The sequence below is a fragment of the Dryobates pubescens genome, chromosome 4, assembly GCF_014839835.1.
Source record: "Dryobates pubescens isolate bDryPub1 chromosome 4, bDryPub1.pri, whole genome shotgun sequence".
NCBI lineage: Eukaryota > Metazoa > Chordata > Aves > Piciformes > Picidae > Dryobates > Dryobates pubescens.
Window position 1 is genome coordinate 35,645,970 of NC_071615.1, and position 108,824 is coordinate 35,754,793.

Below are 108,824 nucleotides of genomic sequence, written 5' to 3' on the forward strand. Positions count from 1 at the left end.
ATGCCTCATTCCATTGAAAAGAAGAAAGAATAGTAATCAGGTGAAGCTGGATAGAGAGAGGAGCTCCTTTTTAAGAAGAATTTGGTGTTTTATCATAGAATGCACTGGGATTGGAAGGAAACTTTAAAGGTCATCTATACCAACGGCCCTGCAGTGAGGAGGGACAGTAAGGCAGTAAGCAGTTTTATCTCAGGTTGTAACAAGTTTTGATGTTAGATTGGTTGCCTTGAGCTGCAGCCTGGAAGCTTAGATGCAGATGAGTTGGAAGCCTGGGAGCAGAGGAAGTTGTGTGATTATATATATATATATATAAAATTATATATTTTATATATAATTATATATTTTTAATATATCTATATAAAATACAGCTATATTATTATATATTATTTTCCCCTTAAATTAAAGACTGAGCTTTTGAACAAAGCACAGTTACACCAATAACTGTGCCTGTAGAAAAATAAGTTCTGGGTTTCTTTTTGCCCAGGGACAGAGACTCCATGACCTCCCTGGACAACCTGTTACAGTTCGACCACACTCACAGTAAAAAAACCAGTAATGTGGGATCCTTAAATGGAATCTCCTGCATTTCAGTTTGTGCCCATTGTGTCTGGCACCTCTGGGAAAAGTCTGGCTCCATCTTTTTTAGCACCAATCTCCCTATTCCCATATGGATAAGATTCTCCCCAAGCCTTCTACAGTGCAGAGTAGAGAGGAGGGATTGAGTTTGGAGCAGAAGATCCTTGAAAATCAGTCAGGCTTCCTAGGCTTCTGTCCAGGGCTGTCATACGATGGGATACTTGCAAGAAGGTCCTTGAAAGGGCCAAAGTCCAATCTCCAAAAGTCAGAAGTTTTTATCCAGTTTTTGCTTTTCTCCCTTCCCCTCAGGATCCTAAACTTTACTGTCTTGGTGTAGCTTTGGTCAAAGCTGACCCTAACCTTCATGTTTCTGACCAGTTCTTCATAGGCATCAGATCTAGCTGAGCATCTCCCCTCAGGGGCTGAGCATCTGCCCTCTCTCCAGGTCTTTTCCAATTCTTCAAACTAATCTCTCACCCTGCCATGATGAGAGTTCCTCTCTGCTGACAGCCTCTGGTGTTCTGAAGCTTTGGTGCTCAAGTTCAAGGCAGAGGTGATCACGGAAGACCACACAGAGTGCCTGAGCGGCCCACAAAAATATGCAGCTGTAACAGCAAAGCAGTTACTTCACTGACCCGTGGTGCTAACTTCTGTATTTTATGTGTCAAGGGTTGATGCTGAGGATTGCACTTGGAATAACAGTGGGAGTTCTGGTTTGGTCCTTGCTGGCTCCTGCTCCTGTTACATTCAGCATGCTTATTTCCTGCAGCCAGCTGTTATCCACCCACCTAGATGGGGACAGGGTGGATGACTTAATGGTGCAGCACTGTTAACACTGTTTTCTTCTCTCCAGCCTGTTGATGAACGAAGCATATGGCTTCCAGCACCTGTCCGGGGGCCCTTCCTGCCGCCCTAGGAGCTGTGAAGTCCAAAAGAAAAGAAATACCCTACAGAATAGCTTCTGGGCCTAGATGAAAGACTTTTGTTTGAGAAGAAGACCTGACTGTAACTTCTTGAACAGCTTAGGTAGGTCTGCAGTCACTCCTGAAATACCTTGTGGTTTTTAACTCTTTTTTTTGGTATTCATTACTCCATAATGATTCCAGCAGCAAGCAGTGTAAATAGCTGGCAGGCAGAACGAACCAGACCTTCACCTCCAAGCTACAGCACACTTCCCTTTTTAATTTACATGCTGCCAAACCTTCACACCCTTGCACTGAGGATTAATTGCTATAAAGTTGGGCACATCAAGTTTTTGCTCTGGCAGAGCAGAGTTGTGCTGCTGCAGTTGTATGCTGCTGCCTGGCAAACAGCTTTCCCACTTCATTACAGACTCACAGAATGGTTTGGGTTGAAGATGACCTTTAAAGTTTTCTAGTCCAAACCCCCGCCATGGACATCTTTCAGTAGGTCAGGTTGCTCATTGCCTTGCCCAACCTGATCTTGAATACTTCCAGTGATGAGGCATCTGCAACTTCCCAAGGGCAGACAGTTCCAATGTTTCACCACCCTCATCATAAAAACTCTATATCCAATCTAAGCCCTACCCTCTCCAGTTCAAAACTACTGCCCCTTGGCCTCCTCCCTGGTTAAAATAAAGTCTCTCAGTCTTTCTTCTAGGCTCCCTTTACATAGAATCACAGAATCATTTTGACTGGGAAAGACCTTTAAGACCTTTGAGTCCAACCATGCTCTAACTCCATGAAGTCTGGTGCTAATCCATGTCCTTTTAGCACCACATCTCTGCCTCTTTGAAACTCACAGTAAGATATCCCTGGAGCCTTCTCCAGGCAAAACAACCCCAGCTCTCTTGGCCTTCATAGGAGAGATGTTCCAGTCCTCTCACCATTTTTGTGGCCCTTCTCTGGACCTGCTTCAGCAGGTCTAACATGGTGGTCTCCTGTACAGTAAATACCTTGTGTTACTTGAAGGGAAAATTAAGGCTGAGAGACCTGGGGCTGTTTAGTCTGGGAAAGAGAGGACAGAGAGGAGATCTTATTGTTTCTAAGTATCTGAAGGGTGAGTGTTAAGAAGAAGGGGGCAGGCTCTTTTTAGTGGTGTCCTGTGATAGAACAAGGGATAATGGATACAAACTGGAACACAGGCAGTTCCACCTCAACATGAGGGCAAACTTCTTTACTGTGAGAGTGATGGAGCCCTGGAGCAGGCTGCCCAGATTGGTTCTGGAGTCTCCTTCTCTGGAGACTTTGAAGATCCATCTGGATGCATTCGTATGTGGCCTGCCCTAAATGATCCTGCTTAGGCAGCAGGGCAGGGGCGTTGGGCTGGATGATCTTCTGAGGTCCCTTCCAGCCCCTACCATTCTGTGATTCTGTGCTTGTACTGGTTTCTACTCAGCCTGTGAGGGGAAAAGTCGATTTCACGCTCAGGAGAGTGCTGTTAATGAACACCTGGGTGATGGCCTGACTGCAGAGCCAGGCTGCCGCTGGGGCTGGCTGAACCTGCAGGGCCTGTTTGGCCACGGTCCCCTTGTTTACTGTCACAGGAAAGTCTTTGTGTGTATGGTGGTATCACAGCCAGGCTCTGCATGCTAAGCACACGCTGAGTGAGGACGGCAGCCCCAACAGTTGGAGGCAGCTGGCTTGTGCCTGGTGTGCCAAGGCGGTGCTAGACTGTCTCAGTGTTTCTGCTTCTCAGCTGAGGCAGCCCCTCTGCTGCCTGGCTGTTGGCAAGCCTGGTTGTTGCTCTGCTTCCTGACTTCCCATATGGTGGCTTGTTTAAAAATAAGACATTTTACAAGGAGCAGAAATTGTAAAAGCAGGCGAAGCAGAGCAGGATTTACAGCAAATGTTAGCTGAGCCAGGGTGCCTGGGCTGCATGGGGGCTCAGCTCCAGGTTGCTCACACACCTCTGGTGTTGGAAAAAAACCTTGAAGTACACTGGGTCCTTGGCTAACCAGGGCTTACTGTGGCAGATCTCCAGCTCTTGCAACCAGTCTTCACTGATGAAGTAAGTGTAGGTTCTGTCCCTCTGCCCAGCTCATCCTTGCTGGCCTGCCCCAGTGCCTCCCAGTGAGGAGAAGGTAGATGGGTGCTGGACCGAGTGGGTGGAAGCAGTAACTTGTATGGTGGGCAGGAGAGGAGCTTTTAAAAATGAGGAGGCAGCCAATGCAGGCAGCTGCACTTTCACCATGTCAATGCCTTGCTGCTGCTCTGAGTAATCATCTTTGGGAATTGTGCTGAGAAGATAGGACCTTTCAGCTCATCTTCTTTTGCCCTGGGGTTATTTCAGACCACCTATTTCTCATCAACAAGCATGGACATCACAACTCCCAGTCATTCCTCAGTGGTTCTTGTTCAGTATCATGGAGTCATAGAGTGCTTTGGGATGGAAGGGACCTGAAAACATCTTTGAGTCTACCCTCCCCTAACCTGACAGTAAGCAGGGACACCTCAAATAGATCAGGTTGCTCAGGGCCTTCTCCAACCTGACCCCTGGCACCTGCAGTGGGATGTGACAGAAGATGTCAGATGGCAGTGCCAGAGGCCCCAGGAAAATGCAGCATGATGCACAGCACCTAGGTGCTGTGTCCTCATGTCAACCCCCTGCTCTGCTGAGCTTTTCCACACAAATCCTGGAGCTGTCCGGGCTTGTAGGCCTCCTGCTATCCCCACTTGGAGCAAAGCTGCTGCTAGTGCTGTTTTTCCACTCACAGTCACCTTGTTGCTTAGATCCCATTTTATTCTAGCATGTGCAGGCCCATTTATGAGAGTCTGTTGCAGGAAGGCTGGTGGCTGCCTATGGCCGAGTAGTCCTGCTTTGAAGTCCATCAACATCATGCCCATGCAATGCTGGATATGGAAACAGCAAAATGGACCAAGGTAAGTCATATCTCACTATGTTGGAAGCTCTGATCACTTCAGAAGGCCAGTGAAGTTACTTGTAATTCTCCCTATGAGCTGCTCTGTCCCCAAAGTGCACACCCCAATTCTCCTGAGGCAGCTGTTCTTAGATTTGTAGAAACCTCAACTCACCACAATCAAATATATCATTTTCAATAAGCTTCCCAATCAAGACACTTACTCAGTTACCACTGCCTTTCACCTGCACCACCTTTCACCACCCACTACTAAAGCAGAGTAAGAAACTGGAACGAGGCAACCAAGATGAACTTTACCTGTGAAGAACAATCAGTCTGTCATTTCACCAGGGTGATGAACTACCCTGTTGTCCCAGCTACTGCTGAGCATATCACAGAGCATCCCCTCCAAATGGCACAGAGGCCTTGAGTGACCCAGCAGCTCAGGCTGTGGAGAAGCACATGGTGTACACCTCATTAGTAGTAAGGGAGCACTGTTTGTAATTAAGACTTTTGCCTGAAAAATGCCTGTTTGCAGGTCTGAAGGAGACAGGACTTGAGGAGCAGCACAGGAGGTTCTACCTCAAGATGAGGAAGAACTTCTTTACTGTAAGGGAAACAGAGCACTGGAACAGGCTCCCCAAAGAGGTTGTGGAGTCTCCTTCTCTGGAGACTTTCAAGAGCCATCTGGATGCATTCCTGTGCAACCTGCACTGGATTCTATGGTCCTGCTCTGGCAGGGGGTTGGACTGGAAGATCACCCCTAACATCCTGAGATCTGAGGGAACTGGGGTTTAGTCTGGGGAAAGAAGGCTGAGGGGAGACCTTCTTGCTATCTACAACTCCCTGAAAGGAGGTTGGAATGAGATGGGTGTAGGTCTCTTCTCCCTATGAACAAGTGATAGGAGAAGAGGAAACAGCCTCAAGTTGCACCAGGGAGGTTTAGGTTGGACGGAAGGGTTCTCAAACCCTGGACCCAAGGAGGTGGCTGAATCTCCATCCCTGGAGGCATTTCAAAGAGGCAGAGATGTGGTGCTGAGAGCCATTGTTTAGCCCCAGGCTTGGTAGAGCTAGGGAATGGTTGGACTCAACGATCTTAAAGGTCTTTCCCAGCATTAGCTTTCTCGCTCTAGTTTTCAACTTCACAAAATATTCATGACAATAATGCGTTGTACATAGGGATTTAAAGTGCTCCTCTTTAAGCAAAATGAATTATATTTTCAATACCTCTGGCTCTTTTAAAATTTGGGGTTTTTTGTTAAAGGGAGGTGTGAAAAGATTGCCCAGGCTAAAGACTAAGAATTCAAATTTAATGTTAATTAAAATTACATACTACAAGAAAGAAATGAATGCTTAAAATGAACCAATCAGGAGGAAAAAAAACCCCCTGCAGCCACGGTTTGCATGCTTAAATGAAGCAATGCTTACAAGGAACCAATCAAGAGGAGGAAAAAAAACCCTGCAGCCATGATTTGCTTCTGTAATGCCCTTAATGGTGCCAGTCAATGTAGGAGCTTTTAAATTTATTTCTTTTTTTAAACCCTGGAAGTCTAGAGTCTGTGACCTGAAAAAAAAACAAACACAACTGCTCTTTAAGACTCAGAAACCACCCTCCCCCCCCAACATTTAATTAGCTGTTCTGAAGTCAGCGCAGCCTCATCTTTGCTTTTAGCCCGGCTACTGCAGCTACTGAAAATGCTGGAGTGGGTTTGTCCACAAGTGTTTTAGCAACCATCAAGACAAACATAATCCAGAGCAAGTTTAGCAACCACAGGCTTGCTTAAAGTTGCAAGAATCTGTTTAATGATTTCAGTGGTAACAAAGCTGGGATGAAAAGCAGCCAGTCTATCCCTTGAGCTCCTCACATTTTTGGCACTGCAGATAATTACAGTTTAAGATGAAGAGGCTTTCAGGCAGACATCCTATGTTATGAGTGCAAACTAGCACGCCTAAGTGTAAGTGCATCCCAGTGTAAACCTTAGGTATTTTCCCAGTTTATCCATGGGGTAGATGTCTTAATTCCTGCCATAGACTGCAGCCCACAGTCAGGAGCTCAGGCTCCTGAGCTAATGCTCAAGGTATACATCTCAGGGAAGAGTTACCTTGCGCAAGGAGCTGCCACTACCCAACTGCAGGATATGCTGTGGAAGGAACCCAGCCTTACCTCTAGAAACAGTTAGGCATCTAGAGCAGCTTCCACAACTTGAGTACCAGTCTCAGCACTGGTGACCTGTGCAAAGAGATGACCACAACATCCTTTCCTATTCTACATGGAAACAGCTGAAGAGTTTCTGTGGCACAAACTGAAGTACTTTGAGAGTTCCAGGCTATGGGATGGGATTTTGAAGACTCCAGTTTGGGACAGAGGATTCAGTCAGATAAATTCCAGGCAGTCTAACACCCCCATCCACTGACATCACGAAGCATTTTAGCTAGCACATTAATGGTGATACAGCGCAGCCACCAAATGATGATCTGCTGCTTTCAAGAAGCTGGGCAGCTTGGTTAACTTCTATATTTATCATTATTTTCCTGTTTCCAATGCAGGTACTTAGTCAAAGAGGCAAGGATTAACTAGTTAAACTGACCGTTACTTTACTGGTAGTGAAAAACTTTACCAATGAAAAAAGAAAATTAACTGAATGGAAAAAGGCCAAATGCTGCAGCTCCAACTCAACCCATGGCAGTTGCAAAGCTGGTACAGAGAGCAGATATGTGGAATGTAGGATCTTCAGCGGCTGCTGACACAACCTTTTTACCTTCCTTTGTTGTAAAAGGAGAAGAGGGAGGCAAAGGGACACAGGATGAGGTAAAATTTTCTCACTGTTCAGAAGGAGTGTGAGGGAATGACACGAATTGTAAGGCACTCTCTAGGAACGGGGCAGGTATTTTTATTTTCAGATGCTTGTTATGTACCAATCCAACAGGAGCACACCAGCATTCCAGGGGGAACAAAAGGGCTTTTCTTTCCTTTTGCCTTTTTTTTTTTTGTCAAAATCATTTTATTAAAGAGTTTCTGTCACAACAAGCTCAAAATAACACATGCTGCAGAAGGAAATCGGATGAAAAAATAGTCCCAACAGAAGTATGGATGTTTTGAAGGCATGGTAAAGCATCCACCAGCAGAAACTTCTGCAAACAGGTGCAAGTTCTGTTGGTGCAATGGAGAAATGCCTCAGAAAAGCAGCCTGCTGGGCAGGACTTCTGTTTATGTAGAGCAGTTTGTTTAGTAAGAGAAATCAGAAAGGGCACAATTTTCCATGGCTGCACAGACCCAAATGTATTTCTCTTCAACAATTAGCCCCAGCAACAGGGCTTTTTTTTTTCACTGCGAGTACCAACAAAACAAATCCCCTTGACAGCTTAACATAGCAGTAATATAGATTATATACATGACAGACATTTGACTCATGCAGCCTCCTCACTTACATGATTTTTATTTATTTATTTAGCAATTTATTGTTAAAATTTATTTACTCAAGAAACAGTATAAAAAAATAGGTTTGCCATCTTTCACTCCAGTGCTTAGCTTCTCGTCGCCTCAGGCAAAGCCACTTTTTTTTTCCAGCAGATAGTCTAATGTGGCAAGAAACCTGCCCTGATTCTTTACCTCCTCTTTTTATTTGGGTTTTCAGTGTAAATCCACGTAGAAAATAAATGCAAACTCTTTATACAAAAAAAAAAAAAGGACAACCAAAGAAACCAAGAGCAAGTAACTGTACCTGTATAAAAGGGGATTCATTCCCTCCAGTTTTATTATCATGGCACATACTTTATAGCTTCACGACAGCATACTAATTCCCACTTAGTTTTTGTTTAACCCCCAAAACAGTGTTGATGAATGGAAGAATGTGAGTTACCATAGGCAGCTGACTCATGCATTAAGCAATTCATGTTCTTTATCAGTTTTCCCAACGGCATCAGGATTGGATAATGGGTCAAGGTCAGCAAAGAGACTGAACCAGGCGGTCAAGTCTTTAGGATTCTTTGCGGGTTCTGGAAATAAAAAAGAAAAGGAAAAAGTACAGACTTGTCAACTGTTTAAAACCCAAACTGACTGAGTGTTTGACTGAGGTCAAACAAATGCCATGCAATTGTTTAATTTATTACTAAGGGCACTTCTGACAAGAACATCAGAAGGAGTGATGGCATTTTAAAACACTGCCTTTAGCAGAATATGGGGCTTTAGTAAGAATGGATGTTTTACATCTGTCTGCCTGTGTATTTTATGTGGTGCCTGCCACGAGAACTACAGGAACACTTTAATTAAAAATAGAAACAACCTTGCTCTGGCCAGCCTTCTTTCCTGAGAGGTATTTTATTTGTATGTGTGTGCACCTGCAAGCCTGCAAATAAAGCAAAAGCAAAGTGAGGGCAAATTTTACTTTCAACCTCACTTACAGGACTGAATTCCTTTGCCTAAATTCAGCTCATGTGACTGTTCTGTCCCTCCTGTATACGACCACATAAGGTCATTACTCATCTGGAATGAAGTTTTAATGGGAAGGTAGTGGCTGGAGAGACAGGGGTTACATTTGACAGGCAGTCCCAAGTACAGTTTCTACTATTAGGGTTTATTTTTGGGTGGAGATAAAAAAATGGTATTTGAAGCAGTAATGTATTCCAGCACCAGCTGTTCTATTGCATTTATGTGTCTACACTGGCACATGGCTTTCACAGAGGTCTCCTATCCTCCCCTATTCCAAGGGGGCAGATGTTCAAGTTAAAGCAGTGACAACTTTGACTGCTATAAAGAAGCAACATCACCACTTGCTTTGTTTTTTGTGACCCTGTGCTTGACATATATTACATTGCTAGTGACATACGATGTGCTCTTCCACTCAGAGACATGTCATCACATGAAAACATTCTTTGTGACACAAGGAATTCGTGGACTAGGCTTTGCCTGGCATCACTTTCATCTTGGTGTCCGCCACGCTGACGTTATCTGCCACTTTCATAAGCACAAAGTAGCTGAAGGCTGTTCCTTTTTCTGGTGAAGGTATCACACTCATTTCCAAAACAGTTGCCGAAACACCCTCACCCCCTTATTTTGTGTTCAGCTGAAAAATGCCAGGCTTTTAATTCTGGGAGACAGGGGAAGGAGAAATATTTTCCTTCTTGCTCCTTTCTTCTGTGCTCAACATCTTTGACACAGGTTCTGATCAAATGAGATTGCACAGAAGAGGCTACAAACTGGGGAAAAGGATTCAGCATGTTCTGGTTCACTTCTCCAGAAAACCCTAGTCAAAATCAGCAGGGCTTTGTCTCAGTAGATGGCAGGACAAAGCACTCTTGGCTCAGTTGCAAGAAGTGAATTAAGTTTCAAATAGATGATTACTGATATGATGCAAGTGATCAACAAAGTTTGCAATTAGGGCTCTTCTTCCTTATCAGTAGACTGTATTTTAGCCACAATGTTCTCCTAGAGCTTTAAAACACTATTTAGCTTAGACAAAGTGCACGCAGATGCTATTCTGTGTGACTCAAAATTATAGTAGTAAAAGCAACTGTAGTTTCAGCTCCCTCATTATATAGCAAATTACTCTTTTGACTTACTACCAGCACTGAAGATTATTAAAAACAAAATATGCATACACATATCATACACAGAATTAACACTGAAATAAGAGTAATTCATGAGGGATTCTCGACATGCAACTACCACAAAATTAGGTTTCATTATGCTGAGAAGCCTGGACAGGTACAAGAGCCACAGCTTAGAAGGAAAAGCAGGGCAGTCTTTTCTTTAGGTATGGACTTAAAGCTTAAATTATCCCTGACAACTTCTTTTCACTCTTTCCTCCCCATTGTTAGGAGAAAGCAGTTTTGTCAGACTGGGAAGTAGGACATAAAATTCAGAATATCTGCTGGGTTTTTTTTTCCCCATTAGGAAATCAATTCCTCCTGTCTAACACAGCATTAAAAGCTGAATGGGGTATGAGGTTTTGTTGTGAAAATCACTGTATTGAAACATCAGTAGGACATCAAGACAAGACATGAGTGTATCACCTTTCACCGGCGTCTTGTTAGCATTCACATTCAGGCTGTCTGGTTTCTGTGCTGGCTGTGGGATAGACTGTGGGCTCACACTGTGAGCTGCCCATCCTAAAATTCAAGAATACAGCAGCATTAGTGTGAAGAATTCCTTTAACTCCAGCACCCCATTGTCTGGCAGCACAATGCACACATCAGAGGATGGAGCAGAAGATGATGGTTATGGCTGTTGCCTCATACACAACAAAAAAATCAGCAGTCAGATGCTGCAGACAACCGAGGTCCTTAAGAAGAGAATAGCTGTGGATCAGTTTCATCATCTCCAGATTCAGGCAGCTGTACTGTTTACAAACCTTTAATGTAGTTACAAAAGATTATTTTTTTCCTTGTTTCTTTTATCTGATCACAGAATAAAGGCCAGTACAGTACTTGAATGAAGCATAACTGTAGGAAGAAGGATGTCGCTTACATCCGGGTAAAAATATCACAGATCTTAAACATTATTTTCCACCTTTCTTTACTTTTACAGTTTCAAAGCATTTCATCTCCTCAACTATTCAACAACAACAAGACACAGACCCCCTAAATATTTTTCACCTGATTTTGAAATGGTTCATTCTGAAAAAAACATAATTTCTTGCCAAACACTTTAAAGAACGCATTTCAAGATGCACTACTTTGAGTTAACTTAAAGCTAGGTTTAAATGGAGTATTTCTTTTGTTCTTGATTTGAAAGGATCTTCTCAGCAGGGAGAAGGTGACAAAGCAGGGGAAACTGAAACTAGATAGTCACAATATATTTTATCTTACGTGCATATTCCACAGGCACAGAAGACTAATGATAAATGCAGTGCATGAGGCCAGGAAACATACTAGGGCAAAAGCAGAGCGTTTTTGTCCCTGCCTTCAGCTAGTGAAATTATCACACATAGAGGACTGCAAGCTGTATTTCTAATGTCAATAATATCCCCTTTAAGTGGGGCCTGATCAATTATCCATCCGTCTCAGGGATGTAGTATATCTAATTCTGCAGGGGAATCATCACTGCATGCAGCATTTCCTTAGTCACTCTTTTTTTCCTTGCTACAAATTCATGCTCTCACATCCTTTTCTACTCTCTTTGTCATAGAATCACAGAATGGTTTCGATTGGAAAGAACCTTAGAGATCATCTACTCCAACCTCTCTGCCATGGGCACCTCACTCAGCTGCTCAAGGCCTCAACTTGGCTGCTGAAGGACTTCCTCTCCTTACCTTGTCCCCTTTTTGAGACCCCTGTCAGGCATTAGGACCCAGAGCCCTGACATCCCTTTGCCCTTCCTCTCCCCATTTGTCCCCCTTTAAGAGCTCTGCCAGACACTGGTACCCAGTGCCCTGACAGTTTAACAGCCACATAAGTCACACAAACCCATCCTCTCTCTACAGATTATTCTCATCACTCTCTAATCTTACCTTGACTACAAAAGCTCAGAAGCCCAAGCTGTGTTACTAAAGAGAGACAAGAAGAGTGTTTCTATAAAAATCACATGAATTAGGAAGGAAAATTAAGCCTCAAACATCCTCTGCATTGCTAAGGAAACAAACAAAAAACTTTCAAAATGTGGATGCAGAGGGCTCACACATATTTGTTCTAGGAAAAGGAGATTGAGCTAGCCTGTGCCCCCTGACAATGAGGATTTTTACAGTTTAGTCTTTCAAACAAGCACATTTGAACCATAAGTAATGAAAAGTATGGCATTAATACTTCAGACTGGTATTTTCTCTGGCTGTGTTACAGAAGAGAAGGGCAGAGGATGTTACAGACAGCTACTGAAGACCTTAATGCTTTTGGGTTTTGTAGATGTAGCACCAGAAAGTGGTTTTATATGTCAGTGGATGGCAGATGGATAAATCAAGAGGCTTAAACAAATAGGGCCAAATCCTGATTTCATGGAAATGAGTGGGAGTGCTGCCTGGAAATTTTCTGTGCAAGTCCCAGTGACTTCAGTGAGATCAGGAGTTGGCTCCCCCAGCACTCACTGATGTTTGGTTACATCGATGTGTCTGACTGGCAGACCACAGAGCAAACACCACAGGGCAGTTAAATCCTTGGAGCCCTCCTTCTGAGTCTCTGGACCGGGCTTGGTTAAGTGGCACGTCCCCTAGAGAGGCTGTGGTCTGCTGCTCTGTTCATTGAAATGCAGGTAGCTCAAGTACCACTCGGGAAACAAAAAGAACCTAACAACAGCTACAAAAACATCCACCCGAAAACGGCTCCACAGAATGCTTTGGTAATGAACTTACTCATCTATGAAAGACTGACACAGAATCTTGATTGAATACTTTCATGAATTTTATGTGTTCAGTGGCCACTCACAGTGAGCTACAGAGGACAACTTTGCCTTTCAAAAAACCAAATTGCAGCCTATCACTTTGAAAGCAGCTGTTGGTCATAGGCCTGTCCTGGTTTGCCTGTCCACAGGATGGCTTTGTTACATGACTAGACAAAAGAATATTGCCAGGGCAGCAAGAAAACCAAACAGCTTACTTTTCAGCTAGCATCTTCAAATGTTATCACAATGAAATGCAGAAATGGAAATGGTGAGCTGCACGTCTCCTTTACCGTCTGGAATATGTAGGGAAGACAAAGAGGAGCCCTTGGTGGTGTGAGTAAGTAAACAAGGCCATAAACATCGGAACTGAGAAAGCTTGGTCTAAAACAGTGGAAAGGCAACCAAACTACACAGCTATATCTGGAGGAGAATCCAAAAGATTTGCTGAGAGCATGCTTTGTTTCTAGTGTATACACACACACACACACATTTATATGTATTGTAAACCAGCACCTGGTAGTCTTAGAGCGATTCAAAGTCCCATTGTGCTAGAGCCTGCCTATAAATACAGCCAGAGAAAACTCCGAGCTGGGAATTCCTGACTGTAACAGTTTATAACCTGCATAGCATTGTGCCTGTTTTACAGATTAAGATCTAAGGCAGAGCGAAAACAAAGCCCCAAAGATTTATGAGCGTGCTTAACGTAAAATAAGTAAGTAATCCCACTGAAGTTAATAGAAAAGTTAATGTGCTTAAAGTTAAGCATGTGAGTTTTAAGAATCTTTATGGTCTCAAGGCCAAATTCACACAGGAAGCATGCACCATCGAGGCTCCAGTGTAGCACCTCACACTGAATAACTGTTAAGCAACCCTACCAACTGGGGGGAAGGGGGCGGGGGGAAGCGTAGGAGATGTAGAAATATCCATAGTTTATATATTCTAATATTCCCCACTTGTGTGTTTAGCTGAGTTTATACTGCTGTTAGGATATCATTTAAATAATATGAAAACTCTCTCTATTCCCAAATTTATTGATAAGATCACATCATGAAAGAAGCGCTGTGAGGGAAAATGAAATGCAGTTTAAGATGAAAGCTGAGAATCCACAAGATCCAAATTAGGCAGAATTTCACCCTCTGTTTAAAAATAAACCAAAAAATTCCCTGAAAAGGAAAACAGTCTATGGAAGTTAGCTGAAATAATGCATTTTGCTTAGCAACCAGAGCCATCTGATTATTCTGAAGTACCTGAAGGGGGCCTACAAGAAAGCTGGAAAAGGACTTTTGACAAGGGCTTGTAGCAATAGGCCAAGAGGGAATGGATTTAAGCTTGAGGAGGGCAGATTTAGACTGGAGATTAGGAAGAACTTCTTTACAGTGAGTGTGGGGAGACACTGGAACAGGTTGCCCAGAGAGGTCATGGATGCCCCCTCCCTGGAGGTGTTCAAGGTCAGGCTGGATGAGGCCTTGAGCAAGCTGGGCTAGTGGAAGGTGTCCCTGCCCATGGCAGCAGGACTGGAACTGGATGGTCTTCAAGGTCCCTTCCAAACTAAACCCTTCAATGAATCTATGAATCCCTGACTTTTCAAATGCCAATAATTACCAATATCTCCTATTGAAACCTTGGAAATCCATCTGAAAACACTAACAAGTTTTATTATTGCAATACAGAGTTATTCTTAGTCAAGGACACCATGTTAACTAGAGTGCATTTTCCATTCCCAGTGTTCCCTGAATGCAACACATCTGACTTATTATTTTGAAGTCCCAGCAGCACAGCCCATGCCAGCATCTTGTGCAAAGTAGAGTGGTAACAACAGCCTTGGAATGGATGTCCAGCCCTGTTTGCTATTTACACCTCAAATTTTCCTTCAAAACCAGGTTTATGTTTAAAAACATGTAAAAACCCTAGGGAAAAATCAATCCCATGATATTTCTCTTGCTGTTTTCAGTAATTAGCTTAAAATCTGCTTTGTGTCTCTGTATCATGAAAGGTGTTATTCATTTTGCCCTTCACCCCTTTCAGTAGATACTGCTTCTGGTCACAAACTGTTTAATTTGGCCATGCAGTGAGTAAATCTCATGATGGTTTTAGCTTACCTTTTATGTGGTCCCATACTATGCTCTTCCAGCCCCTCCTCACTCTATCAATCCTATTCATATGTGTATGTAACTCATCATGAAAATACCTCTAAAACTGCATCATTGCAAATGGCATTTGCCCACTTTCCATCTAAGCACTTAAATCAGTAGACCATAATATCTTGATTTGGGGATGGTGGTGGTAACTGTATTAATTGTAAGGTAAATTTAGCTTTCTTGTTCTATGACAGATCATTTTACATCATGTATGTCTGTACAAGTTGCATGGGTTCCAAGAAGGAGTCTTCAGGATGGAATTGGTCTGCTACATCACTCCTCCTCAAGTGACTTGGGACAGAGCCCATAAGGGGACAAGGTCCATCTCCACCTTAAAAAAAGCCTAGGAGAATTCTAGCCAGACTGTGGGGAGGATAAAGGTAGTTGCTGTTGGCTGGTTATCATCAGCCTGTCATCCTCTTTCCCTTCATCAAGGCCAAAACAGCAGCAGGAAAGCTCTGTCCTAGTTCCCCTCTTTCCTGTCCTCTCTCCCCAGCAGCAGCTTGGAAAACCCAAGATAATGAACTGCATAGAAGAATAAAGAGAGAAAGACAGTAGCTGAGCATCAATAGACAACCAGCCTACAAAAGGCATCACAGAATCACAGAGAATCTCAGAATGTTAGGTGTTGGAAGAGACCTTGAAAGACCATCCAGTCCAAGCCCCCTGCCAGAGCAGGTTCACATAGAGCAGGTCACACAGGAATCCAACCAGGAGGGTTTTGAACGTCTCTAAAGAAGACTCCACATCCTCTGTGGGCAGCCTGTTCCAGGGCTCTGTCACCCTCACAGTGAAAAATGTTTTCCTCATGTTCATGTGGAACCTCCTATGCCCCAGCTTGCACTCATTGCCCCTTATCCTGTCACTGGGCATCACTGAGCAGAGCCTGGCTCCATCCTCCAAATACTGCCCTTCACTTCTTTATAAACATTCATGAGGTCAGCCCTCAGGCTCCTCCTCTCCAAACTGAAGAGCCCCAGCTCCCTCAGCCTCATAAGGGAGATGTTCCACTGCCTTAATGATACAGAAATCCACCTGTATGGTTGCTAGGATAAGACAATCCATTCTACCATACCCACATCCCTCCATGCAACTGTATGGGATGCTTGGAAATGAAACCAAACCAACCTAGAAAATGAATGAGTGCAGTTGGTTTTTCACCAAGTGGTTTAAAAATAGTATTCCCAGACAAAATATAGCAATCATCTTTGGTTCTCTGGCCTCTTAGCAGAGACAGAGGTTGTGATTTAAACAGTAAAACCCACTCAAACAGATTTTCTGTTACAGGAAAAAAAAAGAGAAATCTCAAAAGCCCACAGAATATTTCAGGAAGCTCAATGAAAACATTCAAGACAGTAATTCTTACTTTAGATTTTAGGGTACTTCATTCACTAACACTGGACAGGCAGGGCTAGAAAAACAAGTATGCTACTCACATGCTTTTCTCCAGGCCACACTTTGCTTGAACTCCAGGGTTTCTGCAGCTATGGCCCAACATAAAGTGTCACCATGCTGCTGCAGAGGCAAAAGTCAGACTCTAAACCCAAAAAGCTAACAGAACAAGATGAGCTCTTACCATGTAAAGATGACTGCAAGTCATTCATGTTTTGGTCTAACAGTTGTGAGGGCAAATAGCCTGATGGTGTTGGTGCCACAGATGATGAGGTGTTCTCCACATCTCCAGCTGAAGAGTTCATGGTGTGATCAGAAAGTGCAACCTGTCCAAAAACTGCTGTCCACTCTTTGCTGAATTCCCCTTCATCCAGGGAGGAAGCATTGAGAATCTCATTCAGTAATACCATGTCATCCTTATCGCCAGGTTCTGCCTCCAAGGATCTCACAAATGGATCTTTTGAAGCTGTCTCAGCTCAAGAGAGTCAAGAGAAAAAAAATTAGACAAATAAAGGAAAGAAAGAACCTTTAAAAACTATCCAGTCTAGGCTTTACATGTTAAATGAGATGGAATAATTTTGCGTGCTTGTTTTCTCCTTCAGCCCCAATTCTCTTGGACATCTGGGCTCATAGCTCAGGTAACAAATAACTCCTTGATTATCTCAGATAACCTCACTGCTGTTAAGATTATTTTCTGATTAAAAAAAGAAAGCTACAAGCATGCATTTAAAAAAACAATCATCTATTAAGCAGCACATCAGAATCTATACATGGTCTGATAGTCAAAGCACTGCTTTTATGTTGCTTTTTGAAGCATTATGGGAAACTGTTGGAAAAAAATAATCATCAGATTGGTGTAAATTGAAAACAAAGGGGTTGGAGGTTATTCTAGAATTTTGTGAGAACATGTTTAAGATGAGCTTTATGACCTTGTGGCAGTTTAGGTTGGGTGCCTCCTGTTCCTGCCACATAAGCTACACCTCCGGTGTCCCAGGAGTCCTGCCCAGTGAGGTGGACTCAGGAAGCAGCCTATTTCACACCCATAATATCCTGAACCCTATAAATCCACCTGCAAAGTCATTCTCTTCCTCTTTCTTCCCTCTCTGCCCTGTGGGAGATGCTCCCTATTGGGTAACACTGGGGGAGTATCTCAAGGCCTCCTAAGTCTGGCTAAGCCTAATGCCAGGAGGAGAAGGAGGTGGGGTGGGGGGCAGTCTCAGACCTGGCCAGCCTGAGACCAGCCTAGCAGTGGGGGAGGGAAGAAAGAGCCCTGGGGGTTTCAGGTATACCCTCAGGTGGGGAGAAGAGAAGTGCTGGGAGGCCTTTGGGTGTGCTATAGGGGACTCTGTACACTTTGGGATTCTTTTGTCACTATGCTTGTAGCTTCTGTAAAACACATTTAAACTTTCCATCACAATCCATTTGTGAGTGTCACTCTTTTGCCCCTTTCAGAGGCAACAGAGGATCTGTCCAGCCTCAAATCAGGATAGACCTTCTGACCAGCACTTGAATTCTTGGGCTGTTTCCCCAGGATAACAGCTTACGCTAAGCACAGTGAGATTTCTACACTGGTCAATGCCATAGTAATTTTGTTTTCCCCCTTCTTAGGCTGCTGAGAAATAACTAAGGACACTTTTTTCCTGGTTCCCCTTGCTAGTTGTTCTAGCAGCCGAACTGCAGCTGATGTGAAGGAAGCTCTGAGCCATCACTCCTTTGAAACAACTTTTTCCCATTTTAGAAATGTTAATTAAAAAAATAATAATTAAAAATTAAATAAAAATGACAGAAACTTGTAAGCAGGATCATAGCCTTTTATACAGTTCACAAAATAAGTGGAAAGTGAAAGGAGAGCTACCAAGGAACCCCAACTGTTGTTTTACTTGGAAATATTTAGAGTTCCACTGTGGGAGTATGCAGAGGACACAAGGGGTCGTTAACAGTGTTGATGATGTTACATCACTAAAACCCAGAATGGTTTATCTTCATCATGCTTCTTTCAAACTTGTGGTAAGGCACACAAGCAACTTTGGTTTTCCAAAGTTCAGAAAGTCCACCTCAACATAAGGAGAAACTTCTTTACTGTAAAGGCGTTGAAGCACTGGAACAGGCTGCCCAGAGAAGTTGTGGAGTCTCCTCTGGAGACTTTCAAAACCTTCCACTGGATCAGGTTGCCCAAAGCCACATCCAGCCTGGCTTTGAAAACATAATCATTAGCCTAAAGCTAGCAAATGTGTAAAATTAGGGAAAATGGCTGATATTGTAACATTAACACAACCATCTTTATCTGATGCAGCTGTCTCAGACAACTCTTTGCAGGCTGATTTTGTTATTTTACTGAAGAAAGAACCAAACAGCCTTCTGACTGACATTACTAAACTGGTGTGGCCAAGAAATGTGTGCATTATCTATATCTCCATCAAGAAGGCCCAACAAGGAGTAGAACTGAGTAAGGAGAGAATCAGAAGGAAAAAAGGCCACTCTCAGATGTGCACTGCCCTTTTTTATTAACCACAGAAAAGAAGTCATCACTACCTTACCCTTCCACTAGTTAGGGCTGCTTCTGTTACAGAGCTGAGGAACTTGCCCTGCTTCTGTGTTCAAGGGTGATTCCCCATGTGGGTCAGTGCAAGAGACTGCTTGTGGCAAATCCAAAGTTGAGGTGTTTGCCAATGCTCTGCTCCTTGCCTACCACGAAGGCAATGCCCTAAGTATCCCAAATTACACTCCTGGTCTGTCTAAACTGCACAAAAGGATTTTTAAATGTGCTTCTTTCCTTTGATTTTGAGTTGCCACAGTTTTTGTTGTTGTTGAAAAGTTGTTTGTTTTTTTTTTTACTTGAGATGTATGAGTGAAAACCAAATGAGAAATTATAGGGCAATACTCATATTGCATATGGAAAGTCAACACAAAGCTTTTAGATCTTTCATGTGTTAGTGGCAAAACAGTATCCAGAAAAAAAACCAACCCAGCATATCCCCTTGAGCTGCCACAGACCTCACAAAAGGATGAGGGTAGGAGTAGAACCTGGAAGGAATCTTATGTGTATCTGAGAAGAGCATGGCAGTTTTAATTAAGTATCTGCCTGAAAGAAGTCACCAGTTCTTACATGGTTTTAAAATGACTAAATCAATTGTTCCTCATAGATTTCTGATATAAAATCCTGTGGTTACTAGAGTATTGCCAAGGGTTATGATACAACTACTGAAAAAAACAACCCCAAACACAAAGAAGTTTGAGAAATGTTATAGGAGGGGTAAAGTTTACAACAGAACCTACTTCAAAGGGACAAATATGATCTAGTCCAGTATACCTAACCTTGAACCATCTCATTTTATCCCCAAGGTTTACTTCGTATTCTAACATCTGCACTAGTGCCTCTGCATGTGTATGAAGCTGAGTTTCCTTTAGCTGACACTGTTTAAATACTGCAGCTAATTTCATTCAGCCTTTCAGATTATGAAAACAAGCAAGATTTAAGATTAAAATACTTGTTGCCTGCAGTTGAAAAGCAGATGAAACACACACACACACACACACACGCAAATGTTTCATACCATTTTCTTCGGGCTGCAGGTCGAGTAAGTCATCTATGGCACCTAAAAGCCAAACAAAACAAACATAAAAAAAAAACACAAAAAGAAAGAAAAAAGAAAAAGAAAGGGGGAAAAAAAGGAAAAGCAGCAAAGGAAGATCTGCAGTACACTGACAATCAATATGGATACATCTAGAGGTAGTTTTCTTAAGTCTCTTCACCTGAGTTCTGCTTCGGGTTATAATCTCCTTGTAACGTGGAGAGGACATCCTTGCCATTGTCAGCTGCAATCAAGATCCACAAACATGTCAAATTACACCTGGCACAACAAGACTCTGCTTACAAACAATGTCACTGTAAGATTCAACAGTTGTTGGTATTCATGTTTAAAATGAACCTGATGACAACAGATGAAAGAACACAAATACAAATATTTCTAAGATGTGAGGCAAATTTCTGAAGCATAACCTGGGGTGGTGGACTTCCCTTTGAATCCCCACTTGCCACACCTGCCTGTCTCCAGGCTGAGTTCAGCCAACTAAGGCAAGTACAAGAGGTTAATCACAGTACTTCTGGGGGGCAGACTTCAGCTTCTTTAAGCAATTAATTCAGAGAGTACGCTGGGTAGCAACCCTTAAGAACAAAGGGGTCCAGGATGGTTGGTCCTACTTCAAACAGGAGCTCTTGAAGGCACAGGAGCAAGGCTGTGCCCATGTGCCAAAAGATGAACCACTGGGGGGAGGCAACTCATGACACGTTTAAGGATGTTGTTAGATCACGTAGGAGAAAAATTAGAGAGTGGTAAGACTCTGGAACAGGCTGCCCAGGGAGGCTGTGGATGCCTCCTCCTGGGAGGTGCTTGAGATCAGGTTGGATGATGCCTTGAGCAGCTGAGTCTAGTTGAGAGGCATGGCAGGGAGGTTGTAGTAGATGATCTCTAAGGTACCTTCCAACCTGAGCCAATCTATGATTCTATAACAATGCACAAACTGACTGGCAGAGGGGGAAAAAACCCTACAATCTGAGAAGCTCATGAAAGGTGGAATATGGATGTCCACAGTTCTGTAGTGAAAAAAGTTCAGCTGTTGCTGAAAGGCTGCCTTAATTAAATGGTAAAAATGATGGAGCCAATCTTAAAAACAGTCAAAGTATGCAGGGAAACTGCAGAGCAAATGATTAAAAAATTGAAAGTTAGAAGTAGTTGATGAGCAAAACTAGGAAGAAACACAGCTCCACCACTAGTAGCACTACATCTGTATTACTTCAGTCCAGGCAGAGTACTTCAAGAAAAACCAATAAATCTTAGCAATGGCACAGACCTACTGCTGTATGGAGATGGAAACATTTAGCAGAACAGGCAGAAGTATCCCAAAATACTTCAGTTCCTTTAAAGGGTGATGGAGAAAGAGACAGAACAAGGTATTTATATTATGGATAATGGTGAAATATTTTGCAGCCCATAAGTAACTGGGATTCTAGGAAACATCTGTTCAGAAAATGTAAGTCAGACGTTGCATCCAAGAATATTAAAATATCTCATCACAACGAGATCTGAGCTAATTAATTGCAAAAATGGGTGAAACTTCCATGAGCTAGCAGCTCAGCATTACTCCATCACCTGACTCCTGCTCAGTATGGGATTCAGCAAAAGAGTACAATAAATACTCCTATAATAAGAGGGTGTTTTTTATGGAAAGCAGACCCAGCTAAAAACCACAACTAATTTCATCCTTTGATAAAGCCATGAGCTTTATTTGGTAAAGATATTTGTTTAGAAACAACTTGACTTTGCACCGCATGGCCTTCCAGCTAAAATGTTAACACTACATAATATATATAATGAACATATTGAATGGATTAGGAACATGACAACTAACAGATGTCAAAAACCCAAACCCCAGTTGTTAGGAGAAATAATTGCAAAGTAGAAGTGTTTCTAGTTTAGATCTGCAAGGTTTAGTGCTATATTCATGGCTATTCAATGGCTTTAACAGTCGCCTGGAAGTAAACACAAAATCCCTCCTGAGAAACATGTGCAAACAGCTACCAGACTAATAGAAGTGGTCATTCAAGCCAATCCTTCAGTTTCTGAGGTCAGAGATGGAAGAATTTAGTATCACTAAGCTGTAAGTTCTATCCCTAGGAATAAGGAATAAAAGCCATGCTGCAGAAAGGAGGAACGATCCTGGAAAGCTATGGCCAAAGGCAACTCGGTCTTGGTAAACAACAAATTCAAATACGAGCTTCTAACTTGATGCTGCAGCAAATGAGATTTCCTTCTTGGATATAGAATCAGGAATGGGATTTTAACTTCTAGAAACACACCAGGAGAGACCAACATCACAAATGTCCAGTTGTATATACATCATACTTTTAAAGGGATATTGTAAAGTGGAATGGAAACAAAAAAACTTCAAAACCAAGGATGTTTTCAAGACTTTCATTTGGTTAGTCCATTGAAAGGAAGATTGAGAGGAGGCTTGGTTTTAATGTGGCACCTTTAAAGTGTCTTCCTGGAGGATAAAACACCACATATTAAAGTGATTCTCTACTAATTTCTTATAAAAATACATAAGCCATGACATTATTTAGGCTGGAAGGACCTCTGGGGTCATCTTATCCCTTGTTAGAGAGTCAGCTATGAAGTTAGATTAGTTAGTACCTTTAAAGTCTCTTCAGGGAGGATAAAATACCACATATTAAAATGATTCTTCTTTAATTTAGTAGAAAAAGATATATTATAAGACATGGCATTATTTAGGCTGGAAGGACCTCTGGGGGCCATTTTATCCAAGAGCCTTGTCAGAGTAGAGTCAGCTATGAAGTTAGATCAGGTTCCACAGGGATGCATGCCTTGAAGATCTCCATGGATGAAGGCTCCACAGCCCCTCCAGGTTAATTTTTTCCAGCACTTCACTACCCTCACTGTAAACAAATCTTTTTCCTAGTACACAACCACAATTTCTCTTCCTGTCAGTTGTGTCCGTTGGCTCCTATTCTTTCACTGTGCACCTTGAATTAGAGCCTGGCTTTCACTGGGTAACAACAACCCATTAGAGCATGGGCAGTGGCTGAGTATGACTCTGCCTAGCTTTTGGGCAGAAATTCCACTGAATTAATCAAGTTTTTAACAGAGTACATCTCTAGTCACTGGAACAAACTAGCAAGATAAGTGGCACATCCTCCCCGTCTTGACACCTAATAATCTGTATCTCCTGTCCTTGAAGACATGCCCATAGTAAGAATTACTCCTTGGAAGACAAGCTGTTTGACCTATCTCAGAGTACTGGAATGAAAAATACAGTGGCATGTAACATGTAAGAGATTAATTTCAGCAGATCTTCCTGGCCTTAAGGTTTATGCACTTGTAGGGATTTGCTGGGTGAAGCTGAACATACGAGACATGAAAGCGAAAAACCCCCCATCAATTATTACAGCAGTTACGAAGTTATGATAACAGGAAATAAAATACCTGAATAGTCTGATTCCTTGGTGTGGCTCTCCTCATCTAATGAAATCAACCTTAATTGCAAAGAATAATTAAAAAAAAATAAATAATTGAGAAAGCAATTCTAAGCCTATAGCATAATAATACATTTTTCTCTTTCTGGTCACAGAATTCTATCAATAATAAACTGATCAGATGGACTCTTCGTTTGCTGTATACGCTGGTATGATGGTAATGTTTATTCTTTCTTTGGCAAAGCCAAAATTAGATTGAAGGCCAACTGTTAAAACCTACCACCCTTCCATTTTTAAGTTGCTGTAATAGAAAGTAGTCTGCTTTTCCAGATTGGGTCTTTTGTAACTACTATAAAGTAGGTACAACTGCTCCCAACAAATCCCATCGAAACCCCAACCGCTTTGCACTTCTCTTTTTGACAGCAACTAATTGAAAAAACAACAGTCAGGTGAGTTTTGTCCCAAGTCAGCAGACATCTAAAGAACCAGGTCAGCAGTTTTGAGGAAAAAGGTCTCGATAGTCAAAGAAAACAAGGCCAAAAAAGGCCACAGCTGTGGTTTACAGGCAGTTTTTATATGAAGGTAAGCTCCTGAGTGAAGAATATACACTTTCCAACTGCTATTGACTTTGTGTGTGTAAAGCCATTCAAGCAGCAGGAGATGAAGCAGCCACAAGCCTGATGTGGTGGTGAAGAGGACTGTGTAGGCACATTCCTCCCATCCTCTATTGACAGGACAGGAGGAGTAACCTCCCCTGTTCTTGAGGATAGGCTTGTGGCAGAGCAGAGGAAAGTTAGGTTCAGGCCAAATTCTAGTACAATGACTGTTTACTGGGGATGGAAAGGTTGTGAGGAAAGCTTCGCTTTGTGTAATTCTTCCAGAATCACAGATTTTAGGGTTTTTTATGGTCAGCCTTAGTAAAACAGTAACATATATTTTTCCCCTCAGTTTTATAACAGAGAGAGAAGGGAAAAGATAATAGAGGAATAAAACCAAATACAACCATGCCATGGCATCTGATGCCTTTTCTGGTAGGTGCCCATGCACACATCTTGTAAAATGCATGCATTTCTTCTACAACTTTACATTCAACATTGAGGAAAACAATTGTTCATGAAATTCTTTGGTATTGTCACAGGAGATGCAGCAGATTCAAGGAAGTTCTGTGCAGACAGCCACCTGCCAAATGGTACTTGGCCAAGTCCTTTCTGATCTGGATAGCATCAAACCTGACACCAATTTATAAGCTGGTTTGGGGCAGTAGATCTGAAACTGAACCAGGAAAAGGAACTGGAAAACGGAACTCTTTAACAATCCATTCTTATACATAGTTGAGCAAAATCCACTAATCAGTCAAGCTGTTCTCTGCTTTTTTTTTTGATAGCTGATCCTTTGGGTGCTTCATTTAACCAAGGACAGTCAAAACAACAGGTGGCAGCAGGATTATATCAGTGTTGCATCCCCTCGCAACCGAATCCTGATGGTCCCATAGGGGAGGGATCGCATCTCGCTCTCCTTGTCTCCTCTCCCCATAGAAGCCCATTCATAAGTCCCTCTCACCTCAGAGCTCCAGGTAACTCAACCCTTGATAGCATCAGCTCACTTAGATGTACTTTATACTAAGTACCGACTGCTTCATTGGATTACTAACCGATGCTGTATACATTACAAAAACTAATCGCTGCTCAAAGCAATCAGGAATCCATCTCCTATTCCCAGGTGAAAGGAGATGCTGCTGAAGGGAGAAATACAATGCTCGTGTATCTTCTCCCATGTGTAGCTGTTTACTGCTTCTTTTAGCAAGGAAAAAATGAAGCAAAAGCTGAAAAATAAAGAGAAGGCTAGGAAAGATGGAAAACCCTCAAACATCTAAAGGTTTAATGAGTCTTTAAAAACCTCTTAATTTCACCATAAAGTTTATTAGTTTTCATGTACATGTTACACCAGTTCAGGAATTCCTGTGTTAAGCTTACTATTAGCTGGTGTGATCAGACCAGTTGTGTCTGGATTCCCACAGAATCACAGAATTAACCAGGTTGGAAAAGACCTTCAAGATCATCAAGTCCAACCTATCATCCAACACCATCTAATCAACTAAACCATGACACCAAGTGCCTCATCCAGGCTCTTTTCAAACACCTCCAGGGATGGTGACTCCACCACCTCCCTGGGCAGCACATTCCAATGGCCAATCTCTCTTTCTGTGAAGAATTTCTTCCTAACATTCAGCCTAAACTGCAAAATTGTTTTAGAATCACAGAATTGTTAGGGTTGGAAGGGACCTCAAGGATCATCCAGTTCCAACCCGCTGCCATAGGCAGGGACACCTCACACTACATCAGGTTGCTCAGAGCCACATCCAGCCTGGCCTTAAAACCCTCCAGGGATGAGGCTTCCACCACCTCCCTGGGCAACCTGTGCCAGTGTCTCACCACCCTCATGGGGAAGAATTTCTTCCTAACATCCAATCTGAATCTACCCATTTCTATTTTTTTTCCCATTCTCCCTAGTCCTATCACTACCTGACATCCTTAAAGTCCATCACCTGCCCTATTTTCTCCCTTTTCCCCCTCAAATCCAGAGCACCTGGGTTCTATTGGAGTCTCCTCCTACCCCAGGTGTGGCCACTTGGCCCTGCCCACCCACTCCCCTATTTAATCCCTCCCAGGAAGGGCAGCAGCCCTAAGCTGAGCCCATCTGGGCTGAGGATCCTCCTCTCATCTCTGGTGAGTGCCCATGGTGCACACTGGGTGATGGTGGTGGTGACTACAAAGGCCGGGGGGCCTGGTGGCCCCCCGGTTGTTAGGGCAATGATTGATTGCTACTCTTAATATGATCCACGGGTGCTGGCTGGGCTTCCTTGCTGGGGCTGAGCTCCTCTGTGTGTTTAGTGAGACTTACACTAAATAATTCATTTTTAGTAGGTCTTTTATCATGATTTTAAAGCCCAGGCACAGGGCTGAAGATCATCCTCTCTCCATCCAGGCTCATCCTCCCATTTCAGAGCCTGTGTGCATCTCCCTAAGTTGTCACTCATCCCTAATGCCAGCTGCCAAAAGCAAACCTGCTCCCAGCTCACAACCCTCTGCCCATGCAAACATGCAAGAGGGACTCGTGCTCCCCACAGACAGACACCTTCCAGAGTCATCCCACACCAGTAAATACCTCTGCCAGCTCTCCTAGTTGACATCCTTCCCTAAAGCCTTTAGCTGCAGTGGTGGGCAGGAGCCAGTCACTCCTGCCTTGTTTCACATGCTCACCTACTGCAAGCAAACTCACCTTTTTCCCCCTGTTGCCATCTACCTCTGCTGGACTGGTTCACTAACTTGCTGCCTGAAGGCCAAGGTGCCACCTTTCCATGTGTCCCCTGGTGATGTCCAAGCAATGAGCAGATAAAAGCTAAACACCAGCAACAAACCACCACCACCAAAGAAGTCTGTCTTTGCAATGATCAGAAAGAAAACTTAATTCAAAGGGAAAAGGTACAAATGCAAACCCCAAAGGCACTCCAAGCAATCTGGAACCATTTGCACAAGTCTGTTCCCAAACCAGCCAGGCAGATGGAGCTCTGCTCTCCAGCTCTCCTCAAGCATGGACATGGTGCAGGACCACTTTTCTTCCCTGCATCACCCCATGACACTACCCCTGCAGTAGCCCAGGGAGTTCACATACCCAGAGAACTGGCAACTCAGGGGGCAGCTGAGTGGCTTGGGGGATGGGAAGGGGACACTGGATGAGCTCACATTGACTCTGTGGGGGGAAAAAAAGGCACTTCCCAAACTTCAGTGGCATCCCACCACTTGCACCACCTAACCCGTTTAGGTTTGGTGACTTGAGCAACCAGAAAGCAGATTCTACATGAAACCCCTTATTATACAGGCCCTGTGACTTACTGACTCTGCTGATCTTGTTCTGATGTGGTACTCTCCATCTGCAGGTCCTCCTTTTCTGCTTTTTCTGTTAATTTATTCACAGGATCTTGTAAGCTCTAGATCATAAGCACAACACAAAGAGAAGACAGCAAAATGGAATCAGGTGTATAATTTAAAGCCAAACCAGACTACAGAACCTATGTGAATTAAGCAAGAATGGGTTTGAGTTGTATCAAAACTATTCAAAGAAGCAAAATAAGAAATGTTAGAAGACACTCATTCAAATTGAGTCATATGAACAGACTTTATATAGGAAGGTAACTCTTGGCTACTTCTAATATTTCTAAGTAAAACCATCTATACCATGTGAAAGCAAGCACTGGCAGCATATTTCTTTGGGTTTTTTGGGGGTTGTCTCTGGTTTTTGTCTCATTTTTAAGATGAGGAAAATTCATTCTTCACATCTGTTTGTTCCTCATAGTGCTGGTGGACAAGAAGCTCAACATGAGCTCTCAGTGTGCACTTGCAGCCCAGAAAACCAATCAGATCCTGGGCTGCATCAAGAGAAGTGTGGCCAGCAGGTCAAGGGAGGTGATTCTCCCCCTCTGCTCAGCTCTGGTGAGACCCCACCTGGAGTACTGCATCCAGTTCTGGAGCCCCTATTACAAGAGGGATCTGGAGGTGCTGGAAGGTGTCCAGAGAAGGGCCACAAGGATGAGCAGAGGGCTGGAGCACCTCTCCTATGAGGACAGACTGAAGGAGTTGGGGCTGTTCAGTCTGGAGAAGAGAAGGCTCTGAGGTGACCTAATTGTGGCCTTTCAGTATCTGAAGGGGGCCTCCAAGAAGGCTGGGGAGGTGTTTAAGACCAGGCTGGATGAGGCTCTGGCCAGCCTGATCTAGTGTGGGGTGTCTCTGCCCATGGCAGCGGGGTGGAACTCGATGATCCTTGTGGTCCCTTCCAACCCTAACTGATACTACGATACTTCGTTTTTCCCGACACAGCAATTCATGCAACCTCGGTAGCTACAGTGTAGTGAGAAGGTTCTATTTGTATTCTGAATCTGAAAATGAAGGGGTTAAAATGTTGGATGCATATTCAAGTTAGAGGCTTGCTATGATATTACTACACTCTACAGTCCCTTTGCAATCTGAAAAGCTGTGCTTCAAGATAACAATGTGCAGTTTCATGGTCAGAATTTTTATAACCCAAACTTGGACATGTGAACAAGCCAACTCATAGAGCATTGCAGATTGACTCTTTGACATTACAGAAGTGATCAGTACATTACTAGCTGTCCTTCTTATGCATCAGTCAGGATTTCTGTACAGAAAATCAAATAACTGAAGTTTGTGCAAAACTTAATGAACACAAAAACTTAATGGGTTTGCATCTCAAGTTTCAACCAAATGGTAGCAAGTTTTACCAGAACAGTTTAAGAGAGGAAAAAAACCAACCATGACTGCTAAATTCATCTCACCTATTGAACAAAAGTTACGAGTCCCCAGTCCATCTGTTACAAGAGAAGCTTTCCCAGGTCTTGTTTGCAGTTCCCTCTTAACCAGGACAGACGAGTCCCCAGAAAGGGCATTCTGATTTCTGCTTGGCTCAGTATTTGCCTGTACTTCAATGTTTTGGAAACAAAACTAATGGGCCTGTTGTATACTGCAGCTGCAGTTTTTCCCCTCCTCTCACTAAGTTAAGCCTTCTATCTAGAACTATAGATTAGTTTGTCACAAGCACCTTTAGCACTGCAGACATCATGTGTTAAAAGATCAGGGATCACAAAAGCAGCAATAACAAATAGAGGCATTAAAGAAATTCACCTTGTTCTGTGGTTGCCACTTTTGGGGGCCCACTGTAACAGTGCTGACTAGAATCACACATGTAAGTGTGATTAGGATTTGAATTCTTTGAATCCTAAATAATGGATGCTAGGTCACCTGTGAACAAATATGTCACCCTTTAACTGCACTGGTACTGGGTATTGGTTAGACTGCACTTGTACTATTAAAATCAGAGGGAGTCACTTCATTGACTCCAAGAGGACCTGGACCACAGTTCACAAATATAAGAATATACACTACCCTTGCACAAAAGCCAAATACAGTTTCTCTGCAGTGCAAAGAAAGGCAGCAGAGCATTGCATTATAGGGACTGCACTCCTTCGGGCACTTGAACCATCCTGGACACCTTCACAATAGGACACACAACCACTGCAATCAGGAAGGGATGGTGCAACAGTTGTGGTACTCTGCTGTCACTGCATAGCATCACACAGCCCACCCAAGAGGATGTAATGTCTCTGAACAACAAACAGAACTACTTTAACCACTGCCTAATTGTATAAATTAAAGAAAATTATCAGCAATAAAATCTTCTACATCTTCACCAAGAAAAATACAGAGAAATCAGCATCCTCCTTTACAGAGCTATATTTTATGATGCTTCCTTCATGGGCATTTGAGGAAATCCATAGTTAAAAGACTGTGATCAAACCACAAAAAGTATATAGAAATAGAGTTCACAAGTACCTTGGGAAGGAAACAGTGTGATAATAATGGCAGTGACTATTTCCTCTGCTAGAAAAATAGACATAGCTTTAATGGAGATTATGATAAAAGTCAGTAGCTGTATATGAATGCAAGAATTCAGTGTAACAATTTAATTCTGGCAATATTCCCTCAAATTCTGACAGAAAAGAATGGATTTCCCTCCCCCCCCCATCTTCCTCTACTCCACATCTTGATGTGCACTATGAACTGAGATGTAGAATAGAATTGTTTGGTTGGAAGAGCCCTTTAAGATCATTAAGTCCACCTGTTAACACCTAGCACTGCCGAGTCACCACTAAGCCATCTTTTAAATATCTTCAGGGATGGTAGAGAATCTACCACCAAGGTAGATCCAGGAAGCTAGGGAATGGATCTGAAATAAAACTGAGTGTTAAAAAGTCATTGTCAACTGTTTTCTAAACATGAACCCACTGTAATTGGATCACCACTGTCAGCAGCTGTAGAAATCAAGCTATGATATTCTCTTAACTGTTTCAGGTTACATCAGAAGAGGGTTAGAAGCCCCATCTAGAATGTGCAGCCCCATCTAGAATGTGCAGTGATTAAACAAGCCTGTAAAGACCCGGAGGGTGTTCAGACAAAAGCAAGCACAATTTGGTGTATGGGTGTATGAAGTCACCCTGACTTTGCTAGCTCAGAGCACACAAATGTAACTTCACAGCACTCTTCTGAGTGCTCATGTGGACTTAGCATTTACTTTATGGTAGGATCCTGGCATGTATAGAAAGTTATCTTCCCATCTTCCTTATTACTCTTTAACTACAAAAATGAGGGTAAGACCATGCACACTATCAGCACAAGTTCACAGTCATTCACTCTGCCCATCTTGTCTGTCTCTACGGCCAAAAGTCACCCAGTGATATTTTGCTTGCTTCCAATACTCAGACTAAACATCCAAGCCAACAAGGGGATCCTCTGCTGCAGAGTTAACTCTGGTTCCAATTCAGGCACTGTTGCAAAGCTGACTGCTACTCACTCACAAAATGCCTTCACCTGCATCTTGGCTGCTTTCATGTCAAGCCAGGATCATATGGACTGCACACAAAACCAGAGTGTCGACAACACACTCAGCTCACTCATAGCTCCCCTCAGTCTCTTAGACAACTAATGTGCCTCCTTTTGACTGAGAGAATCAAAGAAACACAGCTAAGGGCAGGTTCAGGAACCATGGATACATCTCAGGATGTCATGGCACACACCAGTGAGGAGACATAAACTTGGATATCACAGAATCATATGTTTCATCTGGGGGAACAGCTGAAAGGGAAGAGGAAAACCAGGTAGTCTCAGAAGTTCCCTATGAAGATCCATCAGGTTAAAAACCCAAAGCCCCACAAAATCCCCCGAAACCCGGCGATGTAAAATTATACAGAGTCTTGCCTATGAGTAAAGTCTTGGTGCACCACACAGAACCAGGAATGGATACCAGACTACAGCAGAGGTCAGCAGAAAGAAACAGTGATGTAGAACCTGTTTGATCAGAGTTCTCCAAACTATGTAAAAAGCACAGAAATAAATGAATGCACTGAGATTTATGCCTTTTGACTCCCTTACCAGGGCTATTACTGTTTCCAGACTCAAATGAACTCTTCAGAAAGCTTGGTATTATAGCATTAAAGTGTAAAAAATGGCAACTAAAATGTCATTCAGTAAATAGGGCAAATAGATGGTGACAGAAGAGGTATTATTGATGAAAAGTAGCCTCTGAAATAAATCTGTATTGATGTGATAGGTGGTAATTTCGGGGCAATGAAACCTGAAAGGCTTTACCAGAACAGCAGCCCATCATCTTTACCATTACACTAATGGAGACAGTAACAGGTACTTTTATATCATGAGTTGTTAGTACATTAATAATCATTCTTTCATCAAGGATAAAACTCACAGTTGGGAAATACAGCTGCAACAGCACAATTATACTACTCTCAGCATATACCCTGCAGCAAAGAAAACAAGTGGGCTGCTTTTCATTAAAGGGGGGAGTTTGGCAAACATCTCTAAAGACAATGTGTTCTTTCCAGAAACAATCCTGAGAGGCATTGCAGAGTCTCTTTCCTGAGGTAAACCTGGTAGATTAATATACTCATGCTACAAAATACAAATAGTAATTTCCCAGTGCATAGCACCTTCTAATTTTTCAGTAAGATGATCCATGTCTAAGTCAAATATTAGCAGTGTCTTTAAATTCTTGTTTTAAAGTAAAAAAACCCTAATCCTACACACATGCATGCTTAGTTTAATTTGGAAAGCTCATTTGTATGAGCAAAATTAAGCTGCTAGTAGCAGAACTGCAATCATAAATGAGAAAAATTATTTGCAAGCACCAGATTCAAAATTTTCTACTAGGAAAGATTCCTTTTAAGATATTACATAGAGAAAAGTATTCTAAAAGGGCTAACTCTCATAGAATTGGGCACACTGAATTATTATATGTACATTTTAAGCAGTTATTTATTTTGACTGACTATTTTTAGTGCAGAAAGTTGAGAGCAGACATAAAATCTTCACTGGGTAGCTAGACCAAAACCTTCTCTTACCCTAGATCAGCTACAGCCACTTATTATGCTTCATAAAAAAATAATACCATGTAGTCTCAACATAGAATTAGCTTGCAACTCCTTCTTAATATATTGTTACTCTGGCATGAACATATGATAGGACTGGTAGGGATCAATTCCCTGACCATAAACATATATTGTTATTCCACACCCAGGTCTAGCAGAGGAGATACAAGGCTAGTGGAAGTCCCACACCCTTCATAAATTACAAGTCTGGGTGAAGTGACTCTACCCTGATAAGGTACCTGCAGTGGCAGCAGGCATCTATTCTCAAGCAACACAATCTCACCTGATGCAACCACTTGAGTTTGATCTCTTTAGCAATGATTTAACACAAACAAAGAAAACCTACTAATTGGGGGGGAAAAAGATTATGGAGGGGACTTAACTGTGGTATAGAAAATGATCTCTTTCAGTCTCTAGAATGTAGGATTAAGGAGCGACACTAAAATGCAGTAACATAGTCTTACTCCCAAGCAGCTGTCTTCTAAAAGTACAGAGTTCCATGGAATTCTGTAGTACAAAATCTACCTCCTGATTAGCATAATTTCTCAGCAAAAGCAGGAAATCACTACACTTCAGCATAAGAGGCCAGCAATAAAAATGGTTAAGATTCTCATAACAAAGTTAGGCTGCATCCCAAGCACAGTACAATATTCACAACCATTTTTTACAGCTACTTTTTGCTTCAAGGGAGTGCTTGTTACATGTGTGTGGACTCAATATAGCTTGTCTTTTGTCATCATAGATTCCTAACCTAATTTCAAAGTCAGACTGGAGGAAGTCCAAAAGGGAAGAAACATCTCAAAAGCTCTCTCTTCCTCCACCAGCAGGGTATTGCACATTCCAGGAGAGGTCCATTCCCTCCATGGTCTTCAAATGTTACAACATATTTCTACACATCATGTGTCTTGTTCAAGTAATCACACTTTTAGGTATAAAGTAGCAATATAGGTATGAAGAAATTATATAGGCTGCCTAGACAAATTAAGACTGAATTGGTTTGTATCAAAGCAAAGAGAAATAAATTCCTTAGAAACATTTTAACATAGGGAGGTTATGAGAGCTGCCCCCCGCTGCATCCTCCCCCCGGGCTCCTGAGCAGGACCCTGGTTGTGCTAAACCCAGGCTGTGAAGCAGGTGCCTGCAATGGTGGGGAAATACAGCAGATTTTCTTTTCTGGTCTGGAGTTCAATTTGTGAGTCTGTAGGCAATTACAAGCAGTGTCATGGTAACTATGCCCAGCTATCTCCTGCTGAAATCTGGACACAAGCTCTGGCTAAATCCCATCTTCCATGATGTGCACTATGCAAGAAGGAAGCTTAGAGCTTTGTTAACTTTGTAGCAAATGAGGCCTTCTCCTGCAGGACAGGATTTTTCAGAGGATGGGTAAGATGGAACAGTTCACGAGCCTCTTCTTATCTTTGTCCCCAGGAGAGATTGATTTGTTTGGTGTGTTGTGATGTTATAAGGTGCAGGAGTAACAGCTCTTTATCACAGAACAGTATAGGTTGGAAGGGAGCTTACAGATCATCTACTCCAACCTCCCTGCCACGGGAAGAATCACAGATCTCTGGACACACTGGATGCCTTCATCTCTTTCAGCTGCTTTCCTGGCTCACATGAGCTTACCCAGAACTGAATTAAACATCTCTGCAGATCTACATTATTCCTTTTATGCACTTCAGATTTCAGAAAGCTGTCCCTCCCAAACCATGTTCCTGAAAACAACTTTAAATAGAGCATATTCATGTACAGACACATTTGGTAGTCTGGGGTGAAAGAAACCTTGTACCTTCAGGTGGTTCTTTTCCAGGAGCTTTGCAGTAGCTGCAACCTATATAGCACAATGCAGCCCAACTTCCACTTCTATGTGTCATATGCATGAGCATTTCATGAGGCCATGACTTCTCATTATTTTCAAACTGGGTTGTCTCTTCAAGCGAACTGTGGCTTTGCTGCAAGCTGCTCATTCCTCCCTGTGACTCTGCAGGGAACCCTTCCATCAGGCCTCCTTCACATAAATGCTATTTTCCCCCCATGCAAATAGGACCAGCCAAAGATGTAGTTATAATGCTGCACAAAATAGCTACAGGACAAAAATGTCTATGGGGATAACTGGGAAGTTAACTATTTTCCCCCACATTTTTCCTGTTCTTTTATTGACCCTCAAATTGTAATGGACAAAGAAAATACCTATGCAGGTGCAGGCAGGACCAGGAAAATACAGACTGGTTATTTTTATATACTTGGGCAAAACTCTGAACTCAGGCTTCAGTCAGATATTGCACATATTCCATATTCAAGGATTAAAATGAACCAACAAATATCACTAGTTAATGTAAACAGGATTTCCCAGAGCAAACAAGGGTTAAAAGGTCTGACTACAGGTGTGGGAACCATGAGCCTGCATATACTTATATTCAAGCACAGAATCACAATCTGGTGGGGGTTGAAAGGGACCTCTGAAAATCATCAGTGGAGCCCCCCCTGCTAGAGCAGCGTCACCTAGAGGAAACCACACAGGAACATGTCCAGGTGGGTTTTGAGTGCCTCCAGAGATGGTGACTTCACAACCTCTCTGGGCAGCCTGCTCCAGTGCTCCACCATCCTCAAAGGGAATTTTTTTTTTCCTTATGATTACATGTTCCTGTTCCAGTTTGTGTTGCCTCTTGTCCTGCCACTGGACACTAGTGAGAAGTCTGACTCCATTCTCACGACATCCACCCTTTAGATGTTGATCAGTATTAATGAGATCCCCCACCCCAGTCTCCTCTTCTCCAGGCTAAACAGACCCAGTCCAATAAGGTGTTTTTCAGGTAAAGAGTTTGAGTTTTTAAAAACATGCAAAGGCAAAATAGTATTAATTCACTTGTGGGATTTTGGAGAGCCACATAAATCCCTAATTCTGCTGGATTTTTATCATTCTTTATGAATAATCAAACACAGTCCTAGTTATCACTTAAATACATAGATGCAGCCCTGAATAGTGTCATCCTTTGAAATGTTCACCGGTCACTGCACGCTACACAGAATCATAGAATGGTCTGGGTTGCAAGGGACCTCCAAAGGTCAGCTAGTCCAACACCCTCTGCAATAAGCAGGAGAATCCTCAGTCAGATTAGGTTGCCCAGAGCCCTCAACTAACCTCCCCGGGTAACCAATTCCAATGTTCCACCACCCTCATGGTAAAGAACTTACTCTTAACATCCAATCTAAATCTACTCTTCTCTAGTTTGAAGCCATTGCCCCTCATCCCATCACTGCAGGCCTTTGTAAACAGTCTCCCTCCATCCTTCTTGTAGCCTTCATGTACTGGAAGTTGGTCAAACACATGCAGTGTTTGATCTGACTAGCCAGATGAGCATTAAATGGAAAAGTTGTATTTAAATGAAAAGACAGAGCAGGGATAAAACTGTGAGACAATATAAGGCCAAAATACGAATGTGTGCTTTCCACATCCTTGTTTGATCTCTTACTTGCTATCCCTGGGCAGCAAACACATCGATATATTCCTTACCTTTAACATAGTGAATTTATATGGCTGATAACCTTTGAAGCTTTCATGGATGGCTGCCATTGTGTGTGAAGTTTTTTCCCAAAAATGAAGAAGTGTTGTCTGTAAGACACAAGAAAATGTCAGTGCAATGCCAGCTTTAACACCAATTCGCTGTCAGGGCAAATTTAACGTCTTCCCTCCAATACTAGTTGAGTATCACCATGGTAACCTCCTCAAAAACCCCACATCATCAGGGACTCTTTCTTTGGAAGGTCACTGTGTCTTTGCGTACCTGGTATGTTGTTAATACATGAGAAAGGAGATTGCATCTGCTTGCTCCCAAAAGATCCACTTTTTGACAGACATCAGTCTTCAGTTTGTCGAAGTTGAGCTTTGCGTGCCGCACTTGAGCTTGAACCTTCAAATAAAGGGACAGTTCCTTAGGTAGTGATTTCCCCCCCGCTTCCTCTTTCATAAAAGAGCATATAAAAACAACTCTTAGGGAAACTGGACAACTGAACAGACCAAATTAAAGTCTGTATAGAACTTCACTGTAGCACAACCCCATGGAAATCAAGATGTGGCAGGATGACACATGCTAAATTATGTATCTCTTTACCTTCTACCTTACTATTTTTCCTATTTTTCTAATAGAAATGTTGTTTTCTAATCCATTTGTAACATGGGTGTTAGTACTAAATACACAGCAAGAAGATAATAACTGGGAAATATGCTGATTTTGGTATCTCTTTACAGAAAGAGCAATTCAAAGCTTGACCAGGATATCTGGAACTAAAAGCTTACTACTTAACATACAGGCAGAGACATCCCTGTGTACCTATAGTTGGAGACAAACTTCAAAGTCAACATGCAGCTCTTCTTGACAATATAGCACTCAAGTAACTTTTAAATACTACCAAAACCATAATTCACTCATTCAAGTTTGCCTTCTCAGACAGACTGATTTTTCTGTTTATTCTTGTAAGAAAAAACATCAAGGTCCCCTTAGGAACAAACAATTTCACTTTCAAAGGGTTTTAGCTTGGCAGTTTATCCTTCTACCACCTGTTAAGCAGAATGATAGGATCATAGAATGGTTTTGTTGGAAAAGACCTCTAAGATCATTGAGTCTGTCAGCCTAACTGTGGTCATTAAACCATGCCTCCAAGTGCCATGTCCACACATTTCTTTAACACCTCCAGGGATGGTGACTCCACCACCTCCCTGGGCAGCCTGTTCCAATGCCTGACCACTCTTGCAGCAAAGAAATTTTCCCCAATATCCAAGCTAAACCTTCCCTGGTGCAATTTCAGGCTATTTCCTCCTGTCCTGTCATTTGATAGTAGGCAGAATAGACTGACCACCCCCCTACCCCGGCTCCAACCTCCTTTCAGAGAGTGGTAGAGCGAAATGAGGTCTCCCCTTTTCCTCCTCTTCTCTAGACTAAACAACCCCAGCTCCCTCAGTTGCTCCTCACCGGACCTGTTCTGCAGACCCTTCACCAGCTTCACTGCCCTTCTCTGGACACCCCTTGTTCCACAAGTTGCATGTTTGACAACAGTAGTGGTATTACTATGATCAGTTGTCACGGTAGAAAGTTGATGTAGGTGTTTTGTACCCAAGATGCTATTTTTTTAATGACAGCTTTGTACACACTTTTAGGACACTTTGTAACTTCATGCTATATTAGCAAAACAAATGTGTTTGTAACAAAGTTTGTACACAAATTTTAGTTTTCTTCCAAGGAACTGGGCAACAACCAAACCACAAACCATGATTGTTTTCCTGTAAGTTTCTCTCTGTAGAGAGTATAACTCTACACTTACTCTTTTAGCTTGTGCCTGGTGGAAGCCCAAGCAAGACACCATGCTACCCATGCCAAAGTCCCATCCCACACACAATTGCCTAGCCAAAACAGCAGCTGCATGAAGAGCTTGTGGGCCTCCAAAACTAAGCAGCGATGGAGGAGGATGAGAGCACTGGTAGGAGGAGCATGGAAGCTTCATCCAATGCTGGATAAAACACCTTTGTCCTCCATTAGGTCTTCAAATCCTTTATTTGCTTTAGCTGATAGTGACTGAGTACATGGATTTAGAAATTCAGTCTAAAAAGAATTGTGAAGAAAATCATGTGCCTGTGCAAAAAGGAACTTCTAACTGAAGCCAAAACACAAGATTACGTGCATCTTTCCCCCCCCACCCTGGAAGATTCACTACAATAGGAAGGTATTTAAGTAAGAGATGTTTTAGGGCTTTGAAAAATCTAGAGAAACTTCAGACTTAAATTTTGATCTCAGTTACAGCTGTGAAAATCCAGAGAAATATGGTCAGTGGAAATGTCTCACACATAAAATCGTGTTTTACAATGGTACAGCTGAGACCAGAATCCCTTTCCTATTCAGTACCTCAAAGCACTGGTGGAAAAGTCCAAATTAAGAACAGTTCTGGCTTTGTAGACTGATAGTCTGAGAGAGTAAAAGAAATGTTAGTTCTGGGGCAGATAAGTACTCTGGCAGAGATGGTAAGCCACAAGGTTAAAAAAAAAAAAGGCACTACTAAATGCAATTAATATTTTCCACAACCGCAGGTGGGCACAAGGACTTTCCACAAGAGTCTGGGATTGGGGTCTATCTCATGTCTCAAATTTCTTAAAAGAGAAAAAAAAATCCAGAAACAAACAACTTATAAAGCCTGAGTTGTCATCTTCCTGCATGCAGTCTTCAAGGACATTTAGCAAGAAAGAAAGTCAGGATTTGTCTTAACTGAACCCGCAGTTAGTGTCTCTTTTAAAAGCTAGCACGTTCAGCAAGAGAAAGAGGTGATCCACGACACAATGTGCAATGCAAACCCTTAGGTCTGACACTCATACAGGTGACTAAAAATACTCAATGCTGTGTTACCAACTGCTACACGCTCCTCTTGCCCAGCAGGGAAGGTATGATGCTATGAGAACTACTGAAATAAGGCTGCTTTAAATTTGTTTTTTATTATATTGAAATTTTATTGTGAAGTCTCCATTTTGCAGCAGCAGGGCAGGGCAGCCAAGAAAGAAACACCACATACTATGTCAGCATGACCTTTTGCCTTTTTCTGTGTGTGCTAATAGATGCATTTTCCATTCCAATTATTATTAGACATCTTTTTAAGATTACTTCTGGCTTCAAGAATTAGGCATAAAACCTTAGTGCTTACAAAGCATAATCTGCTTAATACTGCCCAAGTTATCAGAATGAACCTTTGTTTTTCTACTCAAGGGAAAGCTGATGTAATACACACTAATCTTCTCCTTTCTCTGCAATTACTCTCTAAGACATGAGACACAGGACCTGATTGTGGTCTCCATCCTGCAAATTTTTATTCATACATTTAACTTCATTAAAGCTGAACAAACAAAACGTCTTCAAAATCCTGGTCTGGAAAGTATCAGGATTTGACTGACTGTAAGAGAACTGCACTGATGCAAATGCAGTGTGGGCTTCTTATGATGACAGAGCTCCTAAGCATCCCAAACTGTAGAGGCTGGTTGTGAGGTTTATACTCTGCAAGAAAATCTCATGGTACTATTGACACTAAAAAAATCAACAACCTGGAGCAACCTGCTTTTAATTTCTCAATGTAAACATCTAAGTACAATGTTAATGGCTCAGCATTCCACAAATAGATAAGAAATCATCCATTTGGAAAGCAACATCTTATTAAATAGAAATTTGGAAAGGAGTATCTTATTAAATAGAACTTTGGAAAGCAGTACCTTATTAAATCTTATTAAACACAAATTTGGAAAGAAGGAGCTTATTAAATCTTATTAAACATAAATCTGGAAAGCAGTATCTTATTAAATCAATGGGCTGATAAACTATAAGATGCCAGAGAAATCTGAATGAATTTTAAAAAGACTAAACTAATGAAGTAAGTAAATAAAGAAATGTTAAAATCCTAAATCCTGAGGGTTTGAAAGTCCAACTTTGGAATGCTTGATTGTAAGGGCAAACATTTGCTAACACAGGTTCCTAAAAAACTAGCTGCTCAGCCACAGTTAAACACTGGATGAGCAGAGGGCTGGAGCACCTCTCCTATGAGGACAGACTGAAGGAGTTGGGGCTGTTCAGTCTGGAGAAGAGAAGGCCCTGAGGTGACCTAATTGTGGCCTTCCACATCTGAAGGGGGCCTACAAGAAGGCTGGGGAGGGACTTCTTAGGATATCAGGTAGTGATAGGACTAGGGGGAATGGAATGAAGCTGGAGGTGGGGAGATTCAGGCTGGATGTGAGGAGGAAGTTCTTCACCATGAGAGTGTTGAAGCCCTGGAATGGGCTGTCCAGGGAGGTGGTTGGGGCACTGTCCCTGGAGGTGTTTAAGCCCAGGCTGGATAAGGCTCTGGCCAGCCTGATCTAGTGTGGGGTGTCCCTGCCCATGGCAGGGGGATTGGAACTAGATGATCCTTGTGGTCCCTTCCAACCCTGACTGATACTATGATACTGCTGTTCAGTATGTTCAGTTACTGAAGTACAAATCTGTCATCTATTTCAAGGAATTTTTTATGTCCTCTCCAGTGCATCTGGGTTATTAATTTCTTTTAGTCTACCATAACATGCAAAATTTATTTTCAGCAGTAGCCCAGTTTCAGGGACAATTCAACTGGTGAAGCATCATCTCCAAAATGCATTTATGTTGGATAAATGCACTAACTCACTTTACATACAGAATATTTTTGTCTCAGCACTTCCAGCACTGAAGCAGAAACAGATGCTTCCAGCTTAATTTGTCACCGAACCTCTCACTTAGTTGATTTGAAAAGCATGCATAGAGTGTGTATAGGCTGAAAGAAGGAGGGGGTAAGTAAATCAAGAGGGAAAAATCGCCTGGAATATAGCAAACCTTCCTGTTGGGGGCTCTGGGTAAACTCTGCTAGCAGATGGAATCAGCAGATATCTTTGCATTAAATAAGCATAGCACCTTCTGGCATACCTGGGTGTTGTAAAGCCTACATGAAAATGAAAAGCAAACTGAAAGAGGCTGCAATTTGAGGACAAAACCCTTATGAGTACAGCATTTCTACATATAGCACAGAAAGCATAAGGAAGTAGATTCTCAGCTCACACAAACATGCAGCAACTTTACAGCTCGAGCAAGAAGCGCCCATTACAATCTCACACTGATTTGTCTGTTTTTATTCTAAATTCAGGATCAGTGCCGGGTACTCGGGCAGCAGAAAAGGTAATGCTAGGTACAAAGCCTGCTGGGCAACCTGCTGTGGGTGACCCTGCTTTAGCAGGGGGAGTTGGAATAGATGATCCCCAAAGGTCCTTTACAGCTCCCAGCACGCTGGGATGCTATGATCAAAATAATGCCTGCAGCTAAGCTTTTCCACGTGCGATGTGAGGACTCCCAACATCTTGCACAGTACTAAACCTGATTTCAGTGTGCTTTGGTACAGTCTGCATTTTGCAGACACTACATTGACTCAAATTGCTCCCTTGGGTTGGAATAGTATTTATTTATTGTATTCATTAATCTCTGCTCCATCAACTTGGAGAAATAACATGTAAGGACAATGGTTAAAGAAGAGGTAGCGTACTTCTGTTCATCTGCTTCAGCTCTGGTTATTAAAAACTTAATTTATGACCTGGTGAGAAACATGGATGAAAATTAATTTTAGGAGATGAAATTTTAAAAGCCAGAAATGTCCAGCTGAAAAGGAGAACTACTTGGGCAGTGCAGTAGATTTAAATAACATCTCTTAGGTCTGAAGGCAAGCAGATGTACATCATGGTTCTTCGAGAAAGGCAACTATTCTTGAGATATGAATTTAGATAATCTAAAGTGCATAATGTGTTCCAAAGATACACTTCTGAAATTTGCCATTTTGGGCTTGATTATGATTGCCTGTGCTTGTGCATGCACCCCCCCTGCATCTCATCATAATAAGCTCCATTAAGCAAATTTGCAGTCATGACGCAATAATACTGAGTCCAGTTTTGGTGCCCCCCAGCATAAGAGGGACATTGAACTGCTGGAGTGGGTCTAAAGGAGGACACAAAGACAATCAGAGGGCTGGAGAACCTTCCCTATGGAGACAGGCTGAGAGTTGGGGTTGTTCAGCCTGGAGAAGAGAAGGCTCTCAGACCTGAAGGGGGCCTGTAGAAAAGCCAGGAAGGGACTTTTTACAAGGGATTGTAGTGATAGGACAAGGGGGAATGAACTGAAGCTTGAGGAGGGTAGATTTAGACTGGAGATTAGGAAGAAATTATTTACAGTGAGGTTGGTGAGACACTGGAGCAGGTTTTCCAGGGAAGTCATGGATGCCCCTTCCCTGAAGGTGTTCAAGGCCAGGCTGAATGAGGCTGGGAGCAAGCTGGCCTAGTGGAAGCTGTGCCTGCCCATGGCAGGGCAGTTGGAACTTGATGATCTTTAAGGTCCCTTCCAACCTAAACCATTCTATGAATCTTCTATGGACATAAAGGTCTACCTGTCTCGCTGCAGAAAGTGACAAAAGCACTGGCTACGATGTCAGCCCTGAAAAAGAACTTTTGTCTGTGTGAGGAGAGGTGCACCTGCCTTTATCTTCTTTTCCTATGCAGGACTAGCAGAATGGAGCTGCTGCCTGTGTCTCAGATCCCCAGTCACTTACAGTAGTAAAGCAAAAGCCACTCATGTAGTTTAAACGTATCAACAAATTCACATGCAAAGAAGGCAGATGAGTGAAAGCTGAATTATGTGTTAGTCTAGTTGTACTGTAAAAGATAAAGATTCTAGAATGCAAATTGGCACAACTTTCTGATATCCTCAAGTGGAAAACTCTCATTATACACAGGCTTGATCAAGGTACATCTGTCACAAGAAACAACACAGTACAAAGACTTTTCAGCCACCAAAATGACCATTTCACTAGTGGCTGAAGCGTTCATGGTGAGAAACAAAATACTCAATTGATACACAGTGATATCCAACAGAATCTTATCCAATGCCCACTCAAATAATTGCGTACATCTACTAGCGAATTATCTGCCATAACTACCCAGAGATTTAATTGAACTCTCTAATTCATCTGGTCAGATTCCTCAGTGTGGCACGTTCACAACAGCCCTCAGACCGAACACAGGTAATAGAAGAAAAGTGCTAAAGTACAGCAAATAGGAGGAAAGAAAAGGGGGGAAGAGGAGGGAGGGAAGAGGAGGAGACAGAAGAAGTTCTGTACCATTCCATAATACAGAGAAATGCACTTAAGTATAGATTTAATGCAGCAGTAGCAGCATTTCACTGCATTTACTGGGAGCTTCTCTGTCAAACACCTCAACCTGAAACATCAGCTGTCTACAAACAGAATGACCATAAAGTCACTATAGGATCATAAAACGTTTGTCCCCTGTAATTACAACATTTTTGTTTCCAGTCAGAACAACCAAATCCCCGTGATTTTAACTCGTATTTTGCTCTCCTTCCACTATGATGAAGCAACCTAAGAACTACTAAAAGTCACATTATGTCTGAAATGTTGTTTCCTTAAACCCAGCAGCTCTCAGGTAAACTTTGTCATTCAAACCTGCTACATTTTAGCTATTTTCACTATTGGGCCCTATTTGCATTCTCATGATGGAATCCTTCTTACACAGAGTTTTCCTTCTCAAAAAATTAGTTGACTCAAACCCAGGAATTTTCACCTACCTTTGCAGTCAGAATGGGAGACAAAATAACAGCTGTAATAGTTTTAATTCACACACAAGAACAATAGCCTCTGATGATAATTGACATTTTCATTTGACTGTGACTGTTGCCTTTGATTTCAGTAGTAGCTCCCATTATTATTTAACATTTGTATGTCAGCAGTTCTTGAAGTGAGACTTCGTCCCATTGTCCATGACACCATAAAGTACTGAATAAATCACAGGCCTGCCCCACAGTGAGGGAATACTTAAGCACATAGCCAAGTGTTTGATGGACACGGGTCGTAAATCAGGATTGCACTGGGAAAACGAGCCCTTACTGGGTACCTGTAGGGGTGAGTGACTCTTGTCCCAGCACAGTGGAGCTTATCCCACCACAGCATTTAAAAATTATAGCAGCCACTCGGTCCAATTTGCAAAATAAAATAATCCAAGATCCCTCCCTTGTAAACATAGAGTCACAGAATTGTTTCACTTGGAAAAGGCTTTTGAAATCATTGAGTCCAACCAGTCTACCAAGTCTGGGGCTAAACCGTGACCCTCAGCACCGCATCTCTGCCTCTCTGAAACACCTCCAGGGGTTAGGATTCAACCACCTCCCTGGGGAGCCTGTTCCAACGTTTGAGAACCCTTTCAGTCAACAAGTTTCTTCTAATATCCAACGTAAACCTCTTCTGGTGCAACTGGAGGCCATTTCTTCTCATCCTATCACTTGTTACAAGGGAGAAGACACTAACATGACCATGAACAGTCTGCATCATTCTGTCACTTGTGTGGTAATGTTCTCTGAATCTCCCATTGGGCTATAACCATATACGTGCACACACATACACACAAGTCTACTGAAAGCTGTCAGCCTAAAAGCCCTACAGTTGCCATCGGGTGCCTGGACATCATGAATTCAAGCAAACTTATGCCTTCAGCTGTGATCCTCCATCTGAGAATTTGGAGAGTTTGAAGGGCTTAGAATTGTTTGTTTGTTTGTTTGTTTGTTTTTTAACCTGCTTATATTGATACATACATCATGACTGCTGTTAAAATAAAATTGAACTCCTCTACACAAAACTCCAAGTATTGTCTTTTGGGGTTTTTTTGGTGATATCTCATGGGTAAGGCTGTAGGATTTTAAGCTTCTCTCTCCCATTCCTTCAGTCCCCCTCAGAAAGAGCTAATAAAGATGCTATCGACAGGAGAATATTTGTGTACCAGGCAAGGAAAGGATTCTATGACAGAACTGAATTTCACATGGACACTTTACACTGACACATGATAGCTTTGATACAACACACAGCTCTAAATTAGTGTGCAGCATGCAACTGGTTATACAACAAAATTTCTCAAGTCCATGAAATTAATAGAAACAAAAGAACACTTTTTTGTCTTCTATTCCCACCTGGGCCTGTGATGCTCTATTTTGCTACAGGACAAGTGGAGGGGTTAATTATGTTTTCATCAGGGAAGCGATCATGGTCTGATAGCTTTTACTTCTGCCTCTACCATGTCCTGCTGCCCTGAGGCACTCAATAAATTATAATTTGGAACGAAAAAAATATAGGAGCTTTTAAAGAAGCTATATTGAAGGGACCCTGAACTATCTAATTTAGGCTCTGTCTAGTGCAACTTAGCCAAGTTCATTCAATATAGTTTCTTAAAAAGCTCTACATTTATATAGATATATTTATCATTTCAGTATCACCTCCCAGAATGGAACTGAACAACCTGAAAAATCTTTTAAGGTTGGATGATACGGTTCAGTACTTTTCATCTCTTAGCAATTACGACTTTTAGAACCTTATCCACCTAGAAAACAATGTAAGCATGTAACAGGGAAGGTTTAGTATATTTGTACTGGATTAAGTTCCTAGATAGCAGCCATGTGTTTGGCTAGAGAGTTTAAGGCCAGAACAAATCAGCAGATTAACATTGTAACATAGAGCCTATTTCTCTCCATTGGACTATAAAGGGAGCTCTTGTTGATTAGTTTAAGTGCAGACATGTACACAGCAGATGTCTGAAGTTAGGTTTGATAAATCCTAACCTAAGTGATGCCCTGGAAAAAAAACACCACAATTTCCTTTATCGCTAATAATAACCATAAGGTATTTAAATACATGCCTTAATTACCATTTCAATTCATCCAGCACAAGCTTCCAAGCTATGATTCTTGATAAACTCCTGATGTGTAGACTGAGTTGCCTCAGCAACTTACAAGTCATAGAATCAAGTCACAGAATCACAGAATGCATTGGGATGGAAGAGACCTTTAAAGGTCAACTAGTCCAATGCCCTGCAGTAAGCGGGGACATCCCCAGCTAGATCAGGTTGCTCAGAGCTCCACCAAGTTTCACTGTAAGTACCTCCAGGGATGGGGCCCCCCCCACCTCCCTGGACAACCTGTTCCAGTGTTCCACCACCCTCATAGTGAAGAACTTTGCCACATCTGGAATATTGCATTCAGTTTTGGGCCCCTCAAGGAACTGTTCAAAAGAGTCTGGCACAGAACCACGAAGAAGATCAATGGAATAAAATCTCTCTCTTGTGAGGAGGGGCTGAGGGAGATGGGTCTCATTAACTTGGAGAAGAGGACCCTGAGGGGTGACCTCATTTGTGTTTATAAAGATGTGAAGGGCAATGCTGGGAGGACAGAGTCAGGCACTGCTCAGTGATGTCCAATGGGAAATGGGCACAAGCTGGAGCAGGGGAGGTTCCACATGAGACATAAAGAAAAAGTTCTGTGTGCTGGTGACACAGCCCTGGAGCAGGCTGCCCAGGGAGGTTGTGGAGTCTCTTCTCTGGAGACATCTGAAACCCACCTGGATGCGTCCCTGCATGACCTACTCCAGGTGACCCTGCTCTGGCTGTGGGGGATTGGGCTTTTTGATCTTTCGAGGTTCCTTCTAACCCCTCACATTCTGTGATTCTGGAACTTCTTCCTAATGTCTGATTTAAATCTACCCTTCTCTAGCATCAAGCTGTTGCCTCCCGTCCCATTGTTACGCCCTTGAAAACAACCCCTAAGCCTTCATCTTCTCTATTTATGAGACAGATTGACTTAGAACCAGCTCATCTTAAGTAATTTCCTCTAGTCCCTCTACAGTTTCTCAAGCCACAGATGTGGACTGTGATCTGTGCTCACTCAAAATTGTATCAAGAGACTCCTGCCACTGGCTGACAGCTGAGCTACATCTTTACAGAACATTTTCACAAAAAACTGTTGCAGAAACCTTGCAAATGTAGTTGCAGAGCTGCAATTAGCAATTTGCTGCCTGTGAGGAGAAAGGAAATATACAAAAGAGACGAAATTGTGATTAAAAATACAAAAAATACTCCTTAATCTAGAGCTCCAAACATATACTCTGGTGTTGTTTGTTATCTCCAGTCACTGGAGATGCAGCTGTTGTGCACAGGATACAAATATATCCCAGATAAGCTACTACTTGGATTCTCTGTGCTTGGACCACATTGCCTCGTGCTGTTCTCCTGAATATGTAGTTTTCTCCTAATTTCTAGCCCTGTCCTTATCCTCTCAGGACTTTGGGTCAGATGCCTTTTTCTTCTTGGTTTGAAATTCATGTCTGTGGACCTGGGTCAAGGACAATGTCATGTTAAAGGGCAAAGTGCTTAATGAATCCCGTTGCTGTTTTTCGGTTGTTCTTTAACATCAGTATTAAAACATACATTTAAAATAGATGTTATTAGGTACACTCAGTTAATTACTGTGATTTTAAAGTCCCAATAGAGGATTTTTTTCCTACAAGTATTATACAAATATCATATTTACCAAACAGCCAGATTAGGGACATGCCCCAATGACTTTGTGGATTCTGTTCAGCAGAATATGAAATTTGCTGCTTGTGTCACATTTATGCCACATTTCCCTCCTCAGTTCTTCTGCACTCGGCCTGTAAAAATTTTACTGCCTTGAGAACATAACTCCAGCCTGGCAATAATGAGTTAGCCATGGTCAAAACTGCTTACTTCACAACTACTGACAGTCAGCAGATGTGAGCAGCTCTCTGACCCCTGTGAGGATGTAAGGTTATGGCTGGCTTGAAGATTCTTCCTTCTTTTCCCTTTGAAAAACCAAAGGTTAGTTGTGCCATCCTCTGCTCTTTCAATCACAGCTATCACAGAAATGGAATCCTACCAAGCAGCTTTCCCTCTCTCCTTTATTCAAACACAAACACATGTATCTTATCCCCCTCTCTCCTTTTTCCCTACTGTCTCACTTCCTTCCCAGTCCTGTCCTTATTCCTGCTTTTTTATAAAGTACCTTCTCCAACCTACCTATGTTATATATATTTAGACCTGTGGTTTGAATTTTGGAAGTGGATTGCCAAAATCTAGAGGATTTCTGTGGACAGGCCTAGCTTATTTTTCAGCGAGCATTCTCAAGAGTGCAGGCAACGCTCCTCTCTCTTCATTCAAGCCCTAGAGGATTGCTGAGAGAAACTTTTACTCATGGGACTGTTTAGCCTGGGGAAAAAAATAAAAGGGCTGAGAAGGGATCTGCTCAGTGCTGATCAACAGGTAACAGGTGGAGGTTATGAGGATGGGACTGGGCTCTTTTCAGTGGTACCCAGTGATAGCGCAATGGCAGTGGGTGCAAACTAGAACATGGGGGGGTTTCACTTGAACTCAGAAACCTCTTTAGTGTGAGGGTGCCAGAGCACTGGAACAGGCTACCCAGAGAAGGTGTGGAGTCTCCTTCTCTGGACACTTTCAAAACCCACCTGGACACATTTCTGTGCAATGTGATATAGGTGACTCTGCTTTACCAGGTAGGTTGTACTAGATGATCTCCAGAGATTCCTTCCAACCTCTACCATTCTAGTATTCTGTGATTCTGTGACAAATGTAACGGGGAAGTGGCGCACTGCACAGTGTTATTGTCTACAAGAATCCTCTGGGGAAAAGTATAACTAACTGATTTTTTTCTTCTTTTTAAATTTTGATGTTGTTGTTTTAAGAAGGTAGTTTGCTAAAACACAATATTGTTGGAGCAGCCCTATAGCTGGGCTAGATATTTAATCAGAACAGGCCAGCAACTAAAGACATTCTAAATTCATATTGCAAAGGTCTTCCTGTTGTTCAGTCAACAAGGTGTTCTAATTGAAGACGTCTTCAGAGAATGTGGTTTTCTCCTTTTTGACTTGAATTTGATCTATTTTCCTCCCTACTATCAGCACTATGGTAGTGCAAAGCTCTGTATCTAAACGTGTCTTTGCAGCAGCAAAGTTCTGTTACATCCAAATCAAATTTCTCTGAAGCATGAAAACTATCTGTGGCAAGTAATATTGCACTCTGTGCTAAATAACAACTTTCTGAACAGCTGCCCTGCAGCAATAGGACCACACTTCCTGCTCCATTATTAAAAAATAATTTAGTCCCTTCAGAGGAAAAAAAAAAACCCCAAACCAAACAGGTTGAAAGATACAGCCCAACAGAAACAGAAAACATATGAAGGTTTTTTCTAAGGAATTACCAGGAATTAAGGAGATATTTTCCTCCTCATTCCTGATTTCTGCCCCTCTAGTATGGCCCAGTGCAGGCAGGCAGAGCATGTAACTTGGTGAGAGTACAGCCTCTGTAGAAGCACTCCTACTTATCCAGCAGCTGAATACAGCCCTGATCAAAGTTGCATTTCCCAGCACAACCCAGCAGATTCATCCAGCCAAAAACTAGGCAACAAAATCTTTAGCCTGAAGCCTCACACCAGCTTTCATAAACAGAGCAACACAGTGCAGTGTCAGAATCTGAATCCAATTGCTCTAGCAGGAATGAATTCATTGCAACAAAACATCAAATGGAGTGAACACAGAAAATACGTCAGCTCTTAAAAAGACTTCTATCAATTACAGGATGCAACCAATGCTCAAATATAAGATGTAGATTGCTTTCATAACTCCAACCACTATTTACTGTAAAATGAAGGAAAGTTTGTTAAATCTAAGAAGCTGAAAGCAGCAACCGTCTCCAATTTTTCACAATCACACTCAGAGTCATTATGGGAATTAAGATCACAACACAACATAAAAATCAGGCAAAGTGAAAAAACACCAATGAGTCACATTGGATTAAAAGACTGAAGAGCCTCTCAGCCCACAGCCTCAGAAATGGAAAAGGCATGACACTCTGCTACAGCTTAACTAAACTATTTTAAGCATTATTTTGAATGAAACAGATACTAAGAGAGTTTACATGAGATCTACTTCAAAAATGGAGTGTTTACACAAGATTTAGATTAAATTAGGAGTTTACTTGTATTTAAACTGGAGAAAATAAGTTTTTTTTAAGCTAAATTCATAGATCCTATTCTCAAATTGCAGTGAGTGTTTTTTTTTTATAGAGTTCTGCACCAGTTCAGCTTCATATGGGCACCTTTCACCTTCACTAGAAAAAGGGCTGTGTACTCCTGGCTTCTCCTTTCTAACAGTCTTCTCCCACTCTTCAAACCCAGAGCCCACTTCCCTATCTTCTGCCCATGCAGAAAGAAATCAAATCAGCTCCAGCTCAATGCATCCATGCTGTAGCTTTGACCCAAATGACTGTGGCTCCTACTCCAAAGGAGGGTACAGGAGAAGCAGGAGGGCTGCAGTCAGCAGCTGCCTCCCAGCTGACACCACTGCTGGCTGCACGAGTCTTCTCCTCTACTCCAGAATCACGACAAATTACTTACGGACAACCTGTTTAACAAACTGCATCACAGGGAGAAGCTGTCATGCAGTCAGGTGTGTGACAGCCAAGAACTAATGCATATGCAGCCTCTCTTCCTAATTCATCCACACTTTGTCCTTACAAGAACACACTGTGTATAAGCACAGCTCTCCATCTCAGAGCTTGCACCACCTGGCTACTCTCTAATTACAGCATATAACATGCTCCTCAAGCTACTAAGATTCATTCACAGATTCATAGAATAGTTTTGGTTGGATAGGACATTGAACATCATCTAGTTCCAAACCCTCCACCATGGGCAGAGACACCTTCCACTAGACCATCTTGCTCAAGGCCTCATCCAACCTGGCCTTGAATACCTTCAGGAAGGGGACATTCATGATCTCCCTGGGCAACCTGTTTCAGCATCTCACCACCATCACTGTAAGAATATCTTCCTAATCTTGAGTCTAAATTTGCCCTCCTCAAGCTTCAATCCATTCCCTCTCATGCTATCACTACAAGCCCTTGTAAAATGTTCCTCCCCATTTTTCTTGCAGGCCCCCTTCAGGTACTGGAAGGCTGCTCTAAGGTCTCCCCAGAGCCTTCTCTTCTCCAAGCTGAACTGCCCCAGCTCTTGCAGCCTGTTCCCACAGGGGAGTTTCTCCAGCTTTCTGATCATCTTCATAACCCAACTCATTCCAGATGGAAAGGTTTCTCACAGCTTGGATCAATATGCAAAAAAGAGGGAATAAACATGGCATAACAATTTAAGCAAAAGGAAGGCAATATAAATATGGCCTTACTAGAAGCTCTGCATTATTCTACTTTAAGAAACCTAGATACAGGCCTCAACTTTCTGTTGGTAATTGGTTTCAGTATGAGTCAAACCCAGGATGTGTGCTTTACCAGGCTGAATGGAAAACAAAGTGTTGACACCAAATGGAGACCTTGAAGCAAAGACATACAAAGAAAATAACTGCCAATGATTTTTCTATTCATGTGACCAGGAGACTCTTTAATTGAACACAGAATGACATTAATCTAAATGGCATTTCTTAAGAATTTGGGGATAGACTTCTTCTACATAACAAGCCCCAAATGTAGCTCTGGGAGGGAGCACACACCTGTCAGTCTGCAGTTGCAATTACAACAAAAGCATTTTTGGACACAGACTGTTCTAAAATGCAAATGAGCACACCTTTTCATGCATGAACATATATCCTCTTTAGGGAAGAGGCTGGTCCTGACAACTTAGAACATCTCCTCTCCTCAAATGACTATGATGGAGTTGATAAAATCCAACTATTCTTTGCAGTGATACAAATCACTTTATGTAGTCTGAAAACAAAGAGATTTTGTTAATGGGATGAAAGTCTAGGAGCTGCCAAAAATGACCACAAAAATTTGTAGCAAAAAGCAGGCTGACCGAAATAAATGGCAAACCCAAAGCAATTAGCTTTCAGGTCTAAAGAACTAATCTGAACTGAGTGTATCAGAACTCAGTTGTGTCAATCATATTAGGCAACCTGAGAGCAAAGGATGGCTCAGCACACGTGGTGCAAAGGGAGATGGATGCTGGCAAGGAGAGTGATTAGACATGAAACTGAGACCAGGTAATAACAGCCTTGAACACTGAAAGACCAAAAAGGTCATGAAAAGAAAATCATAACATAGCATAAAACTAATGTCTCTACTATGCCCAAGATTTTATTCATTCAGTAGTTACACAGTTCAGTTTATCTCATTTACTGAAGAGAATTTTGAGGACTTCTTGACTCCTTGTGGGTGCATCCCATCAGGGCCCATGGATCTGTGGGTGTCTAGTTTGCTTAACTAATAATGATTTACCTAAGAATCAGTTTTCCTAGATACTCATGATTCGCTTGTAACATGATGCCTGTTGGACAGAATGCTGTGCATTGTTGCTGCTGTTCCTGGCTGGTGTACACTAACTCCATCAATATGAATGCCTTGTTTACCTCAAAGCAATTTAATTATGTTTTGTCCAAATACAAACTCAGAAAGACTGATTATAAAAAAAAAATCCCAAACAAATCTTCCTGTAGTGCTCTTCAGACTTCACACTGTGCTATCAAGGAAACATTCAAACTCTAAGCAGGGTTGAGGCAGAATATCCCCAAACCAGAGATGAAATAGCTTTTCTTTTTCCTGGTTAGAACAGTACCTTTTGTTTGTTGGCTTTTTCTTCTTCTTTTTTTTTAATCTTCAATTTGGTTTCTTTATGTGAAACACAGCATCTCTGTAAGCATTCAGAGCCTCTGTAGCATGCAACTAAATAGCAAAGGCCTTATGAAGTTAAAGCAGATGGACTACATTATGGAAGTGCCCAGGCATTTTAGGAAAGTATATGAGGAATTCCTGGGCAGTGGTGACCATAGGAAAACTTGGTTCCCTTGTGTAAACACTGTTTTCCCCAACAGCTGTATTCCCCTTCCTGTTTATTCTTCTCTCTTGCAGAATTCTCTGAGTTTGGTCACATCTGTATTTCATTTCTTTTTTAAGAAATATTTCCTTAGCTATCCTCCTGGCCTTTCCAGATTATTAAGGCTGAGGGAATTCTTCAAATCTCACTTCTCCTTTCACAACCTATTATGTTTATATTTTTACACTTCATTTAGGTTCTGGATTCATATAATGATCCAGATGGGTTAGGGGGCTTTGCCCACACATACCAGCCTGCTGGGTAAGAGTTTTCACGTGAGCAACAGAAAGTGTCTAAGCAATCATTTTTTCTTTCTGATTTTAAGGCCAAAACACAGCAGAACAATTAGGTTAAAACAGTGTTCACTTGCTCCTTTTTTTGTTAAAAAAAATAATAAATTAAAATCATATTTTATACTGAAACACTTCCATAATTATTAGACAAAAAAAAATTCTTGGAGCTTGATTTCTGCCCAATCATATCTGAGACTTTTAATATTGGAATTAATAATTAATACACTGAAGTTGGGCTTAACCTTATTATTGACTTCAATCACTGATCTGTAAAATGTATTTGGTGTATTCCCTTGAAATATTACAAGTTCTGTCTCTTATACAGACAGAATTTTTTCTTAAGGCTGTGTCTCCCTGCCTTTCCTTGAAATAAATACGAGTCTGAAAATGCACAGTTTAACCAAATCTAGCGTTCTTTTAATTTCAGCTAGGTTATCACAGTATGTGTTATGTGAAACAAGGTCATTAAAAAAAAAATCTGGACTCTAGCACTTAATTTTCCTTCCATTTTACTGACTCTCACCTCAGAATCTTCTTTCTTAAAAATAACTGAACAGATGATGAACCACCTCTCAAGGGCAAGCACCAGTCTCTGGAAGCCGCTCTGTTCCACATGCAATACCTCTTCAGATGATGTAATCTGTTCCAAGAAGCCTGTTTCTATTTTTAAGTGGCATACCCTTATTATGCTTTTAAAAGGGCATCTCCATCACATGTTGTTACTTTGCTTTTAATGCAGTAACAATCATCAGTGATATTCAATACACATGAAATGGCTTCGGAAAAGTATTGATTTTTATCTTATTGTCTACCCTGATTCTTACAAATGGTATTTGAAGTGGTAATTTAAAGACTATAAAACACTCAGACTGTGAAGAACATTTCTGCTTAAGGTCATGCATTCAAAAAAGGTGCATCTTTCACAACTGCCTTAAAATGCTTGAGCATTTTATATGCAAAGTATCTTGAAATGATTGAGTTTCTTTACTTTATGTGACTGAATTTAACACTGGAGAACCTGGAAAAAGCATTACAGCAGAAACTGCACAGAAGAAACAGGCTCAGCACTGAAACCCCATCTGCTTTTACATGGAGAGACAATATTGACAAGGCAAAGCATATAATTTGGTATAAAGAGCACTTTTTGGGGTGTGCATGTTTTGGTTTTTACCATTATAATTTCTAGGTAAAACATTAACTGTAACATTTCCAACACCGTATGCTTTCATATTAAGAACTCCCCTCAAAAAATGTCTGTACTGATATTCCTTACCTGAATGAAACCTAACATCACCTTGGTGGTATGGAGGTCACAAGAAGTGACATGTGTAGGTGATGCTTTACATCATATTGTAGGAGCATGCTGTTATCTCTTTATCTCTGCCATCGCATTGCTACACCAAGATGCGGATCTCAGAGTGCGGTGTGACACCATCTTACTAATTTTAGAGCACACAGCTATCTTGCAGTGAGGATTATTGGATCTCCTGGAATCTCATTTATTCATCTAATGAGCAACCTAAACCACCAAACAGATTGGGGGGAGGGCTTTTTCTTTTTAAGGAAGACTTTGAACCAAGAATGATAAAGCAGAACTATCAAAGTGAGATTTTACCATTTCACATTGCGAAAGGATATTATGAAAGGATATTATAGTTCCACAAGTCTCATACCTAATGTGAAGTCTACTAATGCTACCCAGACCTTGTGACAAAGGCATGTGGTGGGACAATGTCTCTAAACTAAAACGGGGTAGATTTAGATTGGACATTAGGAAGAAGCTCTTTACTATGTGGGAAGGAGCTCTTTACAGGCTGCCCAGATAAGTTGTGGATGCCTCATTCCTGGGAGGGTTGAAGACTGGGCTGGATGAGGCTTTGAGCAACCTGCTCTAGTGGGAGGAGTCCCTGCCCACAACAGAGAGTTTGGAATTAGATGATCTTTGAGGTCTCTTCCACACTCAAGCCAATCTATGATTCTATCTAATATGAAGTCTGCTAAAGCTACTCAGATCTTTCTGACATTTCCAGAGCACAAAAAATCATCATCTGCTTTCTCACCCCAACAGGTGACAAAAATGTTGGCCTTAAGGTAGAAGTGCTTTAAGTTTTCCAGATGAAGTTAACCTTGCATTTTAATATGCAAGTATCACCTAGAAAGCAACAGAGACAACTGCTGTCTACAGTTATTTTTTTAAAACCCAAAGTTGTACCCAGTGATGGCTATAGCTGGCTGTAAACATCAATTACTTACACTGCTGTTTGTAACTATGGCAGCTGAGTCTACTGATTACGCCACTGTGACTGCACAGCCAAAGACATTCTGCTTTGAGATGTTGGTGTACTTTGCTCCTTGGAGAACCAAAAAAACTTTCCATCTCAACATCATCTGCAGATGTAATTAGCATTAGCACATTTTCCTTTGGTTGACTTTCTAATAACTGAACTAGAACACCACTCATACCCACAAAACTTCTAAGAGTGTCACCCTCAGCTGAATTCTGTTTATTAGATGTAGGAAAATATACCACAAATGCCCAATTTTGTCCTGGCAGGAAGAGAGTTTAGTTGGTCTTTAAGGTATTTTCCATCTTTGTATTATATGATTCTCTGAAACTTTGTTTAGTGTCCCTCAGCCACAATTCTCAACTCTCAGCCTCCCAGAGCTTTTATTTTCCTAGTAAATTTAAATTCATTTTCCCAGTAATCACTCATAAGGAAGTGCAACAATCCAGATTTGCAGGTGTTTCTTTTTTTCCCCTGCTAATTTAATAATTTGATTAAAAATACAAAAGAACAACAACAAAAAGAAACCTGTAATGTTATTTAGAAGCCTGTACTGTTTACTTACTCCTCAGTGTGTTAGCTTCTAAATGTCCACAGATTTCCTTTACATTTTCTTTACCATGAACTGAAATTAAGTTTACAAGGATGACAACTACCAAGTTTGTTCTTATCTCAAAGATCAGAATCATATTTGGGTTTAATCCTTTTCTAGACTTTTTGCATTTTCTCAGCTGTACAGGAGTTTTTAAATTTAGGAGAGAACTGAAACCCCAAAATCATTCAGCACATTCCCACAGGGCCTCCGGCACTGATCTTAACGGACAGGTGAGCAGCAGATGATGCTGCAACATGGTACAGCCTCTTCATCACCGCACCAGCCATAAGCACTCATACCAGGCAATGGCAAGGGAGAGCAAAGGAGCAGCAATGTAAGTCCCAAGCCTTCCCTGGAAGGCTGTGGCAGATGCATTTTATCCATGCTTGCAGAGATTTTTACAATGAATGCATATTTCAGAGCTTTCCTCCTGACCTTTTAATCAATGGATTTAGAACTTCAGTATTTCCCAGATATCCATTAAGCTTTAAATGTATTTCTTAATAGATATTTAACAGAGACCTTGCACAGACCAGCCCCTCCCTACATTAGTACATTTCTAACAGTTTAAGCTACTGTTGTATCATTATGAGTTCTTCTTGCTGAACTTTCATTTTTCTCACTGCCTTTCCTTTTCTTTTGCCAGATTTACCTTTAAAATGCCATCTAAGGGCATTGATTCTATTTCAAGTATTTAAAGTTCTAGAACTAGGAAGACCTTGAGATAAACTGTGCCCAAATATTACAGCTGCAAGCTTGCAAGTTTCTAAACAGCTGCATGCTAAATAACATTTAGGCAGTAAGGGCCCTACAATCATTTAGGGTCTTTGGGGAAATGTCCTGACAACCCTGTTGTGTGTTAGGATCTTCTCCACTTCCCTAACACCACTGAGCTAGTTCAGGGCTCTGCTCTGTGGGGCAGGGCCATTCTAATCTTCCAGAACAAGGAGGCCCAGCACAAACCACGCCACTTTTTGCCCTCACACATTCCTGTTTTGACCAAATATATTGATCAAGACACAACTCTTTTTCCACACATCACCCCAATACATACTCTTCTACAAATTCACATACTATTGCTGGAACACCCAAGTACCATAGAAACAGACACCAGACAGATCAATCTGCTCTGCTCATGCATCACTTCTTACCCTTACACAGCTTCAATGAATTCTTTGTCCTATCTGAGCTTCGTTTGGTTCACAGAGAAGCAGAGCTCCTGGGAAAGCAGCTTTGGCAAAGCAGACAGGACTAGACAACAGGGAGAAACAGAGCCCAACCCTCCAGGTACCCAATTCTCAGTACACTGCTGCAGTGCAGCTTTGTTTCAGGGATTCCAGCACAGCCACTGGGAATGTACAAAGATACTCAGTCTTTGATTCAAGCCTCAGAATGAAGGGGAATCAGATGATTAGAAGAGGAAGTGAAAAACAAATACAGAAAGTATTAATTTGCTCGATTGATGTAGCATAACATATACCTTGCCGTGTCACAGATGTGACTGTTCTTACTGCTGGCCTAAAGATTATTGCAACTTTTCAGCTCCCACTTTTCTCTTGTTTTGAGTGGCACTGTAAGGTTTACGTTTGATGAAAGAGTCTGTATTGGACCATGTGAGCATCTGAGATAGCTTAACTAAGCAAAATTGAACAGCAGAGTGTCTTCTGCAGGCTGAACATAGGAGGCTGTTGCCTGGTATCCTAGCCCATCAGTCTGCACATTGGCATTTTCCTTCTCAGGAAATGCATGGGGAAAAACTACCTTCTTCAGAGCTGGAGGAAGGACACTGGAGGACTAACAGCACTTGGGCTATTTGGTCTATATTTTTCAAACATCATGGCAGCACTCATGCTATCATGTAGAGTTTTCAAACAGATAAAGCAGCCTTAAAAATCAGTGGTGGAGAATTTGGTAATGGAGTATTAACTCTTTCAAATTCTTTTAACTATCACAGCTTTGCCAAGGTGTTGTTTAGATTCTCTCAAGCCACACTTCAAACTAAGAACTTGGGATGGAACACTTTTATATCCAGAGGAGCACTACCATGTCCATAAAAATTGGTAATAGAAGAAAAAAAAAATGAAGTTGCATAATATTTATAGAACTCTACAGGGAAAAGTAAATACTTCACCTGTTTCCTTGGTTTTACTCAAGTAGCTACAATCTCATGGCTATCTTCCAACAACAATGTACAAAGGCTGTTCTGCAGTGTTCTGCAAAGTGGCAGCATCGCTGGGTTTTGTGTAGACTGATGCCCTAAGAACAGCATTAGAAAATTCTTTCAACTACCTCATTGTTTTTAAAAGAGAGCTACAAAAATGCCAGTGTTTTCACTCAGATTTTATCAGCTCTGAAAATACTGACTCAACTATTGATCTTCTAGCCTAAGCTGTTCTGAGGGAAGGTATGAAAAACCCATCTGGATTGATTTAGCTTTGGGCTCCAAAACCAAGCAACATATCTGTATACATTTAGGATAAAAGCATAAAAGGCTACGTACTTGAAAAACAGTCCTATAACCACGTGATACAAATACTGCTGAGGCACTATGTGCATTAAAGATCAATAATCCACCACTGATTACTTGAAGGAAGAAGGATGTTTAGTTACTAAGGTAATACTGAGGATTTTTGTAATTAGAAGTCGGAAGAAAGCTTCCTTTCAAGTGCTCTGATAGGATCAGCTTTGTTAACTGCTTGCTGGCGTATCACTAGATATGCAGCCTAGATCCAACACATCTCTCTGGTGACTGTATTGAGAACCAAATTCCTTACATCTTTAATTAGGATACCCTACTCAACACAAAACTAGCATGACTTGCTGTTACAGCTCCAAAATAAGCCCTTAAAAGCCAGCGTTACACTGCCACACTATGGCACAATTAAGATCTGCAAGCAAGAATGGAACAAAAGGGCAATAAAAATAACTCCTCTACTTGAATTATTTAGGACTACAGTATCCACCATTAGTTTTGTTTGCCTACTACATTTGTAAAGCACTAAAAAAACCCAACCCACTGTTGTGCCTTGTTCAAGCCACAGCTATCCAGATACATTATGCTTGAGGATTTTATTTTGGGGGATGTTGGACTTTTTCTTTTTCCCCCCTAAAATGAAAAAAACCCAAAAAGTTTACTTTCTGCAAATGTTAAAACCTTCAAAGACCAGTGTGAGATGCCTGTTGCACAGATGGGATACGTAGAGGAGTGGATACCAAGGGCACTTCTTTGTTGGCTACAAAATACAGAGCTTTTTGTTCTCTGCATTACAATGTCCTGAAAGGTTTTCAGTTGTCAGAGGGAAAGAAGTTCAAAAGACCTTCTCCAAGTTGGGATTTTTTTCGTGTTTTTTTTGTTTGTTGGTTGGTTTTAGGTTTTTTTACAACTATTTGAGGTAACACCCCAGAATTTTAGAATCTACATTCATTATGGTTTTTGATGTCAGAATGTAACTCATTTTGGACCTAGAAATATTTCAAACTACTTAGCATTTCCACATTTTTATTACTACATTTTGTTAAGAGTCTGATTTATGCTGACCTTGAAGCGCAGCAACTCGACGTGGCTGAAATTTTACATGTAACTTTTTAACTACAGCAGCTCACTGTACAAAGCATACATTATTTTAATTGCTTTGCCATGTATATAATTTATACCTTCCAGAGCATTTGTTTTGCAAGAAAGCTATAAATCAATTTTGTTATGACCATTACCAGTACTGCTTTACTCATTCTAACATTCCATTTTTTAAAGTGTTTTTCTAATAAATCAAACATTATACCATAAGCAACTGACTGAGGCCAGGACCATACCAATTATTTTACCTGCAAGAACTTGCCATTATAAACATTTCCCACAAGGCATAATAAAATACGTGTCTGGTGCCACAAGACTTACAGGAATATCCTGTACTGAAGCATTAAAAAAAGATTAGATGACAAGCTGGGGTTTTATTTGTTCCACCCCTTCCATAATTGCTATTGTCACCACTTCAGCTTACAAAAAATGGCATAGCTTAGGTGCACACCAGTCCTTTCCCCTTAGGATGGTTTAGTCAAGCTTTTAAAATGCCAAATTAAGTATCTTTCAGCTCCAAACACTTCCAGTCACAGATTGCTGAAGCCATCAACGAACAGGGTTTTTTCCTTTGGTACGTGTCTCCAAGTCACAAGCACGTGCATAGATGCATGTACACTGCAGTACAATTTCTGTTATTAGGTCTCTGCTTTCAATTTTCACATGATTTCTGTAATTGTTTTTATGGCCTTTACTCAAAGCACAAGCCACTACCAAGGAGGTGGTGGGGTCACCATCACTGGAGGTGTTCAGGAGGAGACTTGATAGGGTGCTTGGTTGCATGGTTTAGTTGGTTGGGTGGTGTTGGATGATAGGTTGGACACAATGATCTTGAAGGTCTCTTCCAATCTGGTCTGGTCTGGTCTGGTCTGGTCTGGTCTATTCTATTCTATTCTATTCTATTCTATTCTATTCTATCGTTCTATCTAGGACCCTAACTCTTCCTAACAGTCAAGATGGGAGGGCCATGAAGATGATCAGTGGGCTGGAGAACCTCCCCTATGGGAACAGGTTGCAAGAGTTCAGGCTGTTCCACCTGGAGAAGGCTCTGAGGAGACCTCAGAGCAGTCTTCCAGTACCTGAAGGGGGCTTACAAGAAAGCTGGAAAGGGACTGTTTACAAGGGCTTGTAGTGATAGGATGAGAGGGAATAGATTGAAGCTTGAGGAATGCAGATTTAGATTGGAGATTAGGAAGAAATTCTTGACAGTGATGGTGGTAAGACACTGGAACAGGTCACCCAAGGGTGATCATGAATGCCCCCCCCCGTCCAAGGTGTTCAAGAACAGGATGGATGAGGCTGAGCAACCTGGTCTAGTGGAAGGTGTCTCTGCCCATGGGAAGGAGGGTTGGAACTAGAAGATCTTCAAGGTCCCGTCCCAACTAAACCGTTTTACATGTACAAAGAGCAAATAGCGAGTATTACAGTCTCTTAACAAAATAATTTCTAGAGCCTCACTAGCAAATGTAAAGTTCTCACAAGCATTCCTGAATCAGCTGGGACAAGACCAATCCAAATAAATTCTATACTTGTGCCCAAAAGCAAGCCTGCAGACCACCACCGAGGTGATTCTTGGAAGGCCTTTGGGAGGAGAGGAGTGTAGGAAACATGAGTGACACTGAATGAAGATTTATGGAGAGTGCATTCTTAGCAGTTTTAGTGTTTAGCAATCGCCCCAGGCTCATGCTGAACTGCATAAGGAACTTAAAAATAAATTCAACATTTGCAACTCCTCTCCAAAATCCAGCAATAGCCAGTTTTGAAAATGTTGGCCTTCAACTTCACCCCAAAAAATTCAGCAGCAGATACTACAGCATTTCTGTTATTCTATACTTTGTAGCTGTAGAACTCAATTTTCCTGGCTGACAGCAGATGTATCTTCTTCTCCCAGTCATTCAGGGACCATATCTAAGTATTTAAAATTAGATAACCTTCTTTAAAGATATATATTATTTCAATTATACAGATTTAGGCTGAAGTTGAACAGGCTACTGGAAAATGCTGTTTCTTACAACTGTATCTTTCCTCACAGCCCCCTCTGCGAAGGGTGCTGTATTCCATATCAGATTAATTGGAATCCAGTCACACGGGAAAGATCAATTCGGATAAATGGCATCCTTAGCGCTGCTGAATTATGTCTTCCTTGGAAGAATCAAAACCATGCTTCATTGTCATTCATCAGGAAACTACAGGACACTTCATACCTTCCTGAACTTTTCCATCTGTTTATAAAGATCTGGATCCAGCTCCTGAGAGACATCTTTCATCCAAAGTAGAGCTCCTCTGTATTCGGTGCGGTACTGTTCCATCCTGTTTACTGTCAGCCACGTGTCTGAGATGGCCCTGTATCTGAAAGTCTCCACTTCTTGATACAACCTACTCAAAGGAGTGCGCAGGGCTAATCTGGGGAAAGGCATGAAGGAAAGAAAGGAAGAAGAGGAACCCGTTAAACAGTTGCTCAACAAGATGCAGACAGTCAATATAACCACCGACACTTTACTAGCAATGAAAAAAGCACAGCCAAACGAGTTCATTGAAGTGCTAGTGTCCGTTCAGATGGCTCTGCAGCTTGGCTGGGGATACACACAAAAGGGATAATTTTGCATGAATACTGTGTTTGCAACCCTCCTGGTCAAGTAGTGACCATCCAGTTACAGACACACGTGGAACAGGAACCTAAAATACACATGCAAGCTGTATATGTATTTGAGCTAGTGAAGCTGCTTGTACATAGGCTATTAACACTCCTCTTCACAAGTTAACTCCAAAAATCTACCTGAGGCAATTCATTACCAGATATGTACCACAGGACTGTCAAGTTAAGCCTCACAAAAAGCACTTCCTTTTAATCTTCGCAGCCTTCTATCTTCAAATATACAAGTAAATAAAGAAATAATTTGTCAAGTAACAACCTGATTTTAATTATTGATTTATGGGATCTGAACAATTTCTTTGAAAGACATTTAACTTTTGAAAGGATTTAAGCATTCTCTTAAATGTTTCTTCCAGCAACTGCACTTTGGAAAGGCAGTAGGGGACACTGTTGTCTTCTCTATGCTATCACTTCAGCTCCTAACAGGATCTCTAGGAACTAGACAGGATTAGTCCAACTTCTGCTTTGCTTCCTACTGCTGCTTCTTCCCTCTTGGTTGCCAGCACCCACCTCACTGGAGTGGGTTCAGTTCCACACACCAAGGTAGACTTAGTTTAATGTGTTACTTAGGAGCTTCCTGAGCATAAGAGAACTAGTTTTAGCTCCAGTAACCAGCAAATCTTGTTTTCTTCATCTCTAGCTTCTGAGCTAGCTATTGGTATGCAATGCAAACAAGAACCCTCTCAACTTCAACATAAGCTTAAGGATGTCTCAAGAAAAAAAAGAGACAAACAGTTTATTTTTATGTGGGTTTATTTTAAAAGACACCTTAAAAATGCATTAAGATATATAATAAAATGTGAATTTCTTAGCATGCCTTTGGGGTTTATTTTCCCCTCACATTTTTCACATTCTACAAATACTTACCCAGCCATTCTAAAGGAAAATTCAATTTTATGCAGACATGTTATACTCTAGGACTTCTATAAACAGTTAAGCTCTATAAAGAAGCAAACCATGAGCTCCTTTGCTCAAAGCTGCCTTACATATATTTTAAAGATCATGGCTGTTGCTGGATGTGGTAGTGACCATATTCTAGCCCAAGATAAACATATGAAATACTCAGCGCTCTATATGTGATGTTTTATTTTGAGCCAAACAGCTGTACTGTCAAAACTAAAGCTGTAAAGTATTAAGAGTGCTCCCCAAATCCTGTAAAATATGGAATAGAATTTTCTCTTCTCTTGATGGTGAATTTGAAACTTCCATAGTCTCAATAATGTATTAAAAAAATCATCACAATACTCATAATGCCACCAGGTATTGCTACTAACTCTTGGACAGGGGCAGTGAGACACCAAGGCTCTGGGTAACATCATGTAGGTTTTTGTGCATGTGTCCCTCTCTGGATTCCTTATCTTTTAAATTATTTGCTTCTACTCAATCTGAGGATCCTCTCCTGAGGCACTTTAAGATATAAGGTTAAAGCAGAAAATAGCATTGAGACTTCTTCTCCTCCACCTACTTGAAGTTTCACACTGAGACTTCATGGCCCAGAAAACGGCATTCCTTTACCCATTCCCCTGCCCTTCCAGGACCCAGACATCTCTACAACAAGCCTGCTTTGCATTTCTCTGCAGATGGAGAAGTGCCACCAAGCAGGAGAAGGGCCTGTCATCAGCTCCTTTACAACCCCACTGCTAGAGAGGCCACAGAGATGCACCTGTATAGCTTTAGAACCACTGAGCTGAGCAGGTACAGGTCAGGGATCTGAAGATACACAAACTTAGCAGGTCCATGATACAAAACCCAGGATCAGGCAGAACTCCACATAGCAAGCCAGTTACACTGACAGGTTTGGTCAGTAACAACTTCCCTGTCATTTTGTTCTTCACACATTTCAAATGGCAAAAGGAATTATGCCAACAATGAATCAGCTACCATTTATGCCATGTACTTTGCAACTCAATCATTATGACACATATACCTTTGCTGAGAAGAAAAGCAGAGGGCCTTCCCTGTGGCTTGCATCATTTTTCCTGCTCTTGTTTTATCCTGAGAACCCTGTGATCGAAGAAATTTCCCCAATTCATTTTCTTCCTGAGAAAGAACTAACAGAAAAATAAATGAGTGGTCAAACAGGTTACTTAATAGGTTCCTAACAGCTTTAAAACTGAAATAAGATCAATTAGGTAAAGTCACTCTACAACCAAGCAGCACTGAAAAGATAAAGAATTCCATGGAATTCCTGCATGTAGTAAAGATCTGATTCATTTGAGATATTTGTTAATATAACCAGAACCACAAGATTCCATCAGTGCAAAAAGGCGCCAGGGGAGGTTTAGGCTGGATGTTAGGAAGCAATTCTTCATAGAGAGAATGATTGCCTATTGGAATGGGCTGCCCGGGCAGGTGGTGGAGTCACCATCACTGGAGGTGTTTAGCAGGAGACTTGATGGGGTGCTTGGTGCCATGGTTTAGTTGATTAAATGATGTTGGATGTTGGATAACAGGTTGGACATGATGATCTCAAAGGTCTCTTCCAACATGGTTTATTGTATTGTATTCTATTGTATTCTATTCTATTGTATTCTATTCTAGGTTGTTTAGATTACACAAAGGATCCAATCTTGATAATAGCACCTTTAGTCTTGGGGTTTGTGGGGTGCTTTTTTTTTTTTAATCCTTTTTGCCAACCTGAACTGCCTCAGCTGATCTTTGTAGCACACTTTCAGTGAAGCAAATTCTCCCCAAAGCTTATTCACTTGCTTTTCTCCTCTGGTCCATTCTTCATGCTTGACTACAGAAATTAATTTTTCCTATGGAAACATCTAGGACTTCATTTGAAAGAACATTTCTTTTCAAATGACTCTGCAAAATTATTTTACAACTCCAGCAATTTATGCAATTCAAATACTATTTTTTAATTTATATTTCAAATATCTGAAATACTTATATTTCAAATTTAAAAAAAAAGGGAAAAAAAGGAAAAAGAAAAGTGTTTTTAACACTGAACTGTTGACTACTTCCAAACTTGGACCATAGGTCTTCATGATTTCACATCCTTACAAAAACATTTCATTATGACCTTCTCTATTAATCTTCCAAAGTGGCTGTCTTCTATAGTACCAATTTTTTCCTCCTATCAGTAAGGATAAGGGCTTAATATAAAGAAAGATCTCTTGAAATCTTTTTGTCTTTCCACCCCCAAGTATTAACAGTCAAATCCATTGCAGAGTCACTGCACACTCTGGTAGAACATGCTACCTGCGTATCTTTGCATCAGGGATGTTACCTGCAATTTTGGAACACTTCTTGAACTCAATACACTACTATTCTGCATTTTAATTTTACTTCCAGATCCTGAAATGTTACCTCTGACACTCTTTGGATCAGCAAAATAGAAAGGATAACACTCAACAAAAGAAAGTAAATTGAAAGATGTCTCCAAGGCTGGATTCTCCCTTCCAGGGCAGGAATCACAGCAGCAAGAATCAAACAGTATTGATTGCTGAGAATGTTTTGAGGTCGTTTAACACAAGCTGCTGCTTGAAAACTTCCCAAACAAGGTCCCTCTCTCTTGCTAATGACAACCACTAATTACTGTACACTTGTTACAGCCAAGTCAACATTATCAAATGAACCCTAACAGTATGTATTACTTAATTCTAACACTAGTAATAAACCAAACATTCTTCATAGTCAATTATGAATCAAAAATGAAAACCATCCATAATAGAGTTAGGATTTCCAAGACAAGACACTTCTGAATTTAAAACAAGCCAAGCAAGTAATGGGGAAAAAACCCAACAGCTTATAAACAAGCATTCTCCCATAACTATTGCCACCTAGCACTGCATAATATCAGAAAAGAAATTAAGAATTAGAAGATCTTCAAGCAAATAAGCAAGTCAGAAGCAAATAAGCAAGTCTGCCTTCAGCTGTCTCAAGGAAAGATATCTGTTTCCAAATAGGATGAAACTAGTAGCTCCCCATTTGCATTTTGACTTTTTCACTTGTTTAACAACTCCATAATGCAGACCTCCTTATCATTTTAACTGCTGTATTTGATCATACTTACAACAAATCCTTTTTTGGTACAGTTCAATTGCTTTCAGCAACTCCATACACGTTCTCTGAATAGAATGGAACAGCTGATATTGAAACAAAAACACACATAAAAATAATTAAGTATATGCAAGAAACACTGACCGTTAAAACACAAGAGCGAGCTTAATTTTTGGTAGAAATTATTAGGGATCACTGTTTTCTTGAACAATGAGTCACCTTCCCAGCTTGAAAGCAGTTTTTCCTTACAAAATGTGTTTTTCTTACAATCAAGTTGTCCACTGAAACTACAGACAGACCAATCCCTACAAAAGGAAAATAAATGAAAGCATTTTGGAAACAGACCTATTCTAAACAGCTAACAGTTAACCAAAATACTCACAGTTTGGTTTTGTTGTGGGTTGTTTGGGGATTTTTTTTTAGTGTGGTGTTTTTCTCCTTTGGTGGTGGTTTTTTTGGGGTGTGTTTGTGTGTTTATTTTGGTTTTGGCTGTTGTTTATTTGGGTTTTGTTTTCCTTTATTGATATCTCTGGATGCATATGAAGATGTACAATTCTTTTTTCCTAAAAAACTCACAGTACTTTGGCTGGACATTAACATGATTATTACACTTGGTAAGTCCATTCCCTTATCATTTGTTTTGTGTCAAAGATGTCCAAGCTTTTAAATTCTCAGAGCTTTATTATATTGGGTTTTCCCCAGTGGCAATGAAGACATTGACAATGAGACTGTATTTCTCACACAAACCAGGATTCCTTCTCTGGTTACACTTTACACACTTTCAAAAGCCTCACTGATTGTGGCAGAACCCACTTACCCAAAATCCTGTTTTAATGAGTTATTATAATGGATTGGAGATGTCAGCTTGAGGCTTGTTCCCCCATAGTAGCGATAGGATGAGAGGGAATGGATTTAAGCTTGAGAAGGGTAGATTGGCAGTGGATATTAGGAAGAAATTGTTCACAGTGAGGGTGGTGAGACACTGGAACAGGCTGCCCATGGAGATCATGGATGCCCCCTTCCTGGAGGTGGTTAAGGTCAGGCTGAATGAGGCCTTGAGCAACTTGGCCTGGTAGAAGGTGTCCCTACCCACTGCATGGGGGTTGGAACTAGATGATCTTCAAGGTCCCTCCCAACCTAAACCATTCTATGAACCTACAAACTGCACAAAAGCTCCAAATAGCAGAGGGCAGTATGCACTTTGCTCCTTGGCATATTGCATGTTTTCCTGGCACATGTGGTATAGCTGTATTAAAAAAACCCATGCAATTTGTATATACTACAGAATATTATTTAAAAAAAATATCTTAAAACTGCTGTAAGTAAAGGATAAGTCTGATACAAGCACAAAGGATAATCTCTGTGCCAGCAAAAGGAAAAAAACTGACCCCTAAACCTGAAAATAAAGATGAAAGACGTCAGGTTCCAAATCAGCTTTGAGGGACATGGGGTGTGTGTTTCAAAATGCCACCCTATTCCCTGTACTTTTGCCAAAAATTGGAAAATATATTACAAGAAAATAATGACTAAAAAGTATCTGTTATTATATGTGCACACACACTGGAGGCTTGATGGAAATGAAAAGATGTTTACAATTAGCAGAGAACAGTCATCATGTAAACATTACATACCTCCAGTTTTGCATCCAGATCTGCATCTGAAGCCACAACATGCTCATCTTCCTTTTTCCCTGTGACTTTGATAAGGGTTTGTTTTGTTTTCCAGTATTTCTGTTGCATTTTATTGACTACAGATTTTTCTTGGCTTTGAGCATATTGGTCATAAAATTCCCTTGGATAATTGCTAGAATGTTAAGAAATAGAATGACAAAACTTCAATAAGATGCTTAAAAAAACGAGTCTAACGTGCTAAATTAATACATTTCCATCAAGAATATTGGATTTGCATGCAGGTAAGTATATTCTAACCTGCACTTCCTTATTATGCATTAATAACAGAGCAATTAATGTTGTAATTTCCATCCTATTATGGAATTTGAATGCCTTTAATACACAGCACTGCCAAAATAATCAGCTGCAAAGAATTCTTCCCAGTCAATTAAGAAATGACTTACAGCCCATGGAATTAACTTTATATATACTTAAAACTAACAGGAGAGTTTCAAGTGAGGTAGCATTGCTTAAGCAAGGCAGCAATTTTCATGCAGTTTCAGCAGTGTCAGAATTTCCTGAAGTTCATTTTATGAATGGAATTTGACTATTTCTTGCCCTCCCTTTTTTTTTTTCAGTTGAAAAATAACTACAACATGCTCTGTGGAAGGTAGGTAGCTCCTATCTTTATGCAATGCAATGACTACATAACAACTGTGGGTACATAACAGGTTATTTTTTTTTCTAAAAGGATGATTTTCTACTGACAAATGAGACTGCAATCCTGTAGCAGACTTAGAAGTGCAATCTAAAGACAAACTCCATGTTCCACAAGATGATTTAATAGCAAATATAGCCTCACAATGAAATCTTGCTCTCTTTCAGGAAGTGTCACCCCGTTAGTAATTCCTGCAGTACCTGCTTTCTCCCTATGTATACAAATTAAAAGTTGCAGTGATTTTGCAGATCTTTGGAAATAAATAGTTGCTACAATTTGCTGTATTATATAATCCAAAAGAATTAAAGAGATTGAGCTTATTTTGAAAGTGACCAATTGCGGTTCATTCCTGAGTTACCATCCACTAGCTCTGTTCACAATACACAGACAGTTCAGGGATGCTATCCCAAGAGGTCTCCTCACCCAACCTGCACATCACCTCTGCTATGAGGATGAGCTGGGAGAGCTGAGGTTGTTCAGCCAAGAGAGGACTAGACTTCAGGGGGACCTTACAGATGATTTCCAGTACCTGAAGGGGTCCCACAGGAAGGCTGAAGAGAGACTTTTCGTAAGGGTGTCTAGCAACAGGACAATGGGGAAGGATTTTAAGCTGAGGGACAGTTGGTTTAGACTGGATCTTAGGAAGAAGTTCTTCAGTGTGAGGGTAGTGAGACTCTGGAATAGGCTGCCCAGGGAGGTTGTAGATGCCTCCTCCCTGGAGGTGTTCAAGGCCAGGCTGGATGAAGCCTTGAGCAGCTTGGTCTATTTGAGAGGCATTCCCTGCCCATGGTGGGAAGGTTGGAGTAGATGATCTCTAAGGTCCTTTCCAACCTAAGCCATTCAATGATCAAGTCATGTACTGAGAAACATAGATACAGATCTACATCTAGAGATATTTGTTGCTACAGCAATTTGAAAAACAAACCACTGGTACATGTGCTCCTCAAAAGGGTGGCACATCTGCCCGAAGAGTTACTACTTACAGCTTAATCTGAAAAGGAAGTTTGTTTCACAGAGGTTTGTTGCTTTGCTTTAGGTATTTTGAATGAGAAAATTAGGAAACAGTGCCTTAATCAATGGGACAGTAAGAAATGAAACTGGAAGTGAGCAAGAACAAAATCTAAAATGCACTTAGCACAGAATTTCTTGGCTTCCCCAAACTTTAAAAGCAAACATATATGACCATTTATTTTTAGCCAAGCATTAGTTTCAAGAACTTCATTTATTACTTTCATTGCCATTAAAATAAAGGCCTCATAGGTGCTACAGCACGAATCAAATCATCCATGCAAAACATACATTTCCTGTGGAATTCTGCACATACAAACCGTTACACACCCTGACAACAGACAGCCCAACAAGTGAGGTGAAGCCTGTACTGACCTGCACCTTTAAAATACAAAATTTACAATCTCTAATAAATGGCAAGAAGATCTCTCTGCATTATGAGAAAACAGACTAAGGGCCTTCAATAAAAACAGCATTACTTTAAAAAAAAGCTGTCTGGCTCTGGCTAGCTGTGTGCTTTAACTTCTGCTACAGCTGTGCAAACAACTGATAGCTTAGTTCAGTGGTCAAGGGAAGAAAACACCGTAATTCATGTGATGCCATGGTCACTAAAAATTCTGGGGGAAACGCACAAGGAATAATAATGAGTTATTAATATGAGGTCACACACAAAAAAGCTGGAATTAATACATATTACTCCAAGAGTGATAAACCAACTGAAGGAATAAGAGAAATACGATATTTTACCACTATACTTTGTAATCCAGCTTCCAATTTTATTTGGAGAGCTTACTGGCTCCTGTTTATGCTGAAGATACCGAAAGATTTCTAATCACATTACTGCCATTTGGCAAGGGAGCTGCTCGAGACCAGGACTGGTACTGGCATGCTCAAGCTGAGAGGTACTCTATTTTGGTTTCTTGAGTACTGTATCCAGTTCTGGACCCCTCAGTTTAAGAAGGACATTGAGACACTTGAATGTGTGCAGAGAAGGGCAACGAGGCTGGTGAGAGGCCTCGAGCATAAGCCCTATGAGGAGAGGCTGAGTGAGCTGGGGTTGTTTAGCCTGGAGAAGAGGAGGCTCAGGGGAGACCCTATTGCTCTCTACAACTACCTGAAAGGAGGTTGTAGCCAGGTGGAGGTTGGTCTCTTCTTGCAGGCAACTAGCATGAGAACAAGACGACACAGCCTCAAGCTGCGCCAGGGGAAGTTTAGGCTCGAGGTGAGGAGGAAGTTCTTCACGAAAGAGTTATTTGCCATTGGAATGTGCTGCCCAGGGAGGTGGTGGAGTCACCATCCCTGGAGGTGTTCAAAAAAGGATTGGACTTGGCACTGGAAGCTACGTTTAGTTAGTCTTGAGGTGTTGGGTGATAGGTTAGACTTAATGATCTCTGAGGTCTTTTCCAACCTTGTTGATTCTGTGAAATATTCAGTGGAAACTTTTTACTGGTCAATATATTTTAAACAGATTTTTGTCAAGTAACTATAGACATAAATAGGTTTTGTTAAACAATCAGAAAATACAGCCTAAAGAATGTGCTATATTTTGAAGTTGATGACCACAGATAAAGCTCTTGAAGTACAACAGCTGATAAACTTCTTCCCATCAAGCAGGGCACTGATAACATGTTCTTTTTCTCTCTAGTCAGTTCACTTCTTTTCTCCATTCTTTGGCAGTTTTTCATTTTTTCAGTGTTTATTCTTTTCCAACAGAATGTGCACCAGTGACTTCATACAAACACTCAATACCAGAACATAATGTGTGATAGACTCAGGCAGTGACAAACATGCCAAACACCATTAGCTCTTCAGAGTAAGAAAAAATGATCAAGGTACTTACTATTTGTGGCCTTCCATGTTTCTTGTTTCCTTCAGACTCTTAAATAAAATAAGAAATTATCAGTTAATACAAACATCTTTAAACCCTAATTTTCAAGTTAGAGACTAGAAAACCCCTACCTTTTTGCACAGAAAATTACCACACTGTAGCACCTTGTTTACTATGTTCTGACAGAACACGGTACAGTCTGTGGACCAAATAGTTTCTTCATGCAACACAAGTCTCCCTTAAATCTGACAAACACACTTCAGTGGTGACGCTGTTGTTGCCATTTATTATGTCACAGAATCACAGAATTGTTGAGGTTGGAAGAAAGGTTTTGAGATCAAACCCAACTGCTCACCTAGAGCTCATAATCCCACCAGTACTGCAAAGTTACTACCACAAAACCACATCCTGCAGTACATCCACGTGTCTTTTAAACGCCTGCAGGGATGGTGACTCCACCACCTCCCTGTACAGCCTATTCCAATGCCTGACAACCCTTTCTGAGCAGAATTTTTTTCCTAATATCCAACCTGAACCTCCCCTGCCAGAACTTGAGGCCATTTCCTCTTGTCATTTGTTGCATGCAAGAAGAGACTGAACCCTACCACACCACAACCTCCTTTCAGGGAGCTGTAGAGTGTGATGAGGTCTCCCCTCAGCTTCCTTCTCCCCAGACTAAACAGCCCCAGTTCACTCAGCCATTCCTCATAAGATTTGTGTTCAAGGCCCTTCACCAGCTTAGTTGCTTTTCTTTGGATACACTCCACCTCAATGTCCTAATATGTCAGCAGCTTCTCCAGGCAAAAGCAAATTTACCTGGCACAAATTCAGTTACTTTTGTCCACGCCAAGCACCTTCCTCTGTCAAGCGTTTCATGCCACAGTTTAGCCACAGCAAAGTTCAGCTACTTTTTCCACCCATATCCCCCTTTTCTATTTTTTTAACATTAGCTACACCATGTTTTGAGCCACAGATGCAACATGTAACCACCAAGTGATTTTTCTAGGAGAGACACCATAATGCCGGGGGACAGAATATGTTTTGCAAGCATTAGGACTTTAGATTTTGTAAGTTAGTATCTCCAGCTTGGATACTCAAGTCTCTCACTATACTTTGAGCTGCCCAGATGGCACACATGCCACTTCCCACCTTATAAACAAGGAACTTCTCCTCTGCTGCCTTTGGAGAGGACTTTGTTGTCCAGCACACAGGCAGCATCTGAACACAAGCACTGGAGATGCAACCAAAAAGAAACTGGTCAGATGGTGCTGCTGGGAAATGGCCTTGGGTAAGACCAGGCACAGATGGACACACCAAGAGGCTGCACTAAGATGTGAAGCTGATTGCCTGGGTAATGGAAAAAGCAGCTAGGAAGGTAATGGTGCTGAAACTGAACTTTGGCACTGATCTGGGTGAAGGAGAAAAGGGGCTGCACTGGGGACATGAGACATTGGAAACATACCCAGCACAGTGCTGCTTACAGACAGCATAGTTATTAGCACTGGAGTGGCAAAAGAACTGGAATACATTGCAGGAGCCTGAACAAGGGAATACAAACAGCCTGAGTGCCTCCTGCAACTGTGAAGCAAATGCACTTCCATTTGGAGATGAATGGACCCAAATCCCAGATTTCTGATTCCAGCTTCTGTGCTGTCAGTACCTGTGAAACTTCCTGGCAAAGCTCCTGTGCAACATCCTGGCAAATGCTGCAAGATTCTATCAAAGCAGGAAATCTTCCCAAATCAGCATTTTTGTGAAGTGCTCATAAGCACTGCAGGAGAGACCATGAGTAAAATCACAACTCTGTCTTAGAGAAGAGTTTAAAGGTAAAAGCCAACAGCTAAACAATAGTCAAAGAAGAAGAACAAACAAGATTCTGAAGGTTGGTTGTGTTACAGCACCAGAATGGACAGCATCAGTCATGGCTTTGCTGTACTTTCTAGAGCCACAAGGCACAGGCAACATTAACTTCAGTTTTCTAACAACTTTATGCTTGGCTTCAGCAGTTTAATACTGGTCCTCCTTAAGTCAACCATGGGTGTGTGCAAGTGAGATAAGAACCTGGGCTTTAGCTTGTATACACATCCATGACTCAGTCATCCTGCAGCACATTGGGTTTGACAGCAAGCAAAGACCAGTCTGTCTAGATGGAATAACATGTGTGTTATGTGGAACAAAGTGGTAACAACCAACCCAGGGAACAAGTTTAAGGCACTGTACACACTGTACACTCCACTCTTCAGGAAGAGCTCAGGACAACTGTGTGATCATTGAGGTTCACTTCCTCCATCTACACAGAATCCCAGTTATTTAGGTTGGAAAAGCTCTTTAGGATTGTCAAGTACAACCATTAGCCCGGAACAGCCAAGTCTGCCTGCCATTGGTTTAATATGAGTGCTACCATTGGTTTAATACAGAAGACTTCACACAAGAGTGGTGAAAATCAACAGCAGAATAACACTGCACTATGCCCACACACAAACAGAGAAAACTACAGTACATTTTCTTTCTAAGAGCTATCAACAATATTTTTGGCTTTACCCTTATTCCTTATTTTCATTCACAGCTGATTTTAAAGACACATTAACAAAGTTCATTCATCAGATATTGCTGCACATAACACATAAATTGTCCTGGCAGCCATTTAACAGGCCCATCATTTAATTACATTCCTTTTTTCTATAATGTCTAACTTCATGTGTTGCTACTGTCTGCTACAAGTCCAAGAGCCAAAGATAGTTAAGGTACTTGTTCAGCTGTAACAGAAGACATTATTAAAAGCATCTGGGATAGCTAAAAGCAGCGAGAGTCTTTTAAAGAAATCCCAAAGTCATAAATCTATCCACTAGAAGTGAGAGATGTTAATAAAAGAGGACTGGAAACAGCCCAGGGAAGTATCCAGGAACTAACAGGACTTCATAACCATTTAACAAAGAATCCCTACACTTGTGAAATGCTGGCCCTGAGGCTGAAGAAGGAGTCCAAGGGATAAGCACATAACCTTTGACTACTTTAAGTTTTGAACTCTATTATGCTTTCAAAGAACAAGACATAAATGTCCTGAACAGATGTAAAAAGAGCGTTGCTCTTTGCAGCTACAGTGAAAGCACATAACACTAACTAGAGTCCACCAATACCTTCCCAAAAAACTGCAGTCAAACTTTTTAAGTTACCTACTTTATCATACAGGTTTATACATAAAAACAAGCTTAATTTGCCACAAGGAGTTAGAACCATAGAACAACTGCTAAGCTTGGAAGACACCTCTGAGATCATCAAGTCCAACTGCTCACCTAGAGCTTGCAATCCCACCCCCACTGCTAAGCTATTACCATTAAACCACATCCCTAAAGTACCACATCTGCACATCCTTTAAATGATTACAGGGGTGACTTCACCACTTCCTTGGGCAGCCTGTTCCAATGGCTGACAATCCCTTCTGTAAAGAAACGTTTTCTGTCTCCAACCTGCCACAACTTGAGGTTGTTTCCTCTTGTTCTGTCACTTGCCTCACGTAAGAAGAGATTAACTCCTACCTCACTCCAAGCCCATCTGAGGTAGTTGTAGAGGGTGATGAGATCTCCCCTCAGCCTTGTCTTCTGAAGACTAAACAACCCCATTTCCCTCACCCATTTCTCATAAGACTTGTGTTTGAGGCCCTTTACCAGCTCTTCTAAGGGACTTGTTTTCCTTTTTCCTTCCCAGTGTATTAAGACTGAAAAAATAAAGGTTTCAATTAAAAAAAGCATTCAGCACCCCAGAAATTCTTTGTATGGGGAAGTTTCCATTATCTTTGGTGATAAAGAGTTAGGCAGCATTTGTGATCTCCATGACAGCTAGCCTTTATCTTGGCAAACAAAAGGTAGGGACACTCTAGATGTAAGGGGGGAAGGGAAGCAAACACAGGCTCTGTCTAGCTAGGGAAAGCAGTGCTATGTTACAGCACAAATGCACGTTTATTGCTGCACAGTGCTGGATCTGAGGTTTCCTGAAGTCCACACTCAGCCCCAGTAATTTCGCAAGTGATTCCTTGAGACAGGCAGATGCTACCTTGGTTTCAGCATTTATCCTGAGCTGGCCCTTTCACAACAAGTGACCACAGTGCTGAAACATCCCTCTCCATAAAGAACTGACTGGGTTCACAAGCCAGCAGTCCTAGCATACCCTCTGAGGAACCACCAAAGCTCTGTGTTTGCAACCTGAGAGCAAGGAGAACCTGAGAGAGCCTATCTACCTGGGCACTAAACTGTTTCTAGGCTCAGCCTGGCTTCAGGAGCCCTACAGCCGCATTCACACAGTCCTCTGCCACAGCTAACAAAACATGCTGGAATCAAGATGGCCCTGCCAACAGCCAACTACGGCACCTCTGCATCTATGGCAGAGTTTACCTGAGTTGTAGGCTACCTACCTACAAATTATTTCCATAAAAAGCCAAAATACCTGGAATGCACAAAGAAATCCACACTATTTCTAGCATACTGCATCACGCTATCTTCTTACTGAGGTATTTTAGTAGCCATGAAGCCAAAACGAAACTTGATGGAGGACCTCTCAGGGGAGACTTCCTTGCTCTCTACAACTGCCTGAAAGGAGGTTGCAGTGAGGTGGAGGGATTGGTTTGCTGTCTCAAGTAGAAAGAGACAGGATGAGAGGGAACAGTTTCAAGTTGCAACAGGGGAGGTTTAGGTAGGATATTAGGAAAAATTTCTTCACAGAAAGTGTTGTCAGGCACTGGAATGGGCTACCCAGAGAAGTGGTTGATTCATCATCCCTGGAGGTGTTTAAAGAACATGTAGGCGTGGTGCTAAGGGACCTGGTTTAGCAGCAGACTTGGTAGTGTTAGGTTAACAGTTGGACTTGATGATCTTAAAGATCTTTTCCAGCCTAAAAAACTCTATGAGTCTATGAATGGCATTTCTAGTCCTATGGAAAATCTGATTCTCTATATTGTCCAAGACCATTCGAGTACACCATCTACATTTTTCTGTGCAAGCAGCAAAATGCTTTTGTTTTGAGCAGTATACACTCCATCATACCCTCGGTTCACTTTTGAGCTTATGCTCTGTACAACATTTGTACATGCTTGCTTCTCTTTTTCAGCTTTATTATGTTGCATTTTGTTACAGCATTAAGTTGTCTGGTTTCTCAAGAGCTACAAAATTTTATACAAGTAATATCTGAAGAGCATTCATAAGAAAAAGAAGTATGAATGCCTTCTCTCCAACACCTACATTGAAAATAAAGAGTCCTGTCTATCAGTGTAACTCAGGTTTCTTTTCCAGTGAGCCTAAATATAAGAAGTGTCATGTGGCAAGGTGAAGTTCAGATCTTAATGCTCTCCTAGGTTATGAGAAAATCTAATTTGGAAAAAATAAAATCTTTCCTCCTAATTCAAATCTCTCCTTGGCTGAACATTGGTCACACAGCTCTTAATGTGCTCTTAGTTTAGTTATAGAAGAAAGCAGTAAGATGGCAAATAGGAATATTCTCAGCTGCAAAGACAGATCAACAAACTTGGTCTAATCACAGCTTCTCAGAAGTAACAGATGAGCTGAAATCCTTGCAAAACCACGATAAATGCTGATCTACAGATCAAATTTAATACCCAAAGATGACCTAGCATATTTAAGTAGGCAGGCAGTAGACTGAGCAACACATTCTTTTGAGATGCATCCAGAAACAACAAAAGGGAACTGAATGGGAGGCAGAACAGGATTCAGCAACCCATATGTGAAAGTAATGGGTTCATCAAAAGAGACACAGAGGAGTCTGCACTTAATTGACAGCACTGTCCTCTCAGTTTATTGTCCTTTCAAAGCAGCTGTTATGTTCTGTGGTTCTTCAAATTCAGAGTCCATTCATCCTAAAAATCCTGCAACTTGTGCCTTCAAATATGGCAGAATCATGCATTGTAGTTTTACTAAAATTAATAATCTTCCAAGCAATGTACAATACCATAACAGCACAGTGGCACTAGGTAACAAAAAGAACAATATTAATTATACCTGTAAAAGTTCAGAGTGACTGTTTCATTTATGCAAAACACTCTGAAGGGAAGAAAATGTGCTTAGGTAAAGGGAATCAATGCCATCTGCGCCTCCAGCATCTCTTGGCAGACGACTGTCTCCTCCATACTGCTCACTGGAAGCTGTGATCAAACTGATTGAAGTACATGGGCCTCCACAGCAAGAGGCAGTCTCATTGCAAGATGAAGATTAGAAAGGGCACAATTATATCTTCTCTTGCATGTCTACAAGCACACAGACCAGGAGCTTCAAATCATGTTTTACTTTGCCTTTCCTAAGCACAAGGGAATAGAGCAGCCTATTATCTGAATTATTTAAATGGTTAGTGCAGGAAAAGAGTGAAAACTGAAGTTTTTGCCTATATAAGCATGCAGCATCAAGATTACACAGATCTACAAGCATTCCCATTCTTAACCACATGAGTAGCTGCCACTGCAATTCAGCTAAAATGAATCTAGAGTTTAAACAATATCAATATGACAGATGACAAGACTTAGTTTTTCCCCTAAAGCTCTTAAGATTCATCACTAATGTTCTAATCCTGCAGAATCATCCATGCTTAGCTTTAAATCCAGGCATATTTTCATTCTGTTAGACTACTCCCTGATGCACTTGTTTATTAATTCAAAAGTTTGCAGAATTGGTCAGCAAACACTGCATTAGCAGTTCCTTCCATTTGCTACAACTTTTCGTCCATTTCTTTGTCTCTGACAGATCCACAGTATTGCTACTTCTCCTGGGAAGCATCTATTTTACAGGTTATCCACAGCTTCCCAAGAGAAGAAATACTGCAATCTTATAAGGAGCTGACATCTAGAAAGAAGCTTTATATGCTCTTCAAAAAAACACTGGGTGAGAGAGCATCTGTCATGGAGATGGACTCCTGCTATATTCATACACCTGGGAGATGCTGAGGGGAAAAGAAAATTCATGCTGTTTGACCCCAATTATCTAACTGGGGTGCCTAAATTATCACACAAGCGTCTCCATACTAGGTCCCTGTACAGATAGTGAATAGAACCTTCAAAAAGCAACTCTTGAGTACCTGAACCAGAGCCTCCCCACTGTCCTCCGGGCATGCAGAAATGATAGTTTCTGCATGAAGCACCTGAATAATACAGCCAAATAATGCAGTAATAATGCACTTTTCCACTCCTCTTAGAATTGGGATTTCATGGTGGTCTGTCACATTACTGGGAGCAAAAAAGATTCAGCAGCATGCAGAATAACACACTGCTTGGCACACAGCCACAGCCCCCAAGCCCACTGGAACCAATTCTTTCCTTCACTGCAAGCACCTCTGGAACTAACATATAGATGCACAACTTCTTCCATTTCTTTCTCCTCCCTGTGGAGATTCATGAGACACTGCAGTAAAAAGTTCAGTTATTCCATTCCATTTATTAGTCTTAATCTCTCAAAGGATAAAAGTTAAAATAAATAATAAAAATAAAACCCAAACAAAACCAAACACATAACAAAATTCAACATGCAGAAGAAAAACCCCAACCACGTATTCAAAGCCATAAAAGTATCAGATAAATCTGAGTCTGAAGGATGTAGCTTGAGCCAACATAACACACAACTTTTCCCCCCCTTAGTTTTTTTTTTTCAAGCTAGTAAATTGTGTGGAGAACAAACCACAGTAATACAAGCAGGTATATTAAATGACTAAGATGGCATGAATAAGGACTCACACCATTAGAAACCATGCACAAGGTCTGAAGAAATCTGGATGTTTGGGATCTTCTTTCTGTCATGTTGTAGCACTACACTGGCACTTGTCTGCAAACAGTGCATGCAACAAAATGAGCAGCAATACTACTGATGTTATGTACATATTGGCCTGTGTTTCACTGAGTTTTACACTGACTCTTACACTCTATGAAAGACAGATGACCAAAAACTACAGCACAGAGTACTGTTAAGAATTACTTGATTCAAAAAATAATTATTATGCTTCTAATGTTTCAGAATACATAATTAACATAGCAAATTATTGTGCTTCATTTCCTAATGTAGTCCAAACAGAGGGTGGTGTCCAGGGTCCTGTTTCTTATGCTATCATTTAGTATTTTACTTTTATATTCCTGACTCTGACACACACAAGATAAACAGGAGAGAGTGGCAGATAAACAAAGCAAATTTGCACATTGCAAATTTATTGCTCACACCTACAGCTTAAGAGTATTGATCCATCTGGTCTGTAATGGCTTTCAGTATTCAAGCAGCTAGAGCTAAGTTTTAATCAACCTGAAAACAGTGGAAATTTGGCACTATGACACCTTGATTTTTAAAACCTGGTTTTGCTCCCATGAAGTTCAAGGAGCAAGTCAACTGTTAATATTCCTCTCTAAAAAAAACTTTTCTGTCTATTTGGTCCTATACACCTCTTATATATGCTGTCAGAGTGGGGTCTTGTCAGCCTGGAGAAGAGAAGGCTCCAGGGAGATGTTAGAGCATCCTTCCAGTACTTGAAAGGGGCTTACAAGAAACCCAGGAATGGACTTAGTACAAGGGCTTGTAGTGATGAGAGGGAATGGATTGACGTTTGAGGAGGGGAGATTTGAGATTAGGAAGAAATTTTTTACAGTGAGGGTGGTGAGACACTGGAACAGGTTGCCCAGGGTCATGGATGCCTCCTTTCTGGAGGTGTTCAAAACCAGATAGGATGAGGGCTTGAGTAACCTGGTCTAGTGGACCCATGGCAAGGGGTTTGGAACTAGATGATCTTTAAGGTCCCTTCCAACCTAAACCATTCTGTGCATCTATGAATTTTTTCCTAAAACTATCATGTCAAACTTAAAAGCATTAAGTGACCTCCTTTCAAGAGTGTAACACACATTGAAATTACACTTGAAGCTGTTTGCTTTGCTTTGTTTTCTTTTAAGCAAAATAACCAATTCCTAAAAACAATGGTTTAGCTGAAAAACACTGATAAGAATGGCACATGTAGTCAAGACCTAGTACATCCAGTCTCAGAACAAAAATATGTCAATAAATGCTGGTAGACTCACAGTTGGAAGACTGAGGGGCAAACAATCACCCTCCTAGATAATTTGCCTGCAGAACTTCAGCATTTCCATAAAGACACAGATATTTAATTACACATACAACTAAATTTAGATGTCTTTTCTAGATTATACTGATTTTTCAGGTGCTTACTATGAAACAGTATCTGAACAGCACATAGTATCAACTTGCCCTCAGGTAATACCTTTTACTCGACTGCTAGTATTCCACTTGTATTTCTGAAGAACACTTCCTTGGGAAAGAACCTAAGTATCATAAGCACTGTGTGTGTTTTATGGAAGAATAATTTGACTATATGACACTAAGAGGCAGGTCTAACCTCACTCTGTAAACACAGGAAGCTGGGGACATAGGCAATCCGGTATTTAATCTCATTCGAAATGGTTCATTTATCTGAAGCAACGACCAAATTGTTTTGCAATACACATTTGTGCTCCTAGTTTAAAATGCAGTATTTTTAAACTTACTAGCTGAAATCTATTAAAGAAAATGCCATATGGAACACCTACAGTGCACAAATTAGAAAAGATGACATGAAGATGGTTTTGGGGGCAAGTTCTACCTATAATTGGTCTAAAAACTTAATCTTAGGAAACCTTCCTTGCAGAACCTGTGAGAAAAGCAATGGATATACCAAACCCCCCATAAAAGTCTTTTCACATGTATACTACACTAAATATGCACAAATATGGGTTTAAAAGGTGAAACTAATGGCTCTTTTAGCTACCCTACTTGCTGACAATGAACACTCAAATTTCTGCCTCACTCCCCACTTTTCACCCATGCAGAAGCCAGGAAGGAATGCTATTATACCCGAGGGAAAACAATGCTGTTGGAGGGAACAGGGGATAATAATTTTCTCTAGATCCCCTCAGGAGATCATTTCACATCCATGGATAAGAGATTTGATTAACAGAACAGTTTTAGCATGCACAACAACAATGCCAGGGTGATCTTTTACAGCCCTTTGAGTAAACACCAGGATCCAAACAGGCTGTATACTCTTGACAGATGTACAGTCCACTCAGCTTTTACATTGCCGTCCTCAGATACTGACACATCAGCAGCGTGTTCCCAGAGTAGCAGTGATCCCTACGAAGCTACATGCAAGAAGGACCTGAGTAGTGTTTCAGTGACTCAGAACAGACAGTTCCCAAGGTTGACGTAAATGATTGCGTAACCGGGTCAAAATGCCCCTCGGTTTGCCATGGCTAACAATAGCCACGGGAAAAACTACCCTGAGACTATTGTTACTAGCAATAACTAAAAGGTCAAATGTTTCTCCTGTTCTTGATTGCTTGGTTCTTTGTTTAACATTCTTCACTCTCCAGGCTTTTGTATTGTTAATGCTTCTGCATCACGTGGCACTTTTTGTCTTTAGAGTAATTTTATGTTTGAGAAGTGGTAAAACATCTTGAATCAACTGCTTCAGAGCAACACTGTTGAAGGAGATTCTGAAAAGTATTAATGAGTCTTTGAAGACATTTCTTGACTTCTAGCTTAGCTGAGATATCAGCACATTTTTTTTCCTGCCAACTTGTACCAACAGTCTTCAATACTATTTGAAAGTGCTGTTATTATTCATTTATTCCAGGAAATCTTACTTGGGAATTTGTCAGAACAACTTAGCAGCCCTAACAGAGAAGAAGAGGCAAGATGGGTGGGCTTAAAACTCTTCTGAGAGGAAAAAAAACATCCAATCCTCTCGTAGGGGTCAGCAGGAATTTTACTTTGCACTATGCAATTCCATCCACACCTCAATAACAATCATGTGAAAGAAAAATGTTAAAGAAGCCTTCCCCCTTCCATACAGTCATAACTGGCCTTCTTGAACCTGCAAATCTCCAGTAATGTGTGTGTTTGAAACTCCCACAAACATCACCACTGCCTTTCTCAGTTACAGTGGTGAATTTCTGTTACTGGCATCTAACTCTTGAGTCCACTGAACATTTCTGGTTATGACAATGTTTCACTCATGAAGTACTGACAATAAAGAATCTATGGAGGACCAAGGTTTGGCAGCATTTACCTGCCACATCATATTCCTGTAGAGATGCCATAGGAAAAACCTGACTGGTTATACCAGTTATGGCAGCGTAGCAGACAAAAGTTCTCTGTGGCTTTATACTAAATTCCTTCTTCAGTGGTATTAACAAAAATCTTCAATGATTAAGTTGTTCAGTTTAAACCAACAGACTACTCTATTCCAGCAGCAATATAAAAGAAAGACTAGCAAACTGCTAATGTCTATGTGAGATGTTACAAAAGAATAGAATCAATAAGATTGGAAGAGACCTCAAAGATCAGCAACCTGTCACCCAAGATCTCATGACTACTAAACCATGGCACCAAGTGCCTCATCCAGTCCCCTCTTGAACACCTCCAGGGATGGTGACTCCACGACCTCCCTGGGCAGCACATTCCAACTGCTAACAACTCTCTCTGTGAAGAACTTTCTCCTCACTTCGAGCCTAAACTTCCCCTGGTGCAGCTTGAGACTGTGTCCTCTTGTTCTGGTGCTGGTTGCCTGGGAGAACAGACCAACCCCCTCCTGGCTACAACCTCCCTTCAGGTAGTTGTAGAGAGCAATAAGGTCTCCCCCGAGCATCCTCTTCTCCAGGCTAAACAATCTCAGCTCCCTTAGCCTCTCCTCATCGGGCTTCATGCTAAGTACTACCAAGAACTACAACTTCTGGACCAGTGCTGACAAGTGGTACTTCCACTCACTCCTTGGGAACCCTTCGACAGACAAAGTGGAAAAAAAGTGGATTACCAGAAAAGTTACCATAACCGAATGCAGCCTGCACTGTGGCCTCAAAAATCTAGCCTACTGTTTTCTCTACCAGTACTTTGGAAAAGTGATCCAACACAGGTTTTTGCTGTTGTTGTGGGGTGTTTTCGTTTGTTTGGTTTTTTTCTTCTTACAACAGCTGCCTTGCCTGACCAAAACGTGACAACAGTTTATTTCCAAGCAGTTTGCTGTGGAACACCAGCCATAGCTTCACAGCTGCTTTCTGAGACCATCCAGGAACTGAAAAGGAATTATAGAATAAAACATGGGGGATTTGAGGAGTCCTCAATGAACAGGTGTTTCCTGGAAACAGTCAAAAGCTGTTTAAAGCAAGGCTTGTAGGCAGGTATAATATTACTTGCTTTAAAGCAAAGCTTGCAGGCAGGTATAAAATATTACAGTCAAACAAACATGAAGAACAACTCCAATGCCATACTTCCAAAACATCTATACAATGCAACTTGAGGGTAGGGGATTAAAGGACATAGCCCTGAGATTACTCAATTCAGTTTCACATTTACACATTTGAACTAAGAACCTGAATTTTCATTCTGAGAGGACTTATGCAGGACCTTGAGGCTATCAGCACCATGTAAAGCAGCACAGAATAGGAGGCTTGCTTACATTTGGTGCTGAACATACACACAACGACACTGACGAAAAACAGCGCACAGTGCCCTTCACTAAAACTGACCTGGTGTTTCAATTAATTTTCAAGCCATTTTCTATTTTCCTCCTTCTTTTAGACGACCAGAGCACATAAAAAACACTCATATGTCAGGTGGATGGATGCAGAAAAAAATCTGATTATCAAGATCACTCTTTCACCAAAAAAAAGAGCCAAGCTTCAAATCGAATTTCACCAGCTGTCAACGCCCGGGTGCCTGGCTAGCTAGCGCAGGAGGCCCTGCCACGATCCTCAACCCCGCCAGCCCTCAGGTACAAACGCTGCCGGACAACCCGCGCCTCAGCCCGGAGCCTGGCAGCCGAAGCGGCCGTTTCCCTTCCCTACCTCCCCGCTTCCAGCGGGCACAGAGCCAGAGAGGATGTACAGGAGGAAGCGAGGCAGAAACGGGTAAATCATGGCGAGATAAGCGCACGGCGGCAAGGGGGAACGAAGGCAAAAAGGAGGGGCAGATGCCATCTTGCGCCTTGTTAATTTCACCTCTTGATAAAATTGACAGGTCCGGTCCCGGCTGCAACCGCGGCCAAACCCTGCCGGGAATCAGCGCCGCAGGCCCAGCCGCCGCGCCGCCTCCTTCCCCCCAGCGGCGGGTGGGCAGCCCGCGGGGGAGGCGGCGCCCACCCAGCGCTGCCCGGCACCGGTCGCAGCAGCTGCTGGCGGAACCTGTTTTGCCCGCCGCGAGCTGACACCGATCCCAACGAGTCCCCCCCTTCCCGCACTCACCTTGTCCGCGGAGGAGGGGAGGGCCGAGCCGGAGGCGCTGCCGCCACCCCTCCAGGTGTTCCAGCGCCACCGGCGTCACAGCGGCGAACGGAGGCGCCTCTGCTGACGCGGGCGGGTCCCGCAGCGGGGCGGAGCCGCCGCCGCCACCGCCAGCGCCCGCCCGCCCAGCCACCGGCACGGGAGGGCGGCGGCTGCCAGGTCAGCGGCTTGCCGGACAGGCAGTTTCCTGGCCTTGAGCTCGGCCGTGCCGTGTTTCCTCGTCCCTCCCCGGACGTGCTGTGAGGGAAGGCCTGAAGGGAAAGCGGCGACAAAATCTCCCTGGTCTTGGGCCCTTCTGGGGCTCCTGTCATTGCCTCGATCAAAATCTCTGAACCATAGCCTGCAAGTGTCCCATAGGGAGCATCAATGAAGTACTAAAATGTTTGGGCTGCCCTAAATAGTCCATCAGGGTAGTGGAAATACAACATCATGGAATTGTTTAGGTTGGCAATGACCTTTAAGATCATTAAGGTCATTTCCTAACTCTACAAGTATGATGCTAAACTACGTTCCTCGGCACCTATGTGCCTCGGCACCACATCTTTGGGGCTTTTAAGTCCACCTAGGGATGGGGATTCAACCATCTCCCTGGGCAGCCTATTCCAACACCTGACCACACTTCCAGTAAAGCAATTTTCCCTAGCCTTTGACCTAAACTTCCCCTGGTGCAACTTGAGGCTGTTTTCTCTTGCCCTATTTGGGACAAGAGACCAACATCCACCTCACTACAGTCTCTTTTCAAGTCAGAGGAAGCAAGAAGGTCTCCCTCCTTTTCTCCAGGCTGAATAAACCCAATTCCCTCAGCTGCCCCTCACCAGACCTGTTCTCCAGACCCTTCAACAGCTTTGTTGCCCTTCTCTGGACCCGCTCCAGCACCTCAACATCCTTGTAGTGAGTGCCCCCAAACTGAACCCAGTACTCAAGGCATGGCCTCACCAGTGCTGCATCCATGCGGATAATCGCTTCCCTACTCCTGCTGGCCATACTATTGCTGATACAGGCCAAGATGCAGTTGGTCTTCTTGGCCACCTGGGCACATGTGGCTCATGTTCAGTTGACAGATGACCAATACCCTAGGTCTTTCTCTAGAATGGGTTTATTGTAGGAAATATGGAATTGCTTTCCAGAACTGCAGAAACCCTAATAGAATGCTCTTTGTGCTTAAATACAGTAACTGCAAAAAAAAAACATATCCAAACCAACCAACCAAAAAACCCAACAAACACCACCCCCCCACCCCCCCCAAACAAAAACCCACCACCCCCCAAACAAAGCAAAACAAAACAGGGAGACAAATCTTTTAATGGGGTCCTCAGTCCTGCATAGAAAAGTGAAACACTCTTCAGCAGCTGGAAGTTTGGTGTAGAGGAAACATCACGTTAGATATCTTGTTTGCCTCTGGATGCTGTACTGTAGGCACTATTATACTGTGTTGGTTGTGTAGAGCTCTTTTTGAAGCAGAGAGAGAAAAGCTGCATTTCTGGGTGTGGTTTATGTTTCTTATGAGATTAGCCATCCTTTGGATGTCGGTTTCCTTGACTATGACAGAGCTGTAAATACTTGCATTAGAGGTATGGCCTGATTAGTCACGTTAGTTCCAGTTATTATTTGTTTTCCAGAGAAAGAAATACCCATAGAGTTACTTCTGACCTCTCCAAAGGGAAGCAGTGCTAGTAAGTGAAAAAAAAATCTCTCTGCAGTGGACAAGGATCTGGGTTCTCTTCAGCCAAGGCTGGCATTGTTTTTTTGGTAGTTTCTTCATAATTGAACATGAAGAATTCATTGTGTCTTTTAATGGGATTTTTATGTGCAAATCTCATAGAGGAGGGTGAAAAAGAAAACCTCACAGCATGTGAAGGAGGTACTTTAGCTAAGTCACAAGGGGAGATTCTATTAGGTGAGCTTGAAAGTGTTATTTTTCTTAATTGTCCCAGGGTAAGGTAGGAGAGCAAGCAATCCTGAATAAACTTTGATTCTGAAGAACATCATACTTTTGTAATCGTGGAGCTGTTTTTATGCCATTATGCATGTATGTAAATATACCTAGAGTGAGTGACTTAGGCTAGCTCATTTCTAGGTTACATGAGGCAAACATTTGCAAGCTGCAAACAGTTTCTAGGATTGACCAGTTTAACATCTGAAAATGTTAGCTGTTTACTATATAACCTCAAATAAAAAAGAAATCTTAAACCTTTATTCCTCACTATAGTGCAGACATTTCTTAATCTTTTACCGTGTTTCATATAGTTTATCACCAGACATGCATGTTATAAATATAAGCAAGTGCCATCTGCCTGTTCTAGCACCTCTCTTATCTTCCATGGAGATATTTTTAGTGCAGCAGAAATACAGAAATGTAACTGCAGAAAGCAGTTATTGCAAGTGGTGCATGAAATAAGGTGCACTTACTACTTGTCACAAGCTTAGTTTTTGGCAAAGCTGACTGGATGCATGAAACACCCTGAAGCATGGTGCTACATCCATTCTGTTACTAATATTCCCCCCCCCATTTTGGCACCAAGTACTCTGAGTTGCTTAAATCAACTAAGCAATTGATCCACTGGCTTTAAGAAGTCCATCTTTTGCCGTTTTACAGAACTCCACATCCTCTTGCAAACTGAGGTTGCTTGGATGACATCATCAAAATTGCTGCAAGATTGAAGTAAAGATAATGTGCAGCCCACCAAGGTATGACTACTAACAACACCACGGCTGGAAATGTCACATTTCACGGTAGAGAACTGATTTTCCAAGCTCCAGATCACACAAACCAAGAGCTTTTGAAAGAGCGAGCTAGCAATAAATATTAGCCCTCTTCTTGTGAGAACTTTCCTACAGCTGAGCCTTGTGTTACACTTTGCCCCAGCTGCCCCAGCAGCCCACCAAGGTATGGCTATTAACCACACCACAGCTGGAAATGTCACATTTCATGGTAGAGAACTGATTTTCCAAGCTCCAGATCACACAAACCAAGAGCTTTTGAAAGAGTGAGCTAGCAATAAATATTAGCCCTCTTCTTGTGAGATCTTTCCTGCAGCTGAGCCTTGTGTTACACTTTGTCCCAGCTACATTTAGCTTGTAAAAGGACAAGCAAAGGTTGGAATCACAGTAAAGATGGGAATCACATGTTGATTCAGTGAGACTCACCTTTCAGTCATGTTTACTCTGTCACTTTGCTGCTATAGCATACTGCAGGATATGCTTCTCTTGTATATATATACCTATATAATAAAATCTTAACAAATGTGTGTGTGTGTGTGTTTTCCCTCCAAACCAAAGTTCTTATATTTCTTTAAGTAATAAGACAGACATTCAAAGAAGAAAATGGGAAACTGTCATAAGTGGGAGAGGGCTTGCCTGGATTCTTCTGTGTTCAGGATTGGTTTCACTTCTAGGTGTTGTCCAAAGTCCTGGCTTTTAATGTTGCTATCTAAGTGAAGAGTAAGATACCCTTTGTGGCAATTCATCATCAGAGAGCTGTGCAATACTTCTCTTTCTTCTTGCCTGGTTGACACTGAGTGTTGTTATTATTGTACTTTCTTCCACTATCCCACACTATTTCTCTCCCTTATTGTCATTATCAGACTCCTTGGATACTCTTGCAAAGAGCACACAAAGTGCTCTGTCCTGTCAACACTTTTCATTTGAATGATAGGAATGGAGCATGTGGAGTGACCATCTATTTTTCATACCTGACATCCTGAATCAAAAGAGCTGTTAGTTAATCCATTGTTTAGATGGAGTTGGTATTTGTGGAAATTCACCACAGAATTAGAAAGACATTCAAGAGATAGCTTTATCCCTAATAAAGATAAGCAGACAGTAGCAAGGTGAGAACTGACATGGTGACAGTGTGCTCTGGTTTCCATTGGAGAACAACAATAGAAAAACAAATCCCCTTTTAAAGCATTTTCTTGAAAATATTAATTTAAGTACACACACAACCTTAAGTCATCAGTTGTATTCTGAAATGAATTGAGGTTAACTTCATCTACTGTGAGCTGGGTAAGCAATCCAGTCCCTGCAGTATGCTATGAATTTATTTTGCTGTAGTCTGCAACAGTATTATCAAATAATCCCAACACAAAGCCAACCTCTGTAGTTTTGGCCACTATGCACACATGTTGCAAATGATTTCTTTCCCCAAGAAGTTTACAGTCTGAAAGAATATACAAAACAGGAGAGAAAAAACATGGATCACTGTTTCCACTTCATAAATGAGAAATTAAGACAAGAAATAAAAATAATTTGTCAAAAAAAGCCTATAGTAGAGCTGGCCAAGGGGTCTTGCAATGATTTAGTGCTTCCTTTAGCCATCCCACCTTCCTTCCAGTGCTTTCAGAGACTAGAAATTGATATGGCTTTTTTCACAGAGATGGAGAATGAGAAGAGAACAGGATACTAACAGAAACAATGTTTAATAAATAAGACTTCCTGGGAGGAGGTTATATCAACAGAATAGAACAGCTTTGCATGGTAGCAATATGCACTGAATGGCACTTTCTCTACTAAGTACAATTCTTTAGTAGACAATAAGACAGTATTACAGGCTGAACCCCATGGGTGTTGCCATGTTCTTTTTGATGCATTTGTGAGAGTTGTTGCATCTAAAAAAGCAAATCTCGACACAATTTTATTGTTAAAATGTTCTTGCCCATTAAGAATATGAGTCACCTCATTTTTAAAGCTCTCCTGGAGATGTTTCATCTGTTAGGAAGATGAAAGTCTATTAAAAAAAACCATCTTAACAGCTGTTATGCTGTGAACTGTAGATTCTCAGATGTGTGAGAATAATTCTGCTACATCCAGCAGGTCTAGGGACGTTCTTCTCCTTCTCTACTCTGCCCTGGTGAGACCACACTTGGAATGCTGTGTCCAGTTTTGGGGTCCCCAGTTCAAGAGAGACAGTGGCCTGCTGTAGAAACTACAATGGAGGGCTATGAGGATGATTAAGGGACTTGAGCATTTCTCCTATAAAGAGGGACTGAGAGATCTGGGGCTGTTTAGTCTTGAGAAGACTGAGAAGGAATCTGATCCATGTCTATAGATATCTGAGGGGTGAGCGTCAAGTGGATAGGGCAAATCTCTTTTGCATGATGCATAGTAATAACATGAGGACTAGTGGATACAAACTTGAATGTAAAAGGTTTCACCTCAACACGAGGAGACACTTCTTTACAGTAAGGGTGATGAAGCACTGGAACAGGCTCCCCAGAGAGGTTGAGGAGTCTCCTTCTCTGTAGACTTTCAAAACCCACCTGGATGCATTCCTGTGCAGACTACCCTAAGTGATCCTGATTTTGGCAGAGGGGTTGGACTGGATGATCTCTGAAGGTCCCTTCCAACCTCTAACATTCTGTGATTCTGTGCAATAAATCTTGTAGCACCTATTGCAGGCAACTACAGAGCTCAGTTTCCTTTCAACCACTCATGTATATAAACATTTCTACATAAAAATGTTCAATTACCACATTTTCTGAAGGTACGATTCTTGTTACGGAGCAATACTATGGCTTGGTATCTCAGGGTCCTACTGAGCACCCTCAAAAGTCCAAAGTGCAAGTAATTTAAGCTATTTCATTTATTCCAAAACATGTTAAGTTTTTGTTAAGTGTTCTGATACTAGCTTGAAAAGAAGCTAACATGAAATCATTGTGATTGATAAGCTTCTGTGACATATGCCAAAGAATTCTTAGTGATAGAATGGAATTAAACACAAGCATCACATTTTAAATAATCTCTGAGATTTTGACAGGTTGAATCAGATCATCCAAAACTGTGTCATCTCTTTGCCCTTAAACCACATTGAGACCAAAGATATTTTTCAGTTCCTTAGGACTTAAGGACTTTATGTTATTTTTATAATGTGGCATTGCTTAAAGTGAGGAACAGAACATTTGTGGATTTTCATCTTCTAATACCCTGAGGAAATCATCTGTACTAATGATCTGTTATTGTTTTTGTCTTCAGTTGCTCCAGCAGGAGTCATGGGGGCTGCTATTCTGAAAGTACTGTTAGTCCAACTTCAGTACATCTTTCCACTTGAAAAGCAAAACACATTATTTTCTGAAGTGCAAGGCAGATTTATTTCTCTTTAAAGTGTTGGGAAGTATCAATTATTATTGAAAATTCTCTTTTCCAAACCCTTTCATTCTATGCTTTTGAAAACACTCCACCATAGGAATATTATTGAGTTGAACTGAAAAAAAAAAAGGTTGAAGTCTTATTTTATATACAGTTGTCTTATATACAGTTAGTTTATATACAGTTATATATATTTAATCAAAATACTGGTGCATCTCTTGTTTAGCAATGATTTTTCCCCCCTTCCTCTTCTGGAAACAGCATAAATCATTTGCCTCAGGAGACAATCTGTACTATTGCAGAGATTCAATATTTCTTATTTTCCTGTCACATGTGTGTGTATTCCCCATACCTAAAGATGAAAAGAAAACAGCTCTGGGGAGACCTTAGAGCAGCCTTCCAGTACCTGAAGGGGGCCTACAAGAAAGCTGGGAAGGGATTTTTCACAAGGGCTTGTAGTGATAAAATGAGAGTGAATGGATTGAAGCTTGAGGAGAGCAGATTTAGACTGGAGATTAGGAAGAAATTCTTGGCAGTGAGGGTGGTGAGACACTGGAACAGTTTGCCCAGGGAGAGCTTGAATGCCCCCTCCATAAAGGTGTTCAAGGCCAGGTCAGATGAAGCCTTGAGCAAGTTGGTCTAGTGGAAGGTATCCCTGCCCATGGCAGGGAGGGTGGAACTTCATGATCTTTAAGGTCCCTTCCAGCCTAAACCATTCTATGAGTAGATTTCCTGCATGTTGCTTGTGCTGCTTCAATGGTATATGTTATTGATGAGAAGGTAGTTAAGTGCAAAATTTCACTAAATAGATTCATTGTGGCTAAGTGAAAATGGAATTTGTGCCCCTTAAATATTAATAATCTGGATGATGGGGTGGAACACCCTCACCACGCTCATGGCTGCCACCAAATTAGAGGAAACAGCTGATACACTTGGGAGGAAAGCTGCTGTACAGGGGCATCTTGAAAGACCAGAGAAGGAGGCTGATGTGCTGTTTAATATGTGTGTGTGTCTTAACTAGTAAATGCATATACACTTACTTCAGTACAGGAAATGTCTGGTATCTCTTCTGCAGTATGACTTAATTATGATGAAGTGCTTTAAATGTAGTAACATTATTCCTGTTTGATAGAACTATTAATCAATGACATGGTTCACATCTCTGAGCACCACTATGCCCTACCTGGCACTCAAGATGTGAAGCAGAACACCTACCACAATAATGCATCCTAAAGTGGCTCTACTGCACCCAGGTGTAGTCTATGTGATAGATTTCCAAAGAGCAGTAATATGAATGTCTTTCCACCAGCTTCAGTCATGCCCAGATTTTACTTGTGATGCTACAGTCATGTCAGCTGTGTACAGCCTTTGAAGAACATAGCACAAAGGTACCTTATATCATGTTGCTTAAAAGCACAGGACAAACTGCATCATAAAATATACATATACTTAAGTGTTGTAGAAATGTGTAAACACTGCTACGTGCTTCCTCTTTCATCACATCAATTTTTTTCTGTTATGTTGATAGAAATGTGAAATGAATTGACTTCATTGTTTCAGGGGTGTTTCTAAGTGAAACCAGAGTTTGACTCATGAAGCTAGAATATCAAACAAAAAACCTGTCAGAAGAAATGGTGATCCTTAGTGTGTCGAGCAAGTGTGGCTGCAATGTAGAGAACTACAAAGAGGGCAGTAGCTTTTTCTTTTATAAAGCTTGTACTCCAGTTCACTAGGAACTGATTGGCAGAAGTGCTGGTATTTGGCATGGATGGGAGACAAGATTAGGTGCACTATTGTGATGGTACAGCTGGCATATCATAGAATCATGAAATCATTTTGGTTGGAGAAGACCTTTAAGATCATTGAGTCCAACCATTATCTTACTCTACCAGGTCTAAGGCTAAGCCATGCCTCGTAGCAACACATCTCTGGGGTTTTTAAACACCTCCAGGGATGGGGATTCAACGACCTCCCTAGGGACCCTGTTCCAGTTTGAGAACCCTTTCAGTGAAGTTTCTTCTAATGTCCTACTTAAACCTCCCCTGCTGCAACTTGAGGCCATTTCCTTTTGTCCTATCACTTGTTACTAAGGAGGAGAAACCAACACCCAGCTCACTATCCTTGTAACATGAATTTTTCATTTGTTCCAAATTACCTTCTGTGACTGAGAAAGGAAACTCTGTAAGACCCTTCTTGTCAGGAAGAATTAAAAATGTTATGTGGCAAGGAAATGATTGCTTTGTATGGCTTGTTCTCTCCTTTTCTGTAAAGAAGTGAAAAAAAGGGCTTTTAAAATTCCAACAAACAAAAATGCTTCATTCTATTTCAGCATACAGATATGAGCTTACTATTCTGGCCTTATTTAAACTTATTATCTTGTATGCTTTTCCATAAAGATATTCTTTAACCCTATCACTAGAAAGCAATAGTGTATCAGTGTGAAATAATTCAATTTCCTGCCTATTGGCTCTTTGAACACAAATAGGCCCTGAATATTTTGCATTAACATAGACTTAAATTATGGCCAACCTGCACCTGTAATGACAAACATCTCATCTTAGGTGTTTTCAACTAAGATTTAATCAGTAATACAGTAATAGCCATTTTTCCCTGTGGTTGATATTCATTAGTGGAGCTCATAATTTTGAAGCTCCAGCCTGCTGAAAATAATGAAATTAGATCAATAGAGTTGTGTTTAATGGGTTGTGTTATGCAGCTGATCCAAAAGGGCTCTAAATGTACATTTTCATAAGGTCTGCATTACTCAACTCATTGACTAGAGCATGGAGATGAGCTCATGCTGTTATTTTTAGTTCCTGCAGGTTTTATCCAAGGCATTTTGGAGATAAAGAGCTAGAAGAAATGACTGCACTGAATGGGGGAGGCAGGATGCCTTACGAATGACTTTTAAGTTTTGTTTTTCAGGAATGAGAGTTAGTCAGACTTGAGTGGTGTTCTAACTGTAATTTCCTCATTTTAACGATTCCAGTTTATAGCCTTGGGAACATGCCTGTTTTCACATTTTCACAGGCTGTGTCAATTGACTAAAGGAGCAAAGAAATTGTGTTACTGGGTGAGCTCTGTATGCTTTTCTGTGTTTAACCCAGCACCAGGGGAAGATGTAAAAAGCTGTACAGGAGCTTGTTGCAGGTCACGTACAGATTTCAGCTTGATCCCCAGTCCCTCAATTTAAGACCATAACCATGGACTTTTCTTAATTCTACCTGTTTGATACTCATATTGAGCATTATAACCCTGATATCACTAGTTTGTAGACAGGGTTCTACGAGGAGGAAGAACTGAAATGCCTTTACTGTAGCTCTTCTGTTCATTTCCTTTGTAAGCAAAGCAGTATCAGTATTTTCCATCTCCCCTTGTAGAAGTCCTTTCTTTTATTTATCTCATTCCTGGCTGAATCCCCTAATTCTGCAGTGGTCTTCCTGAGATGTGTGGTCAGCTGCACACCCAATTCAGAGAACAGGCTGTTTCTGTGACTTACCTAACAGCCTTCTGATATATTTAGTGATTTCCTCTAGCCCTTTCCTCACAGATTGTTTGGATTTGTGATGAAAAGCACACATTAAATGGAAGTTTACCTTTCCCCCCCTTACTCTAAAAGTCACTTTAGCCTTCCCTGCATTAGCATTGTGCTGTAAGAGTACCCATTCACCTGCTTTGGTAACATTTCCTTAAACTTCCCCATCACCTTTCCTGGCCTGTTTCCAAAGTGTAAAACCTATATAATTTTTAGATTGACTGGAGAGTCATAGAGAAACACCAAGTTTTAGTACAGTGCTTTGGATTCTCATATGCTTGGTACCACATGAAGAGAATGAAAAATTATAATGTTATAAAAATAATGAACTGTGCTCCGTTTCTGGTTGGAATTTTAAAATTCAGAACAGATTGTGACTGGTCCAGAGGAAATTTGGTTTTCTAACATTGTCTTAGCTCTCAGTAGCCTTGTGTTTATAAAGAAGTTTGAAATTTACATGAGGAACCTGGTTAAGTGGCTTGTAAGGAACCTTGTTGGCTCAGGTCCAAACTGTTTTAAATAATTACAAAAGTAGATATGGGACCCCACAGGATATTTCCAAAGGCACAAAGGACAGTTAGGTAACCAGCTCCCAGGACAAATCTAAAGCTTTCTGCAATGTGAACCCTTAAAAAAACCCACCCCATAACTATATAACTTTACACAAGCTGAAAAAATGTGGTCTATGGATACTGGCATATTTCTGCAAACTAAATCTCAAAAAGCATCTAATTATACACACACACACACAAAATATTGAAGAGAGAGCTGGAGCAGTAGATTGTGTCAAGATGTAAGATTCCTAATTACAGCCCAGGAAATGGAAGCAGATGATGAAACTGAAATGATGTATTAAAACTCTAAGCAGCTAGCTAAAAAGCTCTGTTAGCAAGGGCCTGAATTTTGCCAGACTCTCAGTGTTGGCTTGTTTTGAACATTTTCAGCTGAAAAGAACAAGTGAGTGTAAGATGGTGACTCTCAATTTTTCTTCTGGTAAACAGCAAGAAGTGCTAGCAATTATCAGTTTGTACTTCTTAAGCTGGTATTCCATAGAATCAGACCAGCAAAACTAGTTTCTTCAGATATGTCTAGGAACAGAATGAAACTTACCAGAAATGCCCTGTCTTAGAATCATAGAATCATAGAATCAGTCAGGGTTGGAAGGGACCACAAGGATCATCTAGTTCCAACCTCCACTAGACCAGGTTGCTCAAGACCTCATCCAGCCTGCCCTTGAATGCATCCAGGGATGAGGCATCCACAACCTCCCTGTGCAACTTGTTCTGGCGTCTCACCACCCTCACTGGAAAGAATTTCTTCTTAATCTTCAGTCTAACACTACTGTGCTCAAACTTCAATCCATCCTCTCTCTTCCTATCAATAGAAGCCCTTGTAAAAAACCCCTCACGACTTTCCTCTAGGTCCCCTTCAAGTACTGGAAGGTCATTCTGAGGTCTCCCTGGAGCCTTCTTTTCTCCCTGCTGAACAGTCCCAGCTCTCCCAGCCTGTCTTCGTAGGGGAATTGCTCCAGCCCTCTGATCATCTTCAAATCAAGGACTGTAGCATCATTTGGTGAAGTTGTCTTCCTAAAGATAAACTTGAATGGAAAATAAGAACGACTAAAGATCAAAGGAAAATGAATGTGGCCCTGGAAAGCCCTCAAAGAGAGAGGGAAGCTTACATTTAGCAGATGATTAAGTGAAATCCAGAGTTGAAAATGTCCATGTGGGAAACTCTTCCAATATCTGTTCATACCAGCTTCTGTATGTTCTTTCTATGCATTTGTTATAAAAAAGTATGAGACCATGGAAATAATTTGAGTCATGTATTACCTTTCCAAATAGAAACAAGATGGTTTGGATACTGACTAGCATTTGAAGGTTTTTGTGGTTAAAGCAGATTAAGGGGTTTTAAAATATGGAACCCAAAGGACATTTTCATATAAAGGACAGGCCAAAAATGATTTGGGGATCTCAGAAGAAATGGCAACAACTCTCTACATCAAATTATGGCACGACTTAAAGTAGATAAGAGTATGAAGGGTCAGGAGGCCTTCCACAGACACGTTTTTACTCTTTTCCTTAGAGGTGCTTCCTGTGGGATAGGCTGGGGGGGAAGGGGATGCAGGGCTGGGGAGTCAGCTTAAAAGATCATCAGAAAAGGACATTATAAATAAACAGGATTGGGTGCTGAACTCATCAAAGTGACTGACAGCATCCCTGGGAATAGAGAGTGCTGTGGAAATCACAGCATAGCAGGAGATAAGGAGCCTTTCAGCAACTAAATTGCACAAGGACTGGGCTTTCTTTCACCCTTAGCATACAGAGTGCATTGCAATACTTTTATAAAGCCCTATCTAAAAAGTTATATTCCATGCATTTTTAATTAAGGAAACACTATGGGGTTTTTGCATGTTGTGACACAGGAGAGTAATTGCTGGCATTAGAAAGTGCTACCTGTGTGTTGTGGGGATGCTGATTGAAACCTTATGCATCATTTCACCACTTAGAACTTGGTATGAGGAAAATAAACCTGTTTTTCAAGTGAGTGCCTTGAAAACAGGAATTCATCTAAATGTGAAGGAAGCCAGAAGATATTATGGACATCATTTCCCTTCTGGAGCAAAATATTCCATGTAAAATGTGACTGCCAACTCAGAGGAATTGTTATTTAGCTTCTGCCTACAAATGCTGACACATTAATTGAATTTCTCATCAGGAAGTTGTTCCAGTCTCCTCATTCACCTAGTTATAATCCATCTGATGCAGCAGTTGCTATGGTAACAGCTGGGTCAACATTTTTACCTGTATAAATATTGCTGGATATAGGCTTCTTTGATAACACAGTTAACTTGTGTAACTGTTACTCCTCAGAAGAAAATTACTGTCAATATTAATAATCAGATCAAACAAATTTGCGAGAATTTGCTTGCAGGAGAGCCTGGCAAAGGCTGGTTGCATAAAGCAAGGCTGACACCTGCCGGCTCTTTCTCTTGAACACAAGTGTATTTTCTGCATGCAGGACACGTCCAGCTTTATTTCAAATAGTCTTTTTAATTCTTTGCATCAGGAGAGTTTTGGGTTTCTAGCATCATCCCCTATTTCTTATCCTTTTTTTCCCCCCTGCGGGCTGTGAATGATTCCTCTATAGGGCTTACAGCTCATCACAAAACGTCTGCATGTCCTTGGTGAAATCATGCTCAGGATTGGAGCTTCCAATTCTAACTTCCCAGATTGACCGTTCATAAAGTTTGACATTTAGGACAAATTCAGTGGTGTAAATTAGCTAGTTAGGCATGCTGAAGGACTGCTTGGAGGGTGAATAAGCCTTTTTTATTCTTTTAAAAACACCCTTTGTCATTTTAATATATTTTTTTGAGGCAGCAAATGAATGAATATGTAACAAATAATCTCTTCCAGCCAGAGCTAATGTCTTATTAAGCATCATGCATATGGCCGGTGTTTAAAAATACCATAAATAAATCCAGCAATAGGACATGCATAAATCCTGTAGGATGCCTATTCTCCCAACACCAGCAAGGGCACAGCAACATCATGGGGGGGACTGCAGGTGCACTGCAGAGCTGGTAATTCCTGAGAGCGTGGTGCCTGTCAGCTCTCAAGGGCAGACGGAAAGTCTCAGTGTCATGGAAAGGATTTCTCCAGTGACAAGTAATTTGTACGTCTCCTTTGTGGGGGTGTAGCATAAACTCCCTCTGTTTAGTTTGGTAGCTAATGTGAGAGAAAGAGAGCAGAGCTTTAAATGCCCTCCCTTCTGCTCCACTTCCCTTTGAAAAGTGTTCTGCTGCTGGCATTATTAACTCTGAAACTCCCTATACAGCTGTGGACTACAAGGACTGGCTCTCCTATGCAGCCGTGGAAGAGGCACAAAGGTTTCCTTGTGACCACTCGTTCTTTTTGTGTCCCCACAAAAGGCCAGTCACAATGTAGTGTGCTGTTAATAGTTGAAGCACAAGATGTGGTAATGTAAATGAAGCCTGAGCAGCTGAAGCTAAGGTTTGGGGGAAACTGGGGCCTAAATGACTGTGCTTTATCTTTCTTATTGAGTCACTGCCACATGACTCTCTTGGCTTAATCCCTTCATAGCATCTTATGCAGAGACAGTCCATTCAGACGTTTAAACACAAGTTCATTATATGCCATACATGCTCAGATGTCCTTGCATGTGAATATGACTTGGTTATTACTCTGTCCTTGAGTGTGTATTTCACCTGCCTACGTGAATACAGGTAATTTGGCAAAGAGCTTCATTGTGGGGCTGTACTTCCTACTCTTTGAGCTAACATTGTGCTCTTCTCATTAGCAGGGATGAAACTGCACTTTTTGATTTAATAAGGGGTTATTAAGAATCTGCAAAATATCAACGGGGAAGCAAAGAAACTGAGCATCATTGAATCTGTGCCTGCAGTAGCAATACAAGGAGCTCAGGCTTTTCAAAGAGAGGAGCAGTGTGGAGAGGGGAGGGGGGTGATGAGAAGTGTGTGCATGCCATGAATGACCCTTCTGTTAGCTCTGTGGTAGTGTCAAAGAATCTCCTATCTGTGACAGACAGACCTGACAGACAGCATCCTTTTGCTAGTTTTATTCCTACTTCATCTTCCATTTGAGATTCATAGATCTTAGTGTCAGGATAAAGTAGGACTAACTAAGGACTAACTAACTAAAGTAGGGCTCAGGCATCCAGGATGTAGTTACAATACGTAGATTCCATTTTGATGACAGGGACTCAGTTCAAAGTGAAAGAGCAGATTTTTTGTTTGTGTGTTGTAAAGATTTGAACCTGTTTCTAGATTCAAAATATGTGCTCCTCCAGAGAGTTCCTAATTGGTATACCTTTCTGTGACAGCCTGCCAAGGTGAGGGAACAGTAGTGGTACAGGCTGTGAAAAAAAGAAAGGTAGAAGAAAGTCAGTCTTGGTGCTGTGCAAAAATCTTAGTAAATGCATCAGCTGCCATTGCAGAGCTGTACCAGTTTAGGACACCTGACAGCCTCACCAAGTTGGTTGCTGTTTTCTGGCAAAGGATTTCTGTTGCTTACCTGATACAGGCTGCTTTGCTGGGTGTCTGTGACTCCTGAAGTGGAGGAGCTACTGGATAGGAGCATCTGGGGTGATGAGAACCGCAGTAAGTAATTGTCACAGGAGTGTGAGCATGTGAAGTTAACATGGGCTTACATCACTGAAATTGTAATTGCAAGAATCATATGCAAGGAATAAATATGGTTGAAAACATTTTCATCATTAGCCAAAGAAAAGGACGTCCCAGTTCTTAATTTCCAGTGTACACTCTTTTCCTAAATCCCTCAGATGCCCTTGAAAACTTCACCCCATGAATCATTCCCTACCTTCTCCCCAAACTCCTATCTCCCCTCCCAAGAGGAATGTCTCTTGAGAGCATTTCCTTAGAAACCCTGTCTGTAACTGCTTGTAAAGCTGGAGGATCACTAATGACACAGGAACAGATGGGTGTTCTCTAGTTCCACGTTCTTGCAGCCTTTCTTCCATCCATTGAGGACTGGATTAGAACAGGCAGAAATATTAACTTTGGTGAACTTTGTCCATCATGTTGTTCCATGTAATTAATAGTTTTAAATTCTGTATCCCAGGGCAGCTCAGAATTGTGTGTTTGCATTTACACCTCTATGTCAGTACATCTTGTGTTCCTTCAGAGAAGCAAATGTTTTGATACCTTTCAATTACAGTAACATAGCCACCAGGTTATTGTCTAGAGGGGGTTCCTGAACTCACAGTATCACAGAGTGGCTGGGGTTAAGAGGAACCTCTGGACACTGTCTTATCCAAGTCACTGTTCAAAGCAGGGTCAGCTGGAGCAGGTTGTTTGGGATGTGTCCGGTTGGGTTTTGAGTATCTCCAAGGATGGAGAAACTTCATGACCTTCCTGTTTCAGTGCTTGACAACCCTCTATTTAAAAATTAAATGTTTTCCTTCTTTTGAAACTGCAGTTTCTTGTATTTCAGCTTGTGCCCTATTGCCTCATCTTACCACCAGACACTAGTGAGAAGAATCTGGCTCCGACTTCATTATTCACCGCTGTCAGGTATTTGTAAGATCCCAAGGAGCCATCTCTTCTCCAGGCTGAGCAGCTCTAGTCCTTGCAGTGTAAAGCAGGCAGACTGGGAATTCAGGACATCTGGTTTCAGTTCTGGAAGTGACAAATCAGAGCAAATCAGAGTGAGATTCTGTGTCCTGTTTCTGCAGCAGAAGCACAGAAATCGTGACCCAGAAAGAAGATAGGCTAAAGTAACTCCAAGATACTTTTGTGCTCCTTTAACCTTGGATTGCCCTGGGGTCTGGTGAAAGCTCTATCATAATCGGTTCAGCTCAAACTGTGCTTCTTCTGCAGTGTCCTATGGGGATGTGAAATAGGATTGCATGAAATAGAAATGTCATGGCTGAAATAGCCATAATGCTCTTCCTCTTGTCTCTGCTCCAAACTGTAGCATGCCCCTCACACAAGACCTTGAGCAAGGATGTTAGGAAGAAAGCTTATTGCTCCTTTTCATAGTGCATCTCCTAAAGAAACCTTACTTACTTGCACAGATAAGCATGAAGATGAGGCTTTTCTTTCTAATTTCTCTAAGTCTCAGGTGTAGGATTTCTGCAACTTGTCCCTAAATTGGGTTTGGATTTTGGGCTGAGTTTGGACTTTGTCCCATGCATTGGCCATGGCAGAGAGAAGCCTATTTATTTATTCATTCATTTATCTACCTACCTACCTACTTGCTTAATTATATATTTATTTCTCTCTCTCTCTCTCACTCTCTCTCTCTCTCTTTGTCCTGGGGTTTCCTGCCAGTGCTGGAGAGTAAACCATTTGTCCAAATAATTTAAAACCACAACACTTGTGGTTTTGTATTAGGTCATTTTACCTTTCAGGAATGGAAGGGTCAGGGGTGAAGTAAGTGACTAATTTTTATATGGTGACTTCTAGTTGTAAGGACAACTTCCAGAAATGTCACCACAGTGGGAATGTGAGTCCAGACTTCTGAAAACTTTTCCTTAAGAGCTCTCCACTGTTGGTACCTGGTAACACTTCCCTCCGCTTGCTCCTTGTGCCAAGATGGACTTGCATCTCATCATCCTGTGTCATGCAATGTGTTTGTAGCCCCAAAGACCACCTGTGTCCTGGGCTGCATCAAAAGAAATGTGACCAGCAAGATGAATGAGGTGATTCTCCTCTTCTACTCTGCTCTCATGAGACCCCACCTGGAGTACTGTGTTCGGTTCTGGTGCCTCCATCATAAGAAGGACATGGAGCTGCTGGAGCATGTCCAGAGAAGGGCCAAAAAGATGATCAGAGGGCTGGAGCACCTTCCCTATAGACACAGGCTGAGAGAACTAGGACTGTTTAATCTGGAGAAAAGAAGCCTCCAGGAAGACCTTAGAGCAGCTTTCCAGTACCTGATGGAGGCCTGGAAGGGACTATTGACAAGGGCTTGTAGTAGTAGGATGAGAGGAAATGGATTGAAGCTTGAGCAGGGGAGGTTAGACTAGAGGTTAGGATGAAATTCTTTCCTGTGAGGGTGGTGAGACACTGGTACAGGTTGCCCAAGGGAGCTGTGGGTGCCCTCTCCCTAGAGGTGTTCAAGGCCAGGTTGGATGAGGCCTTGAGCAAGCTGGGCTAGTGGAAGGTGTCCCTACCTGTGTCAGGGGGCTTGGAATTAAGATGATCTTTAAGGTCCCTTCCCACCCAAAGCATTCTATGATTCTATGCACTGGTAATTTTGATGCAAGTCATCTTGGCAGCTGCCAAGGAGTGATGAGAAAATTCCACAGTCTTTTAGCTTTGAGAATCATTGGGATAATTTTTGATCTTTTTACCAAAAGATTATTACTTAAGCCAAATTGCTTTAAACAACAGCATGATACCAAAGGCCTGTAAAACTTTTGTGAAGTGGCTCACTTCAGCACCTGGAGGTTGCTTCCATCAGAACTAATTAATGATGAGTATATAGGTGGTGACAAAAAAAGAATCAAGATTTGTCCTTGTTCTGGTGACATGCCTACTCCCCTTCACTTTTTAACAATAATACAGCTACCACATTAAATGTTGCACTTTGACACTCAATGTTTGTCAATTGTTATTCAGATCCTATGTCCTGCTCATGTATTCATGAAGCAGTTAAAATTGCAATTGCTGTATTATAGCAGCCTTTATCATCACAGCTGATTTTTTTACCTTGATTTAACTCAAAACCTTTGATGCTCCGTTAATGTATGGTACATTGGATAGAAGACAAGTGATGAGGTTTGAATGAACTCATATCTCTTCCTATTTTCATCTCTTTGCATATATATGCTCTCGATGGCAACAGAAGTGGGAATGATAATGGGGAATTAAAGAATATTGAGAACTATGGATTTAAACATTGGGGAAGAAAAATGTTTATAAATGAAAGTATCCTTGGAATCCAATCATGTTGAAAAGACAATGAACACTACCAGCAAAAGAGAAATAATTGGAAATACAACAGTTTTGGAGCTGAGATTGTGATCTCAGAACAAATAATTTCATTCACACAATCACAAAATGGTAGGTGTTGGAAGTGACCTCTGGAGATCATCTAACCCAAACCCGCTGCTAAAGCAGATTTGTCTAGAGCAAGTTGAACAGAACTGTGTCCAGGCAGGTTTTGAATCTCTTCAGAGAACCTCTCTGTGCAGCCTGCTCCAGTGCTCTGCCACCCTTTTAAACTCCCTGTCTCCAGATCCACAGATGGCTGATTTTCCAAGGGGAGTGGATGCTTTTAAATACAGAGAAATAGTGCTGCTATTTCAGTGAAGCCACTGACAATTAGGCTTATCAATAGTGCAACTTCTGTGTCTGGAACAAGATGAAAATTGGACAAGAAGCAAGAGTGAGAATTACTCTTTTGGAAATGAACTTTGGAGCCATCATGTATTGTCCATGGCATCCTGTTTGGAGTAGTAGAAATGAACCAGAATGAGATTACTGTCATTTTATTCTCAAATTCGTCTTGCTGTCAAAGGATATTTTCTGAGTTAAACCTTGTCTTTAATCAGGCAAAATTTGATTCTGTTGTTATTGTATTGCTATGGCAACGCAATGTGAAGTGGTGTTTTGGGCTGGCTATGACCAACTGTTTCCCTTGTCATGTCCAGTAAGCAGCCCCTGTTACAGCCTGGAGTCCCTTGAGTGCAGGATCTAGCTTAGCTCTGTGAAGCAGTCTGTGATGAGTCAGAATAATACCATGGACGTTTTGACATGTTTATACTTCCACAAGAGCTGAGGCACATCAAAGGACCTGTCAGTCTACAGTAACAGCATGCAACACAGAGCAGATGATCTGTAGTAAATTGGAACCTGGGGGTTCTAATTGACAAGCAGCTGAGTATGAGCAAGCAGTGTGCCCAGGTGGCCAAGAAAGCCAGTGGCATCCTGGCTTGGATTAGAAATGCTGTGTCCAGCAGGAGTAGGGAGGCGATTGTCCCCTTGTACTCAGCACTGGTGAGGCCACACCTTGAGTATTGTGTCCAGTTTTGGGCACCTCAATACAAAAGAGATGTGGAGGTGCTAGAGCCAGCGCAGAGGGCAACAAGGCTGGGGAAGGGTCTGGAGTGGCCCAGGGAAAGAGTGGTCAAGCATTGGAATGGGCTGCACAGGGAGGTGGTTGAGTCACCAGCCCTGGATGTGTTTAAAGGGTGTTTGGATGTGGTGCTTGGGAATATGGTATGGGGGTGAACCTTGTAGAGTAGGGTTATCACTTGGACTTGGTGATCCTGAGGCTCTTTTCCAACCTGAACGTTTCTGTGATTCTGTGATTCAGGACCTGCGTCACTCCTCACACCACGAAGACTCCTAGAGCTGGGGTGCCAACACAGCCTGGCCTGATTTTACTTACTCATTAAGGAGTATGGTAGTAAACTGACATTTCTATTCTAGAAGGGTAATAATGATTCTTTCTGGAGTGAAACCTTATCCATAGCAGCATAATTACAGTGAATTATCTGGGGGTACTGTTCCAAGGCAGCAGTTCCCAGGCACTTGCTTTGAAGAATGTACCTCTGCAAATGTGAGAAGGACGATTTCTGACAACCCACCATTGATTACAGAAAATCGTTGAGTTCTGGTTTCACCCTCAAACATTTGTCTCTCTGCTGCCTTGTTTTGGAAGATGAAGCTTCACAGAAACTGAACAGTAGATCTTATTGATATCGACTCTATTTTACCTAACAGCTCATTTACCCCCTTCCTCTCTGCCTGCTTCCCTCCCTTCCCTTGCTGCTGCTGGCAAGCTAATTAGGCTGCTCCCTTAAGAAAAATTCATCCAAGGCCATAATAGCCATATCAGATGGAAGCTAGGATAAAACTCTCCACAGTATAGCCTTATAAGTGCCTCTCAGCTTGGCCTAATGTTTCCCTGCCTGCTTTCTTTTTATTCCTCACTTTGTAGGGAGAGTTCTCTCATCCTGTCTTCTACGCAAGTATTAAGTAAATTAATTAAAAGAAATTATGATGTGTGTTTCCTGAAATATGCTCCTTTATTTCCTTTCATCCCTCCTATTTATACATTTTAGGTGCTGAATCTCAAGCTTTGTCCAAAAACCCCACATTGTATATTTCTATATCTTTCCCTTTTGCAAATCCTTAACCTTCTGTTAGACTAATATATTAAAATTCTTCAGACACAGAGTAGCAATGCTCATAATCTACAGTTCATTATCTTAATTAGATCTGCCTTATATTATCCCACAGTTTATTCTCATTACTTTAAAGGTGATCAGCCTGAGAAGGGAATGTGAGCAGAATTTAGTGCGTTCTATTGTGGCAACATTTCTATGATCTGGCTTTGGATCTTTCAGGTGCAACAATGATGCTGCTGGTGCAGTTAATTAAAAAGTGCATTTGAATGGTATGAATATTCATTTTTTTGGAATGAACACAGGATTAACTCAGGGGGCAGTGTCTGAAATGGCCCAAGGATGTGAAGTGAACCTGGATCCCCATTAAGACACAAATGAATCATTAAAAATGATGGAAATTCAAAATCCTCCCACCTTGCAAACTATTAACAAAGTATTGCCTGGGTCGAGTCTGCCTCCTGAGGTGGCAACAGACATTAATGTTCATCCTTCAGTAACAAATTATACGACATATCCTTGACATACAGCTCTGCCCAGGAGCTAATACCCAGTGCTAAATCTTCTTTAAATAATTAAGAAGGGCTAGTGGCTTTTGAAAATTCTCAGGTTAGAGTGCCATATCTCTGAGATCCAGGTTAATTTTAATAGCTTTCTGCAGAAGATCAAAATTGCTTTCCCAGAAAGTGATCGTGACATTGAGAATGCTGTTGGGGAGGATAGAGACAAGAACTGCTGAGACCTTTGATAATGAAGCTCTCTATTCCTTAATCATCTCTCTGGTAAAACCCAGGACTTTAATATTCTGTGCAAGAATGTTAGAAATGTATCTTTTCTTTGTCTCGAGAATAGCTCCACTGAAAATATCAAAGTGGTGTCTGGGTTTTTTTCCCCCCAGAATTTATTTGTTGTAATTTATTATTTATTTTTTTTCCCATGAACAAAGGAAACATCAAATAATGAACAGCTTTTTTAAAAAATAAAAGCTTATCTGGTACTGCAGGATGCTTAAAAAAATGAGACTACAAACCAGAGATAAAGCCTCTTTGGTGTAGGAACGTTGTGTGAAGTTTAATGGGCATTTGCCAGAGAGTATTTCGCCGGCTGTGAGCTAGTTGCCAAGGGGATTCACAGGATGCATGTTCTAGAATAAAATGCTCTGTGAATAAACTGGGGTCAGTTAAGGTAATTTGCATGGTGCTTTTGACTGGAGCACTGGGGTCGGGGCTTGCTGTGCACTCAGAGATAAGCGCACTGATGTGTGTCCTTTCATTCCTCGCTCTGCGTGTAAGTTCTTATATGAGGCACTTCTAGCGTCAGGCCTGCATTAGACATCTGCCTGGGAAAGCCCAAATTCACTCATCACTTATCTCACACGACGCAGAATTTGGCCCTCCTAATACAAAAGAGAATCAGGAACATTGTATCTTTGTAGTTCAAGCTGTAGCACCGCATAAAGGAAAGGGGGCTTTTCACATTGAGAATCCCTTCCTCCTATCTTCCTAAATGAGGACAGAAAAAGGAGAAGGATTCTGCTAACTCCCATGTTTTCTTGAGGAGAGTCAGCCTTTTAAAGGGAGGTTATAGCAGGGATAGGGATAATCTTTGAGTCAGATTCTTTTTAGAGTGGGGATCTCCCAACTAAGCTGCTCTTCTTTGACCTGGTGGGGTAGGAGAATGGAGTTCTGTCCTTGACCTTGCAGATGTTTGTATTCAACAGGGCACCTTTTTGCTAGTTCCACGTGGGTCCTTTGGGACTGAGCTAGAATTTGAAAATAGTATCATAAAAGTAAATAAAGGAAAGATTAAAAAGTAACAAAAAGCTGGGATCAATATTTAATCTGAGTTTTATTAACAGTATTAAATGTGATAAATAACTCAGGAACACTGTGTCTGGATACAGCATACACAAAATCCAAAAATCTCTTTCTTGGGCACATTTAAGCTTCCTACCCATTGGTGTCATTGAAGATGCTGTAGGCTATGTGTGCCTGGTAGGTCTGATGCTGGGACCACAGCAAATCTATCCCCTCTAGAGCTGCAATTGGTGGAGTCAATCTGCATCATCTTTGACATCTTAGTCTTTGTAGAGAGACACTCAGCTCTTACTGAAATTGGATCCATCAACTTTTAAATACTAGCAGAGAGTCACTTAAGAAAATCTTTACTGTAGCACACCGGTGCAAATGTATGCCATGTGCAAACTGCACTGAAAGGATTAACATGAGGGCTTAATTTGGCCTGCCAATTAGACTTGAGAAGGAGAGATTGTGGCCAGACAGCAGCTGTAAGAAGAAAGAATGAACAAACTCAAACTTGTGCATCTGGTCATGGCTCTCACCCTTGTTTAACTGTCTGGCAATTGTGCATATGCTTGTGTTGTTCCTAAAAACTTATCCTGCAAGTGAACGCAGATAGGAGGAGTTGCTGTTTCTCTCCTCCACCGTGGTTTCACCCCACTGTGAAGGCCAGGCTGATGGTGGGAGGGTACCCGGCCTTGCATTAGTGGTAGCTGTTTTCCTTGATCTTTCTTTGGAGGAGCAATCACATTAATTTATTCATGGAATGTCATGGTGCTCAGTTCTGAGGAGGAGTGTGAGCGCTTGCCTTTTGTACTCTGATTCTGGTTTGTATCTTTTTGTGGAGTCCATGTGTCTACTGCCTGATAGTTAATCCCACTGATAGTGTGATTTAATAAGAGGGGGAAAAAAATGATATAGCTGCATCCTGCCCATTATGCCCTTAGGAAGGAGATTTTAATTTGCTGTCAGATGTCACTGATGGAGCATTTGGCTTCCTTTCATCAAGTGACAACTGCAGTTTTAAGAGTACAGTACAAAGTGCCACTTTGAAGCCAAACATCTCAATTCACAAGTGAGGGAAGGATAAAGTTGTGCAGCTGGAGGATGCTATTTCTTCTCAGCAGCTGTCATTGAAAAGGCAAGTGAATGCTCTAGATGTCAGGTGTCATAAATGCTCCATCCAGAGTTTGGCACGTGCCTGGTAATATCATGCAAAGTGTTGGAAAGAAGTTTTTGTACACGTTGAAATTCTTCTCCAGATAAGCTTGTCCTGAGTTTTGCTGTACTGAAGTCTTAGAAATGAGAAATAAATATAAGCAAGGTCTGCAGAAATAAAGGAAATGTGTGAAGAAATAAACTCTGTTTAAGCAGAGTTACAGAGCCTTTTTATATCACTAAGATCAAAATACATGACTTTGGTAGGAAAAATGCCCATGACAAGTTCTCTGTCCATGCCCCCACTCCCTAAATCCATAGATGTACCTGCAAGGTGACATCTTCACCTTCTGAGGACAGATGCATGTATGCAGCAGTGGCCAAGAATTCAAATGGGGGAAGAGCAGTATTCCAATAGAAGACATTCTTTACACAAGGAAAATACTATGTTGTATGCCTTCTGTATACTCTACCAGCAGTTTTCAAAGTGTTCTTATACTCCTCTTTCCCTTTTCTTCCACTTCTTCACTGGAGGCAAATTTCACCACTAGGACAGAAGAAAAGAACAGCTGAAGCCATGAAAAGCATCCAGGTCTTTTCACTTGATTCAGACTCTAGTCCTCTTCTGCCAGATCCTTGCTTGGAGGAGTGAATTGTTTGAGAGAACTGGTGTGTGAAGGCAGCTGGGAGTTCTGGCTATATGAAGGATCCCAAGTCTCAGATGTGTGATTGGTACATTAAGTACCCCAGACTGCTTGTGGAATGGTTCCCAAGTTTGCAAATAGTTTGGTCTCCAGAAAGCAGATGGATGCTGAGTTGCATTCAATTTGTCCTTTTCTTTCCAGAGTGTAGTCAATATGATCTGTGTTTGACAGCCACTGCACTATTCATGTATAGGAACACTTACTAAGAGTCAGGAAAGAAAAACAGGAACTTAGGATCTGTTTAGGTCTGATGCCTGCTGACAGCTGAGGCTAAGAAAGGATAAGGTTTGAATCTTATTTAGTGAGATCTGTTTGGCCTTGGACTCTGGTGTTAACATACAGGTTTTCTGGTATGTACTGTTCCTTTTCAGTTGTCAGTGGTTGGCTTTCTCTGCTTATTAGTTCTGTCAACTACTGAAATCAGAGCATCTTTTCCTATTCCAGCTGGCAGTTGCCAAAGCTATGTGAAACAGAACTGAATATACAGAAGAACACTTTCATCTGTTGTTATGTCAAGTGAAGATGTAACACTAGAAAC

At 41.5% G+C, this 108,824-nt stretch overlaps 1 protein-coding gene across 2 annotated transcripts; it reads right to left on the reverse strand.

The window, feature by feature from the left end:
* Positions 1 to 7,960: 7,960 nt before the first annotated feature.
* On the reverse strand, positions 7,961 to 84,445 carry ICA1 (islet cell autoantigen 1). 2 transcript variants are annotated; one of them, XM_054161124.1, is made up of 16 exons: positions 83,931 to 83,942; positions 71,081 to 71,118; positions 67,536 to 67,707; positions 65,918 to 65,990; positions 63,824 to 63,947; positions 61,448 to 61,646; positions 36,024 to 36,149; positions 35,753 to 35,851; positions 27,122 to 27,216; positions 23,239 to 23,288; positions 19,988 to 20,050; positions 19,789 to 19,830; positions 16,419 to 16,709; positions 10,409 to 10,504; positions 9,441 to 9,443; positions 7,961 to 8,392 (listed from the first exon to the last, which is right to left on the reverse strand). In XM_054161124.1, exons 2-16 carry the CDS (start codon positions 71,095 to 71,097, stop codon positions 8,271 to 8,273), a joined length of 1,572 nt encoding a protein of 523 aa, XP_054017099.1. In that variant the 5' UTR covers positions 71,098 to 71,118; positions 83,931 to 83,942; the 3' UTR covers positions 7,961 to 8,270. The 2 variants fall into 2 exon arrangements, with proteins under 2 accessions (XP_054017099.1, XP_054017098.1); XM_054161123.1 differs by lacking the exons at positions 7,961 to 8,392; positions 9,441 to 9,443; positions 10,409 to 10,504; ... (6 more) ...; positions 36,024 to 36,149; positions 83,931 to 83,942 and adding an exon at positions 84,327 to 84,445 and having other exon boundaries at positions 61,442 to 61,646.
* Between the last annotated feature and the right edge of the window lie 24,379 nt (positions 84,446 to 108,824).

Coding starts and splice junctions, on each gene's coding strand:
- ICA1 (XM_054161124.1), bottom strand. Junction 65,991..67,535: donor ATCTGGATGCAAAACTGGAG/GTATGTAATGTT, acceptor TTTCAATATCAG/CTGTTCCATTCTATTCAGAG. Junction 36,150..61,447: donor AGATGGAAAAGTTCAGGAAG/GTATGAAGTGTC, acceptor CTTTATTTGAAG/GTTCAAGCTCAAGTGCGGCA.